This window comes from Alexandromys fortis, unplaced genomic scaffold (assembly GCF_014885135.2).
Source record: "Alexandromys fortis isolate MF-2015 unplaced genomic scaffold, M_Fortis_MF-2015_v1.1 scaffold_2_1_26212458, whole genome shotgun sequence".
NCBI lineage: Eukaryota > Metazoa > Chordata > Mammalia > Rodentia > Cricetidae > Alexandromys > Alexandromys fortis.
Genome location: NW_026067930.1, coordinates 8,577,131 through 8,720,873, shown reverse-complemented (window position 1 = coordinate 8,720,873; position 143,743 = coordinate 8,577,131). Strand labels below are relative to the sequence as shown.

Genomic DNA, 143,743 nt, shown 5'->3' with positions numbered 1-143,743 from the left:
CGCTTTCTGTTCTCCTCCCCCCAGGCTCAGCCACAGGCAGGCCACTCTGAGAGCCCGAGCTTCCAGAATTTCCGGAGCTTGCTCCTCAGCTCAAACCAAGAGCAGAGAGCCCCCTGGGAGCCCAAAGAGGAGAAAGGGCTTTGCCCTTCCTGGTGCAGCCTGGCCTCAGCTTCCAGAGCTTCTAGGTTTGGCGTGGTTGCAGAAGCAGACCCCTATGCAAATGCAGATGGCTCTGAGTGCAGTTAAATCGGGCGGGTCCATCAGTTGCACTGACATTCAGGTACTTTCACCCTACAGCCTGAAGCTAATCCCATCATAAACGGAAGCGTTTGCAAAAGCAAAACCTATCTGCAGAGTAAGGACAATACTCAGGGTGCCAGCTTCAAGGCCAGGCACCACACTGGGCCTCACAGTACCTTGAGCCAATTGTACAGATGGAACAGAATTCATTGATTCTATCACTACCATTTCCAGAGCCTTCAAGGCCCAGCCTTGTAGCCAGAAAGAAAATCCTGGGGCACAGAGTTCAGTGCTTTCGTAGCTCCGTGACTGAATTTGAACCCAGGCCTTTCTAGACTGTCTACACTCCAGCTCCCCGGATCAAGACTCAGCAGGCTTGTTCTCAGCCAACTCCTAATTGGGACTTATTTCCCTGTTTTGGAAATCAAAAGCTTCAGTACTTCCTATCTACTGGGTCTGCTTCCCAGAAGAGAAGATTTACTTAACACACGAATAAGCCACTGGCCTGGCATTTCTTCTCATCAGCTGAAGATCATCTCAGGCAGGTTCTGCTAGCATCTTTATTTCAGAGTTGGGGCCACTGAACCTTGGAGCAGTTAGGAAACTTGCCTAGGGCACCACACTGCTGAGAACAGGAGCTGGCCCGGAATCTGCTCTTCTGGTAAATGTACCACACCAGAATTCACGAAGAAGGCACTGCCTGGGGATAAGGAGATTACTGGAGAGCAAAGCCTGAAGGTAGGGTGTGTGTGTGTGTGCGTGTGTGTGGTGGTAGCCATTACACAGATGTGGACTCTGAAGGGGGGGGGGGGTGGCTGTGTATGTAACAACTGGCAAGACTGGCAAGGACCTCACACATGTCCAGAGGTAGAAGATGAGGAAGGCATTGCGCAGGTGCAGAACTTGAAGGTGGGTCAGGCCACTGTACCCAGGCAGAGCCTCCAGGGTGGAGAAGGCGTTGTCCAGGTGCACAGCTTAAAGGTGGGGCAAGCCATTGTACAGGTGCAGAGCCCAAAGGGGAGACATTCCACCGATGCTGGCACTCTTGGGGGGGGAGGGGAGGGAGGAGAGAGGGAGAGATGAGGTTGCTCAAGGGCAGAATATTAAGACCAAAAAGATTACACAAGTTCGGAGCTGGGAGGGGAGAGTCTGGAGATGGGTGGGGGCCACTGCACAGGTGCACAGTCTGAAGGGGACCCATTCCACAGGTACACAGCCTTCAAGGGGGCCCTGTACAAACGCAGAGCCTGGAGGCAGGAGGCCCAAAGCTGGGGAGTACTTTGCTCAGCTGTAGAGCCTGAAGAGAACATTGCGCATGCTCGTAGCTTAAAGTGGCGGCAGCTGTTGCAGACTGGGGATTGGGAAAGCAGCACTCCCACCCCCATCCTCCACAAAAGAACAAGGAGGTGGGAGTCTGGTGTTGTGCAGGTAAATGCAGAGCCTAGGAGCTAGAGAAGGTCAGTCTTCACGGGCGGAGACCCTGGGCCTTGAGGGCAGTCATGCGCACATAGGTGTTGCTCTCCTGCAGAAGGCCGTGGAAGGCACCAGGGAAGAGCTGATACACTTGGCTGGCTTGCAGACACTGAGGACATTTGAGTAGGCCCCAGTGTCAGTTTCTCAAACAGCCTTCCTTTGGGAGAGCCTCTACCACAGCCACATAGCTGGCATCTCTGCATGACTCAGAAGCCACACATCCTTCTGAAGGCATGTGTGGGCGGTTTGATATAAGCCAGCAACAGTGAACACTGGAAACTCTACCCACATCTCCACTGAGCTGTTTTCTCCTGTTTCCCATAGGGGCCCACTCTACTGCCTCCCATCAGCTTCCTCCCAGTGGCAACTCCGCACCCCTTCTCTGTCTCCCTCATAGAGCAATGGAGTCATGGGCTCTTGTTTCCCTAGGGTGTGTGAAACAAAACAGTACCAGGCAAGGCAGAGATACTGTTAAGTAAAAAATAATAAGAAAGGCGGCTCCGCTGGCACAAAAAAAGTCCAATTAGGTCCAATCAAACCGAATTAAAATGCCTATCGTTTCATTAAGCACAATGTTCTTGGGTGGCCAAGCGCACGGCAGGGAGACAGGACAGCAGGGAGCCCATGCAAGCCTGAAACCACGTTTCTCCCCTGGGAGCCCACTTAAATACTCTGCAGGAATGGGAGCGTCAGGACCTGGCATGCTGGGATTTGGAGTCTAGACCAAAGCAACTCCCAGGCCAGGGGCTGGGGGCTTACGCTCCCAACTTAACAGATACCTACTGCGGTTTCTAGCCATAATTCTGGGGCTCCCCAGACTGAGTAATGGGGATGGATGCTCCTTAGCTGGGAAAAGGTCTTCAGTCAGGGGTAGAATTATTCAAAGGGTATTCTGCAAAAGGGAGGGAGGGATGGGAGGATGGGGAGAGCATGTGTGACCAAGAGACTCCATCTTAGCTTTTGAGTGAAGCCAGGTCTACAAAGGAGTGCCAAGGGCAAGGACAATGTGATGATTTAATTATCAGCTTGACTGAATCTGAATTCACCTGGGGGATAGGCTTATGGAAATGACTATAGGGAAATATCTCACTAACTGATGTGGGAAGACTCATTCCTTGGGCAGAGCATCAGAGACTGTGCAAATTAAGACCACAGATGCAATGTGACCAGCTCCCTCAGGCTCTTGTCACCATGACAACCTGCCTGCTCGTGTCTTACTTTTCCCTTGCTGTGATTAAAACAAAAACAAATACAAAACAAAACAAAACAACAACAACAACAAAAAACAACTCTTAAAAAACAGCTCTGAGAAGAAAGGGTTTACCTTGCTGACAATTCCAGAAATGCATATAGCCCATCCTGGCAGGGTAGGAGAGTGAGACTGGCCTGGAAGTCAGGAAACAGGCAGAATCATACTTCCCCTTCACACAGGAAGTAGACGATCACACTGCACCTGCACTCAGGAAGCAGACAGAATCACAGTGCACGGGCCCACACAGGAAGCACAAACCCAGAGACAGGGAATTTGGGTCTGCCTACAGACTCTCAAAGCCTGCCCCCAGTGATGTGCTTCCTCCAGCAAGGCTCCACCTCCTAACCTTCCTAGACCCCACCGCCATCTGGGGACCAAGTGTTCAAACACGTGGCGGTGGCAGATGGAGTAGGACACATTGCATATTCAGACCACAACAGACTCCACCCTGGAATCCTGAGCTCAAAACACCCTTCCTCCCTTATACGGCCTTTGTCAGGCTGTTTTATCAATAGCAACGGGATGAGAATGCGTGACAGGCTTGCTTGCTTCTCCCTGGTGGATGCTGGGCCTTTGAGGCCTCATAGCTCTATTTTCTCTGTGCTATAACAACACGCCTGGAAGTAGGTTATTTATATAGTGACGATTTGTTTTTCTTATGGTTCTAGAGAATGGGAAGCCCGAGGGCATGGTCCTGCCATACAGATGATGACCTTTTTGTTACAAGATAGCGTAACACAAAGTATCTCATGTGAGATACCAACTGTGGGAGACCTGAGCTGGCACAGTTGGTAGCTAATGATTACCATCACGATCTCATCTAGTTCCGATGGCCTTACAAGAATCTCACCTCCAGATCTACGTCTCACCTGTGAATCTACGTCTTCAACATATGAAAATTGGGGGATACATTCAAACCATAGCAAAGGGTACCGGGACACCAGGGTCACTTCGTCATCTTTCCTTTCAACTGTGAACGTCTGGGTGCTGGAGACCACGAATCTGTCCTCGCTTTGTCCCCAGGTCTGGGCCCCAAGCTGTTGTCTTTTCGGTGCTCTCCTGGAGGTTGTGCAGTCATACTTTCAAAGGAATTTTCTGTGTTGCCCTCCCCAGTACTATTACCTCTATTATGCAGATGAGAAAGGCAAAGCTTTAGAGGAAAGGTCAGCTTGCTTCATCCCTTGGATTAGTAAATGGTTAGGTATCATTGCCCTGCTGCAACAGGACCGCCTGTGGGCTTCCGGAATGCTCAGCTGAGTTTGTTGATGGAGTTAAATAAGGTGACCTAATATAAAGGATACAATGCCTTGCTGGATCTTGATGGCATTTCCCATTGGCTTCAAGGGACTGATTGTACAAGTACTGCTCGGCCATCACAGTTGTGCCTGGTTGGCTTCATTGGTCATGGAATAAATGTGGGTGTTGGAATGCATGTGGAAACAACTCTACAGTTCACCCTGCCCCTCCAGCTCTGGCCTGGGAGGCAGCCATATTTTCTGGGAGGATCCATCATTTGGAGGGAATGAGGCCACCAAAAGGTCACCTTCCCTGTGGAACTTCAGGAATGAGGATAGACACAGTAGTGTTGGTGAGTATGCATTAGTACATTTGCTCTAAGACTTTACACTCATCAACTCACAGATGAAATGACTGTTGTCCTCATTCCCCTTTGTGGGTGAGGAAGCCATGGCTCAGAAAGGTTGAATAGTTGACCAAATGTCACATAGCTCCGTTAGGTGGGAAGCTGGGGCTTGGTTGACCCCACCACCTGGTTCCTCTCTTAAGTTAGTGGGGAGAAATGGACCAATAGCTGGATTCATGGGGCACAAGCTGATTTATAGTATAGGACCAGATCTCCTGCTCTATGAGAAATGCCAGTATCTCAAGGATAAATTCCTCTAAGACAGAGAGACTAAGAATGGATCCCACATTGGATCTAGACAGTGGAATACAATATGTCTGCCCTGCCTGAATTAGAATAGTTAGGGGAAAACACCCCCAGCCTGCAGCTTACCCACACAGCTGGCAGCAGGCTGTCAACTGTGATAGTACTATTCTGTAGTTTCCTGACAGTATTCCCTTGCAGTGTTCCCTCACAGTAATCCCTCACGGTGCTCCCTCACAGGGTCCCTCACAGCGTTTTCTCACATTGCTCCCTCATATTGCTCCCTCACAGTGTTCCCTCATAGGGCTCTCTCACAGTGCCCCCTCACAGTGTTCCCTCACAGTTTCCCTCACAGTACTCCCTCACAGTGCTCCCTCACAGGGGTCACTCACAGGGCTCCCTCACAGTGCTCCCTCACAAATTCACACCGAGGAAACCCTGAGAGGGGCCTGCGGCTTGTGTAAGGCTCAACTTTGTTCTTCTTCCCTTTATGATTTTAGACTGGAGAAACAGAAAAAAATGAAAAAATCATTCCATATTTTTCACTTTCTCTCCATTTGTCTGGAATATGTGGGTTTAAAAAAAATTAAGAAAAAGAAATGAAAGGAGGGAAGGTGGGGGGAAGGAGGGAGGGAGAGAAGTCTGACTCTTCTGGTGAGCTGCCCCATAGGATATATCATGATCGATCAGAAGTTCTAGATCAGATGTGCAGTGGATCAGAGAAAGTTCTAAAAGGGACATCCTTTGTCTCCCCGTTTTCTTCCTGGTGAGCCTCATTTAACCCAGTTAAAGACCTTTCATAGATAACACCCAGAGGTATGTCTCCAAGGTGATTCTAGATCTTGCCAAATTGACAACTAATTTTAGCCTTCAAAAATACTTACTAAGGATGGTGGACTAGAATGACAAATGGGGCCCGAGTTGATAACCAACAGAGATTCATCCACCTTAGTTCTATTTATTCTGAAGCAGAACCTAGTATGCCTACTAAGATAGAGGTTTCTGGGGCTTTTGTTGAATGAACCTGGATCTGATTATAACTGACGAAATTTTTCTTTTACCCTCTACTAGGCCTTCTGGCATTAATGATTGCCTCTTTCCATATGCTGCCAGCAAGGATCGAGATGGGTACATGCAAACAAAGTGATGTCATGCCATGTAGTTGCTTAGTAACACATTATTGATAAAAACCCCCAGGTCTGCTATACAGACATCTTTGTATCACTAGACTATCAAGTGGAATGTGGAATGGCTGCACTATCATAAACAATCTGGGGGAATTTCCAGTTGCTTTTTAACTAATGTAGGAAAGGCATCTGGTACAAATGGCCTGGCCATTTTCATAGACTTCTAGGGGGGATGGCTAATTCCTTACCCTTTCCAGCTTCTATCTTTCATAAGTAAGACAAGAGAGATGATGTGCCAAAGGCGACAGAGAAAGACCCTGTCAGCAATACCCCCTGATTCCTCCTGTTTCCCATGTTTGGTAGCATATGTGTTGAAAGAATATTCAAAGTAATCATTATAGGAAAAGTGCTCCCAAAGTCGCTGCTTGGATATGCTTGGAAGTCAGGGACCAACACCCTACTACCTTTTATTTCATCTTTAGAGAGTAGGGAATTCTAGAATGCACCAGAATCTAATCTTATAAAACTCCCACTTGCTGAATTCAGTTCATATTTCCAGGTCCTCGAGCACTTCCCATCTCCTCCAATGTTGTAGGTTCTGCCAATGAGGAACCTGGTGGAAATGACAGTCCCAGGACTGTCTCTTTGTGTCACATTACCCATGACATGAGACCCCGTAGTAATGCTTCCTTTCCCTCTTCCCTATCTGGAAAAGCAGGCAAAAAGAACACAGGCCCTAGCTGTTTGCCCTTTCAGCATTCCAAGGCAGTCTGCTTGATTTGGCCATGGCCAGGATGGAACTCTTTCATAAAACACTACTGTCATTGTGATTAAAGAAGCATTTTAAAGGGGGGGTGTTGTTTTTTGGGGTCACATCTTGAGGACATACAGTCCATCATGGCCAGGAAGGTACATTGATGAGCCATGGTATCAGGAACATATGGCCGCTTGCTCACACTGAGTGCTACAGGGAGCAGAGATGGAACATGACACACGAAGTGGGACTGGACTATAAACTTAAAGACTTCCCAACCCTTTGCCCCTCACACTGCCATCAGCTGGGTACAAGATGTTCAATTGTACAAGCTTGTGAGGGACATTTCACATTTAAACTGACTGCTTATTTATCCAAGAGCAAAACAACAAGTGAAGTGTTGGCATACAAAAGAGTTTTACCAGAGCCTGAAATAGAATATAACAAGTTTATTTATTTGGGGATAAACTTACAGAATGGGCAGCTATCTGCAGTCCTCTGCATGCACTGGGAACTGGAACCAAACCCAGCAGCTAAGAGGCTGCTCATGCTTTTGTCTACATTTATAGTACATGAGACTACGCCCAAAGTGGGCAGGTATCTTAAAGGTGATTGGCTGAAGGACTTCCTACAGCAGTGAAGTCTATAGAAATAACAGCTCAGCTAGAGAAACAGAAGGGGCAGGCGGTACTCAACTTGGAACCCTTCCTCAGTCCCTAGAAGCCAAGTGACCTCCACACACTGCTGCTCATTGTGGCTTCATAGACTTATAGACAGAGAAAAGGAAGAATATTATGGATATAAATGTTTTTTTTCAAGAGAAAAAATTAAAAATAAATAATAAGATAAATGACTCTCCACAGAATGCTGGGGCCTGGTGAAGGTAATCAGAAGTTTTTAGCTTTTCCCTTCCTGCATTTTCACCTGTTCTGTGGATTCATGAGCAACAACTGGGTTGTGCCCCAGTAAATGAGGCCCAGGTAGGCTCCCTTGTTCCTTCCATCTTGTGAATTGGAATAGAGAAATAGATTTCTACAAGGTCATCAAGAAAACTGGTCTACCAACCTGGCTCCCAGTTTCTATCTGACTGACTCTACTTGGTGTAAGGACAAGAAGGTATTTGAGTAAAAGTCATGAATATGGGAGAAAAGACCCCTGAAGTCCTGTGTGGCTTTCAGCTCTAGCCACCACAATGACCTGGGTAAGTTGGTGAAGTTCATTGAGTTTCAAGGGTCTACTTTGTAAACCAAGGATCCCAACACACACTCACCTTCCTGAATGTTTCAACAAATCCCAAGACTGTCCAGGGGTGAGACAGAGAATGATCTAGAAGGAGCAGTTTTCTGGGTGGAAGGTCACCCATACTAAGGGAACAGAAGCTTAAGTTTTCATCTCTGCTTCACTTGGAGGGGGGGTGGTCTGCCTTCCTTCCACCCTGCACACAGCAGGCTGACCTTTGCTTTCCATAGCCTCGGTCTCTTTACTGAGAGGCATCCTAGGGCCATGGCCTGCCCTAGAACATTCCATGGTCAATGATTGCCAACCTGACCCCATGCAAGGAAGTGCAGCAGATACTGCCCTAGTGAGGTAAGTGGAGGGTGACCTTGGACTGAGGCAAATGATTTTCAGATGCCTGTAGCAGCAAGGCTTCTACAGCCACAGAGCATCCAGCCCTGGAGCAAGATGCTGGTGTTAATGCATTGGAAATCATAAGTATTTGCATATTCATAATGACTAATCTTAGTTGAAGGCTTATTCTGTGCCAGGGTCTTTGTGTGCTTACTCTATTTCACTTACTGTTTCTGCAGACTTTGGGATCCACTGACATGTCTGCATAAATTGGCGCTAATCAGCAGCAGCTAAGTGTGCCCGAGAACTGAGAGCACACTTGGTGCAAAGCAAGACTTATAGAGCACACATCATGCCAGGTATACACATGGTTTGCACACCCCTCTTACTAACTCTTTGCTTATCTGATCACAGTTAGTATTAGTGTATCAGTTTGAGCACTGTAACAGAGTCTCCAAGTAACAATGGCTTCAGTAGTACATGCATTTAAATAATGCAAAAATCCAATGACGATCCCAATATATATTTGAGTAGGTACGACAGAGCTCATGTAGTGGCTCTCCAATAATCAGAGCCTAGGCTTCTGCACCGTATTCTGTCATCCTCATCATCCTCATCACTTACATCATATGTTCCAAGATGCCCACTTGCTTTGTATCAATCACACTCATTCCAGAGGGGAAGGGAAGTTTCACTCAATACCTCTTCTCATATCCTACTAAACAAAATTGAGGGATGATGTGTGATTCCCCTCTGTATGCTGTTAATATGTTTTTTATTACCATTGGTTAATAAAGAATCTGCTTTGGGCCTATAGCAGGGCACAATATAGCCAAGCTAGAAATCATATATAGCGAGTAGGAAGAGTCAGTGAGATGCCATATAGCCTGCCAAGGAAAAAGACGCCTGTGTGCTTATATGGGTAAACCACGAGCCTCATGGTAAAATATAAAATAATAGGGATGGGTTAATTTAAGATATAAGAGCTAGGTAGAAATATGCATAAGATATTGGCCAAACAGTATTGCAATGAATATAGTTTCTGTGTTGTTGTGATCCAGCTGCCCTCACTCCCCCTGACTGCCAGCAGAACTTCCTTGTGGTCTGTAATTGACAAGGATGATTGTGTTCTTTCTGGTCTGTGGGTCTCCACAGAAGGAGTAGAGGTATAAAAGGTTGCTGGGCAAAATAAAGGTTGCTGTTCTTCCACCTGAAAAGAAGTCTCCGTGTCTCAATCCCAGCACCCCCCTCTCCCCCCGCACCAGTCTGGGCAATCCTGGCTGCGCTGGCTGCAGCACTGTGTGATTATTTCAGGTCTGGGTGGCTGGGAAACGAAAGTGCAGTCTCTGCCTAAGAGAGGAAGTTGCGATCTTGATGGTGGCTGGGACCATCATCACCGAGAGGTTCTGATGAGGCTTGCTGAATGCCTTGCCTTCATGACTGTTGGTGGAGCCTCCTTTCCTTGTCATCTGAAACACTGTATGGTGCTGCAGGAGAGGCGTCACTGTGGTAGCTGGCTCTTCCTAGTATGTTCCTTACTCTTTTTCATTGCTGTGATCAGATGCCTCTCCAAAGCACCTGAAGGAAGGGTGTGTTTTCTCTCACAGCTTGAGGGTACAGTCCATTGTGATGGATTAGTCACAGTGGCCAGAGTGTGAAGCAGCCGATCATGTTGTACTTATAGTCAGGAAAACAAGAAAGATGAACGCTGGTGCTCAGTTCACACTCTCCCTTTTATTCAGTCCAGGAGCCCATCCTAGAGAATGATGCCACCCAGTTAAGATGGTCCTTCCCACCAATCTAGAAACTCCCCCAGAGACATGCCCAGAGCTTTGTCTCCAAAGTGATTCTAGATGTTGTCAAGTTCACAATCAGTTAACCATCGTACCTAGAATGTATAATTCAAAGAAAGAGTGGGGGAAGGAAGTCATGTTGTCTCTAACATCATGGCTTGGACCACAATTTTTCTGCCAATGTCACCAAGGGCTTCTCATACTCACATGGGGTGGGGGTCAAGGGGCGGGTGTGTGAGAATCCATCTTCCAGTAGAAGGAGGATCAAAGAATTGGGGGTCATATGTTAAAGTCACCATTGAAGTTTCCTATTCTTGCTATGGAGATGTAGCCTCTTCACCTATAAGAGAGCAGTAGCGTCTGCCTCCAGGGGCCAGGAGGGGTTTAGAAAGGGTCATAGACATGGAAAGAACCAGCACAAAAAGAGCAGGAGAGAAAAGGTAATGGGTGCTGCCCTCTGCCTGCCCCTACGTAGGGGTGACCTTGCTCTCTTGTAGCTCTGGGGTGTTCTGAGTATGCACAGAGTACACATGGAGTACCGCTGTGAGGTCTCCCGAGCCTGGCATGTTTGTGAAGATGCTCATAGCTATAGTGTAGTAATTAATTCAAATCCAAGTGAGTGGGTAGCTCTGTGTTAGGGATGGGGAGTGTTCAGCCTCCCCACTGGCACAGCACTGGTTCCCATATGGAACCACATAAATACAACTCCTCGCTCGCTCCACATGCCAGCTATGATGACTGGCACGTGCTGGAGGATGCTGCAGAATTTAAATGACTTTTCATTACCGCATGTTGGCAGCCTTTTATAGTTTTATAACATATGATGATGTGGTTTGAATATGTGCCCCCCCCCCCAATTCATCTGCTGGATACTTTTTACTCAAGGTAGTGGTGCTGAGGTTGGAGTGAACATGGGACTCTGTCTTGAGAGCCCTGTCCTTGTGAGTGGATCCACGTTGTTGGCCCTGGTGAGTTTGTTTTGAAAGTGATTTGGGCTCCTTGCCTCTTCCTTACCCTTCTGTCTCCCACTGTGGGCTGACTCACTAACATGGTCTTAGCCAAGGTCAATTCCTTGACCTGGGACTTCCCAGTCTCCAGAATGATGAGAAATGACGGATTTACCTTATAAATTGAGCCTCTCCTCCCACCATGGTTTGGCAACACAAGACACTAATCAGATTCAAGTGGAAGGTATGGTGTTGTGTTTGCTACAATGGATTCTTTAAAGACAAACATCACCATAGCCAGCCAGGGAAGCTCTGCTTCTTCTGTTTGTATGCACCCCTGCCCACTCACCCCTGCTGTGATGATCAGGTGTCTGAATGATGTAAGCACTTGGCAGAAATCTTTTCCACATCAGCGTGTCCAGCCTCTTGACATCATAACATGATGTCATCTGCACAGTTCATGCTAAGAACAATGTGACTGAGTTACCAAAGGGGAAAAGGAGATCACAAACAAATCTCACAATGCTTTTTATTAAGCCTTGTATTGAACCTCACTAAAAGCTATTCTGGGACTCACAGGCTGTATAGCATGGGCTTGGCTATGGCAAGTTATCACCAAAGATAATTGTTGTTGCTGTTAGAGTTGATTACAGGAGTGTCTGGTTCTCCATTTCTCAAGGGCTCAAAGAGACAAAGCCCAGGAGACTGAAGGTAAGGATGGAGAAAGGGTAATGGTAAAAGGAAAAGCAGATAGAATGCAGAAATACATCAAACAAAGAATAAAAATAATAGAGAACCAGGCTGGGCAGATGGTTTAGTGAATAAAGTGTTTTCTTTCTCTATAAACTATAAGCATAAGGACCTGCAGTGCATGTGCTAGGCATGTGTGTGTGTGTGTGTGCATGTATGTGTGCATGGATACGTGCATGCATTGGAGGTTGTTTCGTGTGCAAGGCATGTGTGCGTGTGTGTGGTGTGTGTGTGTGTTTGAGTTTGTGCATGGATACGCACATGCATTGGAGGTTGGTCCCCTCTCCAGTGGCTCTAGTGGCTTGGTCACATGTCTTTTTTTTGGTGCATAACTTCCAAGACCAACCAATCTCTCCCTACTCTAGATCTTTCCACCTTGTCCATCCAGACACCCCAACCTCCCTACATATCTAGACTGCTTCAAAAATCAACTGGACCTCTCCTCTCTTCCTCTGGATTCTCTCACTGAAAATCCATCCTCTGGAGGGTTTCGAACTGCATCAAAGAGCAACTACCATCCAGGTCTAAGCCGCCGCCACCGTGTGTGTGTGTGTGTGTGTGTGTGTGTGTGTGTGTGTGTGTGTGTACCTTAGCTGTTGTTTCTCAGCCTCTACTCACCTTGCTTTAAAAGACAGGATCTCCCACTGGCCTAGAGTTCACAACGTAGGCTAGGCTGGCTGCCTGCCCAGTGATCCCTTAGGATCCATCTGTTTCCACCTGTTCAGTGCTGGGACGGCAAGTGCAGGGCAATACTTCTATGTTCTGTTTGTTCATTTGTTTGTTAATATGGGTTTTAAAGATCAAAATCAGGATGTCATGCTATAGAGGAAATGCCTTACATGTAGACTATTTATTCCTCCTTCTGAGCGCCTAGGCCCCGGAACTCAGAGATGGATGAAATAAGGTAATAGCTGCCAGGGAGAAGCTGCTGAGCAAAATGATTCCGAGTCCATCACCTGAGTCACACTGACACAGTTCCAGCTCCTATCATGTGACATCACTGCTCCATGCTTGAGCAGGTAGCATAGCTCTCATGACCCTAGTTCCAAGCTCCAAACCGGAGCAACCACTGTCCCTAGCTCCTCTCCCCCAGGGGGTATGATGAGATCAAAAGAGTTATAAACAAGAGGGAGGTCCAGGATACCTCTGGGCTGGAGGCTAAGGGTCTAGCCCCTCTCCAGCAGTAATAAGCCCTTGTCACTCAGTGGAGGAAAATGAGGAAATTTCAGTCAAACCAGAAGTTTTCAGTGTCATCCAGAGTCCAGCAATGAGAGAATGCTCAGGGTTCTTTTCTTAATCACTCGTCAACATCCAGGAAGCGTTTACACTCATCAGTAACAGATAATCAACAGATGCTGTTGCCAGCAGTGGAGGAGTCAGAATTCTCTAGCAAAGATTTTAGAATAGCAATGATAAAAAGTAAAAAAAAGAAAGAAAAAGAAAGAAAAGCGTCACCAGGGCTTCAGAGATGGGTCAGCGGATAAAGCACTTGTCACACAAGGGTGGAGGCCTGGGTTCAGACCCTCGGCATTCATATAAAACTGAGCACATGTGTCTGTGATCCCATCATTCCCACAAGGACAATAAAATCCTGTCCCAAACACAGTGGAAGACACCTAAGATTTTTTTTTCTGATGTCTGTGTCTCAGCATTTGGCCTGTGGCACATACACATCCTTACTCCAACACATTAACATGCACACACACACACACACACACACACACAATAAACACACATACACACCAAAGACAAGGTTTTAAACAAGTTTTAGCAAGAAGCGACAAACACATTGGAAGTAAACAAAACAACAGAGAGCCTTTCAAAGCAGTAATTTCATGATGAGACAGAATATACAGGAAAGGAACAAGTGGGAATTTAGAACTGAAATATACCACGACTGAAATAAGGCATGTGGGTAGCCGCGAGATCCAAGGAAAGGTGTGTGTGTGTGTGTGGTGTGGTGCGTTTGTATGTATGTGTAGTGTGTGTGTGTATGTATGTATATAGTGTGTGTGTGGGTGTGGGTGTTTGTGTATGTCTTGTGGAGGCCAGAGGTTGCCAACATGTGCCTTCCTCAATAGTTCTCCTCCTTACTTTTTGGGAGAGAACCTCTCACTGAATCCGAATCTGAAGCTCAAATTCAGCTAAACCGGTTTGTCAGCAAGTCCCAGAATCCTCCTGTCTCCACCTCCCCAGGACCAGGGTAACAGGTGTGCACTGCCACGCCTTGATTTTATAAGTGGGTGCTGGGGATCAAACTCAGGTCTTTTTGGGTTGCAGAGCAAGTTCTTTACTGACTTAATCATCTTCCCAGCCCATGGATATAATTTTAACCTCAGAGTTAATCTCCCTTATTTTCTGCAGTGTCCCAAAAGGTCGGAAACCTGAGAACCGATTGACCATTTCTGCATCCCGAGGATCCAAACCCAGACCTTACTCTAGGATTGCTTGAGTGTCAGTGAAGTCTGGTTGGTTGTGAGGTTGTAATTCACAGATAAAGAACATACAATGGAAATCTCCCTCTCCTGTGTAGAATTTCAGGGGCCACAGTGCCAATTCCTGGGGTGGGGACACAGTTTCTAGTTCAAGGTAACTGATTGTGGGGGTCTTTAAAGGGCCTTCTCTAACAAAAACCCCTCCTCTAGGGGATGTTAACCCACAGGGAACAAGTTGGAAGATACCCCCTGCAGGGTTGGTAGAACCATCATAGAACCTTAAATCTGAACCCCATTTTTCATCCACGAAAACCATGGCACCAAGGGGAAGGGACTTAGCACAGGGCCACTTTGTGTGGTGGGAGTCGGAATGAATCTAGGCCTTCGGGTTAAGCCTTCTCACCTTGAAGTAAATGTGTTACCTATTGGACCGAGAGTGCCAGTTTCTGGGACCCATCCTGACCTAGATAGAGCAAGGATGGCAAGAAGCTGTTACTACCTTGTACTACCCACTTGCTCATACTGAGCACTACAGGAAGCAGAAATGGTACACGGGACAAGGAGTGGGGCCGGAGGATAAACTTAAGGGCTTCCCAACCCTGTGGCTGTCACCTCTGAAGGGTTCCACAGCTTCCCAATGCCATCAGCTGGAGGCCAGATGTTCAATTATACAAGCTTGTGATAGACATTTCATATCCAAGCTGACTCGTTATCCAAGAACAAAATAGCCAGGGAAGTCTATAGGGAAAAGAAAAAACAGCTCAAGAAACAGAAACAAAATGGTTTCTGAGATCCATATTTTCAGTAAGGTTCATAGTGTGTGTTGTTTCTGTGGAACCACTCCAAACCCCAGTGGCCTGAACCCATAGACCACTGGACATGGTCCATAAGTCCATGGGTCAGTGGGAGGTGGTGGACATCGAGTCAGGCTTGAGTGATCTTGGTTGACTTTTCTGTTCCATCAGGAGAAGATATGGAAGAGTCCTACTTGTTGGGAGCAGGTTGTGCCCTGCTCTGTTACTCCATAAAACTGGGTTTTCAGGATGCGGCTTGCCCTAGGAGACTCTTAGAAGTAGCTTTTGCCTCCATTGTGGAAGCGGGGGCGTGGCACAAATATCACCACCTGCCCAGCACTACGCATGCAGCCCATAATGATAAATGCCTCTCTCCTGAGAGTAGACAGGGGCCACTCTGTAAATTTATCAGGGCAAATTTGAGAGTGTAAGGACATTTGAGCATATTAAAACCCTAACAGGCAAACCAGGGCTGGGAACTTCTCAGACACCCAGACCAAAGAAAGCGTGGAACTTCCTTGCTTGAGCCCATTAAATGGTAGATACCTAACAACTCCAGGGCAGCACAGGGCTCCTGACCTGATACCTGATGTGCATTAAGGACTGACAAACAAAGAACACCTGTCTGTCCCTGGAGCTTCAGCTTGGGCCCTGCTATTGATTCAGCCTACCTGATTGCCTGCTTTCCATCCACTTACTCATCTGGGTCTCAGTATAGCTCTCTCTCAGTGCTAATCTTACCATTATAGATTCTTATCAGCACTCCTGAGGCTTTTTGGATTCTGCTATAGGTTTTAAAACTTGTATTTATTTTGTAAATCACGAATATGAATGTATCTACATATATATTACAGATATATACAAAAGATTTATGGGCTGTAAGATATGAGTGTTAGTATTAGTAATTAAGATTGGAATCAAAGGATTTGCATTCTTCTTGGCCAGGTCACCAAGGTGATCTAGCAAATTGTTGCCACGGAAACTTCTGCACCTTGTGAATTTACTGTTAATCAATCAACTCTGACACTGTGGAAAGATACAACATTTCCATTGGTGGCTTGAATGGAAAATGTCCCCTCCAGGCTCACGTATTTGAACCCTAATCTGCAGTTGGTGGCGCTGTGTGGGGAGCTAATGAACTTCTAGGGGATGTAACAGCCACTTCAGGAAGCGTGTCACTGTGGACAGACTTTGAGAGCTTATAGCTCCATCCCACTTCTAGTTCTTTCTCTGCTTCTTGTTTGTGTCTTTCTTTCTTGCTTACTTGCTTGCTTTTTTTTTTCTTGAGACAGAGTTTCTCTGTGTAGCCCTGTCTTAGAACTCATTGTGTAGCTCAGGCTGTCCTCGAACTCACAGAGATCACCTTATTTCTGCCTCCTGAATGCTGGGATTAAAGGCGCACGCTGCCACCACCACCCAGCAAAATTCTAAGCGCCTGTTTTTCTTTTTCTTCTGCTTTCTGTTTGTGATTGGAGATGGGATCTCCCAGCTTCCTTATTAGGCTGTCTCCTGCCACGCCCCCCATCTTCAGTTACAGACCCTCTCTCTGGAACCATAAACTAAAATATATCCTTCATTCCATAAGTTTCTTTTAATCGTGGTGTTTTCTCACAGCAATGAAGAGTAACTAATACTGAAAACCACTGGACCTTATGAATTTAACATAGTTCAAATAAACTCTGACCTTGTGGAAAGACAGGACTATGCTGTTTGTTCTGACTAAATGTGCTCAAGACGCTCATCCGGTAGAGGTGTAATGGTGACTGGGCTCACCCTGCTTCACCTTTGAATCTTTCTTAGTAGACTAGTCCAGGTTCATGTTGGACAGGCCCTGAGGGAACGAGTGGATACTGAACCGTTCAAAGTCCCAGAGCCCTCTGCTTCCAGCTTCACAACCTCACTCTGCATATTCTTTTGACCTCACAAGTACCAGGACTCTAGGCACGGGGAGTACATTCCATCTCCTGATTGACAACTAAAAAGCTGCAGGCCAAGGGGCCTGGATGCAGGGTGACAGACAACCGTGGCTATTTTCTGTTTTTGCACTTCATCCTGGCGCTGCTTCTAAAGACTTTGTTTCCCTTTCTTTCTGGTTCTCCTAGGCATGCTTTAGTTAAGAAATGCTTTAGTCAATAAGATGACACCTGCAATAAGAGATCCTGGGTGTGATTCTCCATGTTTCCTTCTGTTAACTATGGAGAACAAGGCCACAAAGGGGGTCTCTACCAACCTGAGACCCCGAGTGACTGGCATTCAAAATCTGTACCTGCCCCGTCCCCCACTTACACATGTCATACATGTAGCATTGCAAACCATCAATGAAAAGCTGTCTTCTTCTGGTCAAAAAAAATGAAATCTGGAGTCGGGTGGTACTTAACGCACACCTTTAGTCCCAGCACTCGGGAGGCAGAGGCAGGTGGATCTCTTTGAGTCCGAGGCCAGCCTGATCTACAAAAGCTAGTTCCAGGACAGGCTCCAAAGCTACAGAGAAACCCTGTTTCAAAAAAAGAAAAATAAATAAATAAAAGAAATCTGTTTTTGATCTTTGGTGAATGTGTACGGCTCCAAGCTACGCAAACACAAAAGTTTATGCAGTGAGGCTGTCAATCATCTGTCTAAGAGACCATGCCTAAGAAGGCAGATTCAACTAACACCATGCTAATGAGAAACGAGGAATAATGACGATTTTAATGACATGATAGACGTTTCCTTCCCATAAGCCCTGCTTTGGTGCAGATGCTATGGAGCTGCCGTGAGGCCCTGCTGGGTCTGCTTACCTATCTGAGTCCTAACTCGGGAAGATGCAGCCTTTCTTTTTTTTCTTCTTTTCTATCTCTTCCTTTCTTTTTTTGACCAGAGCCTAAGTATGCTTTCTCTGGGGTTCTGTTTTTCCCTGTTAATCTGAGGCTACCTCCTTTTTGCCATGGGGCTACTTGCCAAGCTTTAATGCCTAACTTAAAAAAGACACAGCTTGCTAGCTTTCTTGTTCCCGTATTTCTCCTCCGGGTGGCTTCTGCGGTGTGCAGCTGGCCTGTTTTGTTGGATTTTTGTTTGTTTGTTTGTTTAACCTCTAATAAAATGGTGCCCAAGCCTTTTCTGAGTCCACCCTTGGAGACTGAGAACCCTGAGAGGAGACCCCAGTTTCCTTGTAAAATGCAATACCCCAAATTTTCCAGGAAGAACGGGACAAGGGATCCTTTATTGTTTTACGTCTCTGAGATCTGAGGGCACTTGTCACATCCACAGCACTTAGTGTGTCCTGACTGATGCAGACCCTGGCCCTATGCCACACACCACACACTCACTGGCCGTGGAGGTTAAAAAGGAAAATCCTCGTCTCTTTCAGCTCACATCCTCATGAAGGCAAACGCCCTAGAAAGTCTATGAGCAAACAAATGTGTATTCAAATCGTGATCGATATGGTGAAGGAAAAAGACTAGGACTTTGGTGACTGTGCAGCTCTGTCACTGGCTCAAGGCCAGGTTTTTGGAGAAAACATTTAAGCCAAGATGGGAAGGAAGAAGGAAGGTCTCAGCCATGTGGGAACAAGAGAAGCATTCTGGGGAGGGATTGGCATGAGAAGAGGTCTAAAATGGGCAAGGCCTGGCTCACTAGAGGAAGTGAGAGTAGGCCAGTGTGGCAGAAGGAAGTGGGAGAGCCTCCGAGGATGAGGCTGTGGGCGGGAGGATGTCAGACCTTAGAGTTATGAGAGGTATTTTGGGCTTATGAGGCATCCATGGGGCTCCACAGACTAGCATGGTGGGACCCAAGAAGTTTTATACCTTCAGAGGGAACAGGGAAGGTAAGATTTTGCCTTCCTGGCATAAACACAGATTCTAAGGCTTGGTTCTGGCATTATGGGACGTCATAAAGGGAAGTGTGATTTCCCCGCAATGTTTACAACGTGGTGTGTGTAGCTAACTCCTCTCTCTTCCTCTCCAGAGCTGGAGGACAGGTTGGGGGCTGGGTAGAAGGTATCTTAATGAATCCTGGTCAGGCCTGAAATCCTCAGAGACTAAGAGGTATGTATGTACGATGAGATGCTTGCCTTTAGACAGTCATGTCAGGTCAGAGAAGGACAGGAAATGTAGGCTAAGCTGGCTGCAGGGACAGACGAAAGCTAGGCCAGTCAGACTCCAGGGAACAAGAGTGGGATCTGTTAATCCCATTGGATGAGAACGAGACCACTACCACAATTTTTGAGCCAAATTTGAAGCATGCTTCATTAAATACTGACCAGGACGATGGACACTGGCCAGGTCAATACCTGAGATTCCCACCGAATGGCCACTGATTACATTAGTCTGGTGCTTATAAAAGGCACAACCCATAAGGCTATGCACTCCCTTCCTTTGTCCAATCTAGGGCACGCAAAAATCATGACACATTTCCTGCCTACACACCTTCCGTGTATGTGATCAGGCAAATCCTGCACAGTTGGGGCAAACAACCTTGTTTACAGGAGTGAAAATACACGGTTTGTTATCTTGCATGAACAACAGCCCTCAGCATTCCAGGAAGTTAACTGTCCTTAGTTAAGTGGTGTTTACAGGTTAGAGGCATTTTTGCCTTATAGCTCTCTTCAGCATACTAATTTAAACTTAAAACATAATTTAACCCTCACAGGTCTTGGCTCGAGTCTTAGTGCTTCCTTCCTACAAGCCTGTTAGCAGGTGAGGGGAGCCTAGTCCAAGAGGCTCAGACTGCCTGCTTTGGCTTGTCTAGGCTGTTGGCTTAGTGGTTCATAGAGGATGCAAGGCCTGAACTCACTGGAGGAAGTGAGAGGAAGCCAGCGTGGCAGGAAATGGAAGATGATCCTTCCAGGATGGAAGATATAAGCACAGAGGGGGTCAGACAATGGGCCTTGGAGCTGTGAAAGGGGCTTAAGACACACACACACACACACACACACACACACACCATGTTTCCCATACTCCCATGATTTATACTAGATACAGTCCATAGCAAACATGCGTTGCACCCAGATACCATAAACACTGTGCCACTCCACAATATACCCCATACCGCATTTTCTTGTCATAGATTACATACGGCACATATTACACCAAACATGCACACCATATTTTACACGTATCATACACCCCATGTAGTCACAAATGCACAAGCACCATATGGAGCACACACACACAAATTACTTCATAATATATACCATATCACGCCGTGCCACATACATGAATACATAGACATGCATACCACACATATCTCCCACATGCATCACATGTAGCATTGATCATACCTACACTACTATTAAATACTACTACTACAACACACACACACAACTCCTCTGTATCTCAGGTATAGCAGGTGCACTGGAAAAGATCAAGGTCTCTACAAAAGCCTGGGGAGGGTTCTGAGGAGGACTTCAAGAGGGCATGGGGTGGTATTGATTTCTGACAGTTTCCTTTACCAGGAAAGCAGTATATGTTTAAAGCCACAGTTCTGAAAAGAACCTGTGGTAGCATCAGAGGGTTATTACACAATAGCTGCCCCAGCGACAGAAGCACATTCTCTCCCAGCTGCGGAGGTAAGAGCCTAAGCTATCCGGAGACTAGCTCTGAGGCACGTTTGCTCTCCTGTCCCTGACTGCTGATAGCCTTCCGTGGACGGTTAGGCACACCCCTCGGACCGCTGCCTCCATCGTCATAAGGCACTCTACCCATGTCTTCTTGTTATTCTAATAAGAGTTCAGTAAGCCCAGAAGGACTCATCTTGTGGCCATTAATTAAACCAGCAAAGATGCGATTTCCAAATGACATCTCTGGAAAGTCCACCAAACCACATCAGGTCAAAGGCCTTTCTCAACTCTCAGAGATCTTTGAAGAGGAGCCCTGTGACTCTGGTTTCACCGACTAACTCTGTGTACTCACCTGTGTCCCATCCAACTAGTTGGAGAAATAGGATCTATTACCTTTGAGAGCTTCGTGGTTATCTGAGTTCTTTTTTTTTTTTTTCCCTGTTGCTGTGATAAAACCCTATGGCCAAAAGCAACTTGGAGGAGAAAATGTTTATTTGATGTGAGATTTCCCTCTGTATGTCATTTGTTAATAAAAGACTGCTTTGGGCCTGCACAGGACAGAATATAGGTAGGCAGGGGGAAAACTAAGCTGAATGCTGGGAAAAAGGAAGGCAGAGTTAGGGAGAAGCTATGGAACCCTTGGAGACAGATGCCGGGGACTTTACCCAGTAAGACACATGGCAATACATAGATTACTGGAAATGGGTTAAATTAATATGTAAAAGTTAGCCACTGAGAAGCTAGAGCTAATGGGCCAAGCAGTGATTTAATTAATACAGTTTCTGTATAATTTTTTTTTTTTTGGGCTAAGAGGCCTGGAACTAACTAGTGACCTCCCCCAACCTTTATTCTTCTTACAACTCTCAGGTCACAAACAGTCACTGAGAACAACCAGGGCAGGAGTTTGAGGTAGGAACCTGGAGGCAGGAACTAAAGTAGAAGCTATGGAGGAATACTGCTTACTGGCTTGTTCCTCCTGGCTGGCTCAGGCTGCTTTCTTATATAAGCCAGGACCACCTGCCCAGGGCCCTCCCACATCAATCATTAATCAAGACAGCACCCTACAGACTCACCGATAGACTACCCTTACTGAGGCATCTTCTCAGTTAAGAATCTGATGGCTCAGTGGTTAAGAGCATTGCTTGCTCTTCCAAAGGTCCTGATTTCAATTCCTGGCAACCACATGGTGGCTCACAACCATCTGTAATGAGGTCTGGTGCCCTCTTCTGACCTGCAGACATACATACAGACAGAATATTGTATACATAATAAATAAATAAATATTTTTAAAAAAAAGAATCTCTCTTCCTAGACATGAGTGGGTTTGTGTCAAGTTGATCAAAACCAACTAACACAGGGCTCAAAGAGTGGCTGAGTTCTCTTTGGTCAACTCCTTCGGCTAACTGTGCCCTCTCACTGACAATGGGAGATCTTGGTTGCAGCTGCCCACATTCCCGTGGACAGCAGAGGAGACAGGATGTGTGAGAACAATGTTATGTTTTATTTTAATTACTGTGCCTAAGAAATCCATAAAAACAAAAATGCCTCTAACCTCTAAGTCTCTTGCCCAAGAACAGATACTTCCTGAGACGCTGGGGGCTACTGTTTATGGGAGACAACAAAGTACACGTTTTCTGTCCCCTAAACAAGATTGTCGGACTCAACTACACCGGATGTGCTTGATCACACGTAGGTGGAAGGTACATAGGTAGAAAGTATGTCAGGATGAATGCTTGCCCCTGATTGAATAGGAAGGAGATCCACAGGCAGTGAGTACATCAGGATATATGCTTACCCCTGTTTGGACCCCTGATGGAAAATATGGTGGCCTTGTAGTTTTGCCTTTTTTAAGCCTCTGTAAAACATGACTTGTAGCCATTTTCCGGGAACCCTGGAATGGTCCTGGCCATCCTAGTCAGTATTTAATTACAGTTTGCTTCAAATTTGGCAAAAAAAAATTGTGGTAGTAGTCTCATTCTTAACTGATGGGATTAATGGATGTCCCAGGAGGATCAATGGAGCTTTGTATTCCCTGGATGATTTGCCTATTTTAAGGACCTGAAGAAAGAAAGGTCAAGAGGTAGGCCCTAGCAAAGAGACATCATTGTATCACGTGGAATGGGGCAGTCCTCACCCTATCACTGACTCCCATCATGTGACCATGTCTACTTTCCTGGAACAGAACCTACTTTTCAAAGAGACCCAAGGAGCTCTTTAACCTGATGGATTTATCGATGTGCAGGGCTTGTAATATCAGCATCATCAGGCAAGACAGTGACAGAGTTATTACAGCCCTTTCTTTACCTTTTTGCCTTCAAGGCTTGAGTCTACAGTCTGACAAAAAAATTATCAGACGCCCTCATCCAAGAAGCAGGACAGTAATTCCCCTAAGATTATGACCCCTAGGGAGCGTTTTTTCTCCATAGTGTTTCTTCCCTTCCATCACTGCCCAATCTCATCCTTTAGAGTATCACATGCCATTCTGCAATAAACTCTGTCTTCCTAGTTCTGTCTCTGTTCTGAATCCACTGGACTGAGGTTACAAGAACTGAAAACCCAAGGAGGCTAGAGAAAATCCAGATAACTACTGTGTGGCTGGGAATGAGAAGGATGACTGATACAGACCACGGCAGCCACCACCTTGTTACACTGACCACTTGCACCACACCAAGAATCAGGCTGTTTAAGGACAGAAGATCCTATACTATTGTTTTTCATACTTGGGGAAACTGAGGCTTGGAGACAATTCTTACCCAAGCACACCCAGTTGGTAGGTTGGCAGGGACAGAAATGCAGATCCAAGGCACTCAAATCTTTTCACAGACTCTAGCAAGGCTCCTTTGTTTTAGATTGTCTTTTTTTTTTTTTCCCATGAAATTCAAAGCTGGGTGGGTAAAGAAAGGAATTTGATAAACTTCTCCAGTCTGGAGCTCTTCCCAGAGGTCCGGGGGCAGAGAACCATGTTCTACTGACACACCTTCTCTTGGAAAAGTTTTTAAACAGCCATTTCTGCTCTCTGGGTTTCTGTTCCTGCCGTGGGATAGGGGAAGCCTGTGTGGAGTGTTTCAGAAACTGTCTCCCCTGGATCCTCATTCTCTGGACTGCCTGGCTCTTTCCGGATTCCAAATGCAGAGACTTCAGAGTAGAGTGATAAAGAACCTGATGGCCCAGCAGGGAAAAGGGGATCCCAGGATACAAAGTGACTTCTGTCAGACCACAGAGCCCCTACAGCAAGCCTCCAAACAGCTTTCAAAATAAAGGTGGCTTTGGACCAAGGGTGGTGGGCAGAGGCTAGAAGAATGAAGGCTTATTCTACTCCAGACCTGTCTCTAGAGCACCTCTCCTCTCCCATAAGTGTGGGCAACAGTTTGAACTTCCAAACAAGAACTCCCCAGGATCAACAACTCAGCCCTACCCTCAAGAACTCTGCCCCAGGGAACCTCAGCTGCTGAGCAAAACAAGAGTCTACATATTGTTCCCTTTCCAAAACAACAAGGCACGTTTAGCCCCAGCCCCAGCTTGCTCCTCAGTTACCCAGTACTTTTGACCTGGGAAACCTCCACAGAGCAGCTCTTGGAAGCAGTGAACATACCTGTGGGAAGAGCCGGGCCGTGATCCATCACTGCCTTGCCCGGCAAACCTCGTTCAAAGGCATTTATGAGGGAGGGGGTACCGTCCTCAATGACCTTCAAACCTGCTTATTAAATAGCTGCCTAAACTTGGATGTCTTTCAACTGTTACTCTGGTTTCTTGGTCATCCAGAAATTTCTTATCTTTAAATAATGATCCTGTGCAAAACACTACACTCTTATTTTTCCCTTTATTTTTATTTTATGTGTACAGGTGTTTTGCTTGCATGTATATCTGTGCACCATATGTGCACAAGAAGCCAGAAGAGAATGTTAAATCCCTTGGGACTGGAGTTATAGATGGTTGTGAGCTGCGACATGGGTGCTGGGAATTGAAAGGAACCCAGGTCTACTGGAAAAGTAGCTGAATGAAAAAAAATGAAATAAAAGGAAAAGAACATGACTATTCCGAAATTATAGGGCAGATTTTTATCATTGATATAAGGGAGAAAGCAGGCAGAGGGAAGAGCCCAGGCTGGTCATGGCTGGCAGACCAAACGAAACCATGAAAGGAGAGAGGAAGAAGGACAGCAATGGAGGAGCCACTGACCAAGAGAGGTGGCCAGGGCCAAGAGTCCAGTGTAGCCAAAATGGTTGAGTTACAGAGGGATCAGGCCTGGGGAAAGGGAATGGAAGGCCAGCCCCAGGGAGGGAGAGGTTTAGATTCGGGGTATGGAGAGAAGTACTGGGAGGAGCCACAGGTACTGAGTGGGACACTGAGACCTATCAGTAGCCGGTGATCTTAACTGCTGAGCTGTCTGTCTGTCTCCCAAATATTACAGTCTTTAGACCTCAACTTTCTCCATTGAACAAGTAGGAGTTCATCCAGCTGTGACCCTCAATGTCAAAGTCATGAGTGCTGGGATCACAGGACTGTACTATCATGCCCAGCCAATCTTGTGACAGTTTTTGACCCAAATTCACTTTGTGTAGGATTAGCATAGCTATTCCTGCTTTCTCAGGATTACCATCTGCAGAGACTATGTTCGGTCCTTTTGTTTCCAGTCTGGGTGCCCTGTAACTAAAGTGAGTTTCTTGTAGGTAGCCCTTTGGTGGATCCTAGGTTTGTTTTCCCAATAAACTACATTACACCTTTTGACCTTGGATGATAACGTGGAGGAGAGTGGAGTGGAGACACCTGAACTCTTTCCTTCCAGGCTTGGTGGCATCCTCTTGGTGTCTTTGGGACCTTCACAGCTACTGCCTGGCACTGAGGCCACTAGACTGTTGTAAGTTGGCTTATAACTCCTCAACATTCCATGTAAAACTAGAGACTTTGCCCTTCCCCTGATATTTTGCAAACACGGTGTCAAGCATGGAGCAGGAACTCTGTTCCTTCTCCTGAATGAATACTGCTGATGAGCATATTAACCTTTATCAAACTCTTGTACCGGATCAAAAGCTGTGTGATCACACTCTGCTTCTGTCTTAGTTAAGTGAAAGAGACAGCATGCTCAAAGAAACTTACAAAAGAAAACATTTAATTGGAGGCTTGCCTACAGCTTCTTAGGGTTAGTCTATCTGGTGGAGAGCATTCTGACAGACATAGTGCTGGAACAGTGGCAGAGAGCTGCTACGAGGGGATGAGAGAGAGAGAGAGAGAGAGAGAGAGAGAGAGAGAGAGAGAGAGCAAGATTGGGCCTAGCATGGGTTTTTGAAACCTCAGCGCTCACCCCAGTGACATGCCTCCTCAACAAGGCCATATCCCCTGCAATAAGGCCACACCTCCTAATCCCTCTTAAATAGTCCACCATCTGGGAACCAGACATTCAAACGTATGAGCCTGTGGGGATCATTTTCATCCACTCAAACCACCACAGCTTCCGTCATCTCTTTTCATTCTACCCACAGGTTGGTGAAGTAAAGGCAATGATTAACAATCGCTTGAGTACTGGGCAAAGCAGACCAATATCCCAACCCAGGCATCCAGTTCTGGTGACCTCCTCAATATCACCTCCTTTGTTCCACGCGACAGAAAAATGCCAAAGGACTAATGGCCTAGACCAAAAGGAAGCTGTGTATCTCTCATTTGGAAGAAGCCTGAGACAGGTGGCAGAGATTGGTACAATCATGGAGCAGGCTCACCAGGATCCCAGGGTTCGGTCCTCTGGGCTCGCCCTGTGGAGAAGCACTCATCTCTAAAGCCTCGTGGTGAAGATAGCTACTACAGCTCTAGTTAAAGAACATGTCCATCCCAGGTCTCTGAGGCCACTTTTTGAAGCTTGCCCAGTTGAAGTGGCAGCTAGATCTATGGCTGTCCTCGGTCTTACAGAATGTGAGCATTTATCTTGGGAAATGATGGCCTGGTGAAGGAGGAGAATCCCCGAGTCTTGCCCTGTGGCACTTCTCTTGCCACGATCTCCAGTGTCGGGCCCCAAATAAACACCAAACAAGGCTCATTCAGCATGTGTGGCTCCTCCCTGCATTTTTTGCCTTGCCCCCTACCATGCCGGGCTCTTCTGTACTGACTCTGGGAATTGAATGCAGCTCTTCATGGCTTGTAAAGGAAGCACTTTAACACCTGAGTCAAATCACAGCCCTTGTTTTAAGACACAAAATCTGTGTTTGTTCTAGGAACCCTAGGATAGCAAGGCCCATGACAGCAGCTAGACCTTAATGAATCTCCTATGCCCACCTCCTCGCTACACTGGTTTCGCATCAACTTCCAGGTCAGACAGAAGCAAAGCCTCCTTCATGTCTGGAAGCTGTTGATTTCCTGGTGCTTTACTTTCCAGGACTCTGAATGCAAGGCTACTAGCCACCTGCTTCTGTGGTCTAGACCTTCAGAGCTTGGTAGCAAAGAATAAAGAATGCTTTACTTCTTTCTTCAATCCGGATCCCAGAGGCAGGAAATCTCTGTTTCCCTTTTCATTTCTGTGGTCAGCTAAGAATACAGCCTGGTGGGGCACAATGACCTGGCCTGTAATCCCAGAGACGGGGTTGGGAGTTCAGTGTGGAGCCAGGAGGATCAGGAAATCATGGCCAGTGTTAACTCCCTACTGAGTCTGGGGCCAGCCTGGGATACATGAGACCCTGACTCAAACAAAGAAAGCAGCGTTGCAGATGTTCGGGTTTAATAGAAGCTCCGGGAGCCAGCAGGCTGCCCGCCTGCCTCCATCTTTTCTATCTTTTGCTCCGCAGTCCTGACCTCCCACTGAGAAGAAGAAGCTGATGATCACCGGGTCATCACTAGGGTGCCAAGTCAGTCTTCAGCACCAGCCAGGTGGGCTGTGACTTTCCCAGAAGTCTTTGTTCTGTGCCAGAGTCTCCTGGAAACCGCCTACTCACACTGCCAGGCAGATTCCTGTTGTGTGCTCTGATCTCCTCCAGGGGAGCCAATAGGGTGGGGTCGGGTGTGGGGAGAGGCTGTGCTGAAGCTAGGGGCAGGCATCCAGGCATGACTGCCAAGGCAACTCCAGAGTCAGCACTCACTGGAGGTCTGTACCCTTGATTCTAGAGGGCACAAAGGGCCCCAGGAGGACATAACAGGCTCCTGATTGAAGAGGTCTAGCAACACACCTATAGCTGTCTACCGGATCCTTGCAGCTATAAAACTTACTGATGGGCACTGTTCTTAACGGTCCTGAGACACATTTTCTAAATGCCAGTTAGACACTGTCTAAATGCCAGTTTAGACTTATAGTTTTCTCTAAAAATGTCTTCCTTCTCCTCTACTCCCTACACTCCAGGGAAGAAAAGAGACAAACATATAATACCACCCAGAAGAAAACAAAACCAAAGACGCCATCTGGATCATGCTTTATACTGAAAATAAATATCATTATAGGATTGTTTCTATGAATAAATTTAAGAGACAATACAAATTGAATGGCAGGATATCGGATAAATGAATTTTTGGAAATTCTGGATGCTGGTAGGCTAAACTGGCTATCGGCTGAAGGTTCCATGGCATTTAAAACAGGATGAGAGGCAGCAGGGGCAAACCTGTGAGACTGTGTGATTCAGCAAGGATGTGCGTGCAAGTGGACACACACGCTTCCCGAAGAACGCTCCAGAACACTCAACATGGTTGCTTTGTGGCTGAGGCATAGTTTGTAATTTTCTGACTTATAATTATCTGTGTTGTCTAAAATAACATGGTAGTTTATGGTCTGCCCCCCTCCCCAGAGAGACAGGGTTTCTCTGTGTAGCCTTGGCTGTTCTGGAACTTACTCTGTAGACCAGACTAGCTTCCAACTCAGGGATCTACCTGACTCTGTTTCTTGGGATTAAAGGCATGTACCATCACCTGGCTATATGTTGCATTTTTTTAAAGAACTTTTTTCTTGTGAGACAAGGTTTAGCTCTGTAGCCTGGGCTAGCTATGAACTCACAGTATTCCTTCTTCCTCAGCATCCTGAGGGCTGGGATTATAGAAGTGTGAGACTACTCATGACTGAAGTATTTTTTTAAACACATTTATTTACTTGGTGAGTGTGTGTGTGTAGTGTGTGTGTATGCACGTGCGCACGCATGCATGCGTATGTGCGTGGTGTGTGTGTATATTCATATGCCCAGGCTGTCATGGGGGTGGTGCATGTCTGGAAATAAGAGAGCATATTGTGGAAGTTAGCTCTCTCCTTCTGCCATGTAGATTCTGGGGACTAAACTTAGGTTGCCATCCAGTACCTTTACCTGCTGCATCATCTTGCTGGCACAAAGTGCTTCTTTTGCGGTGAAATAAACCCATGGCCAGCTGACCCCAGACGAGGGAGACTATGTATTCTCTGGCAAGTCAGATATACCCCCAGCCCAAAGTCCCCAGGGAGTTGGGACCTCTCAGCTGTGTTTATAAAAGGCAGGTGGAAGCCTCAGGCCCCTGGTTATTCATTACACTTTATGAAATGCTGATATCTCAAACGTTCATAAATAAGCTAAGGAGTGGTGAGTCACCCAAAGGCCAAACCAGACAAACGACAGTCTTACTGATTAACCAGCCTTGCAGCAACCTGCCAGCTGCCTAGCAGCATGTGGGGGACTAGTGCCCATGCCTTGCTGAGGTGGTCAAGGGTCAGAGGCTGCCTTGGGTCTATAGGGCCTGCTTATCAGAAAACTAGACATCGCCCTTGGATTTTAGAAACTCCTGGACTCTCTTGTACTCTTAAAGGCCCAGAAATGTCGTCCCTGGAGCCCTACCTTTGTGGGTTCCATGGAGCCCATTGTGGGGTATAGATGTTACTCATGTCCTACTTTAGACATATGGTGACTTTGTCCTCTCCCCTTTCACTGAGCTTAGGGCCTCACCTTGAACTTTTGCTCTGCTCCTTACACTGAATTGAAGTTGAGAGCACCAGCAAGCATTCTAGGGTACCCCAAGGACAGATCCAAAACCTCTTTCCTGCTCCAAGTGTCGAAGAACAGTTTTTGTGCCAGAAACAGAAAAAGAGGAGGAAAAATGGCCTCTGAGACCTGACCTCTGAGGGTCGTGAACCACCAGGGATACAAAGTTTCAGAGACACTGCCTTGGTTGATGGTTGGATATGGTTATATTTTAAATGTGAAATATCTCTCTGAACACTCGTTTCCCAGATGCCGATGGTATTATGGGGGAATACTGAACCTTTCACATGTAGAACCTGGCTGGCAGATGTGGGCCATTAGAAGGCTGCTCTTGAGGGATGGAGTCCAACTCTGTTACCAGTTTGGCCCTCAGTTTCTTAATACTCCAGGAATGTCATGGGGAAGAGCCTCCATGACAGGCTTCCACTGTCACAAACTCCAGCAAGCCTTCCCACTGAGAGTAGCTGTACCTGTGGCTAAAAGTACAGCCTTCCTATCCTTAAGATGCTACTGTCATGCAATTGGTAGACATTAGGCCTAACTGCCTCAAAATTATGGAATAACCTCTTCATCTCAAGATGCTCAACTCAGTCATCCATGCCAAGTCCCCTTGACTGTGTCGGGTTAGGTCCTCCCTGATTCTGGGGATGAGGAAATGGCCATCTTTGGGACTAAGTTCTTTCTACAATGATCAGCTGATGGATCCTTTGTTCTAATGATGCACTAGTTTCCCCTTAGCTTAAAGACATAGCACTTCAGACTTTTTTCTTAGCTCTTTCTCTAGGGCTCGAGAACACACCCTGGGACTCTTGGCGTGACAAGGTATGAGGACTTTATGTTATAAGGCTTTGGTTCCTTGACAGAGCCCTGTGAATACCTTCCGCGTTCGGATCCCGGCAAACCTTGGCTACTCTCTCGGTTTGAGTCTGAAACTGAAACTTGGACTTGTCCAAGATAAGACCATGAGGGACCTTAGGCAAATTGCTACCACCTTTGGACTCCCTGTTTCTTCATGGACACAATAGGGCCTAACGACATCCCATCTCCAAGGCTTTTATGGGAACAGCATGGAATGTTGGTTGGTTAACTTAAACGCCGGAACAGTCTCCTTGTCCCTTAGAATCAAGCTGAAGCATTTGGAAGAGCTCTGGTTCTGGTCTCTATGCTCCCTGTCACTGGAGGTCTTTCAAGAGGCTCCTGGAACACATCTACTTGAGAGAGACCCAGAGTCTTTCCTGAGGGATGTGGGCTGTATGATGGCAAGCCCTTTCCAATCTCACCCCAGCACATCCTTTCTTGCTTGGGAGGCAGCAGCTATACTGGCCTAGCATCTATACCTCAAGCACACCAGATGTGGTCCCCATTCTGGACTATGTACTTACTTTCTGCCCCACAGCACTCTCCCCCAGCCACTGGGCAGATGGCTTCTAATTGTCCTTTCTTCTTAGCCCAAGATCCTCTCCTCCTCCTTGGCCTCAGTAGGAGCTACTTTTCCCGCTGGTTCTCTGCCTCCATTCTTTCTCAATGTCCTTCATATACTTGTCATGTCCCTTCTTTTTCTGAACCTGACTGACTCCATATCCAAGATACATGTGCAGTGGGCTGTGACCTGGGTCTTCTTGGGGCTCTGGTGTATGATATGGCCTATCTCTAGACCTAGTTCATAACTCTATGACCTTCCCAGCCCGCCCTAGTCAAACAATGTGCCAAGCATCAGAAAAGACTATGGGCTTCCAGCCAAAGGAAAAGTCATGGGATGGTATAGCCTGAACCCCCAAACCAAGGCAAGACCTCTGATAGCTACTCCTGTCATATTCTCCATGACCCAGACACACATTTCTACTGTGATTCCAACACGGAGACTCTGGAGTCATTGGTTGTTGGTGTTTTTACTCTTCTTGGTTTGTTCATTGCCTGTCTTTTCCACTGTATTACAAATTCAGGAGGGGAGGGCTTGTCCATGATGGTCTTATTGGTCGGCACCAAGCATGGTCTCTGGCCTGTTGTGGGTGCATAGCCAAAGCTTGCTGAGTCAACAAAGCAAGTCTGAAGCTCCAAGTCCCCTTTCTAAGCTCTGTGAATGTCCACCCCACCCCAGACCCCATCTCTACAAATCCCCAGGGATTTGTGCCTAGCATCCTCATTTCCTTTCTGTTGAATTCATTAGGTTCAAGGACTTTCATGTCGTCTTTCTTCACATTACAATAAATCACACATGCATCTTCATCCCTTTCTGACATACGCATTCTGTAACACACACACACAGCTTCCTGAGGCCTTTGTGTACAGGATATTCAACTCAAGCTTAGGAAATGGTGTTCACACCGCAGCAATGCCTACTGCTGCCAAGTGAAATCAACAACCAGCATTTGGCTCCCAGGCCTGTTCGACTCCACTCCCCCACTGGCCTAGGCAGTTTTGCAGCCATTTCCTTCCAGTATTGTTCTTCCTGCAGGCTATTTTTTTCTGTTCTTCCTCTTCCTCTTTGGCCTCTCTTCCACCCCCTTATTTCAAATATGCTTTTTTTTTTTTTCCACCATGAATGCAGCCCTGCCTCCCACACTCTCCCATCACTGATCCTCTTCTTTGTCTCCTCCCCATGACTCCGACCAAGCCTGGGACAGAATAAGGGAAGGGACTGCTACCTATGGCCTTTGGGACATGGCAGCTTCTTCCTTGCTTACCAAAATTCTGCTGCAATGGCTCCAATGTGTCCTCCAAGAGGTCTGCGCTGGAAACTTAGGACTGCAGTGTGACAGTCCTTACCCCACTTACACACACACACACACACACACACACACACACACACACACACAGTGAGAGAGGGGGGGGCTGCGGGTGCCATGGCTGAAAGTTTGGGTTACTTATCTCGGCCTGATCCCAGGATGAGTTTGGTTCTTTCCTTTCCTTCCCCCACTCCTTCCTCTTCACCTTCCTTTCCGTAATCTCCTTCCCTCCCTCCCCCCTCTCTCTTTCATGTTCTCTTGCCTGTCTCCCTTCTGCCATGGGATGAAGTATTAGGAAGACTCTCATCAAATCTAACCAGATTTGAGCTCTTCATCTTTGGTTTCCCAGTTTCTCCCCAGGGTGGCAAGAGATAAACCTCCATTTTATCATTTATTTATTTAGTGCATGTATGTGTGTGTGTGTGTGTAAGAGATAGAGAGATTAGATAGATAGATAGATAGATAGATAGATAGATAGATAGATAGATAGATAGAGAATTTGCAGAAGGGCTGGAGAGATGGCTCAGTGGTTAAGAGCATTGCCTGCTCTTCCAAAGGTCCTGAGTTCAATTCCCGGCAACCACATGGTGGCTCACAACCATCTGTAATGAGGTCTGGTGCCCTCTTCTGGCCTGCAGGCATACACGCAGACAGAATATTGTATACATAATAAATAAATAAATATTAAAAAAAAAAGCCGGGCGATGGTGGCGCACGCCTTTAATCCCAGCACTTGGGAGGCAGAGGCAGACGGATCTCTGTGAGTTCGAGACCAGCCTGGTCTACAGAGCTAGTTCCAGGACAGGCTCCAAAGCCACAGAGAAACCCTGTCTCGAAAAACCAAAAAAAAAAAAAAAAAAAAAAGAGAGAGAGAGAGAGGGAGAGTTTGCAGAAGTCAGTCCTCTCCTCCATCTACCATATGAGATCTGGAGATTGAACTCAGGTTTACCTGCTGAGCCATCTTGCTGACTCAAATCTATCTTTAAAAAATGTCCCAGCCTCAGGTATTCTGTTACGGTGACATAAAACAGGTCACAACACTGTGTTTTGGAAACCTGAGCTCTAGCTGTGACACCGGGAGGAAGTTCCCCACCACAGGATGCTCCCCGATAGATGTCCTGCTCTCCAGCGCCAGCCAAATCTCTATCTGTGAAAAGGGGTTTTCTCTAACACAGTTTGATGAATGATTTGGCTCATGCGACAAGCTGAGACCCCGGACATCACGAGGCGTCCCTGCTGGGCCCTGTCCTACTTCCTGAGCCACAGGATTTGTGAGCATAATGAAATTGTCATTTGATGTCACAAGCTCTTTGGAGCATTTTGCTTTACAGTAAAACAGAAACCCAGAGGTCCCTTCCCTGTTGTCCACTGGCAGGGCGACTGTTCCTTTTCTAAAGCAGTGCTGTGTGGTCATTTCTTTTGTTCTCTGGGCCCTTGCCTACCAGTCTCACACACTGCCCTAGGGTGACTTATCAAGATGTTTTCCTAAACAAAACCCTCCCAGGGGTGCCTCTGATGCCAGCAATTAAAATAGCAAAGACTTTTTTCTCTGCCAAAGTTTTGAGTTCTTGGCACAGACAAAGGGACACTCAATTATTATTTTTATTATTGGTCTTTTTTTTTTTTTTTTGTCCTGCTTTTCTTTGAACCTGAGGAGAGTGTGGGGTGAGGGGAGAACCACAGTTAGGACTGCAGAAATACACCACTGGCTCACGTAGGACCGTGTGTCTGTCTGGCAGGGTTCAGCCATAGAAGAGCTCGCAGCAGGCAGCTTAGCAGGAAGTGAAGCCGGTACAAAGCGCTGGAGGCTCTGAGAAGCCTTAGGTGCAAGGTTGTCAGATAAAACACCAGGCAGCTAGTCAAGTTTGTATTTTAGACAAAGATGCTCCCCTCTTCTATTCCTGCTTGCACACACACACACACACACACACACAAACACAGAGAGAGAGAGAGAGAGAGAGAGAGAGAGAGAGAGAGAGAGAGAGAGAGAGAGAGAGAGAGAAAGGTATGTCTTATGAAACTTTGAGAATGATTATACTAAAATATGATTTGGGATTTTGCTATTTTTCTCAGTGCAAATGTAACCATAACAGGGTTTCCTGTATTTTCATTTGCTAATTTGGGTAACTGCCCTGGGGACCTACTGGGAAACCTGAGGTTAGAGCTGCAGGAAACTTCCTTCCCTGGGCTGCAGGATGGGAGGTGCCTGTGTTCAGGGACCAAGGCTGTCCTGTCAGGTGACCCAGGCAGGCACTGCCTGGCAAAATCTAGGAAGAAGAAAGCGCCACTGCTTCTCTGCTATGGAGATGTTGCCTGGGCGAGCAACTGGAGTGTAACTCTGAGCCCATTCCAGCCGCTTGCCCTCCTTGCTGCTGGCTGGTGACTGAACGCAGCTAGAGCCACTGGCAGTGAATCCTTGGAAATGTAATTTGCAGAAGCGACTCCTGTGGGACCCAGCAGGGCACAACAAAAGCATTAATCTCTGCACTCTAAATACTATTATATTAATACAAACGATTGCATTAGATGTCTAAACCACTTATTCAACCCTTGCGGGGCTTGCAACACTGTATTAAGCAATCTTAACACATTCTTTCAAATTCCTCTTCACATTCATCACGACTCTGAGGCTCAGAGAGATTAAGAAATCTGCCCTGAGTGTACACAGAAGTAGTTGCAGTCACTCTTACACTTCTCACCCTCAGCATGGCAGCAGGAAGGAGGAGGAGCAGACCGTGGGGACCCACTGGCAGCACCATTCACTACTACGCGGGGAGGCTCTAGAAAGAATGCTATCATGATCCCGGATCGCATACTTTATCTACCAGTGCACCAGAAATGGCCTCTCCTCTCCCCACTCTTCAAAAAAAGCATTAAACTTAAGGGGTTTTCCTCCTCGATTCTCAATACGCATTGTGTCGGCAGCTGTATGTGTGTTTTAGAAAACAGCAGGGAATCCAGTAAAACCAGAACTGGAGCCATTTGTCTAGGTTGATTTCTGCCTGTCGGTTACTAGCTCTGGACACTGGACAAGCTTCTGAGGTTGTCTGTGTCCCCTGTTCCTCATGGACACAATGAAGTTAGTATGATAAAGATGATGCCCATGGTGAGGGTGATGGGGTCCACATCACAGTCGGGCCCACCAAATGCAGCCATACTCACACACGAGGTTCAGGGCTGTCTGTGTGATGTGCTGGCAGAGTTGCCTTGCCCACTGATGTGAAGGGGTGGTGGTTGGATACATTCAAAGAATCCAGGCACAGTGCTAGACACATAGTCTGCACCTTAAAAATATCGATTCCTATTATATATATATTACAGAGTCATCTACGTGCAGAGCTATGCCCTGGGTCTCCGCGATACAAAGCTCAAGTTCCCATGCCACGTCATGAGGAAAGCATGTTGTACTGAATGCCTATTCAGCTACCATCATGAGCCTCTAGGCAGACAAAGGACAGAAGGGACCAGTTCTTACTGGCAGGAGGATTGGCATTCCCATCAGACCAAGGAGGAGGCAGTCTTGTAGAAGATATGGGAACAGCATTAGGAACAGAGAACGGAGAGGTCAAGGACTCGGCAGAGAGCAGGCAGGGAGCGTGGGAATGCTGAGCTGTGGGGTAGAGTGGGGGCAAGATGAAAAGGCAGAAGGCGTGAGGCACAGACACCAGGAAGGTTAGTGAGAGGTGCATACTGGGAGCCCATTAGGAAAGATGGCTTGGCTTCAGAAAGAGAGGGTGCTTAGCTTAGAGCTGACTTTTTACTGGGTGGATGCAGGAATAGGAGGGAGCAATCTAAAAGGAAAGACTCCTTTTTGCCCTGGGGTGCCAGCCCCTCTCTACTTCCCACTCCACTGCAGCCCCTCTTCAGTCCTCACGCCCTCTAGTAGCATTCAGTCTTGCAGAATGCTGCATTCCAGCGCTCCCAGCCCTGCCTACCTCCTTCCAAATAAACTTGACCTCTGTCTCCCACCCTCACGATCCACCCTGCTCTTGCCCTGTGGTTAGCTAGGCCGTGCACACAGAGGTCTCTGGAACCGCGGCTTGCTGAATTCCTTTTAGGTCTGTTTTGCGTTGAACAGAGACCTTCATGGTCTCACGAAAGCTATCAGGGTCGTTTGTTGTGAACCCTTGGACACAACCACTGTCTACACATTCCCAGTGAGGAACTTGTGGCCTCTGTTCCTTGGCTCTCAGCAGGGTTATAGGAAATAACTTGGATTATGGACCCCAAAGTACACAGGAAAAGTCAGAACTTGGAATACTTTACAAAATTCCTGAGCACACTTTGGCCTAGCACAAAGGACTCTTTTGTTCTAGACAACAACATCAAGAGGACATTCTGTAGGAGGTGGCCGTCTAAAACTCCCCTCTGACCTAAGCCTCTGGCTGTGGCCCTTCCCCTCCATTACACTTAAGATATGGGCTCCAGGAGCACTAGAATCAGAGCCGGAAAGACCTCTGGAGCCCCCGCTCTTTGTTAGAACCAGGTATGCCCACAGTCATTGGAATCACAGGTTCAGTCGCTTGTGGTTCTATTGGGGGTTTGTGGAACCGTTAAGAGCGGGCATGGGACAGGAAGATGACTCAGTTGCCTTCTAGAGACCCAGGTTCAGTTCCCAGAACCCACACAGCAGCTCATAACTATTTGTAATTCTAGTTCCAGAGTATCGAATGCTCTTTCCTGGCCTCTATGGGCACCAGGCACATAGATGGTGCACAGACATACATGCAGGCAAAACACCCATACACATAGTATAATAAAATAACAATAAATAGTGTTTAAAAGGAGGAGCCTCACATAAGGAAGTTAAGTCATTGGAGACACACTGTCGAAGCAAATGTTGAGGCTCCCTCCTGTTCCCCCCTCTTCTTTGTTCTAGGCAACATAAGGTAAATGATAACCCCCACCCCACCCCGCCATCACAAGGTCTTCAGAACAATGCTCAGCCTTGCCACAGTTCCAAAGCAATGAATTGAAAGCTCTGAAAAATTAAGAGCTGAAATAAAACTTTCTTCTGATTTGAAATTGTTTATCTCGGGTGTTCTGTAACAGCAACATAAAGCCGACTAATATACCCCTTAAGCCCCAGATGAGGTCCTGGAGTGATCTTATAGCTTTCTAGGGGCTTGGTTTTTTTTTTTTAAAGATTTATTTATTTATTATGTATACAACATTCTTTCCATGTATGTTTGTATGCTAGAAGAGGGCACCAGATCTCATTATAGATGGTTGTGAGCCACCATATGGTTGCTGGGAATTGAACTCAGGACCTTTGGAAGAGCAGGCAATGCTCTTAACCACTGAGCCATCTCTCCAGCCCCCGCTTGGGTTTTTTTTGTATTTGGCCCCAGCACTTCCTCTCATCTGCGTACATATCTATCTAAAAAATCGATGCCTTTTTCCATTTGACCAGCTCTTGCTGAACACCTACTAGATGCCAGGCACTGTTCTAGGCCCTGAGGATACACAGAGAGCTCTCAGAGCAAGGAATAAAAACATAGCTCTGAGAACTTGGGGGGAGGGGCATCTTTTCCTAGGACTAGTGATTGTACTGTGGGCTCTGGAATCCTGGAAGGGATGGGACAGCGTGGCTGATCCTTCTGTTGGGGATGGAGAGGGCAGAGTGGTATCCTAGAGAACCAGAAGGCTGCTCCTGTCCTCAAGAGATACAGCAAGTAGACCCACTAGGCTGAAAGATGGGTGCTGCGGGATGGCTGGCTTTTTCACCACAGCTTGGAATAATCTTGGGCACAAGGACAGAAGGAGGATTCTGCTCAGTGCTAGCTTTCTGGGATGCCTGCCTTCAGCTCTGCCTACGTGCGTTAGGACATCCAGGTGTCTGCCATCCACACCATAGTGGCTCCACACGGCATATTTTCCACTTTTATTCAGAGAGTTCGGCTGACAAAGGGAAACTGACTTATGTACCAGGAAGCCCATTTCCAGGACGTGCAATGCAATCTCAGCTCTATTTTTGGAAGACTTCTACGGGCTTTGATTTACTCAGAAGCTCACACGAAGCTTCCTCGGGTCAACAGGAGATGAGAGGGTTCAACTTCCCGGTGGAGGCATAGTGTTCCTAGATCAGACTTTCCCTCTTCTTGCATCCCTAAGGCTTGCTGAATGCGTAGCCTGGACTCCAACCCTGGGGCTCACAGAACACGGTCCTTGACTTGAGGTTCAGGTACTCTCTGGCCTCCCATCATACCAAGAAATAATGGTTGGCCCCAGGTTCTCCCCTAGAGAGGGGAAACTAAGGAGCCTGAGTCTAGTCCTTCTACCTCTGCAGAGGTCTGTCTCCCCACCCCTACCCCATGAGGTTTAACAAAACTGTTGGCCTCCCAGGGCCTTCTTTGGTTTCCACACTCTTGGAAAAAGTTTAGCATGCTGCCTCTGAAGAAAAACATTCTACCAAATGAGAAGAAATCTTTGAGATGCCATCATTTGCTATGGTCTTGAAAATTGAGCTGAGATTCTCATAGCACACAATCAACCACTTGGAAATATAATTCTGAACAGCGCTAGTACATTCATGTTATGTCATTATCATCTCTACCTAGTTGTAAACAAATAAACAAACCAAACTATCATCCACACAGAATAAAGCCCTGTACCCATTAAGCAGCTCTTTGCCATACCCCCCAACTTACTTCTCCTGCCTTACCTTCAGGCCCTGGAAACCACTGTTCTGTCTTTTTATTTTGGGTGGCAGGATCTCACATAATCCAGACTGGCCGTGAATTTGCATTATAACCAAGGATGACCTTGAACTTCTGATTCTCCTGTCTCCATCTCCCAAGTGCTTGGTGGTTACAATGGGTTTCAACATACCTGGCTTACATCATGCTGGAGATCCAACCTACAGCTTTGTGTGTGCTAGGCAAACACTCTACCAACAGAGCCATATCCCCAACCCTTTATTCTGCCTTTGGTTTGTGTGAATTTGCAGATTATGGACACTAAGGAGTCATAATACAGCAGGCAACTGGATCTGGCTTCTGTCCCTCAGCCCCATGCTTTTGGTGATTGTCCATACCGAAGTGTGAGACTGAGTGTCTTTCTGTCAAAGACTGAACGACCTGCCCATGAGTGGGTGGAGCAGCCATTCCTCCCTCCATTCTGCTGATGGATGCAGAGGCTGCTCCCTTATTTCGCCTCTCAGGAGTATGGCTGCTGTGGGTGTGCATATTTGTGAACCTGCCTGCAACTATCTGCAATGCCCATCTAGGAGGAGAATTGCTAGGTCACGGGCTAACTTCGGTTAACTTTTTGAGGATCTGCCAAACTATTTCCTGCAGGAGCAGTGCCATTGTCATCCCAACAGCAAGGCCCAAGTGTGCCAGTTTTACCGCCTTCCTCGTCAACACTGGTTATTTTCCATTATCTATGCGGATTCCAGCAGTGCTGGCTGGTGAGTGTGGTGTATTTCCTCAGGGTGCTTGTGAATTTGCCTTTTCCTAGTGGCGAATGTTCTTGAGGATCTTTTTTTGTCTTTGTAGGCCTTCTTTGAAGAATTGTGCACTCAAATAACTCCTCCACGTTTTATTTATGTATTTTTAAGATCACGTGTGTGTGTGTGTGTGTGCCTGAGTGTACGTATGTGCTAGTATTTGTGTGTGTGTGTGTGTGTGTGTGGTGTGTGTGTGTGTGTGTATGTGTGTGTGTGTGTGTGTGTATGTGTGTGTGTGTGTGGTGCATTTTTTGTTTGGAGTGCAGGCACCTGGTTCACAGTGAATGTAGCATGTCAGAGGAATAACTTCCACTGTTGATTCTTACCTTCCCCTCTCCTTGAGACAGGCCTCCTGCTGTTCACTGCCACACTGTGAGCTAGGATTCTTGGCCTGCCAGCTTCCCAGGGTTGTCCTATCTCCACCTCCCACTCCACTGGAGGAGGCCAGGATTAGAGACGCGTGTTACTCTGTCGGGCACGTTCTGTGAATCTGAGCTCAGGCTTCTCTTGGGCAGAGAGCGGTTTAACCCGCTGAGCCATTTCCCCAGGCCAGTTTCTCCACCCTTTAATTAGATTGCTTGATTTTTGCTGTCAAGTTCGCAGGGCTCCTTATATATTCCTGGGACGGGACCTTTGAAGGGGGATATTATTTTCTTCCCCATCCTGTAGGTCTTTTAAAGGATTTATTTTGGCAAGATGACTTAGTGGGAAGAAGTGCTTACAGGTCTGCCAACCTGAGCTAAATTTATGTGCCCCATGGTGGAAGAGAACTGACCCCTCAAAGTTGTTCCTCAACCTCCATGTATGTGCCGTGACACTTGCATGTTCCCTGACCCTCCTCATGGAAGTACACGTTAGTGTGTGAGTATGCTCATGAACACACACACACGCACACACAATTTGTTTTTAATGCTAATAAGTTATTCAGAACAGATGAAGAGAATTGTTGGTAGCTTGTGTTACCTCATCCCAGGTCTTTATTTAGGACACTTGACATATGCTCATAGTTCCTTGAAGAATTCTACACACACTTTTCTATTTACTCGGGAGATTTAACTATGCTTCCCTCAAAGAGGCAGAATCGGAGTGGCAGACCACCTTTGCATGTGGTTTCTGTGAGGGCTCAGACTACTCTAATGGCTGTTATAGCAGGTTCCAGTCCGTGGAGATGTAGGCGGCCAAACTCTTCCCTACTGAACAAAACCCCAAGCTCAGGCCACAGAACCCCACCAATCCCTGAGTTCGAAATCCCCTCCCAATCCTTGAGTTTTCCCTAAAATCAGGTCACAGAATCCCACCAATCCCAGGCCTCCCTGGAAAGTCTCACACGCTCCCCATAAGAATCCCCATATAAAGCCTGCCTCGGGCTCAGTTCTTGGTTGCTTCTCTCCCGAGCAGAGGTAGCCACCTTTTTTTTTTTTTTTTTTTTTTTTTTGTCTTTCCCAATAAATCTCATGTATGGTTTGCGATATGGTGTGACTTTGTGGTATTTATTCCTTGGCTCCTGATTGCCAGGATACCTTTCCCTTTAGTGCTGTAATGTTTACATTTTCTGTCTACCTGGGACTCTCTTCTCTGACCTAACCTGGCTCCCTTCAACACTTAAAGCCAACTTGGCAATTTTCAGAATGCATTACATTGGTGCTTATAATAGATGACAAACCAGGTCTCTTGGACTTACGACTCCCATTCAAATAAAACTTTACACTCTTGGAACCACCTGCCCAGCGCCTCTCCAACTTCTAATAACCACTGTTGTACCCTCTGCTTGTTTTGATTTCTTTAGATTCCATACCAAGGTGAGATCGTGCATGATCTGTCCTCATGACTCATGTCATTGACTACAGTGCCCTTCAGGTTCATCATGCCAATCTGACAGGATTTCCTTCATTTTTGAGGCTGACAGAACTCTTGGGTGCTGTATTCCTGCTTCCTCACCCACTCATATGTGGGTAGGGCTACTAATGTTGATTCCATCTCGTGACTGTGAGCAGTGTTGATATGAACACAGGCTGCAGACAGACCTCATTTCTCCTTGCTCAGAAGAGGAAGAGCTGGATCACACGGAAGCTCTATTTTTAGTTGTTTTTGAAGACTCTACACACTGTTTTCCACAGTAACTAGACTGATTTACATTCTCGCCAACGGTGTACTTGCTGTGACTTGTTCTTCGCTTGGTGTGAAAACCAGGGAAGGTGTGAGCCTGGGGTCAGACCGGTCATCACGATGCATTGAGGGTGTGGTGACAGAGCTCCAATTTCCTGTGTACCCTGCTGCACTTCATGGTTGGAGAAGGGCCCTTTCTCACATTTGACTTTGAGCTTAGCCATCTATTTTGGTTATGCACTGCTATATAAAAAATTATCCCAAAACATAGGGCGCAAACCAACAACTCTGACTTCCCCAATGCACAAACCTATGCCTGAGGCAGGTCTGAGTGGAGAGGACGCTTCTTTGCTCCCCATAATAGAAACTGGGGTCAGCTGTGTGGGGGCACAGAAATACCTTCCCAACTGTGCTTACATGGTTTGCCGAGTTGCTTTTATCCAGGGTTCCTGTTCATGCCACAGTCTCCACAGGCTGTGGGACTTCCTTTAGTGTGGTTTGTCTGAAAGTTATGGAACCAAGAATGTGAAGCTTCCACACTTTGAAGACCTGATTTAAATAGCACAATGATTTCTGTCGTGTTTATAAGGGCCGAGGGAGTCACCAGCTTGTCCTGATTCATGGTAAGGGGAATTTCAAAGAGTCTGAGGTTGTTTATTTTTTATCTTTTTCACAGGTGTTAGAGGACAGGATAGGAATCAGATCTTAAATGTCCATTGGGGTGGAAGTAAGTCTTTCCAGGCACTACTCCTGCCTTTTACATATGTATGTCTGATCAAGAAATATGAGAGCAAATAGAGATGTCCTAGGTCCCATGTGAGTGACAGGGCCCATAGGTATGGGCCCGTTCTACCTTGACTAAAGGTCAAAGAGTTGGAACTTACTTCTGTTTTTTCAAGGTTATTGTCAACAGTTCAAATAACAAGGGTGGCTAATATCCAGACACACTATTTTAGATATTAAGAAGTAGGTCTGTTTCTACCTCAAATGAAAGTCTAAGGATCCAACTAGGTTCATACTCCCTCGGGGAGACAACTGTCAATTCCACCTAGGGAGTGGCTTGCCTGCAAAATATTTTGGTCTAGGGTGTGAATTACTTGTCTTGTTTTGACAACAGAAAGTTTAACTAAGAATGTAGCCCATAATCCTTCAACTGGTCTGTTCATTTTTTTTGTGTTCATCTCTTGTATCATGTTAATGCAGGCTTTTTTTTTTCTTATCTTACTGCTACCTTTGGGGTTGAGATATTTAAACAAATGGAAATCAAATGCAGGTGATTTTCAGTATTCACTGGAACTCCCTCCCGGTGCTATCCTATGCTTCTGTTATTTTCACTTATTTCATTCTCTTATTTTTCTAATTCCCATGTCCCTACCCTGCTAAGTGGCATCCTTGTCAAAGCTGGTCTCTGACAATGTAGACAAAAGTCAAGGGCAAGCAAGCCAAAGCCTGGTCAATGAGATTGTTATGCAGCATAGTTGTGGCAATAGATGACTGATACACTTGGGCTGGGGTTTTAGACAGCACTGTCTGTACTAGCCTGCAGAATGGATGGGTGAGTGATGAGACAGGAAGCAGACAGAGGAACTGATAGTGAGTTGATTCTGATGTTATCTCACCAAATGATAAAATATCCCAAACACATGCTGAAGGACTAGGGCCATGGAGGTGTGGATATGAGCAAGGCCCCCTCTAGAAGCAGAATGGCAGGGCTGATGTTGGCTATGCATGTGGTAAAGGTGGCATAGTAAGACTTTTCAAGTTTCTGCTTTGAGATGTGGGCATACCTCTCTGGTCATGGTGACCCATAAAGGAGCAGGGACAGAGCAGGAAAGAAAGATAAGGTCTGTGGTTAGGTGTGTGCAGTTGAAGGGACATTAAACATGTCAGGAAACACCTTAGAAGGCAAATAAATATGGGGACCTAAGTGAGGAGAGTTTGTCCCCAGAGGTCAGGAGGAGCATTGGGAGTTGGTGAGAAGTAGGACCAGGGGTGGAGTCTTGAGCAGGACAGGCAGATGAGTGTGGTGTTGGAGATGGGGAACCTACAAAGCACCCTTGAGGGGTGTAAACAAGGACACAGCAAGCCATGGGAAAGAAGAGAGGGCCTTGAGGGTGGGGAGCTCTCGCTGTTTGCATAATATCACAGCACACTCAGCCCAGCTTCTCTCTGGGGGTTCAGGCTTGACTTTGCCCACACAATATCAGGTGCCTTGATGGTGCGTGCACCTGATAGCTATTCTGGGATAAGGTGAGCAGATAGGGAAAGACTGTAGGCTCAGATCCCGAGTTCCTGGATCCCACTGAGGCTCACCACTGCTGGGCTGTGTGTCCCTGGGCCAAGTGGTTCGCCTCTTAGAAGACTAGATTTCTGTAAAATGTGTATGTCAGTGAGGCTGCCTGACTTGGGTCATATGAGGAGCAGCTTAGGATGGGCTTAACATCTGGTTGGAATGTTTAAGCTCTCAATACAGGCTGGTGTTCATCCTATCTAAGCAAAATATTATGTGGCAATCAACACGGTTCTGATTCATTTGCTTATTAGGTACCAGGTACTTCACTAGATTCTGGGCATTTATAAGGAAAGATACTTCTAGTGTCTTTGCCTTATAAGAACCTCTGGGAGAAGAATGATAGGGTCAGAGGGAACTTTGAGATACAAAGATCTTGCTCAAGCCCTTCAGTGTGTAGTTTGGGAACTAAAGTGCTAAAGTCAGTACTTTGGAAGAATCAACCTGAAGTTCCTGAGAATGAGAACATCTTGGATTCCTGGACAATTGATCCACTGTCTTTCCATCATATTCTCCCTGATGTTCAAGGTACATATTCTCTATGATGTTGAGCATCTCCACCAAGTGCTCTCTGCCTTTGCTTACATACAACGGCAACTAGGGTGAGCAACCTCGATCTCCATCCTTTGATGCTGGGCCTCCTGTGCCCTGGGATGCCTCTCTAAGGCCTGTCCTGCTGCCTGCATCCTCTAAGACTTTGAATCTGAGCCTGAGCAGTAGCTCAGGTTTAGCCAGGGATATCTTAGGCAGACCTGCTGAGTTGTCACTAAGAGGCTCTAGGTCTAGGACAGTAGCTCTGACATCAAGGAAAGATTTTGGCAGTAGAGGCCAGTTGCCCTCAAGATTTCTCGAAGTTCTACCCCACTACTCATTTTCCTTTTGTGGTTTCGTTTGGGCCATGAAAATCCTGCTGGTCAACGGACCTAGCATGGATGTGATGGGTATCAGATCTAACTGAAGACATTTGAGAACTTATGAGCCATTACCACTTTCTTGTGCAGTGAACTTGAAGACTATGTGCTGAAGGGGAACTTGGCAATGTCTTTCATGAGACAAAATATACAGGGCAGGTTGGATCACCATGTGTGGGGGGGGCACAAAGCACAAAACCCCTTAAACTGCCCCCAAAAGAAACTAGCCTTGTTGTTCTAAGTTAGTGGGATTTGGAGTTTCTTTGTTTTTGCAGCATTAGCCTGTCCCAGCCTGATGGATATATGATCAGCTCTGATCTTTATTCTCAGCTAAGTACTTATGAACAGTATGACCACAGGCAAAAAGCATTACCATCTTGGGTACTCTATGCGGACATCACTGCTACATAATTTTCTGTCTCTTGTGCACCATTTAGTACCTCTTTACAGATTAATACCAAGTCAGAGAGGCCAGGCTCCCTCATTGACGCCTGGTTCAGAAATCATGGAGAGCCAAGAAGAGAGGGGAGTAGGAAGACGAGAACAAATTCCATGTCTGGGGGTGGCGGTGGACCTAGGTTTTGTGTAACCCAAGAGAAGATGACACCAGAGAACACTTATGATCCTGTCCCCATTGGCTCGGGACTTTGGCTTTTTCCTACTGGGCCCTGATCTGTTTTCTTGACTAGTTTACTTAGGTAAGTGATAGCGATAGTGACCTTATCTGAAAGGTGTCGGGCTTGCTCACTTCTAAGGCAAAGTCCTGTGAAGTTCTGACTTTGTTCACAGCTGTGTGTGCCTGTCCTCCTGTGGCTTTCAAAAGCTTCCTTCTGATGCAATCTTGGCAAAGGTGGCTCCATGGCACCCTCTCGTGGCCACCACCACAGAGCACTCTGGGTGGTCCTCTAAGCCAAGGCCAGAAGGACCTGGGCAGCCCTGGCTTGGGACTGCTTTTCTGCCCCAGTCCATTGTGTAGGGCTCCTGTACAGAGTTCTTTGGCTAGGAACACCACCCAGAGTCCTTGTCCCCTATGTAACAGGTGTCACTCTCAGTATTCACTTCCATGGACTTGCTGACTCCACCCTCTGACTCAACTTCCTATAAGTCTTCCTGAGCCTGTTTTGCTTCCTCGAGGTGTTGCGCCCCACCAAACTGAGGCATAGAAGAGGCCTTAAGCAATGACACTTTCTTGTTTTTGTGGGTGTGACTGCCATGTGGCTATCTGCCTGTTACCATGGCTTCTGGCCTTCTGCCGAGTCTTTGTCTTGCTCAGAGCTATCTCTAGTACCCATTGCCCTTGCTCTTGTATTAGGTGGAACAGATTTGCTCACGGTGGCATCCCTCCTACTCTTTAGAGGCCCTATTTCCGGATGCAGGCCTTTGACTCCCAGGACCTTTGGGTGCCCTCAGTCTGACCACGGTTCTTCTAGGTGGGAGAAACTGCCTGTTTGTGGACAGATACAGACTAACTTGAGCTTCTCGCTTGGGACAATGCTTCCACAAAGCCAGTACAAACGTTGGAGAGTGTGGAGGCAAGAGTGTCTCAGAGTCCAGAGGCGGTCAAGGAGACCACCTAAGGAAGCTGGGCCTAGGAGCTTGAGGCTGAGAAGCCTGCAGGCCGTGGAGCTTTTCATTTCAATAGCATTCATGGAACGCTGAGAGCTCAGAGTTGACACTAAGATCTTTTGCTTTAGGTCTGCCATGGGCCAGGGATAGGTCTATGCTGAGCTCATGAGGACCTGAGTGGAAACAGCTTGACTGCCTGATTGTAGAACACACCTGCAGCATCCCGGGGCCCCACAGCTCTTTCCTTTGCCGCTTTTCCATCCCAGATCTAATGGCACCACCCAGAAAAGGACTCCAACACCCCTTTCCCACTTGAGCACTTCTGGCTTTTTCTCTGTGCTGCCTGCAACCCGAGCACTTTGCCTCAGTAGTCTGACCCCACCCACTGGCTGCCTGTGTTCCCAGGTTCCTGATGAACTGCAGGTGGGTTGGTGTGGTTTGACTCAGCCTGATGCTTTCTACTGTTGTCCTCCGTGGCCCGCTGCACTTACACATATCCTCGGGGACTGGTGGCCTCTCTGGCTTTCTTCTGTTTCTTGCATAGCTGTCCCTCCCCAGATCATTCTCTTGCCTGTAGGCACCTGTGATCTAGACTCTGGGCTTCAGGACCCACAGCCTGATTAGACCCCATACCTGTGATCAAATAGCTGGGGCTCAAATCCTCCATCCCACTTCTGGGCCACAGTTGGAGTGATGGAAAAGCCAACTCAGGAGCCAGTGGAGGCTAAGCAGAGTCTCTTCTGTGATAGACAAGAGCATACAGTTCAGCATTGCAAGGAGCTACGGAAGGGCTACAGAAGGTCCTCTTCCTCCTCTTGCCTAGTTGAAGTGTTCATCTAGCTTCATGGCAGTACCTTGCCCACAGTGGCCAGGTCAGCTGGAGAGTGGCCAAACAGGGGGGTATGAAGAATAGGATACTCTAACTTCTAGTGGGAATGACTAGGGTGAACCTTCCTTGAGGACCTTGGGGCCAGTCGCACCCACTGTGTGCCTTGACAGCAGAGATTTAATAGTTCAGGTTTTGAAGGTGAGAACTCAGAGATCAGGGTGGGTTGTAGATAAGTCTGTACTGGTTTATTGGTGGATGTGATTTTACATGACAAAGACAGAGAGAGGAAGAAAGAGACAGACAGAGAGGGGAAAAAAAGGGAAGGAGATAGGAGATAGAGAGACCATTGATATTTAATGTCTCTTTGTTTCTCATTATAAGAACACAACTCCAAGGGATTTGTTCCCAAACTCCTCTCACTTGAATTGTCCCCAAAGACCTTGATCGCTGCCAAATGCCACAGGGAACTGCATTAGAGTTTCATTAAAGGCTGTGTGGAGTGGGGTGGTGGTGGTGGCGGCGGCGGTGGCGGCAGTGGTGTGTGTGTGTGTGTGTGTGTGTGTGTGTGAGCGTGTGTATGTGCCTGCAGTATTGTTCAAAGTTTACAAAATGATAATTGTGAGAACCAGTAATGTCCAACCTCTGTGAGGTGACTGAGAATTAGGAAGACTGGGTTTAGCATGATGCACAGAAGAGGATTCATTTCACTCTCTGGTTCAGGCCTTGGGTAATCCCCGCAGGAGAACTGAGGGATAGGGAAGCCAGGGAAAGATGCACTTTGGCATCTGTATGAAAATCTCGTGTTCCCAACACCAGAACAGCGGGGAGTAGGGACAGGAGGCTGGCTGGGGCTTGCTGGCCACCAAACTAGCTCAGGAGAGAATCTGTGTCAACACAAATAAGGTAGAGTGTGAGATATGAAGACACTGGAGATCCTCCCCGACTTCTGTGAGCAACCTATACACACAGACACCACACTTGTGCTGGATAGTTTTATGTCAACTTGACCCAAACTACAGTCTTTAGAGAGGAGGGAACCTCATTTAAGAATAGGGCTCCATAATATTGCCAAATGCAGGCAAGCCTTTGGGGCATTTTGTTGCTTAGAAGTTGATAGGGAAGGAACTGCCCAGCCCATTGTGGGTAGGGCCACTCCTGGCTTGGTGGTCCTGGGTCTATAAGAAAGCAGGCTGAGTAAGCCATGGAGAGCAAGTCCATAAGCAACACTCCTCCATGGCCTCTGAATCAGCTCCTGCCTCCAAGTTCCTGTCCTGTTTGAGTTCCTGTCCTGAATTCCTTTGACGGCAAACAGTGATACAGAAATGTAAGCCAAAGAAAACCTTTTCTTTGGTCATGGCTTGGTCATTGCAACAATAACAACCCTGACTAAGACAACACAGAAGATATACCGCACACACACACATACATCATAATACACAAACTATACATATCCCACATATACACACCACATAATCATATACATTCTTCTTCCACTACTACCACATCACAGACAGCATGTACATACACACTCACACCACACAGAGAAAAAAGTCTGCATACTCACTGCAGACACATTAAATAGCTATTTTTATATATGAAGACTTATGTAGACAGATTTTTTTTCCTTACTATATGTGGTTAGTTGGACACAGGGATGCAGCCCTCAGGGACAGAGGGCTGGCTGGGTAATTCCTTCTTGTTTCTCCGGAACAAATAAGCAAATACATACTCAGAAATCTTTTAGTCCCTGAGGTCTTAGTCTAGCAAACACAGGAGCAGCCACTGTGTGCAGGAGGTGCCAGGAAAGTCCTGGAGAAATGTCTGCAGACTCTTAGTGCTTTTGGCTAATGTACGTTACAGTGACTTGGGCCTGAGATCTGGCATACATAGGTGGTGTACAGGGGACAAAGTCAGGGGGCCAGGCATAGTTCCTTAGGAACCAATGACAGCATACTGCCACCCTGTGGCTGCTTGTCCATTGTGCACCTGAAACCAAAGCCCATGAAAGGGAACTGGGTCACTGACGAGTGTGTGTGTGTGTGCGCGTGTGTGCGTGCGTGTGTGTGTGTGTGTGTGTACGCTCGCACGCGTGTGCGTGCATGCGTTCTAGTGTCTGTGGGGTAGTGTTAGTATGTGTGATGTGGTATATGTATATATGTGTGGTGTATGTGAAATAGTGTGTATGATGTTTTGTTTGTATTTGTGTCATGACGTGTGTTGGGTGTACTATATATGTGTAGTATTGTGTTGTGTTATGATGTGTTTATTTGTAGTACGTGTGAGGTGTGTAATCTGTTATGGTTTGTGTTGTGTCTGTGTGCACTGTGCATGCATAGTATTTTGTATGCATTATCTCTGTGGTGTGTATGCAGGTATGCTATCATATCAGTATAGTTTGTATGTATATTGTGTATGTTGTCTGTGTGTGTTGATAATAAATAAGCATGACCCCTGGGGAGGAAATAGAAGGGATGGAAGAAAAGGAATGCTAGAGATGGAGAAGAGGGATGGTGAATCCTGGGAAGGCAGAAGGAAGGGATGGGCACACGGGGAGCAGGGGTAAATTCAGACCTGGCTGGAGTCTGGCCACCCTTCCTGGTGTGGCTGAAGTTCCTCTGTCCAGTGCTGGGTTCCTTGCTAAGCCCACTGTCTGTGCTAACTCGGTGCTTAACGCATATATATTCTCTGGTACATCACTACCCCAGCTTTATCCATGGGGCCAGGCACAGTGAGGCCCAGCCATCAGCTCAGGCTCACACAGCCAGGCAGTAGCCCCCAGAATGCCTGGCTCTAGGGACCGCGTGGGGACATCCATACACGTTGTCTTGGAACTGACTTCAGAAAGCATCCAGCGAATTCAGGGGTGGAGCAGCAGGATGCGCTAGGACCCAAGGCTCACTTCTGCCTTCTGTTTAGGTGAGCTGTGTTGGAGGGCAGCCAGGGCAAGCGAGGTGGCATATAGACCAGAAAGTGCCATGCCTATCATGAGGGAGGGAGATCACAGACACACACCAATCCCATGTGGCGAAGTTCCAATTCAAGGCTTCTGGAAATATTTCTTTAAAAAGCCAAGTGAGAGTGATTGTTATCAACTTCAGACCTGACTGGTGCTCCTCCCAGGGTGTGCCTGTCTCCTCTGTGCACACTGGGTCCCAGCCAAGCAAACATCAGAGCCACTGGCCTGTGTCTACCTCGGCCTCCTGGGACATTCTGTTTCCAGTCCCAGCCCCCTTTGAAGATTGGCAAGGTCAAGTCCGTCTGATGCACGACAGTAGCGGTTCAGGGAGGTTAAGTAACTCAGCACAGTCACATAGCAGGGAATGGCTCCACTCTGTCTCCTGAACCCCTACGGCGAGGACAACATCCCAGGGGACCCTAGGAGATGACTCATGCAGCCATTTCAGGACTGAACGCCCCCTCTCCCCCCGACTAGAAACGTCACCAAAGCAGAACTCTGAAAACACCCAAACAATAAAATAGCTCTTTTTATTCACTTTGATTCGGATCATTGGAAATATTCAACAATAAATAAAACGAAGCAGGGGCTGAGGAAGGCCGACTGACCAACGTCATCGGAAATGCATTCAGACCAATCAGGAGGGTTACAAGACGGGGCCACAAAAAAAGCAAAGTTTAAATGAGTGACACTGGAACACGTGCCAGAAGCAAGGGAGGAGAAGACCTTGGGAGGGAAAGTGCTTGGGTGACTTTGGCTCTGAAGGGGATCTGGGAAAAGTGATTGTGCAGGGAGTCCGGGGGTGCAGGAAGGACCCACAGCCACCTACAGGAGTGAGCTGAGCACGGTCCAGATCAGGCTCTGGGGAAAGGGCTAAAGTGATTGTGCAGGGAGTCCGGGGGTGCAGGAAGGACCCACAGCCACCTAGACGGGCAAGCGAGATCCAGACGAAGCTCTGGAGAAAGGATTAAAGCGGGTGCCATGGCACAGACCCTGGGCAGGAGGAGCGGAGGTCAAAGCTCAGTGAGCAGAGTGGTGGGTGGGGTGTGAAGAGGGGGTCCTCCCTTCGTGGAAGGAGAGCAGCAAGCGGAAGCAGGCGCAAGGCTGGGCCTGGCTGAGGCTACAGGCTGTTTGGGTAACGACCAGTCACTACACTCTGAGGCTGAAGGTGTGAGCCGCTGCTCTGCCGGTCTTTGCCTTCCTCCTCACCCTCCCTGTTTCTTCAAGGTTTACCTGGGGACAGGGGAAAGTGCCGAGAGGAAAGCCGGTGGTATCTCAAAAGTGGCTAGCCATGGTGGCTGAGCAGTCAAGGCCAAATCTTTCTCACCTCGGGTGACTATGGTGGAACCCGTGGCTTTAGCTGTCAGCTCCTTGAGGGCATGAACTTGACACCTTATTCCCTGGTGGGCAGTGGGCACCCAGGGCTTCTCCCACCCTGCATGTTGGGGCTACTTCGAAGGGCACGGGTAAAAACCAATCTCTGGGTTATCCACTGTGGTCCTTCCCACATTTGACAGGGAGGGCCTGTTCCCAGAAGGTGTGATGGGCCTATAGCAGCCCCAAGTGGCCACAGTGGAGACTGCAGCACCATCCGCACCCTACAGCAACCCCAGACCTTCAGGCCCTACCTAGCTGCTGGTCTCCTTTATTATTCCTGTACCCACTAGCCCAATCCACATGGTTTAATGGCTGTTGCTTGATGCCCTAAAGCCAACCTAAGGTATCAATGTAAGGATTTTCCTCACTGGCTTGTCTCTTCTGGGAACTAAAGACTACAGATTTGCTTCTCTCTCCCTTAAGAGCAGCACAGGAAACACCAGTCTCCTAGTTCACTGCAGGCTCATAGTCTAGGGTGCTGCTGAGACTCCCCTCGTTTCCCCTGGACTTAGCAGCTTCCTGATCAGCTCTGTGCACTGTAGCCCGAACCAGCACTTCGGTCAGCAGCCAGACCAGTCTCTTTGGGAAAGGCCCTTCCCGTTCTCAGTCACTCACACCCCCAAGGAAAGCTCCAATTACCTTAAATGAATTGGTGGAGTTAATTCCGGCCACAGCGGGCTGTATTTGATTCAGTTAAGAGCCCACTGCTAAGCCAGGGAATCGCAGGGGAGGCTAAGGGTTATGGGAAAAAGAAAGGCTGGCTCCTTGGCTGGAGGAGGGACAGGAAAGCGGGGGGGGGGGGGGGGGGGAGGGAAGGGGAGTGGGAGGGACCGATGAGGACTAGAAGAGCTTCCTGAGTTGTGTTCAGCTAGATATGGCTACACTCTCACTACAGGTACTTGCTCTCTCGTGCAGTAGAACCCAGGACACCCCAGTGGCCACCCCTATGCCAATGTCCACTACTTCTGACTTGTCCTAGGGATTGATCCACTGACGTGCAAACACCTGCTGAGTTCCTCACACTCGGATAATTGAGACTGCCTCTCCAGAGCGAGGATCTCACAAGGGTTCAGCCTTTTCAGCCAAGGGTCTTATGTCAGAAGGATTTTCAAAGTGAAACATCATGTTCCGCCATTAAAAGCCTAGATTCTGAGTCTTGGAGAACTGAAAAAAAAAAAGTTACAGCAAAGCCACTCACAGGACAGACTCCTGGAAAATGACAATGTTGGTGTCTGCTCTTTGGTGATGCCTATGAAGGCTGTGTGTGGTCCCTGATTGAGACCCCTGCGCTCTCACTGGAGAGGGGAGCCTAAGCAAGTGAAGGTCTCCCAACCCTCAAGATAAGGCTCTCATATTCTGCTTTGACGAAGCTGCAGTGGTCCTTAGGAAATACTGTCAACAGAAGCAGAGGCTTCTCTTGTTGAACATCTGTAAGGGAGTGACGGTTACTGCCAGTGCTGTTTTCCCCTTGTCTCAGTTCCCTCACCAAAGAGTTGTCACGTCAGTGAGGCCAGAGGTCTCAGTCTGAGGGAGTTCCCTTCTGCAACGAGGAAGAAGGCAAGTCAGCTGTACTAGAAAGGGAGGTGATATGGGTTGTACAAAGGATTATCAGTACCATCGGATCTGCTCACCAGCTAGCCCCCAGTCCTGATGTCTCAACACAGAGGTCCAGGATGCTCAGAGGCTTTCCTTTCTAGTCCTACTTCCGCTTGCCAGGCAAAGCAACAGAAACACCACGAGCAGCATTGGGGAAGAGAGTGTACAGGGTTGGCTGGATGAACAAATCAATAAATAACAGGAAGTCTGTAGGGAGAAGGGGAGGACAGAGGGAGTGAGGAGAAGAGGTACATGCATTTCAGTTATGTTCCTAGGGGGTCCTCATTGTGACCCCAAGGACTCTAGGAAGGTGGCTGCTAGAGACTTGATCCAGTGTTCAGGACCCAGGGGAGGATGCTGGTTATCAGTGGTCCTGAACCCAACAGTCTGAGGGAAGAGAAGTGAGCACCCATCCCATGCCTGGCACACTCTGAGTGGTACAGAGTATCCTCAGAGAAGAGATTCTGAGCTAGGCAGCGGGGTGCTGATGGAGGTCCCCTTTTTCCAGTTGGGGATTTTGCTTCGTGTCAGCCAACGCATGCGCTTCTTCCTCAAGTTCAAAGGCACGTGGAAGGGGTCAAACCTGCTCTGTCCGTACAAATGTCTCATCGTGGAGGGCGATCACACAGGATGGTGAAGAAGGTTTCCCTCCTGTCAGTAACATGGCCCAGCTGTCGGTGGAAGACCCCTGCAATCAGAAGCTCTTCCCAGCCATCATCAGTGAGCTTTTGAGAAAAAAGGGACAACGGGGGATGCCATATCAAGTGACAGGCCAGGCTTCATGCAAAGGAGAACAGTATCTTGCCCCAGTGCTGGTGTAGCCCATTGTGGCTCTGCTCCAGAGATAACTGTCACAAACATCCCAGTCAGTCAGAGTCTGAGTTGAGCTTGAAGCCCACAGTTCAGTGGCAGCCTCCAAATGACTTCCAGGAAATGCCCACTTTTTTGAACATAGCAATCTTCGGGATTGATCCCCCCCCACCCCAGAAGTCAAAATAATGGTCATTATTCAGAGGTTAGGCCATTCCCAGTATCTTCCCACTTTCTCCCACGTGGGGAACCGCAGTGGAGAAGTGTTCCAACCTTAGAAAGGCCTGAGACTTCCTCTGTACCCTGGGAGAGTTGGACAGCTATGTCAAATGGATGCTACCAAAATGAGGGTGCAATAGGCTGCCAGCAAGCCTGGGAACACCCCAAGTTCAGCCCTGGAAACTTCTGGAACAGAATGGCTCCAGTGAGATGCTGGGGCTGCAAGTTGAGAGGTGAGATGTGGTATGTCCATCCTTAATGGGTCGCGGCGTCATCTCCCCTTGAAGATGCGAATTTTGTTGATGGCTTCCAGAGTGGTTGTGACATTGTACTCGAAGTCCGCATCATGCACCCCTGTCTTTCGGAATGCACCCGCAGACGGGTTGTTTTCCCAGTAATGGTGCCAATTCCCTCTGCTGTCTGCCCCGAAGCCGTACAGGTCCACCTGTGGGACAAAGGCTAGGTGAGACCCAGATGGCATGAGCATGCTAGCAGGGTGGGGGATTCGGGAAAGGCGGCCTGGATATCCCTGGAATTTTAAGGTGAATGTTAATGGTTTGGAGGAACCTTCTTCAAAAAGCCAAGAAAAACTCAAGTACAACTCCTGTCCAAGGGAACCTTAGGGTGACCTCAGGTAGGTGGTCCTGAGGAGCATCGGGCCTTCACTGGAGCTCCCAGAGGTCCTGGAGGGAAGGTGGAGAGAGGGGCTCGGAAGGCAGCCAAACTGTCCCTCATCTGAGCTTACTCTTAACACATTACATCATTGCAGAGTCTTATTTTCTCATCTGGAAAGGAGACCAGGAGGCATGAACACGGAAGGTAGGTGACAGGGTCCAAACCCTTCCTTCTGAGACCAACATCTGAGGCTGCACGCCCCCGCACCCCCAACACATGACAAACACCAGCGACAACTTATTCTGCACAGTGTGACAAATCAAATGCAGGCAGGTTTACTTTCCTCAGATGCCACCTGGCAGACAAACCCATTCAACTGCAATCCTTACAACCTAAAGCAGTCATAGAGAGGATGTCACTTAGAGAGAGAAGGGTCAAAGTCAGGGCTCCCAGGTCCCTGTGGAAAGGCCATAGACCCAAGATGATAAGAGGCTCTTTCAAGGAGGGGACATCCGAGTTGGGTTTAACTAGTGAGTAGATGGAGACCAGTAAGGAGGCACTCAAAGGGGCCTTAAGGGAGAGGATACCATCTAGCTATGGGGTGGAGGACAGACTGGAGCTAGAGAGGGGTGTGCACAACAGAGCAGGGATCTTTGGGAGGGACGGGAGATAAGAGATGGGTGCAGTGCCTCTGAGGTTCCCACTCTGGCTTTGGTTCTCACAGTTGGTGGGTAGCAGAAGCCCCTTATAGCTTCCTAGAAATTCTGGTGACGTGAGTCAGGGTATGGCCCAAGTACTGAATGTAGTTCCCCGGTGACTCTAACAAGCAACCTGAGGGAGGTAACTGTGGCCTTTGCAGCTCCCCCTGTCTAAGCTGGCTAGAACCCGCTTCTTCATTTTGAGCTGAGTCAGAGTCTAGCCTCCCCCACTGGAATGTTCCAAAATTCCTGCTCTTGAGAACGATATCATATTCCTGCCATTCCTCCACAAACCTGGTGACACAGGTGCCAGAGTCCCTTGGAAAGATGTGATTAGGAACTGTCTTCTGCCCTCTCCCCTACCCTGGTTTCCCATGGAAACATGGAGCGGTGGCCTTTGTCCCTCTAGCCTGCAGAAACATAGGTTGCATACCTCATCACAGACATGAATGGAGAAGATGACCGACAGGATGCCAGTGGATGGGTACCGCCCATGCCCCTGAAGCCATCTGTCAAAGACATACTTGATGAAGGCTGGGTGGTAGATCAGGATCTGCAGGGAGAAGGGACTGGGTGAGTACAGCCAGCAAAAGACACAGTAAATGCTATACTGTTGTGACCATGAGAACATGGTCATGCAGATCTCTGACAAACACCCTTGCAATTAGGAACGTGGTGCTGGGGAGACTAAGCCTGCTTTTTTACAGGGTAGGGCCGGAGAGTAATGTAGGCTTACCAGTAAGAATAAGAACAGAGCAGTTTTATAGCACCGGGGAGAAGCCTTGAAGGGGACAGTGGTGCCGAAATAAAAAAAAATCCTCTGGAGGCAGGGAGTGTGACCCAAGGATCCAGAAGTGCTCCACGAAGCAGTGTGAGGGATCATGACAGTGACACACGGCATCAAAAACATACCCATGGGCCACCTGTTCTGCCTGGCATTGGCTGGGATCTCCCACCTAAGGTAAACTACATGCAGGGGTTTCCTCTCCTGTTATGATGACATCAAGGCTCAGAGAGGCCAAGCAACATGTTCAGTGTTACACAGCCATGAAGGTTTCCCTGTGCCAGGCATGGCCTTGGCCTTATCCCCTGTGATCACCTAGGAGACACTGAAGGGGACTCTGGGAACAGCAAAGGGTATAGGCAGCCTTAAACCATCCCTTAGGGAAGGGTTGAAGGAATGGGGTCACAGGTCTCTGGAGGGCTTTTCATTTCTCAGCTTTGCTTCAGGGCTTTGGGTCTGAGGAGAGAGACCCACCCTACAGAGATTTCTATGGCTTCTGTCTGGGATTGTGCTGCCCCAAGGCCAAGGCCAGCTTGTTGCAGGCATATGGGGGACTTCATCTGGTCGTAGCATGATCCAGGCTGTGTCTCTGGGCATAGCGCTGGCCTCTCTGAGCCTCCTGAAGTATGACTGTGCATGTAAAGATCCAGTGTGATGGGTTTTCCACACATGTTCCTGCTTTTGTCCATGTCTGGACCAGCGCAGTATAGGGGCCCACTGGGGAGGATGGAGGTGTGGAGACAAAGAGGTGAGCCTGGCTTTTGGAGGCTCACAGGAATAGGTAAAAAACAAAACAAAACAACCCTGCAGCCTACACTTGCCCCACCCTCCAGGGGCTTGTGAGAGCTGGATAGCGGGAGCTACTCCGGGTTGGCTACAATTAGGTTTGGGTATCCTGAAGAATCCCACCCTGTGCCAAGTTCCCAGGTGGTGCTGCTGTTCTGGAGACCCAATGTGAGGACCTGCCCTTAGCAGAAGCTCCACAGGTGCCAGCAACCGCGCCAGGTCAGGGCCAGGGCACTCTGTGTAGCTCAGTGCCTCCATCACAGCACCAAATCGTGGCAAAGGAGCCAGCAAAGCTAGAGGGTCCTAATCTTCCGCTTACCTTCTCTTTTTTCACTTTGATCTTCGGGGGCACGGGGACGTAGGTACTGCGAATTGGGAAAGAGAAGGGATTTAATATGGAGAGGGACCACCTGTGTGCCAGAAGCTCTGGGGAGTGACATAGCCATGGGGAGGGGAGGGAGGCTTAGGTTCTCAGAAGCCACCTGCCTGAAGGAGCATTGCTTCTGCAGTAGCTCCAGAGTGACACCAGGGGGCAACCCTGGCTAATTTGGGCCAGAATGGGGGACTGGCTCCAAACATAGCCTTTCAGGGACCTAAGGATATTTGTTTTCATCTTCCAGAGTCAGAAGATCTGTGCCCATTAGTGGGGCCCAGGCTGATTACTGGGGAACTGGCAGGGGTGACCTGTGGCTGTCTCCAGCTCACACGAGAAGACATGAGCTACAGTGGCAAGGTGTAAAATCCACCACCACGTGGAACATAACTGACACAATGCAGGCTCTCCATGTGCCTGGGTACCAGGGGAGCATCTTGAGCCAGCCGCCTGGCCCAGCCTCTTGCTGAGCCCTTCCCTCACACTCTGTCCCCCGGAGGCATGGAGTTCCTGGAACCCGCAGTTCTTGGCTTTAGCTCTACTCTTAAGAGACCTGGGCTAGGACCAAGAGTTATGCGGACATCTGGAAAATGAAAGCCACTCCCCTTCGAGAAAAGGCAGGGACTCAGGAATTAGACCCAGATGGTTGCATGGGCTCTGGGTCAAGTTCAGTGTTGGGCGAGTGGTTTGGCCCAGTCACGGTTGCTCCCTGGAGGCCAGAGCTAATGAGAAGCATTGCTGGGAGGACCAAATGATAGGCACCTCGCCTGGGGAGCAGATGGCAGCACTTACTCTCCGAGAGCCAACGTTGACTTAGCCACAATGTGTGTATTCAGCAGCCCTGAGTGTTCTGTGCTGCAGTCTAACAGCAAAAGGATCTCAGAGCTTTTTGAAGGGGACAGTGAGCTATCACAAAAAGGACATGGAGCTATCACAACGAGGGGCTCTCAGCGCTGAGGATGGACATGAAGCTACCACAACAGGCTCTCGGAACGGAGGGTGAACAAGTCAGGTAGGATCAACCAAGGAGATGGCAGCAGCGGTCACATATGTACCAGGAGGCATGGGGGAGAGGAATCCCAAGGGACATCCAGCAGGAATGAGTGACAGATGGTCACAGGACAGTCATTAGAGAAACTCACTGAGTAATGGTGCCCGTGGTGGTGGCGCTGACCACCCACAGCAGGTCGGTGATCTTGAAGGGGATCAGGATCATGCTGACATTCTCTCCCAGCTCCCGAAAGCTCTCCGGATACACAAGATGGTGGGTGGTCCTGCTCCCAACATCTGCCTCAAAGCCCACCGTGGGCGCCTTGTTCATCCTGGGAGGAGAGGAAAATGAGGCAAGAGGTGAGGATGCTGGAGGTGGAGTCGCCTGTGTGGTACCTACAGGTGAGCTTCTTTGTTCCTTAGGCCTCAGTTTCCCCATGTGAGCAATGGGAACATTGCAGACATAGGCCAGACAAGCCTGGTAGAGCAGGTCTGAAATCCCAGTTACTTGGGAGGCACAGCCAGAAGGATGGCAAGTTCAAAGTCAGTCTGAACAACTCAGTTTGGGGGTACAGTTTGCCTAGCATGCATGAGGCCAAGTTCCAGAGCTAGTTCATCATGACAGAGGACAAGGCTTTTTTTTTTTTTTTGTTTCTTTTTTTATAAAAGCAAGTAGGGTGGATCTTGCCCTCTAACAATCAACTACTTGTGTCACAGGTAACTGTGCCTACTAAGGGCACCTTTTCAATGATCCAGAGCCCAGACAAGCTGTCTACCAAGCTACAGCTTTGAACTCAGATTTGCCTGACTCTGAACCCAACTTTGCTTCTCATTGTAGGTATTCCCACTGAAAGCCAGGAAAGGGGCCTAATGGACATGAAGTCAAGGATACAGAAATAATGTTGTCTTAGATTCCAGATCCACCATCCATCCATCCATCCATCCATCCATCCATCCATCCACTCACCCACCCACCCATCCATCTACCATTTACGTATGTATGTATGTATGTATCTATTTATCTGTATATCTGAGGGGATACTGAGTCTCACCTTTAGTTATGCTGTGTCCCAGAACACTTCTGAAAAGGAATTATGAAAAACTCAAGGAAGACATTCCTGAGATGCCACTTCCAATGGGATACAGAGGAAGCAAAGCTGACATTAAAAGCTTCCGGGTCATGGTCCAGATTGAAAGTTAGGGGTGAATTTGGGCCACAGAAGCACAAGCTTCAAATCAGTTTTGCACACTCAATAGGCCTTAGGTACTAAGTCACTACCCCCTTTGACATCTCTAGTCAAGACTTCCTTATTGCATGTCACCTTGCTAGAGAAAGATGGGGGGGGGGACTGAGACCCAGAGGTCATCAGTCCTGGGGCCCAGGCCTGAACTCTTGTCCCTCTGAGCTGAACCTCTGAGGTTCCCTGGGCTTGGGTTAAGGGTCCATCCAGTGCTCACCTCACCACGAAGTCGTGGCTGTCAATCTCAGGCCCATAGGAGGAGCCCTTCAGGTTCCCAGAGTTTCCCACGACTGCACAGCGCCGGCAACCCACCAATCTCTTGCCCAGCACAGGGTCCACATTCCCAGGTACCACGTGGAACAGTTCCTTGACGGTGTCACTCAAGTTGTTAGGTTTCCTCTCCCGCTGGAGCCTCTGGGGTGGAGAACAGAGGGGATCGTTAGTTTGGCTCCCTTTGCCTCTGGCTGGGCAGGCTGGCTCTCTGTCCACCAAACCCAGATACTAACTGTGAAGGCACAGGTGGTTAGTGATAGTCACCCACATCCCAAGACAGGAGACAGGAAGAAAGCTCATGCATCCACAATACAGGTACTCTCCAAATACCCACTGTGTGTGAGACTAGGACTTTCGCTGCCCTTTGGGTGCGAGGGAAGGGGCGAGGACCAATTCCAGACACTGCAGACCACAACTGCATTTCTCATTCCTATCTATCACCTGCTAAGATCCAGTTTTGCTACTGGTGGCAGAAAAGACCAGCCTGGATTCAGGGTGCACCCTAGAGCCAAGGCCACAAGCCCTTCCCAGAAGAGGACACCAGAGACACAGGAAAACCATGGGATATGGGAGCAGAGACCAGGAGCTGCAGATGTGGGCCACGAACAGTCAGTAGCAGCAGGAGAAAGGCAATGGGGGTAAAGGCCTTGGCCCCCAGGACTGTGCCACATGGTCACTCACTTCTGATGCCTTAGCCCACCAGATCCATGGGGATTGGTTATGGGAACCACAGGCGGGGGAAGCAGTAGGGTTTTTTTTTTTTCTCCGACTTACACGTGATAGATGCTCAATAAACAATTGCTGAGTGAAGGGATGACTGAAAATAGGCGACATTCTAAATGCTGCCAGATGCTTGGTGGGTCCCCAGGTCTCCCAGACCTAGCCTTTGTCTCCCCCAACCCTGCCCCCGAGGTCCGACTCCAGACTCACCAACCACCACTGGTATGTGTCCTCTTCCATCAGAGCATTGTGGGCTGTCAGCAGCGGCTGCATGGTCTTGTTGAAGCGCTGGTCGAACCAGGGCGAGACCTTGTCTTCGCTGATGCAGTGTGTGCAGGTGCACGGCTGTGACTTGATGAGCTTGCGTAAGTTGTCGGAGAAACCCAGGACCATCTGCTTAGGGAACCAGGCAGTGGGCATTCCCGTGCTCGAGTAGTTCACGACGAAGGAGGTGAGGAAGAAGAGAAGCAGGAGGAAGGTGAGCCACTTGAGGCTCCTCTTCCTCATGTTCACCATCTTCACACTTTGCTGGGTCCTCTGTGTTAATGGGGGTGGTGGTGGTCACAGAGAGGAGAGAGACCCTGTGTAGAGATGGGCAGATTCCAGAGACACAGGAGCAGGCAGCAGGAAGGGGAGACCTCTGAGGCAGCTAGGGTGAACTTTGGTCTAGGTCTGGGCTTGGGGTGTCTCTGTGTGGCACATGATGGCAGACCATGAGATGCAGTCGGTGACTGTGTTGTCTTCCTTTGGGTAAACAGCGTGGTCTGCCTCTTTTGCAACCCCCAAGCAAAGTCGAAACTGTGACTTGATGAGGTTAATGCAGGCTGGGGAGAGCAATGTTCTCCCCCACGCAAAAGGGATCAAGGTGTAATCCTCAGCCTGAGTGATCCCCTGAAGGACCTGTAAGAAAGTCTTGGTACAGGATGTGGGGCTGGCTGCTTGGCCGTCCTCCTCCAGAAAGTGTGGCTTGAGATAATCCTTAATTAGAGCGTTGTGTTTCCCAGGCTGTCACCAGGGATGGGAACTTAAAGGACATCTCCAAGAAGGTACAGAGGTCGATGAATATCTGTGTGGAAAAGGAGGGAGAAAAGAAGACGAAACTCGGTAACCTTGATTTGGGAACTGTTTCTCTACACTTTTCCCACAAGCCTCAGAAGCTTCCTGTAGGCTTGGGGAGCACCTGTTTTTCCTGTCTCAAGCCCGAACTCTACCAGAGTGTGCCATCACTCTTGCCGCCATTGATGGAATCGCTCTGGCTTTGCCACGGTGAACCAATGGACCATGAAATCACAAGCCACAGAAAATCCAACCCCCCTCAAGTTGTTCCTGGCAGGTATTCTGTCAGCCAAAAAGAAAAAGAAAACAACGACAACAACAACATAAACACCTAATACAATCAGCAGCTCAGTTTTTAAGTCTCTCGATGACACTTTTCTGCTTCTTAAACTCTGAACCCACGCAACTTACATATGAGCAAGTGCCTCCAATGGGGGAAAATGGTTCAGAACCTAAGTCCCTTCCCTGGAGGTTCCCTTTGTGATGGGCATATCCTCTCGGTGCTTGACTTAGACCGAGGAACTTAAATCCATCTCTCCATCCTTTCTGTCATGGCGCTGTTCGGTCCCTTGCTGGCCTTGACTCCACTTTCTGGGAGTCAGCACCCTACTGCATGCAGGAGGTGGGCAGCTTCATTGCTTTATCTCCCATCCATCTGGAATCTCCACCCTTTAAGCTTTGGCTGTTTCGACCTGGAGTTCTCTGCTTGGCAGGCACTCTGCTTCTTGCAGGGAGAAAGGGTCAGACAGAGGGGCCCCACCGAACTCCGGCATATCTCTCTCCTTTTTGTAGACCTGAACAGGAGTCTGGGCAGGAAAAGACAAAGTAACAGCTGGGACCTCAACAGCTCCTGGGCTGCCCAGAAGGGCCCAGGAATATCTCTTTTACTATCTTTGTGTCAGAAATTCTTTTTGCAATCACCTTGACTCATGGCCAGTGACTGTTGGCGAAATCTTGTCTTTCTCATCACTGAAAAGCAGACCTTCTCCAGGCCTCTGCGTTCTGACTTGCTGGATTCATGTGGACAGACCCAGAAAGCAGAGAGTAGGACTGGGGCCAGTGGAAGGCCTCCAACATGCTAGAGAGAAGCAAGAGCCTTCCCTAAACCGCTCTGCAGCTCCATCCTGGTCGGTGGATACTTGGCATCACCTATTCTTATCATGGAAGGTTTGGAGTGAAGCCTGCCAACAGCACCAGAGTGAAAACAGTCGTAGAGACCACACCAGAGTTCCTGTGTGCTGTGGGCCAGGCCCTTCATCTCTCTAATCCTTGCTTCCTGGATCCAGAAAATACAACAGTGCTCCTCCAGGCCTGTGTGGAAAGACTGATAGGCACAAAGGGGACCAGCTCAGGGCATCCGGTGCATACACTACATAAGTCATGGCTGCTTCTCTTCCTTGAATCCCAGATGCTTTCTGTGTAAAATGTAACCCAACAAGATGCCTGGACTGTCTCAAGGGCAAGGGTACTTAAAGGACCAAATGACACCAGGCATCAAAGAATACAAGGCAGCGTAACCCTTGCCTCTGGCACCTCTGTTTTTCCAGGTGGTGGCAGCTGGCTCTTCAGTGCTTTCTGGGGACCAGTGAGAAAGGGGTCCTAATATATGGTGTGTGAGATACAGCAAATACTCATCCTTCAAGAGTGGTTACCATGGGCTTTGAGGCTGATCCAGGGAGCTTACAGCTAGTTTTGACACCCAGGGCAGTGGTTCTCAAGGGTGGGTTATGACCCCTTGACAAACTATTATCTCCGAAAATATTTACATTATGATTCATAACAGAGCAAAATTATAGTTATTAAGTAGTAACAAAAATAATTTTATGGTTGGGGGTCACCACAACACGAGGAACTGTATTAAAGGGTCACAGTTTTAGCAAGGTTGAGAACCACTGCCCTGGGGGTTCCCTCACAGTGGCTCTGCTCCCACCTTCCACCCGCCTTCCCCTTTAGAGTCTTTCCCTTCAAGTTTGGGAGTACAGAGGCACTGCCCTTTGGAGCCTGTGAGGCTGATACCTCCCTGGAGGGGTCATCACCCTGATAGCTCTGAGCAGCAGTGTTGGATGGGGCTAAACCTGTTCCTTGTGCTTTGCCATTCAGGGCTCCAGCTGTCACCTGTTAGAGCTCTGAGCAGCCCCGTGCACTGGACTCTAACTAGAGCATAGTCTTTGTGGTCAGCAAGGCCTGGTGTGAATGTTGAGCCTATCTTTCCTTGCTGAGAGAACCTGGGGAAGTCAGTCTATCTCTCTGAACCCAGGTCTGCTCCTTAAGACACAGTGATCATATATATTTTTTTAAATTAAAGTGTGTGTGTGTGTGTGGTTTGTTTTCTAATGGCCTATAGAAATTAAGAGCAGAGCTTCCTGGTACCCAATGTGCACTAAAAACAAGTTATCTCCACCAAAGCACAGACAATGGCATTGAGACTCAGTGGGAAAGCCTCTGACGGAGCTCACACACTAGGAAATGAACCATGAACTTGAACCTGGGTCCTCATTATCAGTTTCTCCGATTGGGGAATGAAAAGTCTAGAAACCGCTCCCCCTTCCCTTTCCTGTGCCTGACACATCTGCTCTGTGCCAAGCAAGAAGTTCCAGGAAGAAGATGCCGGCCCTGGAAAGAGCGTTTCCCGACCAAGCTCTGGTGTTCCTGTGTTCTCATGCAGGGGTGTGTCTCACTTCTGCTTTAATCCCTCCTTTGGAGAACCCACGGCCCAGTGAGTCACAGCTGGAGGCTGCTGCCTGGAGCCCAGCTGTGGAGAGGGATGCGGCCTGCCCCAACTCCTGAGACACCCATAGCCCGCAGCTGAGGACCACTCAAGGCTGCTTGCTGCTGACGCTAGGTGACTAGCTTCCTCCCGAAGAGGTGCCCCAGCTACCACTTCCTGGGGGAACTTGGCAGATCAGAGATATTCAGAAATCTTCCAGGAAAATTCTAGGATTCTGTAGTGAAAGTCAAAGTATGGGGGCAGACCAGCGGTGCAGGCCCAGGCGGAGCAGCAGACTGGAGCAGGCGGCGGCAGACAGCAGGGACCCGTGCACAACACCACCGAGAGCAGATCGCCCCACTACAATTAAAGCAAAGAGGTAGGCCTTTGGTTGGCGAGGTCCCTGGCAAACAGGGAGCCTGGTCCTGTTCCTGAAGACCCTTCTGAGGGGCAAGAGGGAACTTGGCCCCTGGCAGGAGCCAGGAAACAGAGCGACAGCATTTTGTAAGAGGAGCCCCTGGCCAACAGGGAAACCTGATCCGGTTTTAAAAGACCCATTAGATAGCTTCGATAGGAGGAGATGGGCAGGTGCCAAGGCAAGAATTCACCCAATAATCCGAAAAACAACATGAAAACACCAGAACCCAATGATCTTACAACAGATGGACTTGAACACCCTAATATGGAAGAAGTGGAAAAAAATTGACTTTATGAAAGCAATAGAGTCCATTAAACAACATGTGAAAAAAACGCCCTTATAGAAATGGATGAGAAGTATAACCAAAAGTTTGAAGAAATGAGTAAATACGTACATGATACCCTGGGAAACCAAGAAAAAACGATCAAACAGGTAATGGGAACAGTTCAAGAATTGAAAACTGAAATGGAAGCAAGGAAGAAAACACAAACTGAGCACCAGCTGGATATGGAAAATCCAGGTCAACGAACAGAGCCTACAGAAACAAGCATAATCAATAGAATACAAGATATAGAAGAAAGAATCTCAGATCTGAGGACACCATAGAGAAAAAAACGCACTGATCAAAGAAAATAGCAAAGCCAACAAATTCTCATCACAAAACATGCAGGAAATATGGGACACAATAAAAAGACCAAACCTTAGAATAATAGGAATAGAAGAAGGAGAAGAGTCACAGCTCAAAAAAATAAAAAAAAATATTTTTAACAAAATTATGTAAGAAAACTTTCCCAACATAAAGAAAGATATTCCTTTGAATATTCAAGAAGCATACAGAACACCAAACAGACTGGATCAAAGAAAAACATCCCCTTGCCATATAATAATCAAAACACAGAATATACAGGTGAAAGAGAATATTAAGAGCTGCAAATGAAAGTCAAAGTATGGGACTTCCCACAGGGCAGAGAACCCTGATTGCTTTTTGGGCTGACGAGGGAGGGGGACTTGATTGGGGGAGGGGGAGGGAAAGGGGAGGCGGCGGTGGGGAAGAGACAGAAATCTTTAATAAATAAATAAATTAATTAAAAAAAAAGAAAGTCAAAGTATGGGATGGCCAGGGCCTAGGGAGGTATCTGCTTCTAAATGGCTGTGTCTCCCCCAAACTTGTCACAACTATGCACCAATCCTGCTTAGAGATGTTTCTTGCTGACCTGGACCCCAGTTCAGGTCACTCTCTACCACGGTGGGGACTACCTGGCCTTCTCCATACTCATTCCTGTCTCCAGTGATGGAGGGCCTGGGCCTGAACAACTCTCATTTTGAGCTCTTCTTGCCCAGAGAGCTCTGCAGGCAGTCAGCCAATGATGCCTGGGTAGACAGAAGAGAGAGGCAGGCCTTTTTTTCTGTCCCACCTTAGTGGTGTAGGCTGCAGGTGACTCTGCCCTGGACGGCAGGACCCTCCCTACCTCAAGCCTGAAGGTAGATTTGTGTTCTGTACTGGTCTCCTGAAGCTTCCTGGTCACAGCCAAATACCTGAGGTTTCCGTTTCCCTCAACTTTGCAAAGGACTGGTCTGTGAGGAACACACATTTCCCTTCTATGCTCTCAGAGTGGATCCTCAGTGCTTGCCTTGCTGGCAGACCCTTAGGACATCTCCAACCAAACCTGGCAATCAGGTTTGGTTGCCTATTTATTCCTATCCCAGCAGCCCACCTGACTCCACATTTTACCTCTCCTTGGTCTGCCTATCCAGAAGATCTACCGGCTAACAGCCTTTGTGTATATTATACCTGGGGTGATGGATAATTTCCAACTATCAAGTAGACCGGATTTAGGATTGACGTGGAAGTAAAATAAATCTTACAGAGGAAGAAGGAGGTGGCTGGAGAGAGGGTTCAGAGCTTAACAGCACTTGCTGCTCTTGCAGAGGATCAGGGTTTGGATCCCGGAATCCATATTGGGCAGCACAAACCTGTCTGTATGTAAGCCCAGTTATGAGGGATCTGATGTGGATTTCTGACCTCTATAGGCACATGTGTGCACACGCACACACACTAAATAAATAAATAAAAGATGAAAATAAATATTTTTTTTTAAAAGAGGATTACTAGCCAGGTGGTGGTGATGTATGCTTTTAATCCCAGCACTTGGGAGGCATGTGCAGGTGATGTGAATTCAAGGCCAGCCTGGTCTACAAAGCAAGTTCCAGGACTCTTACACGGAGAAACCTTGCCTCAAACAAACCTCATGTGATTGCAGCAAGAACAGTCTCTTGTGAGTTCCTGGGGATTCATGTTATCCCGAGACTTGAGTGAGAGTCTCCCACTCTGGGGGTCTTTCACTACTATGACATTTACTATATATGGCTGGAGTGTATACAGGGGGTTCAGGACACCTCAAAGGAGGCTGCAGAGCAGTTTAATCTCATCTCAGAGACCAAGGAAGCTTGCCTCCTTTGGGGCCCCAGGTTCCCCGTTCCTTTCTGCATACTCTCTCATTCATCTCTCTGTAACCAAGAGGTGTTGGCAGATGGGAGAACCCTTGGCTACACTTGTGAGTCTTTCCCGACTCTCCCTTGCTGGTTTTCTGGCTGGGAGGGTGGGCAGCCAAAACGCCATTCAAGTACAGATAACAACACTTCAGGACACAGTTTTTAGACTCTGGAGAAGCCTAATTAACCAGGATTAGAGTCACATGGGGAGCGGTCAGGTGATGTTTTTACACTCTCAGCAGCACAAAAGGAACTTAAGTCCACAAATCTTCTTATGCGGGGGTAAGAGCACTCCACCCGGAGTCTGACCTGACCGTGTGCAAACAGCACAAGATGTGAAGAACTGAGTGAGAACTTGAGGGATTCTGCTGCCTGGGTACCCAGGCACACAGGTCCTTCCAGGGCATCCCGGATTTGTAAGGTGCAGCAACCAGAAGGCAGGAAAAGGCTGCTTAGGAACCTCCATCTCCTCCCAGTGGCCCTGGAGCTGTCTGCTGCTTCTAAGAGTTCATGTGAGTGAGAAGCCGCGACCAGGCTGCTGGGAGTTAAGCTTCAGAAAGCTGCCATGTGACTCGAAGAGGGTCCTTTGGGCATACTCCCTTCATTTTCACAGGAATACTGCACCTCTTGGCATTGGAAGGTTCTGGGAGAGGCTGGGACTACCTCTAGTTGGCCTGGGATGGTGCAGAGCCTGGCACCAGCAGCTCCCTGTGAGAGCCACCTACACATGGAGGGTTCAGGCATGTCACCAAGTGCAGGGGGTCTTAGATGAAGCTGCCTAAGCCTCTGAGGTGAACAAAAGTTCATCAGAAAGAGCTACCCTTTCATGTGATAGCTTACCACACTCAAGCTGCCTGTTGGCATCCCTCCCAAACTCAGAGAATGAGGGGCACTGCCCTAGGCAGGAGATTGCTAAGCAATCCTCTTGGAGTACTGGGGTACCAGGCTGGAGTAGACCAGCTAGGGACCAGTGGATAGCCCTCCTGAGGTCTGGGGTGAAGCCAGGAAATAGAGGGTGGCCTGCAAGGCAGAGTGGGCAGACAGTCCTAGCAGGCAGGGATCAGGGATGACTCGTGGATCACGGAATGTGCTTCCTAACCCTAGTGTAACCCTGGAGACAGGGGCTCCACAGCCACAAGGGAAGTGCAACTGTTAAGTGTTTGCCCATGCGTACCTGTGTTTGAGAAGCCTGAACACAGCCATGCAGCCCTGTGCGGGAGAGGACTGCTCAGGGACCTGCTTCCAGTATGTAGCCTGATCTCTTGGTGGCTCTGCAAACTGCAGTCTTGCAGCTCAGAACTAATTTTTCTTGGTATACTGGCGACATGGAGAGGGAAAGGGCAGAGACTATAAGTCACTGTCACATTGTAAGTGACAAGCTCCCCAGTCAAAAACAGACATGACTCCTGGACCATGCTGCCCATGCCTGTGATAGATGCCACATGCTGGGGACCAGAGACACGCAGATAGCACCATGCTACCTGATGGATTTCCTGACGCAGTCTGCGGCCACAGAGGCGCCTCCTCATCAATCATTACATGATCACAGGGCTTTGGGTTTCATGGGGAGAACTCATTAAGAGATCAGCCCCTAGGGCAGCTGCAAGACCACAGCCTGCAGCCTTTCCCCATGCATGAGACAATGTAACACCTCTGAGGAGGAAAATGCTGACCTTGCCCGCTCCTTCTGCAAACCCTTGCACTTCTGTGCCTGGAACAGAACACCAGCAGCTTTATTCTGCATCGTCCAATCAGCCTGTCAATGTGCCCACTTTACATAGGAAAATGAAGCCCAGAAAGGTGAAGTCCCTTGCTCCAGCGTGGAACGTTTTCTAAGAGTTAAGCTAAAAGGCCGCCTAAGCAGCGTGACCACAAAGCCCAAGTTCTTCCTGCTGGGTTTTGCCTCTCAGATCTTGTGCCAGGTTCCTTTTGGGGGCACAGCAGCCTCCTGCCTCAGAGAGACCACATGGGAAGGTGAGGGTCATCCCACCCAGTCCTGCACCTCCCAAAGTAACCACAGATGCTACACCGCCTAACTGAGGAAGCATGCATGAAGGAGAGAGAGGTGCCCTGAGCCAGTACCAGTGACAGCTCCTGGCACAGTGGGAGCTGGCCAAGCCAGCTGTAGGTGGGTGTTCAATACAGACATTGTCACCCACCCCACCCTGTGGCCTGTTCTGAGTATGGGGGAGGGGTGAGAGGACTGGATTGCCCATCTCCTGCTGCCTATCAAAGGACCTCTGTGTCGGGAGCACGGTTTTACAAGCATTGCATTCTGGTCCGTTTGTCTTTAAAATATACAGGTGTCCTTTTATCTCCTCCTAGTACGGCAGGGAAGAGGCCACTCTGGAAAAGTCTGGATGCTCCCTGTGGCTCTCAGAGAAATGCCAGAGTTGGAGGGTAGGAGGGCATGGATGTTCCAGGTGTGGGGAAACACACATAGCTTGGGGCTGGAAATGTCAGTCTGAACCCTGCCCTCAGATTTGGTAAGTCAGTACCCTCTGCAAGGGCTCGTCCACACATGGCCCATCTGGATAATTTGAGGTATAAATCTTTCCCCTGAGAACAGTAACATGGGCACGGGAGCACAGTTACGTGAGGGAGCTGCGCCGTGTGCCTGTGTAAAAATGAGGCACAGATCTAAACTAAGCTAAAAGCCCTAAACATTTCCCTTTGCTTCACTGCATTGACCCTTGTCACCTTCCCTCTCTCGATCCATCCTTCCCTTTGTCAGGGAATAAATGGACCCATGGGAAAATTGGACTTGGAAATTTTCAAGCAGACGAGGAAGGAAGGATGTGTGAGTGTGTCTACGTGTTGTGCACTAGAGTTCAGATTCTCAGTGGAGAGGATGAATAACCAAACCCTGAAAAGGTGAACTGTGTGGGGTGAACTGGCTTCCCTTATGAGTGCAGAGAGTGACCGTTCACAAGGTCCATAATGTGTTCTTGCATAGCTCTCCTACGCAACAGGACCTTCTTCCTAATCCGGAAGTCTCATGTCCTCTTCCAGGATCTGGAATCATCTATAGCCTGGCTTGTGAATTCCCAAATATAAGACAGAATCTAGCCCCGGGCTCCTGTTTGTATCCTGATCTGTTCTTTGCTCCCAAAGCTCATAACCCCTCAACACCTGGAATTCAATCCCAACACACATCAGCTCTACAAGATCGTAAATAAGTGACCCTCTGAGCTACAATAATGACTACCCTGGCAAGATACATCAGCATAATAGTGGCACCACGGCTTTAGGGGTAACGGATCACTTTCTGATTGAATTTAGGGCCCATCCCGCAGATCAGAACTCAGACCTAGTCAGGACTCCATGGCAGGTGAAGCCATAGGCTCTAGGAGAGAATTTATTACTATTATATTGCCAAACAGACATAATATCAAAACTACTTTCTAAATACTTGTTTCCTATTCAAAGGCTGGCATATCACTTAGCCCCTATCAGAGAAGCTTCTTTTTGCACTGGATGGTGGTTAATACAGGGACACTCACACTGGTCAAGTGTAGAGAATAAGCGATGGTGGAGTGATCATCTGCATCACACATTTATAGGCCACATCTGTATCGCACCCCAATGCAACATCTGTGTCAATACTCTTCCCTTTGAAGGCTGAGGGTTGCAAAAGAGAGGATGGAAAAACTACGAGAGATAGTGGTCACGAAACAGTATGTTCTGGACATAACAAGACCACAGAATGCTTGAATTCATACCAGCTGTGGTTGCCTGTGCAGAACCAAGCGGAAGGCATGCATGTGCATGTGGGGGGGGGGAGGAGAGTGCACTCATGAGGCCCCACCTATGGCTGCTGGGACGGGGAGGGAGAGCCAATTTTCTTCAGGGAGGTGACCACACTTTAGTGAATGGCCTTATACCCATTCACATAAGGGCAACACTGAGGAACATAGCTAAAATTTTAAAAAATGCAAAACGCAGACATGAAATTGAGGAGGGACATGGTAGGGAGGTCTGGGAAGAGTTAGAGGGGAGTGGGGTAGATAGGATCAAAAAATAGTATACACATACACTGAATTCTCAGAAAATAAATAAAATATATTTAAAAATTTAAAGGTTACTTTAACATACCATGAATTCCCATGAAGACATTAATGCCATCAATAAAGTATTTGCTACAGCCCCACCATGCCTCTGCAGTGCTGCGTGTTGGGATTACTGGAGCATAAAAGAAAGGCCTTTCCCTGGGAAAAGGCTTTTTTTTTTCTTTTTCTTTTTGTCATCAGGAAGACAAGCAGCGACTAAGAAACATAAAAAAATAAATTTCACCCAAGCTGGCTCTCTTTCTGTCTGGCTCTTCCCCTTTCTGGGCCTTTCTAGCTCTCCAGAGTCACAGCAGACCCATGCAACTCCTCCAAGCTAACAACAAGTCCAGAGACTGGCACCAGTCTCTCTGTCCTGTCGAGGGGCTCTTCCCTAACAGGTTGCTCTTCCATTCAAATCAGGATGCTGATTCTTGGACAAACTGTCTGTCATCTTCGCGTCTTCCCCACCGTTTTGTTCTAGATTATATGGCAACTAGCAAACATCATTGTTGTGCAAAGCAGAAAGGGTGAGCCTGAAGTGAAGCCTCTTCCAACTTCCTCCTTTCTGCAGCTGGCTTCCCCAGCTCTGACTTTTCTTTGTTCCCACTGTGCTCCCTGAAGAGTGATTAGGAATGCCTTTAACAACCACCTGGACGGCTGGCACCACCTGCATTTTACAAGTGAGGAAACTGAGGCTGTGAAACTTTTATTGATGCTTAATTACTCAATCTCTACCTAGCAATTGGGTTTTCCAAGGCTGCCACGGTTGGAGGACTTCCTTCCCATCTCTTGGGTTCTCAGCAATTGTTCAGAAACTCCTACAAGGCCAGGATGGAAGGCGCTGCACCTCTGTTGCAAAATGGTGCTACCCTCCACTTGAGGTTCCTGCTTCACACTGCAACCCACTGCATGTGTAAGCCTTGGTCCGGCCCTTTATTTGCCTCTCAGAACTTAGGAAAGTGAGACTGGAGCCGTATGTTCTCTGAAGTCTCAAGGAAGCAAAGCTCGGGTAGCACATTTGCTCATGAGTGATATAAAAATCAAGTCCTAGATGATGAACCACTATTATTCTTCTACCCACATGTCCAAACATTTTTATTAACAAAATTACTCCAGGTGACTTCTTAGTGACAGAGCAGATCTCTATCCCTGGCCCCTCCCAGCTGGAGCACCCCAGGTTTCAGCATCACCTTCCGTGGAGCTTTGGGGTCTCTGGCTCTACAGGGTCTTTGGGATGCGTGAGTTACTGGATAGAAGGGACCAGAAGCAAAATCGACCTGACTGAAAAGGACAAAATGAGCAGTATCAGCAGGACCACAGTAAACTAATGGATTTCAGGCAGATACTGGGGAAAAAAACACACATGACAGTGAGGGGGAAATTTCTAAACATTTACATTTTGGAGACTGCAAGAATGAATTAGCCAAGAACTCTCTGCACTTTGCCCAGTGGGGAAAGTCTGTTAGGATAAAGGTTCCCCCACAAAGAGCTTCCTGTTAGAGACACCTTTGTCCTGCCCCCATTCAACTGATAAATTTTTCTTGTCCCCTGACACAGTCCAAGAAAACAGGCACTTGGGAATGACAGGCAAAGAAAAGCAGAGTGGAGCAGCAGCTGTGATGGTGGCAGGTGGGGGAGGGAACACACAGAGGTCAAGGTGGAAGAGGTCAATGGGGTACCAAGTACATTCCCTGCTTCTGGGACTTAGCACCTACTGCTGTCTACACAGCGGTTTTTCTTACTCCCAGGTCTGTCAGGAGAGCATATTCAGTGTCTGAGCCTGTGCTGGAGTCCTGTACAGGGTCCTTGACCTTCATGAGGATCGGTTTCATAGCAGGCGTGTGGGTCGGGCTACTCTGATGATGCTCAGTGGAGCAGGCTCCCTGGCAGAGCCACAGCCTGCTCCTTGGAGGCTGCAGTAGTGCTAGTCTGCATCCCACAAGACTGGAGTTATGGTCCCTTCCATTATGAGATACTTACAGGCACCCCAAGCCTGGATCCAGGCAGAATGGCTTTCTGATTGTTCTTTTTCCACCTGAATGAAATTCAGTTCGTGGAAGGTTTAATAAGTCCTCTGGGCCCTCGAGAAAGAACTGCTCAACTGCTCCCACAGATGAGTTTCAGACTCTGCATCCCCAGGCCCTGGAGGGTCTAGGGTCCAAAGCTCCAGCCTGGAAGCAGTGCTAGGGTTTGCAGTTCCCAAGTATTCTTTGCTAAGAGCCAGGAGCCTGGCAACAAAAGGTGATTGCTGCCAGGGGGCTTGTCCCCTTGCTCACTGCTGCCCACCTGAGAGACAAGCTTTGCCATATTTCAGAATTAGAGAAACACCTCCAATGCCACCCTTAGCATCTGAGGTTTGCAGAGAGGACGCAACCAGCGTAGGGATGTCTGTGGTGACACTGAGGCTAAGACTTGGGGTCCTTGACTTTCTGAGCATGTCCCTTATAGTATGAGCCGCTGTAGGAACTGGACAGCAGGAGCCCGGCAGGTGACAATGCCCTGAAATTTGGTGAAGCAGACTGGATAGAGGCCATGCCTCTGTAACCCTCCAGCACCAGTCTCTGCCTGCTGGGCCTCCCTCTCTGAGGCCAGCACCACCCAGCAGCCCACCCTTGCTTTCTGAATGGAGTCTCCTGCGCCAAGTGACATTGTGACCTTGACTCAGAGGGCTCACGGCCCTATCTCTGAAATGTATTCTGAGCACAGATGCAAAGCAACAAAACGAAACAATTTCAGATTTCACTGAGGGCCGTGGACTAAGGACGAGCAAACAGCTTCCTGCTAGAGATGCCTTTGTCCTGCCCCCATTCCATTGTCTGGCTTTTCTTGTTCCCTCCCAGTCCTACAGGCACTTGGAGAAGACACAGAGGAAAAGAGAGAAGTGGCAGTTATGTGGGTGAGAAGGTGGGGGGTACCGAACACACAGGGAATTAAGGTGGAACTGGGCAATGGGCAACGGGGTACCAAGTACACTCAGGGTCTTTGTACACACTGCTGTCTACATAGCAGTCTTTTGGACCTCAGAGTCTTGTTCTTTCATTGCATCTACTTTGCTATTTTGTGCGTGTGAAGATACACACGCGTGTGCAGATGCATGAGTGTGCATAGGTATGCATGTGGAGGCCAGAAGTCAGTGACAGATGTCCCTTTTGTTAGGAGCCATGCACCTTGGGTTTTGAGAGAGGGATCTGGGCACGCCAATTAGGCTATGCTGACTGGCCAGCGAACTCCAGGAATCTGCCCATCTTCGTGTCCCTGGTGCTAAGGTAGCAAGCGTTACTGCACGCAGACCTTCACACCCGCGAGGCAGGACTTCATTAACCTGACTCATCACTGCAGCCGTGACTGCCCAAAGGCCCTCCTGCTCACCTTAAAGTCACCTTGCTGCCACTCCCCCTGGCTCTGTAGCATTTTCCCTGCCTTAACCGGGAGATGACTCTGCACTGGGGCTCAAGTTACTTGTTTTTCTGTGTGTCCCCTGCTGACCGGGGAGATTGGAGCTCACTAGTCTGCTTTGCCCAGGGGCCCCCAGTTAAGAACAGTGACTTGGGGCACTGGAGAACACTCAGGGCCTAGAGCCAGGTTCTTTCTGCCTGGGCCTCATAAGGAGTGGGAGATCTGGATCTTAAATGCTGACACCTCATGGAAGGAACGGGGTGGGCGGAGGGGAAGAGCAGCAGCCACCTGGAGCAAGCAGCCTAGGACCCTGAGGCCTTAAGTCTGAAGTTTTCCTTTTCTGGTTGACCCCGGCTAAGCAAATTATCGGTTCCAGGGAGGGAGAAATTTCCTGTGGTTTCGCAAAGCCAAACCACCAAAAATAACCAGGTGGTGTAACTGTCCAACCACCCAAGGCTGTGTCACTCGAGGGTGAGATGCATCTGTGGGCACCTCTGTGGCTGAGGCAGGATGTGACGCAGTCACGAGGAGGTGCCTGGCCCCTCTGTTGCTCAGCCTTCTGCTTCCTAGAGAGCTGCATCCTCAGCGAGCTTCTTAGGGAGGTGGGTGCACTTCTGCCAGTCACCCGGGACTCGTTCCTCAGAACAACTACAGGCCAGCCCCCTTCTTAGTTTAGGACCCCACAGCTCTTCCCAGTAAGCCACAGTTCTGCGTGAGGTCACCAAATCACGAAAGCCACAGCTCAGTCTTTGGTGGAGACAATCAGTCTGACACCATCCCGGAGACCATGGAGCAGTTTCTAGAGTCAAGGAAAACAAAGTTGTTCTTACCTGCTGTGCCACGTCAGTGGAGTCCCTTGACCTCTCAGAGTCTCAGAGTCTTCATCTGAAAAACAGAAACAATGGCTCAGCTTCACCAGCAGGAGGGCCAAAGCCTGGAGGACCAAAGATGGGGTTCCTGCAGCTTGTCCAGCTCAGCCTTACACAGCAAACACGAACTTCTCAAGTAGAGTAATGGCCTCGTTAACTGTTCGGTGCCGGGGAAGAATACGCAAGTATCTAAAACAGCACAGGGCAGAGCGACAGAGCCATGTGTCTCTACTTCCTGTTCAGAACGGGAAGAGCAAGGCTCTGGAGACCAGGCCTCTCAGCTCACTTTCAGTTCCCAAATGCTAAATGCGGAGCACCTGGCCCAGAGTCTGAACTTCTTCTGGGGGTGCTGGCAGGTCCAGCTCCTCCCACTCCTCGGGGATGGATACAACTGGAAGCAGACATGGAGCCCACAAATAGGGGCTGAGCCCAACACGTACCCCAACCTCAGGGCAGTGGCTGCCTCATAGGGAGAGGGCAGCAGGAAAGATGTCAGCTGCACTTTGGGGACCGTGAGGACAGAGTCTGAGCTCAGATCAAAGGTCAGAGGTCATGACCCCTCTGATTCAGGACCCTGCTGTGAGTTGCTGTAAGGGTCTCAGAAATGGGGTCCAGAGTCAGTCTGTTTTTTGGGGTAAGAGATTTATTGGGCAGGTTCTTAGCTTGACAGAAACACAGCATGGGGGATGGGGGAGGGGCTCTTACAGGTTTCAGAGGTGGGGGAGGGAGTCCCCTGCCTGGTAGTTGATAAGTAACCCCTCATCCGTGCCTGTTTGCAGGTTATCTCTGATTCCCAGGGAACACAGGGAGGCAGAAGTTCTGCCCTAGAGTTAATGTATGTCCATCATGTCGGAGATGCGCACATGCAGGCCCTCTGCTTAGGGTCTCAGCAATCTTCCTGTAAGGAGGAGAGACTCAGACTTGCAGTAATAGGTATCTATTATTCCCCCATAGCAATGGAAATTGCAAAACAGCGGAGTGTGGAAGCTGCTGCTGGTGAACATGGCTTGAAAGGTACCTGACCTAAACTTAACAGTCACAGGTCACACAGGGGCAGGCGGCAGGAAGAAATTCTGACTCTAGAACCTTCTTTTGCAGGAAGGAAGCAGACATCCAGGTATAGAGAAGTTGAATCTGAGAATGAGGGGGGCCGATGGTTGGTTGAGCTTGTGTCCTAAGTTCTGAGATGGGTAGGACAGCACCAAACATCAAGTGCGCTGAACAACTGCTCCTGTCTAGGGCTGGAAGTTCTCCTGCCAGGCCCCGACTCTTCTCTATTGCCAGAATGCTCCCTCCATGGCTCTGACTCTGGGTTAGCTGAGGGCTGCTACCCATAGTGGATGATCCAGGGCTTGTGATACTCATGCTACATGTGTGCTTATGAGTACTGACTATGGGACTAGATGCCCAGGGCTGCCATTCAGTGGCTTCACATCCCCCTGTCATGGAATGTGGCTGTCCCTCAGTTTCCCCATTTATAAAGAATGACAATAGTAATTCTTTCCTATGGTTGCTGGAAAGATTCAGAGGCCAAAATAAAGACAGTGCTTCAGATGTGCATCATAAGTGCTCTCTAATGGCTGGGACACCACCCTCACCCCCATCATTGTCAGGACCACGACCAGCACCACTACCGCTATCATCACAAACATTACTACTGTATTGTGCAAATAGTTATTCCCTGACTCCTCCTCATAACTACCATCACTATTACATCATCAAAATATCATCATCGCCATCAAAAATATCACCACTATCATTATAATCATCACCATTACAAACATGGCCATCACCTCATCCCTATCATCAGAAACACCACCACCGCGGACATGATCACACAGAACCACAGAACACCATAGCATCATGATCAGCATCCATCTCAGTTTCTTTTCTGATGCTACGATAAAATACCCCGACTAAAGCAACTTAAGGAATAAAACGTTTATTGGGATCACGATTCCTGATCAGTCCATAACCGAGAGGAAGCCAAGGCAGCAGAAAATGGAAGGGGCTGGTCACATTGCAACCAGTCAGGAACAGAAAGCAAGAGGTTAATGGGTGAATGCCTGCAGTCAGCATGCCTTCTCCAGTCTTAAAAAGTCCAGGATCCCTCTCAAGTCCAAAAGACACTCCTTCCCATAGCTTCTTTCTCATTCCTACATGCCTTGCCATTTTGGCCAGGTGCGCGCTCTCTCTCTCTCTCTCTCTCTCTCTCTCTCTCTCTCTCTCTCTTTTTTGTCTTCCTCACTCTTTTTTTTAAAGATTTATTTATTTATTGTGTACACAGTGTTCAGTACAGTGTTAGTGTTCAGCCTCCATGCAGGTGCCAGAAGAGGGCACCAGACCTCATTACAGATGGTTGTGAGCCACCATGTGGTTGCTGGGAATTGAACTCAGGACCTCCGGAAGAGCAGTCCATGCTCTTAACCTCTGAGCCATTTCTCCAGCCCCGTCTTCCTCACTCTTGCCCCTCTTTCTTGGTCATCTCTTCTCCTCCTCTTCCCCCACTCTTCATGGTCCATTCTCCTATCCATGTTCAGTCTACTATTTTCTCTCCCTATCTATTCTGGACTCCTCCAGATGCCTCTGGCTCTTTCCCTCCTCATATCTACAACAAAAACCTCCTCCTCAGCCATGTCTTGGAGTGGTCATGACCTCACTTTATACATCTGGTGCCCAAAGGAAAAGGAGGACATAACAGATTCTAGGTATGGTTGAGGAGAAGGTTTTTACTGTAGCTATAAGGGAGGGCAAGACCAGAGGTATCTGGAAGACTCCAGACTGAGTGAGTATGGCCAGCAGAATAGATTGGACCATGAGAGAGGAGAGAGGAGAGAGAGAGAGAGAGAGAGAGAGAGAGAGAGAGAGAGAGAGAGAGGCTCAGAGGGCACAGAGAACAAAGAGAGCACATAGCCAAAATGTCTGAGCTAGAAAGAAAAGAGAAACTGGAGAAAGGAAGGTGAAGCTCAGGGGCTGGAGAAGTTTAGGGTAAGGGGTAGGGTGAGACGTTCTGAGAGCAGCCAGGACTGTATAGTAGGTACTTTGAGGCTGACAGAGACTGCAGTCAGAGTCTGCTTCGATAAGTTAACAAGCAACTCAGCTAGCCATTTGTCCCTAGTTTCTTTGAAACCTGACAGTGCGGGAACTCCCACTTTGTACAATTTCCTTCCTAGGGAATGGTGCCACTCACAGCGAGCAGATCCTTCTACTTTGATTAATATCATCAAGATAATCCCCTACAGACTTGCCCTCAGAGCAACCTAATCTACACTTCCTTATCAGGTGAGTTTAGAGGAGACCAAGTAGATGAAACTAACCCCCATCACCATCATCAGGATAACTATCATCACCCTAACCACTGTCACCACCGTCATGATCACCAGCTCGAGGCCAGATGTGGCAGAGTTCACATTTCCTTGGACCTGCTTCCCAGATAAGGAAGCTGAGACTGAGAAGGTCGATCAGAATCAGTCATCATTACAACAGTTAATAACAGTGAGCTCGGGGAGGGCGGGGAGGTCAAGAACATGGTGCTTTCCCAACACTGCTGAGCTGGGTCATGTGCTAAAGAGCCTCAAGTACAAGACAACGCATATGTAGTATCAAAAACCATGAATGTGTACAGTTAGACTCTCAGCAGAAAGGAAAGGCTGTGAGGAAGTGGAGAAAGGGGGCCATCTGCAAGTCCAGAGGAGCCCTCAGCAGAACCAACGCTAATACTGTGATCTTGGATTTCCAGTCTTTAGAACATGAAGTATTACATTTCTGTCCTATAAGCCCTCCCTCTGCTGATGGTATTTTGCCCTGGCTGCCCCGGCAAAGGAATGCAGGGCTCTAGCCATGATCCCACCTTACAGATGAGGAAGCTGAGGTACAAGGTTAGTAAGTAGATCATGATGCTGATAGTCACACAACAGCCAAGTGAGAGAGACGTAGGCATCCAGCTACACAGTCAATTGGCAGGTAGACAAAGTTACTGTGCGAATATTTATTCCCAGCCTCCTAGCCTATGCCCTTTATGATAAGGAGGACAACATGCTCCCAACTCACCAACGTCAGATGGCCATGCCACTTGCTCTGGCAATGATGCGTGCCATCTCTGGTAAAAGGCTCCACTGTGCCTGTGAGGTCCTTTCAGGTATCACAGAAGCTAGTCACCATTTAGAGACTGCCCTCAGCCTAAGCAAGGCTGAGAAAACAGCAGAGTCACAGTCACAGCTGACAGCTCATTCACCTGTTACATGAGCAAAATTCCCTACTAGAGCTATGCAGATAAGTATTGTTCCTTACTCAGCTAAGCTTACAGATCCAGAGTCCCTTCTGCAATGACTAGTTTCTACCGCCAAGCATTTGATTTATAAGGATGGATTGGGGGGGTCAGGAAATCTGCTTCTAACCATCCACGGTGACATTAAGCACCTCAATGGCCACAAATAAAGCCACTTCACTTCTCTGATTGTTTGTCTTCACATGCAAAAGAAGGGTGGTGTCAGTTATGCAGGTTCACAGGAAAGAGCGGACAGAAAATTACCCTTTAGAACTTTATTAGAAGAGAGAGAACCTTGTGACCATGGGCCGCCATGACTGGGCCTTCAAGTGGGAGAGAAAGAGAGAGCGGCCATGTATAACATGATGGAGGTCTTGAATGTTCAAGAATAGAGCAGGGTGTATACTCTTAAATTAAGAGAGCTGCTGCAGGGTGCAGCCTGATTTCTAGCAGAGAGTGGGAGAGAGGAAGTGGAGGGTCTGTGATGTAATGGGTAGGTATACGCATGCTCTTAGGCTGTTGCAAAAAAATGGCTGAGATAGATGGAGTTCTCAGCACTGCTCCTGACAAAGGAGAGCTGGGGATGGACAGACAAGGATGGCAGCCTGATGGATGAGGGTTGAAGACAGGCACCAAGGGACTGGATCTAAATCGCTGCTTACAGCAGCTACTTGGGGGCCCATGGGGTGAGAGGTTCACATTGCACTCATATGGGGTGAGGGCAGTTGGGAAGGGAAGGTTGACACCTTTAGGCACACAGAGGCACAGAAGGGACAGAGCATAGGAAGGCACATGTGGAATGCAAGTGTCCCCTTGCCTGTTCCCATCTGCTTCTCAAAGGAGAAATTGAGACTGGGGAATGTTTTCCCCAAGGTTATACAGTGGGCTAGCCTAGGAGTGTGGATGAGAACGTTGTTCTCCTGGGATCAGCCAAGTGCCACCCTGCTGCCTTCAGCTCACACAGGAGAGGCAAGGGCTCGAACCTCCACACTGCCTTCAGGCCAATGTCAAGTGCCCCCACCCTCATGAGTGGGCTGCCAGAACTTCACACTGTGCACCCAGTTGTGAGTTACTTCCATACTCCTATGACTGGAAAAGAGTGGTCACACTTGGCATCTCTACAACAATCCACAGGACCCAAGGGACTTTGAGTAGCTGGATCCCAACCAAAGAAATGAACACCTGAAACTTGCCTGTCCAGTAAAGTAACCCCATGGGTCACTGTATTCATTTGCAACCTGAGGAAAGCCCTACACCGGCTCCTGATCAACAAGCCCTGCCTGCTGCTACTTACTGCTCAAATTTCCTGTCAAATAGGAGTTGCTTCACCTGAGAAATCCCCTTTCTTTCCAACCCACCAACCCAGGAAGGTGGCTCCTTTGCCCCAACATGGGTCATCCCTGTGCTGTAGATCAGAGTGAAGCCCGGCTCCCCACTACTCCAGTAGTAGTTGGCCCCCTTGCTTCAATATGGAGCCATCCCTGTGCTGCAGATCAGAGTAAAGGCCAGCCCCAGCTGGGAACACACACCTGCTCTGCAGCTCCTTCTGCCTGGCCCTGTTCCTAGTTAATTCATGTGCACTGACCCCTTGCCTCAGGCTCTATTGGGAGGAACCACGATACACAGTGTGTGCCTGATCTGAGCTTTGAGCATCAGAAAGACCCTTCTGAGTTCAGAGAGATTTTCCTAGACCAAGATCCTCAGCCCAAATCTAGTCCAGTCCTCTGGCTTCATATGCTGCACCAGCAGCCAGTGGTTACTTGGCAAAAAATGACCAGGTCCCCAGTACATGCCAGGCCCCCTTTCTGATCCTGGTAATGGTTCCGTGAACAAGATGAAGTCTCTTCTTCTCTCAATGCCCGTGAGTCTAAACAGTGAACAGGTGTGTTAAAAAGCCCTGAGTCTCTTTGGCAAGAAGAAGAATGGGAAACAGGAAACTTGGGCACCCTGCCGTGACGCATGGCACTAAGTCCTTGTCTCTGGCCCAGATGCTAGGGTCTTTGCAGCATCTGCCAGCGTGCTGATCCACTGATCCATTAGCCGGCGTGACAGGCTCTTTCAGTGCTTCAAAGCTTCATGTAGCTAATTCTAATTAAAATTCAACCTTAGAATTAAAACAGCTCCTTGGTTGCACTAATCAATGAACCAATTAGCACTACTAATTCAATAAAGTAATTTGATCAAAATTAAATATAAAAAAAGAGTCCCTCGGTGGCAGTAAATTTCGGGTGCTTATTAGCCTGGTGGCTAGTGACTACTGCCACAGCCCATACTGCTGCACAACTCACTGTCACAGGCAAACCTGGGAGGTCCTCGTAGATTTCGGGGTGAATGCATTGGGTGAAATCTCGGTCCTATAGTTCCCTGGCTGTGTGGCCTTTTTTGGATAATGAACTCTCTCTGAGTTGTTTCTTCACTTTTAAGAATGGAACAGAACTGACACCTTGAGCTCTGATGAAGACTTTCTGAGTCAGTGTGGGGGTTCTGAGGGAGGGGACTGGGCCAGGGCCCCAGAAGAACATCCTGCTGAGTTCCAGAGCGAGACATTCAGAAAGCACAGAGAGCAGAGACCAGGAAGACAGAGGGTCAGAAAACCTCCAAGGGGAAGAGACTTTCAGTGCATGGTGGGGTTGGCGTCAAGCTGAGAAGAAGCAATATCCCTGTAGATTGGCAAAGGAAGGGGTCCCTTGCCAGGTCCAGGGACATTCGCCCATTAAACTACTCAAGGACGAAAGTCTCTTCACACACCCATTTTCACACCTCTTCTTTGGTTTTCTCTGTCCTTGGGAACCTGTACACTCTGGAGTAGCCAGGCCAAGCCCTTCTTTTTTGCTAGCTATTGCTATGCCAAGATGGAGGAAGTCCTAGGAAGAAAGTATCAGTGGCCTCTTGGAGACCAGCCCTATCCAAGGGCTTCTCTGGGCTCCACGTGAGGATCCATGCTGGACCTGAACCAGGAAGCAGCTCATCATTTCCTTAATCTCATATCAGCAAAAGTTTGGCCACAGAGGCAGGGTGCATCTGCAGGACCCGAGGCAGAGCCTGGGAGACGGAGGCGAGCTGTGAAGAAACCCACTGTTCTCAGCAGAAAAGACTACTTGAACTTGCTGAGTACACGGCACGGGTAAAGTGTTTAGAGCCTCAGTGGTGGGCCTCTTTTAGCAGGCACTTAGAGGCTTCTTTTGCTAAAATGTTCTGACTCTTCACTTGGGCCCACATCAGGGGAAAGTCAAGCGCATCTGCCTGTATTTTCCAATGACCTCTTTTGCTTTGAGTCAGCCTAAGATGGCTAATGCGTAGGATGTTAATTATTCAAGGAGTATCCATCTAGAAACCAATGACCTCTAAACTCTCTTTCTCATTCCCCTTTAAGAACACAGGTACTTGGGGGCAGGGTTGTAGCTCAGTTGGTGGAGTACTTGTCTAGATTGCTTGAAACCTGGGGTTTAATCTTCAGCATCCTCCAAAGGAGCATGGTGGTTCACGTACAACCTCTGAATAAGTGGAGATAGGAGCATCAGAAGTTCAAGGTCACCCTGGGCTACAAAGACAAGGTCAATGACAGCCTGGGTCAACTGAGATCTATTCTCAAACAAAACGCAACAAATGGGGGCAAAAAGAAAAGTCAAGGTCCTAAACTTGCAATCACCTTGAGTGCCAGGAATAGCAAGGCCCTGTAGGCAGACAGCCCACCCTCAAGATGAGAACAATTATCTATGAAGGAGAGGTTGCACCCAAGAGCAGCTCATCTGGAAAAAAATCAGACTGGTCCCCTTGGGCAAGGATGGGAAAGGCAGTGAAGACAGAGATTAATAACCTATTGATCACCTTGCATGACTGAAGCTGAGACAATGATGAGTGGGATTATATCTTAACTAGGAGTAAAGCTCCTACCAGGACCCCTGAAGAAAGCCAACTTGGGGGTCACTGATCTCCCTCTACCTCTTTAAGATACACTGATGAAATCCCCCTGCTTTTCTGCGCTTCTCACCCCTTCAGAGGTGCGTTGGGATGGGGTTGAGCCGAGACTGTTGGAGCTTCTAGGGATGCAGTTTGGGGCCTCTCTGGGATGCAGAAAACAACTTTAGTAAGGCCGCAGGAAGGATGGCCTGCAAATGTGCCTAGCTTTTTATCAGCACGGACAGCATCCCGTGCTGAGTACACAGACGCTCCTGGGCATCTGGGCATCCGGCAGGCATCACAAGCTGAAACACTGAGAGGGCAGAGCGGAAAGTGGCCAGCTCCTGGGTCTTTATCTCAAAGTCCTGTCAGCAAACCTTCCAATTGGGATTTGAGAGTGCCCATCACCACGGCAGAGAAGGGGTGAGGAAGGGTAAGCCTTTCCCTTTCCTTCTTTAATCTCCAGCGTTCTCTCAAGCTTCTGGATTAAACGTGGACATCCTGGCACTGTGCACTCTTCTCAAGAGCTTGCAAAGGGCCACAAACACTTTTTTTTTGCTTTAAAAATTTTAAGGGCAAAATTAATTTTTATTATTTATATTCAGACATGATATAGAATTTTCATTCTTCATAGCATTTTACAAATTTTTTAATGCAGGTTTTAGGAAGTGGTCTCCTGTGCCAATGCATTCAAGTGTACTTCTCACTTTCTCTTCTATAATATTCAGTGTGCCAAGAACAATGGCAATGGGTTTTTGATCCTACTGTACCTATTGGTTTCGTGGGAGCCTAGGCAGTTTCGTGGATGCTCACCTTACTAGACCTGGATGGAGGTGGGTGGTCCTTGGACTTCCCACAGGGCAGGGAACCCTGATTACTCTTTGGGCTGACGAGGGAGGGGAACTTGATTGGGGGAGGGGGAGGGAAAGGGGAGGCGGCGGTGGGGAAGAGACAGAAATCTTTAATAAATAAATAAATAAATAAAATAAAACCAAATAAAAACTCAGGATAGCCAAAACAATCAATCCTGTACAATAAAAGAACTTCTGGAGGCATCACAATCCCTGACTTCAAACTCTACCACAGAGCTACAGTACTGAAAACAGCCTGGTACTGGTATAAGAACACACAAACACTTTTTGAGAATTCTTGTCTAGCCAGCATCTGCTGAGGGCGGGAAAGCAAAGCAGGGAATGGGAGCGGGGGAGGTGGGGGGGTTGAGGGCTCAGGTGAATGAGATTGGTGGGCACGAGGGTGTCTGGCATGTTAAATTCTTGCAAAAACAGAAACCAAGAGTAAGAATGGGACTTTTCTGGTTCGCCTACCAACAAATGGGAGGCTACACACTTATTGATCACCTACTGTATGCCTGGGACTTTCTATGTTAGTAAACGCTAACTACTTAGCTATACAGGGTTCCCAATATGTCCTGTAGATTAATCCTTCGACCCTTGCAGGTGAGTCATGGCTAGGTGACTTCCTGTCATCTCAAGTTTGGACAAGCATAGAGTGAGGAAGCCCCTTGATTTGGATCACACAGCTTGGAGAGGACAGTGTCAGCACCTGAATTCAGGTCTTCAGGCTTTGGACCTGATGCCTACAGACACATACTAGCATAAGCTGCCTCACTTCACCTCTGATGCAGACTCTTGGTGCTACTCACAATCCCTTCCATTGTAGCAAGAGGCCAAGGAGGCCAGGAGAGGGACAGGGCTCCTCAAATGGGGTTCATGAAAGCTCCACCTAGCTCCTCAAGCCCGGTTCTGTGTCACCAGGTCACCAAGCATGGCAAAGTCAACGGGAAAACAGCCACTCAGACAGGCCTCTGCAAAGCCAAATTGGGTTTTCCAGTTGACAAGGAAAATTGATGAGACAGTCCTGGCTGTAGGAGCATCTCTGGAGCTGGGTCAGAAGGCAGAGGAAGTGCTTGGCAAGGTAGAAAATTTTCCTATGTTGTTCAAATCAATCAGATCAGATAGTGTTGTATAGCAGTTTCCTCTGAGATAGGAACATTCCATCCCTCCTCCACAGAAGCTTAGTATGACAGGAAGTGAAGGGTTCAAAATGGCTTCAGGAAGTCCCTGAAACTGAGCAGAATCCCTAAGCACCTCTCACCCCAGAAGTATATAAACACTAAAGACTTCAGATCTTTGACTCAGATCTTTGGTCCACTCACTGTCTCCTCCATTGTAACATGAGGCCATGGAGACCAGAAAAGAGACAGAGATGCCCCAGATGGGGTCTATGCAGGCAGTACCCAACTCCTAAGCCTGCTTGCTTCTCTTGTATGTTACTAGGTCACTAAGTGTGGCAGAGCCAATGAAATAGCCCTCTGCAGAGCTGCCTGGAAAAGGCTCAGAGCAACTGAGCCACCAGAAAAGGACACTCAGTAACCTGTTGAGCTGCCGGCAGGCTGAGCCGTGTGCTCCAGGTTTCCAGGTTTTATGGCTGCCATCTATTCTGCCTTGGTGATGCAGCTGTCTTTGAAACATTTCTGTTCCTATAAATAAGCCCTCACCCAAATTCTTGCAATAACTCTAATAAAACTCATTGGGTCACTAATCTGGACTTTGACGATTTCCATACTTTGCATTATTTATGGTTCCCTATTTGGGGTGTGTTGACATGGAAAAGTTTGTCTCTCAACAGTACCCTCAGCCATTCAGGAAGGAAGGGGATGAGGGAGGGGCTGGCGAATTCCATGGAGGGAAGATGGGATTCTCTTTGGGTCTCACTGGGGCTGCTAAGGACCAAGTGCTTGACTGAGTTTTTAGAGTTTAAAGCCTCAGGAAGTCCAATGTCTTTTGAGGTCACACTTATCGAAAACAAGGTGAGAGTTGGGGTCAGGAGAAGCACAGCATGAGGAACCCCACGAAGAGCCGCACCTTCTAGTGCAACCCAGAGTGGTGCCATATTGCCTCGAAAGTTCTGGACTCCTAGATTCTCTAGTCCAGGTGCTAGGCTTCTGGTACCATCCTGGCAGGGCATCCTCAGCCTCCAAAGACTGACTGACATAGGCCACACATTTCCTTCCTTGGTGAGTGCCACTCAGAAGCTACATCGTTCCTGTAAGAAATCCCTGTTTATGTCACAGCACAGGCAATCCATCCTCTCAGATAGCTTTTGGAGCGAGGTGACTTCCTCTGTTGTGTCTGTTTTCTGGACTACTCTACTGTCCTTGTCCTGTCTTGGTCTTATTGGAAGGGTGTATCTCAGAGAGTAAGTTTCGTGCCACCACCTCCTGAAGACTGTGTCCTGCTCTTTGGCACCCCCTTGCTATTCTTCCGTAATTCTCCTCTCTGTGCTGTGCTCACATGTTGCCTTGGTCCTCCAACTGCAGTCATACTAGGTTCACATCTGCTCTTCTCCTCTCTGAGCACATTCCTGCCCGAGGACCTTTGCACTGACTGAAACTTCCAGCTCGTTCCCACCATCCCTTCCTCAACCCAAATGTCATCCTTCAGGAAGAAGAACACAGGCTAAAACACAACTTACACTTCTCTATGTCTTTCCCAGACAACTTACAGCCATTCTACAAGTCCCCATGATAACTGTGATGCTAACCAGGCAGTCATGACCAAAATGGCCAGCACGGGGACTGGAGAGATGGCTCAGTGATTAAGAATGCTTGCTGCTCTCGCGGAGGATTTGAGTTCACTTCCTAGGATCCATGTTTCTCTGTTGGTCTACACACACGAGAGAGAGAGAGAGAGAGAGAGAGAGAGAGAGAGAGAGAGAGAGAGAGAATATGAATAATGGTCCTGACAGAGTTACACAGCCATGTCATACTCTGTTGTGAATGAGAACTGTCCATAGCTCCCATAATCCCAGGTCTAGCTTTCTGTGCTCAGCCAGCGGGCTGCCCACACAGAAAACCACACAAGCCCTCTCAGTCTTGAGCTTTTCCAGGCAGCCTTTCCAGGAATGGGGGCAAGAGTAGGACCTTCATGGGGACTCAAGCACAGAGTTTCCGGAGCTTTCCACGAAGAGGCCTGGGTTGTTGTTCCCCAGGACTCTGGGAATCTGCTGACCTCCTGGGCGTCAGTCCCCTCACACATCATTACTGAGCTCAGCTGCGGCGGAAAGTCCCTATCTCATCCCCGTTACACAGCAACTGGGGAAATGCCAGAGGTGCAGACATTTTACACAGGACCCTGTTGCCCCTCACCTTCCTGATCTCCCTGCCTCCCCCTCCCCCCTCCCCATCATCCTTAGGACAGACAGAACTCTCAGCTTGAAGCTGTCCCTCCCACCCCGTGCTGGCACAAACACACTCCTTCTGCTGGGACCCACTCAGTGGCTAGCGGAAAGACAGGACCTCAGGGCACACCCAGAGCTCTGCCACCAGCAAGGCCTCCTGTAACTGCCTTCTGCGTGGAATCAGGGTCCAGCTGAGAGGTTTGGGAAAGCTCCTGAAGAGAGCTCCGTCCTAGTAATTTCCTGCATGTAGCATTCCAGGTTTGGAAGGGATTTGAATAAAAGTAACCAAATTAACCTAGCATGTCATGCTACCCTCTCCTCCGGGACGGTTGGCGACTTCTTGGAGGTCTGCTTGGCAGAAACTGCACCTAGAGATACATGTCTGTGGTGAGGCACACCACCCCAGAAGCCCAGCAGGGGCTGCAAAGCCATTCAGGTCGGAACCGTCCTCCCCTGCTCACTGTCTTATGTGTCCAGGATACCTCCTAGTTCCCAAGAGAACGCTCCCTGCAGGTGCTGTGTTAACCCTCCGCTTGCAGGTAGAGACCTGAGGTTCAGAGAGGTGGAGGCCTCTGGCGGAGACTGCAGCCTGTACGGACTGGAACAGGCTTTCATCTCAGGAATGTGAGACTTCAGAGGCGGGCCTGTGACACCACAAGAGCAGTTGCCTTTACTCTACCCAGCTGACTCGTGAGGGGCAAGAAGAAGTGAGAGTGGCGGGAGGCCAGATGGAGCCGGGGAAGGCAAGGACCCTCCTCAGCTACTGGAAAAAGGCAAATGAAGACAGAAGACGACAGCCTGTGGCGTAGATTAGCATGGTGGACATGAGAAGGCACCAGATGCTATGGGCAGGCTGGGACATGTTGCTGTGATTTCATCCTTGCTTAGAATGAGGGGGGGATTATTAGTCATGCTGAAGAACCTTCTGGAAGTACGAAGGCATGTTTCCTATAGGCTTGTGCAATATCCCAGCAATTCCCCTCTTGGGAGAATCCCAGAGCTGCTCAAATTATCAAACAGTCTCCAGGAGGTTATGATCACGCATGTTCAAAGAAGAAAAATGGTTGTCTATAAAGAATTTACAGTTGCAGGGTACTGTATTACTATGATACCATTTGCAATGACACGAGACTCTATGCTATGGCATGATTTACGATAGAATGGGACTGTATTGCTGTAGCATCGTCTGCTATGGTGGCCAAGTGGTAGGAATAAGGAAATATAGAGATGGCCACCATCCTTTGTCATTCCTGGTGTCTAAGATGGCATAGAGAACATTTCTAGAACTGAAAAACTGAAGTAGGTGAAGGACTGTTACTGCTATGAAACTTGGGTCTCCACAACTTCACCTATTCATTCTGTACTCATAATATCCATGATGACTGAGCTCTTACATTGGGCCAGGTGATGTCCTGGGCGTAGGAGGGCCACGGCAGGAACAAACCCGACCACAAGGTGAAGCTGAGGGTCTAGGAAAGGCAGAGAGTAAACAAAGGCAGGGACGCATGTCAGGTTCAATGTCCCTAAGGTCCTTGAAGAAGAATGCAGAATAAGACTGGAAATAGGGCTTCTAGTGGGTAGGTTCCTGCTTGTCTTGTTTTGTGGTTATTCTTCGGGGAAGTCTATCTTGCTGGAGGTTACCCCTTTCCTGGCCTAGAAGCTTTTGTGCCCAGACACTCCAGGCCAGCCTTCTAAGAGCTCTGAGTCATCCCAGCCCAAAAGACAAACTTGATATGATCATGAGGCCTCATCCAGCTGCCAAGTCTTCAAGGTAGGATGCTGAGTCAGAGCCCATCTCTGCCTTCCGCTGAGCCAGGAGCACCTAGTGTTTGGTCTCTGCTCAGCGCAAAAGAGTCAAAAAAAACCCCAGCCAGGAGGCTTGGTCCTTGCCAGGTCTGCTCCGCCACAGCCTTACTGTCTGGCACAACAGAACAGTCACTCAGACACGAAAAGTCTAGAAGCAGGCTTTCCCCTTACATCTTGAGAATCTCCTAGGAGCCTATTCCAGGAAACAGCTTAGCGTGCCATCATTTTTGTGTGAGCAGACGTTTATCATCATGTCATTTCAGCGAGCACCGTGCCAGAGTGCTCCTACACAGGCAAGGAAATCATCAGGATGGGGCAAGGCAGTGCATGGTGCAGGCTGTGATCCCAGTGCTGAGGAATGGAAGGCGGGAAGATCAACATTTCAAGGCTAGCCCTACCTACATAAAAAAATTTGGGACTAGCTTGGGATATGAAAAGATTCTGTCAAAAAAAAAAAACTCATTAGGTCGGTAAGTCATAGATTATCAGACGGGCTACGCAGTATCAGCATCCTCAAAACACCCTCAGAATTTCCAGCAGCACCAGAAGTGTCTGCTGTATTGCGCAGGCTGTGCAGGCAGGTGAGCCTGAAGAAACCATTGCTGAACCAGAACTCAAGAGAATAAAAGAGCTTAAAATACAGAGACAGCCTGGGTAGTCACTGGGAAAAACAGCCCATGGCAATCTGGGTGTCTATCTGTTTTGTTGTTTCGTTTTGGGGCTTTCCTAGTTCCCTTAGTGTTTCAAGATTTCTTTCAGTGGCCGCAGAACAATTTTTCTGACTGGAAAATGTAACTGTCTTGACTAATTTAAAACATTGAAAACTGGTGGTGCCCAATGCTGGGTAGGGAGCCCCCACTCTATGGTCCCTGGCCTGAGCAAGACCTCCAGAGTATCAGCCAAGAGGTAGTGAACACTTCCAGAGGCTCAGCTTGAAGTCGATGAAGCAGGAGAAGACACCCCAGGAAGAGGAGCATAATGCTGCCCCAGCAACGCTTAAAAGTCAAAACCAAAGTTCTTAAGGTGCCTTGTGACAGAGGCTAGTGGTGTGACTCCACCTCCTAAGACTCATAAGGTGCCCAGCTCAACTGTTGTCTTTAAATTCCAACCGAAACCCTCCAGAGATAGGGTGTGCTCCAGAGCACAGAGGTTTCTTCTCTATTGTAGAGCAGGGTCACCGGCAGGGTGCAGTCTGACGCTAGTCTGCTGTCTGTCCTCATAGGGGTGTGCTGTGACTGAATGTCAGAGTTGAAAATCTCAGGTTCTGCGGAGGTTCTGCGGAGGCAGCTACCTCAGCCAGAGCAGCACACAAGATGGCCCAGCTACCTTCTGAAGTAACTCACGTGGTACTTTACACAATGAAGGAAGGAGTGCCTGAAACCTGGGTTCAAAATCCCAGTCATGGCATCTTGGTAGTTACCCTTTGGGAGAACAAGTTTCCCTCATACTACTGAAGAAGGGTATGGCCTTCTCTCCACTTCCTGGTCACCTATGCTCTGCTCTGTTTACCCACAGCGGTGGACTGAGCTCCCTGAAACCAGATAAACCCTTCCCACTTTAAAATCAGTTTCCTTAAGTCTTTGTCATACCGAGGGCAAGCAAAGATGGCCAACAGGAACAACCATAAGCCAGCTAACAGTGGGTGATAATTAGGGTCCCAGAGAGACTAGGGTTCCTGCTCCCTGGAGCCTGGGATCTGATGTATGGGATTTTCAACACAATATGTAAGGCAAATGGCTCCCAGCAAGCGTATGGATGCATTGATAGCCCTGGAAGTCCACCAGGGTTAAAGGACTTGATGGGAAGATGAAGGGCGGGGCTTGCCTGAAGTTGACACAGCCTCGAATGACAGGCTAGAAAGGTATGAAGTCCTCACCATGTGCCTGAGCTTGGGAAAGAAGCCTGGAATTGGAAGGCTGGGCCCAGATGAAGGCACTGATTTCTCTGTAGCCCCCATCTGCAAACACAACACACCTGCCCAGCCCTGTCTCTAGACAGCCTGGATCCTCACCCCCCAGTTACTTTCCATTACCACTCAGGGCCTGCAGGCTGTTCTAGAATAAGAGGTGGGAAGATGGAAAGAGCTGATGAAGAATGTCAGGGTTCCCAAGCCATCTGGAGCCATCAAATTCCCACGGGAGGCCTCCACATTAAGTTAGTCCAATTGTATGATTTCCTTCAAGGCGCCCATGGCTTCCTCTCTACCCAGACTTCTGTCTTTTCACAAACAATCTCCGAGGACCTGGGGCCTAATGGCTGTGAGTTCTTTGAAATACAAATAAAGATCAGAGTGGAATAGAGAGAATTCTGGGCTTCAGACAACAGAGACTACCATGAAGGCCTGTCATCACTGGCAAACACAAGGTCCCAGTTAGAACTCTGGACAAAAATAGACCACCGTGGTTTCCTGGAATAAGAATTCAGAGGGTTAAGAGTTCAGTGGGCCCTTACATGTACACTCCAGCTTGGCATGGAAGGTGGAGTCCCCCTGGTTCACAGAGGGCTGAGGGAACCACACAGAGAAAGGATGGAGAGAGGTGCAGGAAGCTGTGTGTGTGGAATGCCAGGGCTCAGCCATGGCGGCCCTGTGGACAGATTGTGAGCTTAGTTCTCAAGAACAACCCAGGCAATAGGGTCAAGGGATCATTTGCTGGGTGAAGGGACATGGGTAGGGCTCCTGGGCAGCGAGGCTAGCCTGTGCAAAGAGAGAGCGCTGCAGAGTAAGCTAGCGACGCCTTTCGGCTGGAGACCATGCTGGAGACAATGTGTGGTCATAGGAGACTAAGCGCACATCAGGCAAGACTTGGGGACCAACCCTGTCTCTGTAGCCCTTAAGCTGCTAGAAACAGGCCACCTACAAAGGGCTTTTATACCTCTCTGGCCACAGCAAAGCCGAGGATATTGGTCATGTGGACATGGGCTGCAGTTTCTGAGGCTGAACTTGTGGAATCTGGCATCTACAGGGGGAATCTGACAGGCAATAACAGCTGGTTATTAACAGGTTCCCACGAAGGAAAGAGATGTGACATTTGAGGGTAGGGAAACAAAAGTTCTTGAGGAGACTGTGCATAGGAAGGGTCCTAGGGGCTGAGATTGGAGAGATGTTCCTGGATGAAGTTGGAGTTTATAAAAATCAGGACCAGCCTTCTGCCCGCCCCCACATACTCCCAAGAAAGATGTAGATATTGTGGGACATTATAGGCCCAGGTTGGTGGGGTGTTAGGGGAGGCTTCTGACCCAGTGTGAACTTAGAAGGCCCCAGAAAGCCGCTGAAGTTCAGACAGGAATGGGATGGCATCCTTGTAGTGGTAGAGCATCGCCCAAGGCTACCCAGGCCTTCCCGCCCCAGCCGTCATCATGTTCTCTGTCTCATCCACTGCTCTTGCCTACTGGCAGCTCTGTGAGCTCTGCCCTTGTGTTCTCCAGGGACCTTCCTGGGTCCTTAGTGCTCACAATGGTCCCCTCTGCAAAACAGCTCTGCTCCCTCGATGGCCACACTCTTAACCCACTCCTCGTCTGCTACTCGGTCAACGCTCCCAAATTCTCTCCTCCTCTGTTCCTCACAAGTTTGCATACCAAGGACTCTCTGGGCTCTCAGTAACACATGACTCTCACCAGGCGCACTGGGCTTCCTGAGGGGTTTGGGTTGTAACAGTGAGGGAGCACCTTTCAGAAAGCCCTGTCTTCCCTCCGGACTCTGCAGTAGGTTCTGTTAGCTGAACCTAGGAAAGAATACTACTGGAGTCAGACACTCCAGCACAGGCCTTCCTAGAATGTCTTTAGGCAAGTGTCACTTCAGGACCTCACCAATGGCCTCTGGGGACATTCCTCCCGCCTCCCAAGGTGCAACTGCATCAGAACAGGAAGGCAGCCTTGTTTCCGGTCTTAAAGAGTCTCACAGGTAGAGGCACATGCACTTTTGCACAATTCGCACTGTGAGCATCCAGGCAGAGAGCCCCAAGGAAGTGTTCCCAGCACAGGCTCTGTGGGTCCTGGGCTAGTTCTGGGGTTTTCTGAGCGGACTCCTATCATATCCAGGCACTGAAGAAACGACAGCAAAAGGCAGGAGACAGCCAACCAGGAGCTGTTGCCAGCCTAAAGAGGAGTTCCAGGACAGCAAAAATGGAGCAGGCTCTTAACAACTGATCACTCATTTGTATCCCACCTCTGTAAGTACGTTCTGTACAGCACCTCTGAACACACCAGTGACTGTCCTATGTCCCTCATTCTGGGTGCAGAGACAGGATAAAGTGGTTATTATATACTCTAAATATCAGGAAAAACATGAAGGGGGTGACTTTTGCTAGAATGACCAGTGGGATTTGTTTAAATTGGCTTTAGTATATGCATAGTCATGTAATATACTTATAAGTGCATATGGTATGCACAGAATGGCATAAGTAGTGCATACTATATAGTACTTATGTATATGTACTTATGTATATGTATATACACGGATACAGTAAGTACACACATACACATATATACATGCATATATATATATGTATATATATATATACATGTGAGTATGTATGTAGGAATACATGCACAGATATGTGCATACAAGTTCTGCAGCACATCCGCTCTACTTGCCTCTCGGAGTTTTAAACTATTAACTTACTGACTCACATAATTATCCTCTGAGTAGGTGTTGTTATCTCAGTTTATAGAGAAAGGGAGTGAGCAAGGCACGGGAAACTTCAACAGCTGGGTGTGTTCTCTGGACTCGCTGCTGCAGCTTGCTGAGGAACACGGCCCCTCCCCACCAAACCTAAGACAGCCCAAGGACCCATTGTTCCTATATCCATCTTCAGGACTGAAAAGGGGAGGAGGTGTGTGGAGGGGAGGAAGCTCAGATTATGCTCCAAGTAGAGGTCTTCAAGGATCACCGTCCCTCTGTGGAGTTCATAGTCAGGACCATTCCACATTAACACTGGGCTTCCTGGTCTTTCACGCCTGCCCATGAGGGCAGACGACATTCGATTTCACGGCAGACTCAAGCAAAGGCAGCCGCTGGCATTCCAGGTGTCCTCTAAGCCAAACACTGATGAGATCTGCCCAAGAGCACCACTCTCTTCACCAACTCCATTTCTAGGCAGTTTTCATTAAAATGCTGCCGTTGCCAACTTATAATCAATTATTACTATTTTTGGACAATGAAGTAAACATTTCAAGAATTCTTCAATATTTTCATCCAGTACAGTGTATATTAACACATCTGTATTATGTGAGTGATATGGTTTGGACTGTCCAGATGCAGTGTGGAGGGGCATCCTGTGGCGAGCAGAGTAGAGTTACCTTATGTAGCCAGGCCACACGCCAGGCACGCCATTTCTCAAGAGGACCTCTTGGCTAGAGTCCCAAGCTGCCCTTCACATGCAAGCCTGTCCCTATGGCATTATGGTTTGCCTACAAAGTGCAAGACTTTTCCTGCAGCCAGAACAAGGGACAGTTTCCAGGCCTTGCTGGGTATGTGAAGGACCCTTGCTGTCCCTCCCTTTTTTAACCATTCTGACATCCGAGCCACAGACGGTGATGAAAGTGTGGCGTACACTATGAAGTCTTGTACACTATGGACTTCAGGGCATTTAGCAGAGCCAAGGTTACCTGGGTTCCACCGGATGCTGCAATCTTGCAATTCTGAATTTACACAGAATGTGTGCACTCCCCCCTTATGGTCCAAAGGCACTCGTAATATCATGAAGCCCTGAAGTACTGTCACTAGGTATAAATGGCCTGTAGGCCTGGCAGACACTTAGAGAACCAAGAGCCATGCTTGAGCTATTTTTGCCCGTAGAGTATCAACAACCCAAGCTGACCCGAGATGGGTCACGGTCCAGTGTAGCTCACTAACTGCTAGCATCTATGCAGTAGCCCCTAAAGAGTGCAAGGTTGGAGAAAGGCTTCTCTTTATATCAGAAACAAGTTCCCATCACCCCATTTCCTGCCTCCTTTTTTGCCTGACCCCTCCTTGTTCCTGTTCCTCCAAGATCTGGACACTGAGCCCCGCAGAAAAAGGATCCATTTGCCTGTCACACGATCCCATGAGCTGTGGAATCTCCTTGGCTTTTGCTCCGTCCCTCTCGCAGCCTCTTGGGATCATCTTCCAGCTCCCGTTTCCCCCATCTTCCTGGCTTTTTTTCCACAAGGTCACCATTGCAAACAGGTGGCAGAAATTCTCAAAGCACTTCCAACTCCTCCCGGGAACTCGTCCCAGTGACACAGTTCAAAGGAAGGGAAATGCTCACAACACCACAGGGCTATTGACAATGACATATGAATACACAGCAATGGAGAAGGGTGGAAACTTCCAGCTTCTACAGTTGCTTGCTGGAATATTACACAACAACCAGGCAGCACAATGACTGCCCAGGGTGATTCCTGGAATACTCTCGGAGTGACTCTCCTTGAACCAAGTACAGGATTCAAGGCAGGGAGAGATGGTCCCTGATCCCTAGATTTGAGCAGACCGCCCATTTGCAGAGGCTGCTACATGCAGGGGGCAGGTTCTGTTCTAACTGACAAAGAGAAAAGCAAGTCTGTGTCTCTAGCCTTAAAGGTCCCTTTCCTGTTTTTGTTCTGATGGCCTTTACTCTCGGCACAGGGGTAACTTTAGTGCTCAGAAAAAGTGTTTACACAAAAACCGTTGAGCAACACAGTGACGCGTCTTCCCCGAAGAGCCTCTTGGACATGCAGTGGGATGTAACACAAAGGCCTGCCAAATGGATCTCAGGCAGGCTGGCTCTGTTACCCTCCCTTTTCCTTCCTCCTCCTCCTTATCCAGTCATTGATATCAGAAAGAGCTGAAGGCTACTGGGGTGTGTTTGCGTAAGAAAGTGGGAAGTATGCAGACATGTAAGTGGCAGCTACTTGGACCAGTATCCAGAAAGAGCAATGGTTCCCTTAGTGTCAAGACCCCAAGCCCACAGATACAGGGTCTTCAGTTTCTACTGCTCTAAAACTAGGTCTTGGGTGTTGTCACAGGGTAGCTGGAACTTGGGGTGACTGAAGAGGAAAGACAGATTCCCCAGGAGGCCTGCCTAGCACTCACCCACTCAGCTTGATACACCCTGAATGTTGTGTTTATGATCTAGCAGGTGGGCCATTCTATGGTGCTGAGAGCAGAATGAAATATCCTGGCTTTGGGTTGCATTTTCTAGTGCATTGGGAATACCTGGATGTGCCTGGTCCATCACCTTCCTCAGTGCTGGCAAGGAAAATCTGCACTTGATACAGGTAAAAGCTCACAAGGGAAGGAAGAAAACCCAGCCCTGCTCCTCCAGGAACTTACACAGGGCTCTTCAGGACTGGGGGATGGGCAGATGCCAAGGGAGGAGGCCTGGTTGAAGGGAAAATGGAAATGGGAGGGACGATTCCCAGAAGACAGGACATGTGCACACACTGAGTGTTGAAGAAGAGAGGACAAGTGACTCATTAGGAGGCAGAGGAAGATGCCCTCCAGCAAGGAAGAGACTATGCAACCCACAGGTGCTTGAAGTTCCTGAGGCACAGCAGGTTACCTCCTGGAAGGGTCACAAGACCTAGGACACCACACCGATATCTCTACCCCGTGACCACTCATTCGGTGAGGACTCAAGTTCACAGAAAAAAAAAGTCACACCTATGTTGAAGGTTTTACAGTCTAAGTAGTGCTCCGTGATCGTGGGTAGCTGAACTGTTGTAGTTGGGCTGGAGGTTGTAACTCAGGTGGTAGAGTGTTTACTCAGTGTGTCCTGGGTTTATTCCCTAACACTGCAGAAGCGGGGCATGGTGTTGCCTACCTGGAATCTCAGCACTGGGGAAGCAGAGGCGTGAAGAGCAGGAGTTCAAGGTCGTCCTCAATGACCTAGCAAGTTTAAGGCCATCTTGACTACATAAGACCTCCATCTTATAAACCAATATTATGGGCCATGTTTGTCTTCTTAAGACCCAATTATCAACTACCTCTCATCTGATATTCTTTCAACTTCAAGTGGAAACTTCAGGATGTCTCAACATGCCACAAGCGTCCAGCACATCAAAAGTTAAGCTCGTCATCAGGTAACCTTTGAGAGCTGTAGCAGAGATATCCATCCTCTCTGCTGCAACCTGCCCAGTTGATATTTCCACTGAAGTCCCCGGTAAATGAACTGTTTTATGATTTTCATTTGTTCTGTGGCTATAGAGTCCATGTTATCACTTAGTGGGGATTTACATAATTTGGGGGCAACCTGAATCTGTGTTCCTGATCCACAGTCACTTACATTTGGCTCAGAATAAACTTTCCTTTCCTCCAGAGCAAGAGTTGTACTTCCAGCAACACCTACTGATGACTCTTCTGTCTCACAGTGGCCATCAGAGCATGCCCTACCTGGTAAGACTCAGCACTTTTCTGTATATTAACTAATTCAGGCTATCCTTAGCCATCCTGCCCATTTCACAGGTAAGGACACTGAGGTCAGCATGACTTGGTGAGTAGCAGAAATAGGATTTGCACTCAGACCACACTATCCACACTATCACTGCTCTGAAGGTTGCTGCTCTGTGCCTAGCAGGAGGTTGGGAGAGCTAGGATGAGACTGGCGACTTGTGGGAGACTTTGAGTCTTGTCCTTTCTCCCACAGAACTCGAACTCTATCCCTGGGATATTGTGGACAGGAGCGATGGAAGGAAAAAGGCCACAGATGGAAACATGTCTACAGCTAAGATCACCTACAGAACCTATAAATGCCTGGATACTGACCATCTGGACGTGAGCAGCCCCAAAGCTGGTCATTCGTGAAGAGTGAAGTACTCAGTGTGCGGGGTTGGCTTCTAAAAGCACCTGTGAAATTTCCATGCCCTGGTGGCCCTCTTTTCCTGAGACACTGGGCCTGGCCACAGTGAGTGACTGGAAGCATCTGTTCCCCGTGAGGCAAAGCGGTGGATCTAAGGGAGGCTGATATGACTTACACCTGGTACCGGAGGGAAGGAGCAGTCAATGGCAGAGGCCACAGCAAGCGCAGGAACACTCCTGGTCTTGACCTTTAAATGCTGCAGTGTTCTCAGGATCGGGACAATGGAACAGGTGCTCGGACGTGTGGGTAAATAGCCTGCTGTAACAAGCTCAACTGAGCGTATACAAGTCAGAGGGAGAACTCAACATCGCCAGCCCCCACTCTTCATTGTTTTCTGTACATACGTGGGGCTTTCCCCTTAGCATCCAACACCCGGAACATCCGGGCGTTCTAGGGAAAACTCTACGTGGTCTCACTATGAATGACTCCATTCTAAGTTGTATTTTATTGAACCCTGTTCCTGAACTTGCCCATTCAGGCTATTTTCCTGATGTATTAGAAGCTATAAAAGAATTAGAAACAAGGATCCTGGAGAGGCAACAGAGCTGGTGGGCATGGCTCTGGAAATACACCCCAACTTCAAAGCCCAGCTAGGAGCTATGTGCCTGGGAATACGTTACTAAACCACCCCATCCCTCTGTTCCATAAAAGGCTTATATAGTTTCTAAGGAAACACTATACAAAGTCACCTATACAAAATAAAATAATAAGTTCTTGATGAGTGGTGTACACCTGGCTTATCAATAGCTAGTTTCTACGGTGGCTGACCAGGTGCTCTTAGAATTGACCTCCAACCAAGTCTCTGGAGGTACGCCCACATGCTCCGCCCACACGCCCCCCCCCCCCCACTACAGCTCAGTACTTCAACAGTTCGGCTGATCCCTAGTATGCAGCCTGGAAGTGGGATCACTAGGTTAGCATCTTAGTTACTTTTCTGTTGCTATGCACAGACACCACGATGAAGGCAACTCCTATGAAAGAACACATCTAATTTGAGTTAAGAGTTTTCAAGGCTTAGTCTATGATCATCATGACTAGAAGCAGATAGGCATGGTGCTGGTGGAGTAGCTGAGGGCCTTACATCCTGATCTGAAGGCGACAGACACACAGAGAGATACTGGGCTTGGTGTGGGCTTGAGAAACCTCAATGCCTACCCCCAGCAGCATACTTTCTCCAACAAGGCCACACCTCCTAATTCTTCTAATCCTCCTCAAACAGTTCCACTCCCTGGTGACTAAGCATTCAAATACATGAGCCTGGGGGTGGGGGGCAGGCCATTCTCAAACTACCACAGTTAGCCTGAAGATAGACTATGCCTTAGAACAGTTTACCAGCACAAAGGGAACAAAAGACTATCCCATCTCACCAGTCAGAAAATAAAGACAGGAACACCCATGTCACCAAACACTACTGTGGATGTTCCTGTCCTCCTAATGGCGTTCCTTCTCGGGCTATGTCCAGGCTTTAGCAGATGACCTGCTCCCCACACATACAACCTCCAGAGACCCAGGAAAGAAAGCCTGATAGTCTCTCAGCTGCAAATCCACTGGAGACTGAGACTGTCCCACACCAGGAGAATGGTACCCCATCCCCCAGAGAACCCCAATTACCAAGGCTTATGTTTTATTTCAAATCTATGACTTAGTATGTTATTTCTTTACAGAGCACTCCAAATTGCATATGCCTCAGGCTCCACAAAGCCAGAACTATGTCTCATGCCTGCCACTCACTGGTAGATCTATTTCTCCCTGCCTGGGCTACCAGCGTCCCAGAGGTATGGTGCCCGCTAACTCCTTTCACTTCCAGTGCCCAGCAAAGCCCCAGAGCTGGAGGTGCCCATGAATGACTGCCAAGCAACTGAGGAAGGGAAACACAGACAGAAACAAAAGTTATCTACTTTTTCTACACTCTCCTCATTGGGCTCACTCACTAAGTTCTCTGTACCAGCTTACTTCTTTGCCATCTGACAGCTCTTTGGACATGCAAAGACTCTCCCTTGTTTGTGTCTCCCCTTTTCCAGGGAAGAGGCACAGGCTCTGAACACTGCCACCTTCTTCTCAAAGGCTATCAGCAAAGGAAATTCCCCAAGGTCCTCCCTACCCAGGTCAGTATCTGGGGACAACACCAATGCCCTCTTATCTCAGCTACTGAGCCTAGCATGCAGGCTGTCCCTGCCCTGGCTGATAACACAGCCTGTTGTTTTTAGAGGAAATAAGCCCTGAGAGCTTTCATGTATGTGACTCAGGCAGGAACAGGCCTGGCTCTCTACAGGGCCGTAGCCCCTACTAAGGAGGAAACATGCCCGTCGCGATTAGTGACGAACAGCCTTTGTTTTCCCTCCAATGTTTCTCACCCATCGGCAGTGGGGTCAAGCTCACCACAGACACCTGCACAGACCTCTGATGCCCACATAAAGGCAATGCTCCATACCCCGGGGCCCGTGCCCACTATCCTGCCACTTCTATGCATGCTTCCTCCTTCCCCTTTGCCACTCCTGGCTAGGATGTGCACTTTCTGGGCCTTAGTCTAGAAGAGCACCTGACACATCCAAGAGCTCAGAAACACTTGTGGACACGTGAGGGGAACGAGTGTTTGCCAAGTGATGCCGGAAACACAGCTGTGCTGATGCTAAGGCTTCCTCGCTAATGCAGCTCAGCCGGGCAAACCCAGGACAAGAGAAGAGAGTTCAAGTCTTCCTCCCACTCTGAGCTCAGGACAAGAGGTCATGTGCTGCATTCGCACTGGGACCACACACGGCTAGATGTTGTCTGTGTACCTTCCTTTAAAAGGCTGGGTTTGGGTGCTCTGGGCCATATACATGGGTCGGATATGGGAGAGGTGTCCATCAAGAAAGGCCAGCTGGCCCCTCACTGTGAGTGGCTGCTTTCTGTGGCAATGCCATGTGGCATGACTGACAGTTCAATAAAGTGGTATTTGGAGAAGTACTGAGCCGTTTAATAGCAACGTAGACTGGAATTTCATGGATGTTCTAGCGTCATCGGCAGAAACTCCCAAGACGGTGACTGCAGATAAGTCAACACAATGGTCAGCTTGATGAGGTTTAGAACTGCCATGGAAATAAATCTCTGGGTATGTCTTACGGGAGGGGGCTTCTAGGCTGAATTAGCTGAAGTGGGAATGTCTACCCTAATCATAGTGGTACCCAACGCATGGGCTGGGGTCTTGAACTAAATCACAAGGAGAGAGCAAGCTGAACACCAGCATTCATCTCTCTCCGCTTCCCAAGCGTGGATGCTACATGACCAGCTGCCTCATGCTCCTGATACCATAACTTCTCTGCCACAGTGGACTGATTATACCTCAAACCGTAAACTAGAATACACACTTTCTTAAGTTGCTTCTGTCCGTGAGGAGAAAAGTTATCAATGAATGTGGTTTGTTTAGTAATAATCTGGATGATATGTATAGATGTGGATGTTCACTTATACACATATAAACACATGGGTTTGTCTTACACAGATACACACATCCTCGCTAGCACTATGCTCAGAATGTACGGTAGGAACGCATATGCACAGGTCCTCACTGTGGCTGCCACACCGCTCTTCCCTGAGAGGCATCAAGGCACTGACAGAACACTGATTCCACACAACTGCCAGGCCATCTTCAGATCTAGATGTCCAGGATACAAAGCAACCAAGTCTCACCAGGTCTGTCCTTAGAGCCATCGCTTAAGACTTGATGTAGAATGCAATAGCATCGGGCCAGGCCTTATTTGTAATGATGGCCACTTGTCATGGAAGAATGTTCACCGTCCAGGGGTCTCTTAGGAGTTTCCACGAGAACTGCAAAGCTCTCCATTAGAAGCCTGCTCTGTACGTCACAGGGAAAAAAGGTCCCCTCTGTGGGCACTGCTCCGCACGGCTGGCAGGCTACTCTACAAAGAGTCTAAGGAAACAGGGCAACACCCTGTGCTCTGCTTCATAACCCGCAGGAGAGTCTGGAAAACACAGCGCATGTCTCATCCCCTCTCCAATCCCTCAACATAATTCCAAAGGTGGAAAAGAGAGCGTATTGTCCTTATCCCCAGTGCAATCCACAGCACAGCCCTGGGGGAGAGTCTGGAAAAGACAGCATGTCTCCCTCATGTGACTCACCTCAGGAGGCTGAGCCACTGTCTACCTCTGGCTCATAGATACAACTGTCCGGATCCACAGCGCTGACCCTTGCTCAGCACTGCCCTGGCAGGTGCCAGCCGCTTCTGGTTGGCATTTTCAGTTCATCAAAGTCACGGCTGAAAATGGAAAGCAGAGAGGAAGTATGGATTAGTTTGGCCCTTCTGAGATGACTCAAGACAATGACAAGGACTTCACTCACTGACTTTCCCACCCAAATATTCACACTACACAGAGGGCTCCAACAGTGCTGTTGTCCCATGACTGAAGGAGGGAGAACAAAACAACCAACTCAGACTTCCTGCTTGCAAGGGGTGGCGGTGGGGCAGAGAACTGCACAGAAAAATGCCTGGCAACGGGACACAGGTTGCAAGGGACACTCGGGAGAATGGAGGAGGAAGTGACCAAGTTGGCCTGAAAGAAGGATGTGAAAGAAAAGTGGCATGAGATGTTAGCCACTACCACACCTGAGATGTCACTTTTATAAAAACAAAAGTCTTCAGGGAAGGGTCCGCAAGGACCGGGAAAACCAGAAGGCAGGCATGAAAGCTGAACAGGATCATTGGACAGGGGGTAACAGCAGAGACTCACTGGACTCACTGGGCTTTGGCGGGTTGCCGCTCTGCGATGCATTGCTGACATCACCAAGGCCATCATCCCAAAGATTCCCACATTATGAATTTGGGGAACATGCAAATTAGCCTAGCACAATGAGTGCAGTTGGGAACAGGAAACAGCTACCCTGTCCCACTATGACCATCATTGCAGAGAGAATCCCAATTTTCTCAGACTATCTGTATTCACAGCGGTTCCGCCTTCCCTCACAAGGAGAGCCCATTTCTCCACCTTTTGATCCTGAGATTGACTTCGCAGTAGTAAAATAGCAGATGGAGGGAGCACCAAGGCACAAACATAGAATAAGGCAGAGACGGGGCATCACTTAGCAGTAGAGCGCATACTTAGTATTCGGGAGGCCCCAGGTTCCACTCCCTGGATACATTCAGCTAAAACAATATTCATGCAACAAATCCTCTTCTTCACTGCAGGGACTCATTCTGCCACCACATTCATTGGCCTGGGACAGCCCTATGGAGGATACCAGACTTCATGGAGAGGCTTTGGTCTCTCCTGTTAGCCTAGGTAAGCACCAGATTTGCTTACGAGGATGTCAGATAAAGTGAGTTCCGGCCAAACTAAGTCGGAAGTATGCATCTACTCAGAGTCAGGAAGATGAGAGTAGTGGGCTGTATCAGGCCCTCGGGTTTGGACTATGCATCTTGCAGAGAAACACTGCTAACCACATACCCAGCCTGGTACCTCCCCTTAGCAGTTCAAGACAAATTAGGAAGGAAGCTAGCCTACAGGAGATGGTGCAGGAGACAGGGCTGGGACAAGAGAAGGGAGATTCAAGAGCTGTTTCAGGTAAAGAATTGGCAGATAAGTGATCAACAGAAGCCAGCTTTGTCTAAAGGCTTAGGTCTGGCTCTGGAAACCACACACGGTGTTGACTATAAACAGTCTGTCAGGAGCTGCTGATGGGACAGGATGTTTACAGGGAAGATAGGCAGAAGAGACATAAGCAGAAGTGCTATCAGTATGGAAAAAAAAACCCAGCTTCTCCTAAGTGAGCTGCAGGGGAGGGGCCCCCAGCCCCAGTCCCAACCCCCTTACCATCTGGCCACTACTACTCCACCAAGCAGTCTGGCCTCTCATCAACAGCTGGAGGGGGCCTTGATTACCATTAAAAGCTAGAAGGGCCTCGCTTTTCAGCAACAACCGGAGAGAGTCTTGCTTCATAGCAACTGTTGGAGGAAGCCTTGACTCTCTCAGCAGACATTGCCTCAAAGCAGCGGAAATAGGAGGCATCTCTGGGCATAGAAGCTCAGTTCACCTCCCGCAGCCTCAGTGGCTCCCCTTCGCTGTCATAACACTGAGGTCACAAACACAGCGAAAGCCAGCGGCCGACACCAGGAACAGCCAGTTCATTACTGTGACTTCCCTTGTAGTTCTTAACACAAGTTCCCAAAACTCTTCGTGGGAAGGCCACCTTGCAGCTCTGTCTTTCCCGGGCCCTGACGGCATGCCTCTATTTGTCCAGGCTGAAGCTTCCACGGGGGCTTCCAACTAAGATGACAACTAAACCCTCACCAATGAAACACCAACAGGAGCTACACACACAAGAAAGCCAGACACGATACTTAATACTCTATGAGGCCAGAAACAAGTTCCCAAGACTAAAGAAAGGAAATCCAAGTTCTGAGGGAGTGGCTTCCTCAAGGGTTAAGAGTGGCCCGTCTGTTACTCAGCTGGTTCACTTAGTCTGTGGAGTCAAGAGTGTTGATTCCAGCTTGTTCCAAGCAACTCACCTCTTCATCCTACCCACCTCCCAGGCAGCATGAGTACCAACCCAAGCTGCTGGATTTCAGCCAGGACACTCAGAGCCAAGGAAAACATTTACCAACTAACTGGAGCACAGACGAGGATGACTTGCAGCTAAGCAAATCATGGTTCTGTTCCTCTGTGTTCTTATTCCCCGCTCTGAGCCCATAAGTCATTGTTTCTTTGACCCTATTAGCGCATCCACCGTTCACAGTCCCCGCATGTCACCAGGCATGCCTTTCGACGGCACAGCATTGCACAGTAAATCTCACAGGAGACTGTTCTCCAATTTTGTTCCTTCTCAGAGTAGGACAGGGAACTGGAAATAAAACTCAAAACATCATTCCTGGAGAGACAGTTTGCTTAATAAATCATAGCTCTTTCCCCTCCAAGCAGAAAATGATTGTCTGGGTAACTTTTAATGTTGTCTGGCCCGACACTCTCCCTGCATTTATGAATTACAGGACTCTTTACTCAGGGGCCCGCAGACATGTCCTGTTCTGACACAATACAGATGCCTTAAGGTGCACCACAGGGAAGGGCCGTCCAGTCAACTGTGTGATTTTTAGAAAAATAGCTTTTTCTCAGAATTACCTGTGCTTAAGATGCAAAGTACGCCTGCTTCAACAGTCTTGCAGGGCCGTGCTGGGAAGTAGATGAATTAGCAAGAGCTTGGGAGCTGGAGAGATGGCTCAGAGACTAACGTGCTTTCTACATGGGCATGAAGACCCGAGTTTGGATCCTCAGAACCCACATAAAATCCAGACACTGTAGCATGTAGCTGTAATCCCAGTGTGAACCAGAGACAACCAGGCCTGCAGGACTTGCTAGTCAGCCAGCCTAACTGAGACAGAGATTTACAGGTTCAGTATGCGACTTCTTCTTAAAGACTAATTCCAGGAAGACAACCACCATCAACTTCGGGCCTCCGCACATAGGCGCGTGCACATGAATGCACAAACCAAAAAAAATTAAAGGATTAAAATTATACAAAGAACAAGAAATCACTCTGATAAAGCTAAGTAAAACAGGAGTGGGACTAACAAGTGGTATCATTAAGTGTTGACTGGCACTTTGTTAAACTGTCCTTCATTGTGTGTATGTGTGGGTGTGCGCGCGCGTGCGTGCGTGTGTGCCTGTGCACTGTGTGTGTATGTGCACGCGCATGCTGGAACTCTGTCAATTTTTGTCATTTCGAGCATGACTATATATGGAGGCCTGGGACTAAGCAACTTTGTCATCTGACGAGCACAGTCAGGAGTCTGAAATAGAAACCAAGGCATAGCTAAACTCATTTGTAAAGGCCAGAACCGGCACAATTTACTTCATGTGAACGCTTAAAAGGCTTAACTGGGCTGTGGCACATGCTGCTTTGCCCTAGTGAGGCCAACAGTAGGAATTTGAGCACTTCCTTCTAGGAGTGCACTGTGGAGGGAGGGGACATAGGGTCAAACACATAGAGCCATGCCGCTCTCTACACTGTGGGAGAACGTGCAAGTCTGTCGTTTCCTAACTAGAGTCCTGTCCCAAACATGATGTTCTGAATGATGGGATCAACGTGATGAAAGCCTGGCTGCATCTGAGTCAGAAGGGATAACTGTCTGGGGAATAAGAACAGACAGAGAAACTAGCAGGAGCTGGAGGGGAGACCTAGAAAAGCCAGTGTAGGTGCCACAGGCTGATGTGAAGGGTATAGGCAAGGTGCTCGGCGAGCAGGGGGACGGTTCTCCTCTGCGTGTGAAGAGTGATATTCACATGAATGTGTACAAATCTCAGGTATGGAGCCACGGACTTGTTAACGCGGGAGTTTTCTTTCCTAACTTGAAGCCTCCGTATCTGAAAAAGGCTCCGCACAACTGGACTCCTCACAGTGAGGTGCATTTTTGAATCTGAAAGTCAAATGCTGGGGTCTGGCTACTTTGAGAGAGAAATAGTATCACCAACCACAGCGGCTATGGTTGAGCCTGGTGCCATGCGGAAGTACTTCATGTGAAAAATTTCTCTCCACCTTTATTATGCAACTCTGAAACTTTTAGTCCACCCCTATATCACAGATGTGGGAAAACGAGGATGTGACGGAGTTCCATCATTTACTCGGGGCCACACAGAAATGGGTGAAGGTGAAATTCAAAGCCAGGGCTCCCCTGGACAGGATCGTCCAACATGCATATTCTGAGCCGAGCATCACCCTGATGCCAACTGCGAAGACAGATCTACAGAAACAGCTATGAAGTGAACCTGCCTCATCCCCCAGCTCACGACCTCCACCTTGAATTAGGTGCCTTCCCTTACCCATCACTCTGCCGATATTGGCTTTGGCTTCCTGGGAAAATGAGTAGAGACGACTTGGCCAGGTAGCCCATCTAAGAGAACACTGAGTTTATTCCTCCAGCAGCAGGGCAGGATCCCAGCACCAGCACCCGAGTCTCTAAATTCTGTTTTGAGCATCCTCTGACTGTTCTTGCCTCGTAAGCCTGCGTTTTCCTCATCTGCACGGTAGAACTGATGAGGACAGTGGTCACAGAGAAAGAAGGATGCGTGCTTTTCCCTGCTGTTCACGGGGCTGCAGGCAGATGGACTAGTCACTCGGTGCCTCAGCCTGTGTCTCCTTTGGGGATTTGGAGGGGGATGAAGGACGTCCCAGACTCCAGGTAGGACGTTCCTTGCCATTCCTAGGAGGTGAACTGAGTTGGCTTTCAGAGGAAGCAGCAGCTTTCTCTGAAGTGGTTCCTCTCTGGGCATCGGGTGCAGTTCAGTGCATGTTCTCATCATCCCCTGAGGACGCTGGGGAGCTGTGAGACGCGGGCAATGTTTTCTAGCCAACCCTTTCTTTAAAGGAGAAGGCTTGTGAATGCAGCCTTGTGAATGGTGGAAGATGGACTAAGGAAAGTGGGAAAACGGGAGGGAGGGGCAGATGGAAGGAGCGGGGACAGAGGGACCAAGGGAAGACACCCTTGCCTATGGCCATGAAAACCATGGACTCAGCCTCTGGTGTAGGTCAACTGGAGTGCCACCACCAACCATGCTATTTTTGGTTCTCAAAAGTACAGCTCAGTGTATGGAGGGGGGGGGGACTCTTTCTGGCTCTTATCTCATCGAAAGAATGAGGGGCAAAGAGGTAGAGGGGTACAGGGAGATGAGCAGGGGACTCAGTACAGCAGAGATGAAGTCATCCCCCTGCCTCCCCCATTCAGACTAGTGTGTTAGAAGGAAACAAATTGGTAGACAAAGTACGTAATATGTTGCCCCAGCTACCTGTCCTGCCCTGGAGACTTAAATCTTGACTGACTTCCAAGCCTCTGTCTCTCACTGTGAAAACACCAATAACGATTGTGTTCCCCAGTCCTACGCACAGGGAGGAAACGAATGAACCAGAACAGCTAACTGGTGCATTTCCTGGGAGGTACTTACATAGATAAGGGGCAGAACAGGCTGCGGGAGTATCCGCTGAGAAGGGTCAGTGGGGCGGCAGCCTGGCAGCCACATGGAGGCCTGCTTCTTGGCCCACTCTGACAGGTGAGGAGAGGAAGATGGGAATATGGACACTACCACAAAAGGGCTGGAGCAAGTGCACCTGAGGGCCTGGCCTGAGCTGAATAAAGTGCAGGCCCTGAGGCTGTTTCGCACTTTCGCTTGCTTCCCACGACCAACAAACACTCTCTGATGTCTTAAACCCAGGAGAGCTCCAGCCTGCTGCCTCCTCTGGAAAGTTCCCCTGTTTCAAAGGATGTGTGAAGAACAGTTTCCCACCCTATGGAGCCTCTGTGGATAGAGAGGCCCCTACGTGCAGAGTGTGAAGGCCCAGTCAGGAGCTTAGCCAAGGAAATGGCCCTAGAGCTGCTAAGCAAGAGTGCTCTACCAGGCAGTACAATGCTGAATGAGAGTTGTCGCTCGGAGCACGGCTCCAGCAACCCTTTCCAAACACTTCCAGAGTAGCAACTCCTCTGGCATTCACTCGGTACCTCCTGGAAGATGGGCACCGTGAGGACCTCTGTTTCCCAGATGAGGGAACGGAAGCACAGAACGGCTGAACACCTCGCTCCAGGTCACACAGCTATGAAGAGGCAGAGCTAGTATTTTAACACATGAGCCGATGAATCAGTGAGTGACTCAGCAGATGAATAATTGAACTATTGGGGAGGAGAAGGTTGAACAAGGGCACCCGCTAGGATTTCATAACTCTCGTTTCACGCTATCTCCGGCGTGCACCCTCTGTGACTTGCTAACTCTAGATCAACTCATGGCCTCCTCAATCCAAGCAACAGTTACGATCCTGTAGCTCAGGGCCAGAGACAAAACCTCCCTGACTGCACCCCAAGGATGGTTTCCAGCCACGCTGTTTGTCCATATTCCAAACTCGCTCCACAGCCTCAAGGGCTTCCTCTGCTTTGTGGGTTTGGCATGGCATAGGGATCAGTTTCATTTGTATAATCCTGTACGTACTTCTGGGCTTGCACCTGCTTCTATCAGTCAGCTCCAGGTCACAGGTACAGACAAGAAAACTGCGCGAGGTTTTAGGTCGGAGCCAGTGCTTCCACTCCAGAAGGCAGTTCTTTCTTCTTTCTTTTTTATTTAGTGTGTCTGCATGTGGGGGCTGGGGGTGGACGCACGCTTTCACACAACATGGCATACATGTGGAAGTCTGAGGGCAACTTTTCTTTTCTTTTTTTTTTACATCTTTTTATTTAATTAATTTATTTATTTATTTATTAATTAAAGATTTCTGTCTCTTCCCCACTGCCGCCTCCCCTTTCCCTCCCCCTCCCCCAATTAAGTCCCCCTCCCTCGTCAGCCCAAAGAGCAATCAGGGTTCCCTGCCCTGTGGGAAGTCCAAGGTCCACCCACCTCCATCCAGGTCTAGTAAGGTGAGCATCCAAACTGCCTAGGCTCCCACAAAACCAATAGGTGCAGTAGGATCAAAAACCCATTGCCATTGTTCTTGGGGTCTCAGTAGTCCTCATTGTCCGCTATGTTCAGCGAGACCGGTTTTAACCCAGGCTTTTTCAGACCCAGGCCAGCTGGCCTTGGTGAGTTCCCGATGGACATTGAGGGCAACTTTTCTGTGGGAGTCATTTCTCCTGGGTTCTGGAGACAGAACAGGTCTTCGGGCTTGCCTGGCAAACACTTTCACCCGCTGGTCCGTCATGCCAGCTCGGGGAAGGTATTTTCTATCCGAAGTTCCTATTAAGTGGGTGGCAAGGACAACTAGCAGCCAATCTTATCTTCTCACTTCATTTTAATTTCCTTTTTGACCGAAAGGACACGTTTTTACATTGAAGATGAGCCTTTGAAACCTCCAGCTCTGCACCCCCACGGGGTAGCTCTTGGCTGTGGCAGCTAATATATTTCCCAAGCAACCGGCTTTCTTTCCCCCCTCTGACCCTCCACCAGGTGGTAGGATTAGAAGATCTTCCACTAAAGGCACGACGCATCTTCCTGTCTTTTGTGAAGATGTTATTAAAAGGAGGGTTTGCAAAGTCCCAGGCTTCCACTCTTCAGTTCACTTGAAATGAAAGAGGTCGGCCTCCCAAGGAGCCCGTCTAGGAAGCTGGGGGGCATTCTCTGTCTGGCTCTCAAACTAGATGCTTAGCTTTGCTCCACTTCTTGGAGATTCACCAGGGCTTTGGGCATCGCTTGGTCCCCAGGAGCCATCTGGATTCAGTGCATGCTGACACATAATAATAATAATAATAATAATAATAATAATAATAATAATAATTTTTGAAAAGCCCTTGCCATCATGACTTGAGATGGAAGTGAAGATAGCAAAGACAAATGAGTCCAGAACCAACCAAGTCAACCCACGAAGCCTGATTAGAATGTCACTCTTGGGGTATGTTGATGGCAAGTACCAGTCTACCAGAGGGTAAAGCTATGGTCTTAGACTCAGGAGAAAATAAGTAGGGAGACTCAGGACCTCCATCTGACTAGGTAGTCAAAGCACTGAGTCCATGATCACTAACACGCATGGCTCCAGATGGGGCAAATCTAGGGACTGGGCTGGGAGCTGATGTAATGTCAGATGCGGTTCTGTTCACCCACAGCCCCCAAACCTCCACAGTCAAGAGCAGCAGGGTACAGGATCACGCTCTAAGTACATGGCATGTGGTCTGGGTCTGGGCTCTGAAAGTGCCAGGAAATTCCAACGCTACCACTTTTGGCTACGGAACTCTATCTACATCAGTGTCTTAACCTCTCTGACTCTCGGTTTCCAGTTTCTGAATCGGTGAAAAGGAAATCAGAATAAAAGTATAGAGACCACCCAGGCTGCTGTGAAGATCAGGGGTGCAGTGTCAGAAGGGTCAGAAACTCCCACCAGGGAACTTGCTTGCAGGCTAGACCAAGTTGAGTGATGATCATGGCTTTCTGGGGTCAGGTGGGAGCCCAGACACCTTACTTCCCTACTTTGTAGAAAAAGACACAGATCTAAGACAAACCAGATGGCTCAGCAGGTAAGGGCCTTGCTACCAAGTCTGGCTACCTGAGTTGGAATCCCCAGGACTCTCCCAGTGGAGGGAGAGAAGAGAAATTCAAGCGTTGTCCCTTGGCCATCACAAACGTGCCTTTATATGCTGACATCTCAGAGTCCCGTGGTCTACATGTGTAATTGCAGAGTGAGAAGAACCTTTGTCAAGTGTGACACTCAGAAAGTTACCCAGCTACAGATATTTAAGTCTGTGGGAGCTGAAGTTGGCTGTTTCCAAGATGAAGGCTCCTTCAGGCCCTGCTACAGCCACAGTCCACCAGAGCCGGGCAGAGGAACGAGGCCTTCACTACACGGCCAGTGAAATTAGAAGACTTACTTGAAGCTCCCAGCTATTCTTTTTGGGGATCTAAAGAAAGAGTTGTGGTTTTATTTTCTTCCCACTGACTCTTTTATTTCTGAAAGTAAATGGCCAATTAGACGAGTTGCCATCTTTCATGAGGGCCTTTTGAGCATGAAACAGTATTTTGGAGTCATTCTGTTTCAGTTAGAAAAGTCACAGGTTTGCTTTGTTTTTATTTTTGTTTGTTTATTTTTAATTTACTTATTAACTTTAATGATGTTTTTTATTTTCTGAAGAGCTTTCTACGAAGTACATATGAACAGAGATAAATTGTAGTCAATTGGCTACATTAGTGCCTTGTGCATTCCAATTGCGTTCTGTTGTTTTGTTTTAATGAAGCCAAATCTATTACAATATAATCTACTTGGGTTAGATTTTTCTTAACTATGTCTAGTGAAAGCCAAGGAAGTATTTTCTCTGCATATGTCAGCGGTCCCTTCCTTGTGTCACTTTTTAAACTACCACATCATTTGAAACTGATGTTATATTCAATTGTTCTGATGGTCTATCTGATTTATTTATTTATTTATTTATTTATTTATTTGGAGAAAATGTCTTACAATATAGTCTTGGTTGGCCTTGAACCCAGAGATTTACCTGCCTTTGCCTACCAGCTTACTGGGATTAAAAGCATGCAAAATCGGATCAAATTGATTTTTTTTTAATGAGCATTGATTGACCGGTGTTTTTCCTGCATGTATATCTGTGTGAGGTTGTTGGATCTCCTGGAACTAAAGTCCGGGCAGTTATAAGCTGCCATATGGGTGCTAGGAATTGAACCTGGGTCGTCCAGAAGAACAGCTAATGTTCTTAATCCCTAAACTATCTGTCCAATCCTGATTTTGATTTTTGATTTTTTTTAACCCTAATTTTATGTTCTCTTTAAAACTTTCAAGTTATAGACGGGAGCAATCAAGAGCACATATTGCTCTTTCGAGGACCCGAGTTCAATTCCCAGCACCCACATCAGAAGGCTCACAATCAGCTGGAACTCCAGCTCCAGGGGAATCTGATGTCTCTGGCCTTTGTGGGCAGCTGTGCTCATGTGCACATATCCCCACACAGAGACACATACATATACACAGTTAAAAATAACAAACATAAATTTCAAAAAATCCTTTCAGACTTATATATTTGAGTAACTTCAGATTTTAGAGAAAAACAAAACAAGACAAAAACACACATTAAAAAGAACTGTTAAAAAAATGTTCCAAATAATCCCAGACAAACTGGAAGACACTTTTAACATGCAAATATTCTTGTCTTATTATGTGATCTTTGGACGGGTTTTTTTAAATGCCATTGTGGGACACAGCTTATCCCCACACCAACTTGTCCAGAAATTAAACCTCAGGAGTGAAAAACTGACATTAGGGAGCTAGGAAGATGGCTCCATGAGTAAATGTGTTTGCTTCAGGGATGGACTTGAGTTTGAATTCCCAGAACCCATGCTCACCACCATTATCACCACCATCACCACTACCATGAGCAACACTATCACTACCACAACCACTACCACCACCACTAACACCTCTACCATACTGTCGTGGCCCAAGATTTTAGCATCTCTTTAACAAAAGAGTCGTGCATCCCAAAAGTCATGACAGCCTAGGGTCCTTGATGACCCTAGCGTTTCTGGAACCAATCACCTTCTCTGTTGTTATTAGTGGAAAGGCAGGTAGAGATGTAGGTAGAGCTTTGTGGAAATTGTCCCGGAGAGATTTACCCACAGATGTAGTTAAAATTTGCCTTTCTACCCTTTGCTCTTCTTCATCAGAATTTAGAAATTCCTCAGTCTTTTCAATTCTAGTCACCATTGCCTTCTGCAATGTCTGTATCTCCTGTCCAGAATTATGTTCCAAAGCCTTCATTGAGGATTCTAAAGTATGAAGTTTGTCCATTAGAGATAACATCTCATCTTTGGACATAATTTTTATAGCATAAACCGTGCCTTCTTGTATTGACAATCTTTCCGCCAATCTGTCATAAGTTTTAGACAAAATCCGATTGTCACATTCAGCAGTTTGATTCTCTCAGTTAATGTTTCAGTTCCTACAGAAAGGGACTGAAGCTTGAGATCCAAATCAGCTGTTCCCTCTTCCATAGTAATGAATGTCTCCTTAATATCAGCCACTAATGTTTCAGTTCCTACAGAAAGGGACTGAAGCTTATGATCCAAATCAGCTGTTCCCTCTTCCATAGTAATGAATTTCTCCAACTACTACAGAATGGCGCCCAGACGTGTTGACAACTGAATCCACTGAAAGCCTGAGAAAGCTTGGGAAAGAGTAAAGCATGTTTTCTTGGTAGCAACAATTTCTCAGGTCTACTCTGCTTGCTAGAGGCAAGCAAGCACTCTCATTTAAGAGAGGTTTCGTGTTGATGAAAAGCCGACTAAATGCTTGTTTGTTTTCAGCAGTAGCAGGAAAAAACCTGTTTTAAAATGCCGACTTTCTGGGCTGTCCTGCCAGGGCAAACTCTGACTGTTTGAGGCAGGAGGGCCGACTACACAGAGAGGACTTGAGTATTGTCTGTTGCAGCTTACTTGCTGGCAGGGACCTTGAAAAGCCATAGAGTTGTGGTGATAAACATGGCTACAGCCAGTACCTCTGCAGTGAGGCTGGAAAGCTAAGGAATGGGTTGGATCAACCTGCCAAAGCCACAGCTTTAATCCTACCCACATTGCTCAGTAATTTAAAGGCTCGTGTGGTCAGAAAAAGAGAGATATACAGTAAAGAGAGATTCAAAGACAAAGAAAATTTCTAAATGGTTCACTGTGAGTTAAAAATATATGCAGACTAAAAGTTAAAGTTCTTAAAGTAAAAAACAAAAAAAAAAGGAAGAAAGAGAGTGGTTGGGTGTGGTAAGACACACCTTTAATTCCAACACTTCTGAGGCAGAAAGAGATTGACCTCTGTGACTTCAAGGTGTGGTAGCACACGCCTTTAATCCCAGAGCCTAGAAGGCAGAGACAAACAGATCTCTGTGAGTTCAAGGTGTAGTAGAGTACACCTTTAATTCCAATGCCAGTCAGGCAGAGACAGGCAGATCTCGGAGAGTTCAAGGACAGCCTGGTCTACAGAGTTATTCCAGGACAAAGATACAGAGAATATAAAATAAAAGTAAATGAAATAGAGGTTAAAATAAAGCCACACAAAGATGGAAAATACACAGAAAATCTTGATACTGTATGCTATTATGCTCTCTTTGAATTGTTTGAATGGTGAGGAAGGAGCAACATCTGCTAAAAGATATTTGTTTATAAATGCTGCTGAACTAATCCAACGTAGAGATTTTGATGCCTTGACTTTGAAATTTGGATCTAAGGACATGATACTTTGGAAAGGAGTTTCTTTTTTTGTTTTCACAGAGGATGAGACCCTGTTCATTTCTTCTATTCCGATATGGTATGATGGACCATGCCCTCCTGAACAGTTGCTGTGAATACCTTCAGAAAATTGCTTCGCTCAACTGCCAACTGAAATGAAACTAGCACACAGGTTATACCATGAAAGACCTAATTAACGACGCCCCCATTCAGCAGGAAGCAGTTTGGAGAGAAAAAACTGCGCCCATGTTCCCAAATATTGTTTATAAATGTTCTTTTACATTTAAAGGGGGATATGATAAAGATATGAATAATTTGCACTGATATGGATTTTGTTTTAGTGATTTAAATTTAAGGTCAATTTTGTTATATGTATATGTGTTTCTGATCTTGATTAAGGTACTATGATTGTGTAGTTCATTTAAAAATGTAATGTATAATTAGAAATATAGATTGTTAATAGATAATCATAATAGCCAATTTTGTAGTCATGTTAGTTACGATTTTCTAGATGTACATAGATATATTTTAGAAAGGCATTTGTCATATCTTTCAAAGATTATAGAATATGGCATTTTAAATGTTTTAATAACTTAGGACTTTTCATGACAATGAGACACTCTGCTCCTGGCAGCACCAATCTACTTCAAGAAAAAGATGGGCATCGAAGAGGATCCTTATGGAGTTTGATAGCCATTTGGACAAGAAACTACTTTAGCCTGGACTGTTGCATAAACTGGACCCAGAGAACCCTCAGAGAGAGGACTGCTGAACTTGCCTAAAGGTGAGATGATGTTTTGGGGTTCCTGATTCATGAAAGAGTCTGCAAGACATTCTTCAGGTCAAGCAGATAGTGACTGCCTTTGAAATTTCCTGCTTTGTGGAAATGTCTGCTGGAAACTATGGGCCTGTAGGCCGAAGATGGATGCCCCAACGGTACAGAGGAACTTTGGGTGACTGTACAGGCAGCGAGATGTCTCTGTCATTTCTAGAGTTTTGAAAGTTGCTTACTTTTTGTTTGCTTAGGTAATATTGTATTCTTCTGGAGTCTTTGATGGAGTTCAAGAATAGATAGATAGTTATAGTTATAGTTTTCCATTGTTATGATAAAAGATAAAATAGATATAACTATTGTAACTGTAATTCTTGATTGATAACTGTTTTGTTATATGTAATTTTGCTATGTTAAAGTTAAAGCCTTCCTTTTTTTTGTTTAAACAGAAAAAGGGGAAGTGATGTGGGAGTGTCATATATCAATCTGTTGATTTCATTGGATAAGCAATAAAGAAACTGCTTGGCCCTGATAGGTTAAAACATAGGTGGGAGGAGGAAACAGAAAAGAATGCTGGGAGGAAGAGGAAGTGAGCTCAGAGACGCCATGCTCCCCTCTCCCGGGCAGATGCGATAGCTCTGCTCTCTGAAGCAGATGCATGAAGCTCAGACCCAGGATGGATGTAGGCTAGAATCTTTCCCGATAAGACTGATGCTACACAGATTATTGGAGATGGGTTGATCGGGATATGAGAATTAGCCTGTAAGGGCTAGAGTTAATGGGCCAAGCAGTGTTTAAAAGAATACAGTTTCTGTGTAATTATTTCGGGGCATAAGCTAGAGCTAGCTGGCGGCTGGGGTGCTGGGGATGCAGCCCCGCCATTCCTACTACTACACCATACCACTAGTAAAAAGCCAAAGAAGACTGTACATACCTGTAACCTCAGCACTGGGGGGTCAGAGATAGATGGACCACAAGAGTTTGCTGCCCAGACAGCCTTAACAAAACAATTAGTTTCTGGATCAGTGAGGAACCCCATCTCAGGGCGCTAGAGTAGAGAAGGATTGGGCAGAAACACCCCATGTCTGACTCTCACTTCTGAATGTACCACTGCATGCGTTCTCACGGGCACTCAGATGCACGCACCATCCACAAATATAAACACACATACACAAAACCTCCAGCACTTGTTGGGAAATCCTTATAACCCAAGATGTACAGTGAAACTATTAATAAACAAGCTTGCTTTTTGACATCAGTTGTACAACGTAGATCTGTGTGACAAAAGAGGAAACTGAGGCAGGGAGCAGGTGAGTGACCTGGTCGCTGAATGGCGGTCTCTAGTTGAGGTGTCCTGAAACCCAGGCAAGCCTTAACACTTCCCATTGAGAGGTGAGTGGAGGCAGGACAAGCTGAGGGCCTGCATGCGGGGTTTGGGTGTGGTTTCAGTGGGTCCTCTAAGGATCCATGCTGGAAACTCGGCCCTTAGTAAACAGTGTTAAGCGAAGGTAGGACCTTTAAGGGGTGGGGACACCAGATTAGCCCAGCCCCACACTACCCCGCTTTTTGACTCCTGTGAGCTCTCCCTAGTGTCCACCATCCTTAATACCATTCAGCAAGACCTTAGCCAGAAAACCTCACCAGAGCCTATGCCAAGCTGCTTGAATTCTCAACTCCCAATCCTATAAACTAAGCAAACCTCTTTCCTCAACAATTTCTCAACCCCAGGCATTTTGCTTTATCAACAGAAAGGGAATAAAGGGCCTTGCTACCATCTTATCTTTGACACACATGGGGGCAATCTGATACAATGGGTTAAACCAGGACTTCTAAGAACATTAGGGTCTCCATCTAAGGGATTTACCCTCTAGCTTCTCACTGACTGTTGCGGAATCCTTGGACTGACCTACGTCTGACTCAGGATGTGGCATAATCAGCTGGGACAACAGGTAAGGGTTGAATCTCCTCAGTCAACCCAGATGGCCCTCTATACTTGGCTCCACCATTTTCTTTTCTCAGGAAGATATTATAAAGACAATCCCCCACCCCATGCCTTGTTTGCATCCCTGGCTTCTGGGAGGCTGTATTTCCAGAAGCTTGAAGGTGACCATAGCAGGCTAGATTAGGGCAAAGGGTTTGATTTCTTCTCCAGTCCCCTTTGTCTCTCTCCAGGGCCTCTGGGAATTTGCACTGCCATGCTATCCAGGATCCCAGCCCCTTTCTCTGCATCCTTTCCAGAGGCAGAGAAGGTACTGTGTCATTTCCTGATGAATTTCCCCCATGTGCTGCCCAGCCTCTGGGGGAAAAAAAGTCCTTTATGCAACTCTGCACTTGAATTTCCTGTCTAACCCTAAATGTCAAGGTGTTTATAACACTTCATACTTCGGAGCATACACTAAACACTTAGGAAAAAGTAGATGCTACTGAAATCCTTCTTCTGGGGGGGCAAATAAGACATGCTTTCATAAACTTCTGTTCCCAGGTTCTTCCTAACTCCTGGGATGGAGGCCAGGAGGGCCTTTTACTTTGCTGTCCCCTACTTAGGACATGGAAGGTCGAGCATATGAATCAGGACAAGAGTTCTAAGTCCCAGGCACCAGTTTTCACTTCTTGGGTTGGCCCCCTGACCTGGGAAGCATCCCGACACCAGAGCCTTCCTGTTGTATTTTCATTCCTGTTCCTATAAGAGATACCATGAGCAAAAGCAACATAGAAGACTAAAGGGTGGGTTTTCATCTATAGTTCCAGGCTTCAGGCAGCCACTGAGGCAAGAACAAAACTAGGGATGTTGCAATACGCAGATGCTGCTTGTTAGCTAATTTCCATCCCACTTTCTCTTGTCTCATATAGCTCAGGACCCCCGCGGCTAGGGGATGATTCCACGCACAATGGGTTGGGTCTTCTTATACCAATTAGCAACGAAGACAGGCAAGCCTCCGAAGGAATGGCCACAGGTCAGTCCTATCTAGGCAGCCCCTCAGTTGAGGCTCTCCTTTCAGTTAGTTCTAGACTGTGGCACGGAGACATATGAAATTAACCTTCATACCATACCTCGCCACTTAGTCCATTCTGGTCACCTTAAACTCGATCTAAGTTATCCTTCTCCTCCCAGTCAGGCTAGAGTGTTCTGAAACAGGCTACTGTCCCTGGTAACAGTGCTTTGGGAACACTTCTTAGCCCTTGGTCTGACCCACTTAGTAATTTAGCATTTTCGTTCTTCCGCAGGGAAGAAGGGCTTTTTAAAAGGTTTTCTACAACTCAAAGGAACGAGAAATACAGGCTCCTCCAGGGCAGCGTGGGGAACGTTCAAAGAGGTTAATAAGCTGTTTTACCTTAAAATCAGCTGCCTATTTTCAGGGTTTCCCTATGAGTTTTCGAGGAACTTTCGAACTCCTTTGCACCATTTAGAATAGACTCGTACTCCGACACCATCACTTCCTCTGATAAACAGACTTCATTCGACTGGAACTTGAAGGCTCTGGAGTCTCCATGAGTGAACCTGCACATTCATCTCCTCTCTGTCCCCACAACCGAGTGGAGAGTCCCATGCACCCACTCAGCACGTAGCACAGAGGTCCAAGGCCTGCCCTGTTCATCCAGCTAGCCTGCGGCTGTGTCCCCTTGAGAGTTAGCACTTTCTCCTACCGCTGGCTGCAGTGTCCTTTTAAACTCCAGCCTCCCAAATCTGCTGTTCAAATCTACATGGGAGGTATGTGTACAGGTGTATGTCAAATATTCAAAATAGAGCATTAAGATACATTTTCAAAGCAAATCCAGCGCAGCCTCTCAGCTTCTCACACACAACCATGGTGAGGCCTGTAGCCATACCCTTTGAGGCTTTCAGCGAGGGCCCTGCAGGCTCCAACCATGCTAGCATATAAACCAGCCAGAGAAAGGGACAGAGTGAAGGACTCGGAGGCCAAAGCATCTAGTTCCTATCACCTCCAGTTGCCTCACCTCTTTCTGCAGAAGCCAGAGGCAGCCTGTCATCTTAGTGGCTCTATTTTTTTTTTTTTTGTGTACACAGGATGCGACACTTTTGATATCTGTAGGACACCATTCAAGAAACGGCATCGGCTCTGCTGCAGACCAATAGCAGAAACCCTGCATTCCTGAGGCTTAGTAACCCCTAGGATTCCTTCTATGGACCCCTCAAGAAGAGGGGAATCACTATCTGGTGGCCCTTTCAGCACAAGTGGCTTTGGTTGTGTTAAATACCACACCTCCATGGTTCTTTATCATCCCATGCATCCTCCCCCCCCCCCAGAGTACTGAGACCTCTGGGACGGCAAGAGTTCAAGGACCACGTGTTTTTCCACTCCTGGTATCTCCAGCACCCACTGAGGTATCTGGAACATAACAAAGTCCCCGTAAACACTGGCTATCATAGCAATCTGGCCCTCCCCACCAACGTAAGCTAAGAAGCAGTAAATTCCAGACTTTCCAATGATAGGTGATGATGGGTCTCCAAAAAGAACTTCAAGAAGTGAGCGGGTGACAATGAATGGATCTGGAGATCAGGGAGCATAAAGGGTTAACATACCATTCTACTGCTGTTCCCTGGAGGCCACAGGTTTGCATTAAAGCAAATGGATCGAACAGAATAATGTCCGAGGTCACTTTCAATTCATGGACAAGGAGGGCACCCTGGTCTCCTTGCAATCTGCACACAGGCACCCCAAAGACATCGCAATAAATGCACAGCCGGGTGTCAGAAACCATCTCTCCGAGCCCAGCACTGAAAACTGGTAGGAGATGCCTGACCAAGTGAGAGAGGGTTCAGAAAGACAAGAAGCCTCCCTGTCAGCGAGAAGGGAGGAGCTTGTGACCTGGGGGTAACATGCTCTAGTCTCCCTGAGCAGCCTAGTTCTGAGGAAGAATCTGAACAAACATAAGGAAGTTGGGGACTGTCTTCACAAAGAGGCCCCCGGTGACAGTCAACAGAGCATCGCAGCCGCTTCTTGTTCCACAGGGTGAAACTGAGACCCAGGACCCAGGACAGCTTGGGTGCCACGTTGCAAAGCAACTGAGCCTTGGCACTGAGACTCAAAGGCAGGCTCTCACCGGGGTCACGTCTGGGTTCTTCTGACCAAATTAGAACACACAAGCTCTCAGGTTCTCAGGCTAATGACGGGGAATGCAGTTTCCATGTGGGTCAAAAGGACCTGAAAGTCTGTTTCTGGATTTCTTCCGACCAGGCCAGCTCTAGGTGCACAAAGCAGTTAGTGCCAAGTCCTCTAGAAGTCTCCTTTGTCACTGGTCTCACTTTCCAATTTTCAGTAACTTACAATCAGCGGAAGTTCAAGAAATATGACATAGAGAATTCTAAAAGTTTTAAAACGATAGGTTTGAAGCAACTAGTATTGCTGAATATCGCTGTAATTGTTCTATCTCATTGTTAGTTACCGTTAATCTTGCTGTGCTTAGTTTAAAATTTGGACTTTGTCATCGCGCCCCATGGGAGCCAAGGTCTTGGATAACTATGGGGATCTTGGGCAATACCTGGATAAGAGACCATTGTACAAGGACAAGTTGACTGATGAACTTTACTCTTTTCTTTTCTGTTTGCTTTTTGGAGACTGGGAAGGGCTTGGGATGAGAGCTAAAGGTTCAGCTCCCACAAAGCAAAAGCCCTGTCCAAACACAAACCCTTGAGCCATCAGCTCCAGACAGGTAAATTGATGGGGGTTGGGTGGGTATCAAAGGCACACATCCTGGAGGGGGGGGCGTCCTTCCTGGTGAAGCCTGCCTGACACTTGTTTCTAGGTCAGAGCCCTGACAGTTTAGGCTGCTTGGTGGAAGGAGAGATGGAGATTCACTTGTTACAAGGTCATACTGAGGATCTAGGACCCCCCCATGGCATCCATTTCTTCCAGGCCCACACATGGATAACTTGATTCCCTAGGGGGAATCAAGGACTCCTGACATTGCAAACAGCCAACTGCTCAGAGGTCCCAACCTGAGGAATATGGAGTGGTGACAGCCAGCGCCTGCAGATCTTCCCGGCACCAGCACCATCCACAAATAGCTCAGAAAAAGTCAGCTTCTGCTTGGTGCTGCAGAACCCAGCTGAGGGGAGCTCACACCCTTAAAGAAACCTCCCTGGTCACATCCTGCAACACTTCCTGTTTTCTAGCTCCGGATCTGGTCGAATGTTGCTGCCTGAAGCAAAGTCAGTGTGGGGAGGGAAGCTCCTGCTAAGCCCAGGCCCTGGCTTTGATGGTCAGTATGATCTCAACAAATAAGGCAGGGGACGGAAATGAAAGGACAGGGAAGAAGTCCACTGTTGATTCTTTCATTCCTTTAGTCAGCCCCTGTCCACATCCACGCACACCCAGAAGGATCCTGTAAGCATATGTTAGCACGGTACACATCCACACACAGTCATGCATAATATCTGCTCTGCAGGACTCATTCTGGAGCCTGTAGTAACGGCTCCACTTTACAGAAAAGGAAACTGAGACTCTGAGAGGCGAAATCACATGTTTACAGCGAAAGGCTCCATCCTACTACATCCAATTTTAGGCACACACATGAGACACAGAACGGTGAATTTTAGTTATTTTTTTTTTCAGCCAATCACGGAAGTTCAGAAAATGACAAGACTTTGGTGTTTGGGACAGGAAGGGGAAGTACACGGAGGCTCAGGGGCCCAACCCTGAGGCTTTGGTCTCCCTTTCTCACATCTTACTTAGCCTAGCCGTTGTTTCCAAAGCAGCCGGCAGGGGGCAGTGCATCTCTCTTTTTCAAACGTGGGGGCGCTCTGGGCCATCATCCAAGAAAGAAAATCAGGGGACACCGCCCGCAGTTTCCAGAAACACGCACACTGGTTTAGCGAGGGAGGTAGTAGGTGCTCTGCGCGCTCCTAGAAGCCGCTGGATGAATTTAAATTTAGTAGTAATGGTAAGGGACGAGGGGCGTTCTGACTCCGGTCTGAGCCTTCTGTCCTAGAGGCCTTTTCACTGAGTACAGTATTAGCATCTATTATGTGCCAGGAGCGACGGCAGAGATTGCATAGCCTCGTCTCCTGCTCCTAGCAGCTTTTCTGTTCGGGAGCGCCCCTCACCTGCCGCAAAGAGGGTGGGCGCTTCGTCTCACCACAAGTCCATGTGGGCGTGGGGACGCGCGGCAGTGGGAAACTGGGAGAGGAGAGGGTGGCCCATAAACACAGTAAAAGTCTGGAGAATGCCTGATGTGGCAACTGAGCGAGCTTGTTCCTGTCCTCGGGGGTCACTGATGTCTCCTGGGAATCAACCTCCGAGATGCCGTGGCCAGCCCAGCCCCCACCCATTCGAGCACTCCAGAGCGCGCACGTCCTCTCAGAGTGCCACTAATTCCTACTGGCGGTAGGAGCTGGCTAAGACCCTTGTGCAAGAGGCTGGAGAAACTCCAGGTTTCAGCAGACGGGGGGGGGGGGGGGGGATGAGTCCGGGCACCCTTTCCTGAAACCTTGCCGTGAGGCAGGGCGAAAACGCCTGACCTATACCACGAAGGGGACACCGGTCTACTCAATGCCCAGCCCGAGTTCGGACGCGCTGCCTCCCGCAAGGTCATGCTCAAACCCTCACAAACAAACAAACAAACAAAAACTCCGAGGACTGAAAGTTGCTCGCGCAACGGTCCGATTCGGAGCTAACAGTACTCGCGTTGTACAGTGTCACCGTTTCCCCACCCTGGTGCACTTATCAGAGGGGCGGACCGTGCCCTGCGCTGGTCACGTTATGGAGATGCAGACAAGTTGCTAACTTTTGTCACATTATTTCTTGGCAGTTGCGGCGTTTAACGGGGTTGGAGCAGACTCCCAAGTTTCGAGTTGCCTTCTCCGTGCTCCCTTTGCCAACGCTAAGCCACCCACTTTCCAAAACACCTTATCCAGTTGTCCTGTCCTAAGCGCCAACTTCTCCCAGAGATCCGGGGCAACGCGGGATTAGAGGTGTCCTGGGGGCCAAAAGCCTCCTCCTGGGTCTGCGCCTGCTCACAGCGGATTGGGATACTCCATCCGGATACTGTCCCACTACCTCTGGTCTAAATAACCAACGGCCTCCAAGCGTTCCCCACAATGTCCCAGCCCAAGACCTATGTTTCTCTAGAGAGTGTGGGCAATCAGCGCCTGACGGAGTCTCCTACCCGCGGCCCGGGTGGGGATCTACTGCGGTACTGGGTGCAATGTCACCGCGGCCGCTCCGGGAATCGCTGCCTCAATCACCGTAGGCTCCCTCTCTGAGCTCCGGGAGGCTTCTCCAGTAAGCGCCAAAGATCCTGGAACGCCAGAGCTGGAGTCTCTTCCCTGACACTCTTCCTGAGACCACTGTGGTGGCCATGACTGAGACAGAGATCTCTCTCCTCGTGTCTCCCTCTTGGCGCCTAGGGTCTTAGGTCTCACTCCTTCTGTCATACCTTCCTAGCCCCTTCCCCACCCCTTCTATTCCGAGGTCCGGACAAGCACCTCTGCACTTAGAGAACACATGCGGAATTTCCCGAGCCCCAACTCGCGAGGGGGAGTCGTCCCTGGGGCACCCGGACAGCGACCAGCTGGGTGCGCACTCACCCAACGCCGGAGACACGCCGGAGTTGCCCGGCTTGGGGCACTTAGGAGGTTCGGAGGGGTATCTAAGGAGATGTGTCCGGGATACTCACCCCGGGCAGCTCACACCTCCGGGTCCTCCTCTACCTCCTCTTCTGCCTCCTTCTCTCTCCTCCCTCCGGTCTAGGGCTCTTTGTCTTTGCAAAGTGTCGAAAGTGTCTGGCATAGTGGGCTCCGCCAGCGGAGGCTAGCGCCGGGGAAGCGGGAGGCGGGGTGAGGATGGGAGAGGCCTCTGGAACACCTTCCCCCGGGTGTAACGGGAGTCGGAGGCGGGGCGTCCGGGGAGGGGCCGCCTTCTCCCGCCGTTGGGACCAAGCGGCGACTTGGACGCGCCCAGCTCCGCGGCCGCCTCCGCGGCGCGCAGCCCTCCCCTTCCTCCGCCCAGCGCCCGCCCCTTGGAGCCCCGGCGCCCCTTTGCCCCTCCCGCCGGCCTCGGCTCGGCTTTCCCCTTGCTTGGGGCTTCCTGCGAGCCCAATATAGCACTGTCGAGCCACGTGGACCGCAGCGGGCTGGGTGGAGGCCGGACCGGCCTGAGATACTCCGGAGGAGGCGACGCGGGCACTGGATCACCGCCCTAAGAGAGGGTCTCTGCGGGAACAGCGGGCGAAGCTAGGGACGAACTCCCGGGAGGCCTAAAGCCCGTGGGGTCAACCCCGGGGACTAGGCGATGGGCGTGCACCGAGAGGACGTGGGTGGCGGTGCCCAGAAGAGCCCCAGTCCGGTGTGCGGTGGAGAGAGGTGGTGATCCCCCTGCGGGTGATCGGGCAGAGCCACCGGTTCCTCTAAAGGCGTGGGACTCGAGGTGGGATTTAGGGAGGCTGGGGGAGGGGCACGGCGGATTAGGGATAGCAAATACTGTAGCCTTGGTCGGGGCGGCCAGGTCTCAGATCCTCAGAGCTGGCTCTGTAGCATCCACATCCCCGCCCTTCCTGCCTGCTCGCCACGGGTTTCCCCTCGTGGATGGACAGGCAACCGCGCGGTCCTGAGCTGGGCTCAGTGGGAACCTGAGTTAGAGCGGTCCCCCAAGCAGTTTGGGGCTGGGGATTTGGTTTGGTTAGATTAGCCTTGCGGTTTTTCTGGCCCTCCTTGTTTTAATAGAGAGGTGAGGCTAGTGGAGACGGAATTTACGGAGTGCGGGTCATAGATCCTAAACAGTAGGTTTAAAAAGCATTTCTAAAAACTAGGTTATTAGTTCGTGACCTCTCACTGGGACTATCTCTTCTGGAAACTTTACTGTGAAATGTTAAGAGGAGAGACAGGGCGCGCAGGGGTCTTTTCGTTTTTCAGCTGAGCCTCCTTCTGGGGATAAACCTTTGCAGTGGAGGAGGCTAGGGCTGCCTAGCTGTTCATTCATCGGAAGGAGATTGTAATGGGGTGAGAATTTGCGGCGCTTCTCCGCAACTGTGTGATCTTGGGTTCATTGTGGGGGGGTGTCCTTTTTCCTAGGTTTGGTGCCTTGACGTCCTCACTTGCAAGTAAATAGCGGCGTCCCTGTTTGCTAGGGATTGCTGTACTGAGCAAGTGGATACAGGCATGCAGAGCTCACGAAACTGTCCTTGGCATCTTCTAAGAGCTCAGTCCAAGCCCGCAGCTTGAAGGAGGAAGGTGTGGGTTTTCAACTGTGCTCCTGACCTGCCTACATAGGGTGGAGGCATTGTGTAAGTCCCGGGGCAGTAGAATTGATTAGAAGGGAGAAAGACAAAATAAACTATCAGAAAAGGGAAGATAGGAAGGAATAGAGACCCACAAGTCCCACTTCGCAGGGGGGTGGGGGCGTTATGAACAAGGACTCCTTCCTTCATTTAAGCCTTCCTGGGGCCTTATTTGCCGCTTGATTGTCCCTTCCCCCTGGGAAGTTGAGAGGAGGGGTCTCCGAGGTGTTCTAAGACCTGTGCTTAGTAAGTCCTCTTCTCTGCTGTCCTAGGTTGATTTGGGTTGCCATGCTTGACAGGGGTTGATATTCTTGTCCCTTGGAAGTATCTCTGCGAGCTTTGTTGTTTCCAAGACTCTGGTCACACTGCAGCACCTGGCACTCTTTTGTGTGTATGCGAGAGGAGGGCAGAGTTCCAGCCTGTCCAGCCACCGCCCCTCCTCGCACAGCATCTTCCAGCCGCATCTCATGTGGGCCACTTAGATTTCTGGTACCCAGAGACACAGTTTGGAGCAGGCACACATATCCTGGCGACCTTCAATAGAATGCAGTTTAAGTGGTCACCTAGCTGGGCTTCACTGCCAAGTGCAGAGTCCCGTGGTTCACAAGGCTGTATCTGCTGGCCCTGTGCCTCTGTGACTTGAGGCTTTCTGTGGCTGAGGAACACTGTTTCCTGCTGACTGCAGTCTTCTTCCTGTGGTTCAGAAGGCAGCGAGGAAGTGCTGGGTGAATTAATTGTAGTGTTCCTGCAAGGAAGCATGAGTGCACAGGGAATCACTTAGGAGAATGGAACCATACTACGCGGATAGAAGGCCGCTATTAAATTCTAATGGATTCTGTGGAGGGAGGTTTAGATTAGGCAAATTAATAGCCCCGGGCCATCCAGCTGTTGCGCTCTGCTGTTGCGAGCCCACAGCAGCCCTGTTTCCACTCCAGATTCTTAGTGGGGTCCCTAGATGATTTCAAAAATGACTCTGGTGAACTCTGGTGAATGTGCATAAACTATTGCCTTATCTACATAAAATGCATCTTCTTCTGGGAAGGAAATGCAGGTGGGCCTTTTTAATCCACCTGCTCCCTGTCAGTTACAACATACTTTTTTTCTAGCCAACAGGATAGGCCTCCCATCTCCTTCCTTTCCTTCTCTTCTCCTCTTTTGGCTGCAGCGGCAGCGGGGGGGGGGGGGGATTGTGATATTCCATGCAAGCGGCACGTTAGACACCCTGGACCATTTCCAAAAGCAAAGGAAATAGGCTGCATACCAGGGGTGGATGTTTTCATTTCTTGTCACCCTGATCATATCTCCCAACAGGCCCTGCTGGGGAACCACTGGAAGTAGTCATTACCGGGAGTGCCTGCACAGCGGGTCTCCTGGGGAGCCCCGACGTGGACGAAGTGCACGCTGCCACCTGCCCCTGAGTTCAGAGCACAGCAAAGCTATGTGCTGATGACGGAGGAAATTGATTTTTCTCTTTTCCCTTCCCCCTTGGTTGGCATACCAGAGTGGAAAAGTACTAATGGGTTCCAATCCCACTGGGCGATTGTGCAGGAAAGAGCAGGGTGATGGGGATTGCTGGAGGCTTGCAGGGGCTCCGGCGCATGGTATTTTGTGTTTGGGGTGGTCCTTTCGTGGGTCTCGGGACTGTAAGGAATTCCTGAAGTCTCCTTAGTGGTTTATGTAGAAATGTCCAAAGTGCTGCTGGAAGGAGAGACTGCTTGTTCCGTTCTCTCTCTCTCTCTCTCTCTCTCTCTCTCTCTCTCTCTCTCTCTCTCGTGTGTGTGTATGTGTGTGTGTGTGTGTGTGTGTGAAATTTTCTCTCTTCTGAAATATTCCTTAATACCATGCTTTCGGTGAGGTTTTTGTTGTGGTTGTTTTGTTTTGCTTTGTTTTGTTTGCCCCAGCAGCCTCCGATACACTGTAACAGTAGAGATGGTTATTTTAGTCCCACCATCGATATTGACCCCTTCAACATTTGACTTTGTTCAGGAGAGGAATCCAGTTGAAAAGCCCATTTAGGAGTTAATGAGGTCACCAGCCCAGCCTGCACAGACAGCCAAGCATCCTGTGTCCATCACCAATTGGACCATGGGGGAGAAAAACCCTTCAGCTTTGGCATGTGAGGGAAGGTAGTGAACATGGCATGTTAACCCCTTCCGATCCTGGGAATTCCGAAAGGCTTTTGAGACAGCCGGACCTGTGTGATCAGCCTCATTCCCAGACCCAGTGTCCGGTTGGTTTCAGAGTCCCAGACCCACCAAGCAGGCTGATTGGTGTCAGTCATTCGTGACGATCCAATGAGGAATTTCTGAAGTCACCTTAGGAAAAGAGACATGTGTAGAAATGTCCAAAGTACTACATCGTGGGACGCTGGAAGGAGAGGCTGCTGCTGGGTCTTTGTGTTTGTGATGAGTACTAAAGGTGAGCTTTAATATGAGTTAGAGCCACCAGAAAGGGGAGAGAAATGTGCCTGACGTCCAAAGAGTAAACTCTGGGGGGGGGGGATATTTAACTCCATGGTAGAGTACTTGTCTAGCATGTCTGGGTTCAATTTATATACTACATAAAAGAAATGGGAGGAAGGAAGGAAGAAGGGAGGACAAACTTTGGTGTAGACCCAGAGAGTTCTTGTCCACTTGCATAAAAACAACCAATTTATTTGGGGGTCACTCATGTCGAGGTAAGAGAACAACCTACAGAAGTCGATTATCTTTACCACAACAGCCCCAATGATAAAATTATAAGACTTGGTGGCAAGTGCCTTTGCCAGCTGAGCCATCTCACCAGCCCAAACAGGAACATTTTAATTCATTTTCTCCGTTAGCTCTCTTGTGCTCATGGAAGAAGAAGCCAGTGGAAGACCAGTTGTTGTCTGGGTGCCGTTCATCATTCAATTATTCCCCCTAGAAGCCTAAGTTAAGATTTAATCACAGTATGAAAATAAAAGTGCTCTGTACCTTTAAGAACCTTGTGAGGGCCTTGTGGGAGGTCTTTAGGTCGTTGGAGGATGTTCTTGAAAGGACTGTGGGACCCTCTTCATTTGCTCTGCTCTATTTAGACCTACCTAAGCCTGCTCCCTCCTGGGATTCAAATACAAAGCGTTGCTGTCAGCTGTTCTCACCAGACAGCCTAATCAGTAGTACCACCTGATCTTGGAGCCAAACAAATCTATCGGGGCTTTTTAAGTCAACAACGTCAGGCAGGTATTGTGTGGCAGTTACATCCTACATCAGTAGATTTGGGTCTTGTCACACTACCAAAACCTATCTCCAGACTTTCTCTTGCATGAATGAATAAAGGTATTTTGCTTAAGTTACTACAGGTCACATTCTGTGACTTGTAGTCAGTGAAGCATTGAGTTACTGTAGCCAGGTTTGTTCTTCAAAACCACTTCACCACCTTCTCCCAGGTCACTCCCAAACCCCAGACCCTTAAAACGTAATGGATCTCCATTACCTGGAGAAATCAAGTCTAAATTTCCAAAGCCTGTCAAGTCACGGACCCTCCAAGTGTGGCCCCACGTGCTCCCAGCTGTCTCCTAACTCTCGGATCCTAGGTTAGCAGGTTAAATGTGTAGTTGGTTAAACTACACGTTATGTTCTTGACAGCAACAGTTTGCTGGGCTGCTGAACCCTTCAGTGTCTGCTGGCATGAGTTCCCCAAATGTCTTAGAGGGCTGGTGCAGGGGCTGGCTTCTTGGTAGGCCTCGCTGCCTTCGCATTGTCTTTAACTGCTGTAAGATGCCCAGTGACGACGGTTTAGAAGCATCCTTATCCTTGGGCCTTCTCAGCTGAGGGAGCTTATTTGTACTGACGTGGATGGCTGAGAAGAGCAATTCAAGAAGCTCAGGGTTTTATCTAACACATAGGCAGAGCAGGGCCTTTTTAGGGTATTGAGACAGAAACTACCCCATAACTCTGGCTAATGGTCATCCTTGATGTTTCTTGGCTAGTGGATCAATCCCTACTTCTAGCATCCTAAGGCGCTCGCTCTCTCTCTCTCTCTCTCTCTCTCTCTCTCTCTCTCTCTCTCTCTCTGTTAAACCTACCAGTCTTTTAATTTGGACCAACCCTAATCCAGGATGGCGTCATCTTAAACTTAGATAATTGAATTTGCAAAAACCTATTTTTCAAATAAAGTGAGATTTTGAGGTTCCTGTGGGTCATGAATCTGGGGAGAGACAACATTCAGCCCACTCTGTCCAGTATATTTCATCTCCCATCAGCCCTCTCACCAAAGCAGCAACTGATGCCCAAACTTGGACATAGTCCTTTTTTTTTCTTTTTCTATTTTCTTTCGGTTCCTTTTTGCTTCCAAAGAAGCCAGACCCTCAGCCACTTCCTCATGCCTATTGGGCAACAGTCCTGAGGTCAAGAACATGGAGGGCTTGACATCAGATTTAAGACGTCAGTATTTGGGAGATATCCCTGATTAACATGTAAACCAAATGTCCTCCACACCCATATACACGTGTCCTTAGAGCACTCTTGCGTCCTTCTAGAAAACCTACCACTGAGTTGTATATGTGAACCAATGGGTCCCTGGAAGGCTCCCACCTCTGAAGTCCTTCCCATCTGGTGTGCACCCGAAGCAAGGTGGGAAGGCTGCCTGTGATCCCTGCCTTTTACTATTGCCCCCTGTGCGCTTATCCCTTCAACTTTCAAAACCCTGCATATCTTTTGGGACTCTGATTTTGCCTTGGACCTTTGTAGCTATTTGGCCCATATTTTTAATTCTTACTAAGTGGACAGACCTGAAGAGGTACAGTGCTTCATTTTTTTTTTAAAAAAAAATGTAGTAAATATTTACTGTGTGCCATATTCTTGTTTAAACAAGAGGTTAAATGATGGCAAGAATTTCAGACTGTGTTGTGGGAAACCAAAGGGTCCTGTGCAGGACAGTGATTGGTGTCGACCTATGAGAGCACACAGTCACGGAGAGTTTGTGGTACTCAGGGCTTCAGCTGCATTGAAGAAACAGAGATCAGACACTGACTGCACTTGCCCTCGGAGGCTGTGAGGCACTCCAGCCCAACAGCAGTGGACATCGTAAAGGGCTTTGGAGGAAAAGCACAAATGCATGAAGTGGATTGAGACAATGATGGTGGTGGTGGGTTAGCATGTCAGTCGTGTGTGCATGTCCACTTGGGCTACCGTTGGGGCGAACTGTTCTCATGGTAGAAACACTGGCTGAGATGAGGTATAAGTCCTTGCAATAGAAACCTCTTGTTCTATGGTATTTTCCCCGACTGAAATCAAAACAGGCTAGAGGAAATGGCTGGATTTGAAAGCTGCCCCAAAGAGTAAGATTGATGCCTCTGTTCTTGAGAAGAAGCAGTGAGGCTCCTTAGGGTTGGAGAATGCTCTGTCACGGTACTGATGACAATTGCAGCCAGCACCTAAACCCGGGAAACTGAGTCTGAGGCTCCATCCCTGCTGTTATTAGTGTGCATGGACAGTAGCTGGAGGCCTGAAGGCAAGCATCTTCAGAACTTCCTACACTGGAGTCTTCGGGGTCCTTCCTCAGAACTGGCATCTCAGCTGCTTTAAGGGGAAAGATGGCATGTAGAATTGCCTAGCCCAGTGCCACATACTCAGAGAGCCTCCATAATCAATGGCCATTACTAATGTATCTTTCTGATCTGTATTATGCTTGTCAACAGATCTGTGAATGTTTTTCGGATGAGAGTGGAAAAGCACACAGTTTGTGAGTTGCCAAAATATGCCAGGTCTCTGCCAGGCTGGCTGCATCTCTTTGGGTAAGAGAATTTTCCAATCATATATATATATATATATGTGTGTGTGTGTGTGTGTATGGATATATATCTTCTGTCTATGTAGTGGCTTCCAAACTGCTGTTTTCCTTTTTCCTCCTTTTCTTTTGTGTTCTTTATTTGTTTTATCTGACAAGAAAAGTGGCATTTTTTTCCCTCCAATCAAAACCAAGTGTAAATATTTAAATCTGTAATAAAAGATTCCCATGCTATAAAAAGTTGTTTATGGTATCCATATCTGTTCCTGGAAAAATAAATAAAAACTTCTTAAGCAAATTCTTCAGTGTTTTATTTATTTATTTATTTATTTATTTATTTATTTATTGAACCTTAGTAGGATAGGTTGACTATCCTTGAGACAGGTCCACCAAACTTGGTAGTTGAAACAGTACCCAGAAGGCAGCAGTGGGGACGTCTCTGTCACTTTGTGCCCTGTCACATGGAACTGTTTTATACATAGGTTACATGTCTGGAACCCAGCTTACTGGCCTCGAACATGACGAATGATGGGGTTAACCCAGGACTGCCAGGAAGGGTCAGTATCATGACACATTAATGCACATCTTTGTTTTCTCACTGTTGGGACCACATACCTAGCAGGAAGCAACCTAAGGGAGAAAGGGTTCCTCTTGGCTCACTGTTGAAGGGCCCACTCTGTCATAGTAGAAAAGCATGGAAGCAGGGCTGTGGCAGCAGAACTCGGAGACTGCTCACTCACATCCTAGTGGCTCAGGAAGCAGACAGATTGGAGCTGAAAGCAGGGCTGGACTATAAACCACAAGAACTGTCACTCAGAACTCCACTTTGGACTGCATCTTATAAAGCTAGGACATCTCAACGAACCTTCTAAAACAGTGCCACCATTTGGAGACTAAATATTCAAATATATTTTACAGTTTGGGGCCTCCGGCTTCATCTACTTTGATCCACAGCAGTTAATAAAATGCCAGTCGTCCACAAGTTTATCTTGGGCCCGTTTCAATTCTGTAGTTTTGAGGGGTTGCTGAATAAACGTTTTTGTGCCAGGTATTCAGGTGCTGAAGGCAGTGGGCATCTGGCAGCCATGAGAGTCCGTGCTGCAAGGCACAAGAGGCTTAAATCACTAAACTTAGATCAAGGCCAAGGGTGCAAAAACCAGACCCATCTATAAAATGCAGGCTTGTAGTTTCTCGTTGCCATAGTAACTAGAAAATAGTCTGAACCAAACTGCAGAGAGGAAGGAAACTGCCCTTGCACTCCAGCCAGAACCCTCTGGCTGTTAAATCCTAAGTTCAGGATGGAACTTGCCTGTGATATGAAACTCAATTTGTTTATTCCAGCTCCAAGCCCTGTCCACACTGGAAAAGTTCAGAATTGTACAGAGATTTGGAAATGACAGGGATGGCTGCGGGCGAGAACCAGCCCCTTTGGGGTTGGGAGAGGTGCACTTGAAGGAGTTTTCAATGGGCTCAGGGTAAATTCGTATAATAACTATTTCAAATGTGACAAAGTTGTCCCTTAATTTGGACCTGACATTTCACCGAGGGAATTTAAATAAGATGTTACCAACCTTGGCACGTTTCATTAATTCAGAGAAACGGGAAGCCCTTCCATTGTACGTTTTCTTATTTTCTTGCTTTAGGCTGGAATCGTCTGGCTTGGCCTGTCAGTTTAAACACGGGGGGGGGGGGACATTTAATGAGTTTCTTATCTGAACTCTCTGAAAGTGAGCATTTAAGAGGAGGCCTTAAGAGGAATGCTTAAGATTTAATATATGTTGACATGGAATTGTGAGTTGAACTCAAAGACGGAAAGAAAGTTGAATTTGAAAAATTCAGGGACGGGAAGGATGGAAAACTTGAGAATTAAGATCACTTTCTGCTCTTGTGGAGGACTAGGGTTCAGCTTCCAGCACACACACAGTGGCTCGCAACCACTTCTGACACTATTTTCTGGCCTCTTTGTGCATAGCATGAACATGGCACACCTATATAAATGCAAGCAAAATACTCATAAAATAAAAACAATTTCACATTAATACACCTGTAACAATCAAGTTAAATATTTTCATATATGGATGCTGCATAGATAATATATTTGTGTATATATATATATATTTTATGTGAATGCATGTATACATTTGGTGTATGTGTGTGTGTGTGTGTGTGCTTGAGTGTGCATGCAGTGGTCAGAGTTGTGAAGTCAACCATGGGTGGCATTCTTCAAGTACTGTCCTCATTGTTTTAGACAGAGTCTTTCACTGGCTTGGAGCTTACCATGTAGGCAAGACTGGCTGACCAGCAAGAGACCTGTCTCTACCTCTTGAGATTAGAATTGCACACATGCACCATAACACTTAACCTTTTATGTGAATTCTGGGAATCAAACTCAGGTCTTCAAGCTTGTAACCACATTACCCAGCCAAGAGTGTATGTTTTAAATGTGCACTGATATAATCACCTTTATCTTAATGTATTGATGTACAAAACAAGAAGGCTCTGGGATTTTTTTTCTTTCATAAGTAGGGCTGTTCTATGTGAAGTGTTGTATTGATTCTGTTTTGGGAAATGACACTCCCTCTTGCAAGTTGGCTGGGGAGCTTGTAGCCAGGAGACTTCCCCTTCATTTTTGCACTGGTCCTAGTGAGGCCCATCATACCTGGTATTCACTGAGAGCAGCCACTTTCCCACTTTCTCTGTAGATCCCAGGTCTTCCTGTCTCCTGTCTTTAGCATAGTTGTCTAACTGTCTGATCCAGAAGCCAAACTTTGTGTGTTTAGACCCATCACCCATGCTTCCTAGTTATGTGACGCTGGGCTTGTTACCTCTCTGAGTCTCTCTTTCCCCATCTGTGAAACCAAGAAAGTGAATGCATGTAAGAAGTCAACAAGTGAATACATGGGATGTTTGTAGGTCAATTATGGGCCCAGCCCAGTCTGCTGTACTTAAGTGAATTGCCAGAATTTATTTTTCAACATCACCTTTCTTTGTAGAAGACGGCCTCGCTGAGTGGAGGTTTTCTCTCAGCTGAATCTCTTGCTCTAAAAGTGCAGGCAGTGTACAAGTTGGTATCCACAGCAAGAGCAGGGCCCAGGCCCAGTCGCTAGACTCTCTCTGCTTTCTGCAACAACTGAAGATCCCTCCACTGTCATGGGCAAGGATCTGGGTCCCAGTGGGAATCCACTGGGATTCCCAGCGCCATGCATCCTTGGACAATATTTAGACAAGGAAGTGTGAATAGTGGTAGAAGGAGAGGCTGCTCGTTAAGAAAGAGGGCTCTTCTGTGGACTGGGGAGACAGATCAGGAGGTCAATTGCTTGCCTTGTAGGTGCAAAGACCTGCGTGCACTGTCTAGAACCCATGTAAAAATGCTGGAATGCTGGTGAGACCTTATGTGTGTAGTTTTGACATTACTAGGAGAAAGAGTCTTAGAGAAAATTTCGCAATCCTCTGGATCTTAACAATCTTTCTGCCCTCTCTTCCACAATGTTCCCCGAGCCTGAGGGGAGGGAGTTACTTTGTAGATGTACCAGTTGGAACTGGATCCCATGACTGTGCATTTTGATTGTGGTTTTCTGTAATGGTCTCCATCTGTTGCAAAGAGACGTTTCCTGGATGAGAGGCGTGGACTATACTTAACCGTGGGCATAAGTAAAAAATATTTAGAGTGTATTTAGGCATCATGCTGGATTAGGAAAGTGGTAGTTGTAGGCTCTCGTCCAAGATCCACGACTTCCCTAGCTCTAGTTGGCTGCCTAACCATGAACAGAACAAGGACAAGAATAATAGACATGCCAGAGTGGACAGGGGAAACTCATGAGACCTCAGCCCTATACAAAGATTGACAGGCAACTTCAGCATGATGGGAGTGGAAGATATAGTCTTCTTCAGGGAAGAGCCCACTAACCAGTTATCCAGTATCAAATGGCCATCCCTGAGAACATACACACACCTGTAACATACAGACAGTGTGTATATTTAGGATTTTACACACACACACACACACACACACACACACACACACACGTTAGATTTCAAACCTGGGACAAATGGCCAAGGTTCTTACTTAACATACTAAAGCAGATGACAGCTGACAGGTTCTCTCTGTATCCCTTAGTCACTACTTGTTACAGGGCCCTCCTGGCTGGCATACCCTACCCCCTACCCTCAACTTCTCCAGCGCTGGGACTGGGGTGGCCTTTCCCCAGCTGCTCTTCCCTATATAATCCAACCATTCTGGTTGTTCACCCTCTTTGTACCTTTGGGTTGCCTGGATGCTACACCTGGTTCCCCTCTCTCCCCTCTCCCTTTCCCTTTCCCTCTCCCCCTCCTCACATGGCACAACTCAGTCTGGTCATGTCCAGTCTGGACTCTCCCAGATGTCCTTGCTCTCACATATATTTCTTATAAACTTTCTCCTTCACCATACCCAGGAGTCGTCGTATTTCCTTTCCTTTTATTTTTCATTCAATGTGTGTGTGTGTGTGTGTATACATGTAATAAATATTAATGAAAAAAAAGAGGCCGCAAATTTGATATCTAGGAGGTCTTGGAGGGAGGAAAGGGAAGAAGGAAATGATGTGGTTATCTTTTCTATATCAAAAATAAAAGAAACATCTGGGCTTGGTGGCCATATTCATTTGTAATCCCAGCACCAGGGAGACTGAGAAAGATCCCTGGGATCACTGGCTACCTAGGCTAGACTAGTCAGCAAGAGTTAGTTCATATTCTAAAACTAAGGTAGATAGTACCTAAGACATGACACCCAAGATTGACCTCTGGCCTCCATACATGTACACAACCAGGGATGTAGGTGGGGGCTGATAAAAAGAGATTGCCTCCCGAGAAAGAAGTGTACCAGAGCTGGGGGAAATGTCAGTGGTTCAAAGGCAACAGTTGTAAGAAGGGACTGGGTCTTCAACATTCCAATGATCCAGGGCACTGGAATCATTCCCACAGCCCACACTCAAGCATGCTGAACTGTAACATAGTTCAGTCTGTGTGAGAAGCATTCCTATCTTTCTCTCTGCCATTGGTTTTTCTCACATGCTAATTCTGACCCCACTCTCTGCCTTATTGCTCTATTCTGAGCCAGGACAGGGTTCGGGGCTTCTAGGCAGCACACTCAAGCTGACTGAGATGACATTAGAGATCCTTGTTTAATGCTCCCTTATGACTCTGAATGCTTTGCCCAAGAATGTCTGTCTTTCTGGGTCACAGGACCATATGAACAACAAGGACTTCAGAGGTGGATGCCCATGAGATTCTTGTTAAGATAGGAGTCCAATTCTTGAATTTAAAGGATGGTTAGCAAGTCTCAATATAAAATAAAAAAAAATGTAGAGGATAAAGTGGAAGACGTGAAGAAGGGGAGGAGGAGAGGGAGAAGGAAGAAGAGAAGGAAGATGAGGAGAAGGAGAACAAAGACACCCATGTCCTTGTAGCCATTCACGGAAGTTCTCTCATCTGTGGAGTCTGGGGATTGCTCCTCAGCAGGATGTCTGCAGACTCTCATGTTCTGCACTTGTCCCCTCCCTCAGACAGTCACTCATCCTTCCTCCTTGAGGTGGTTCGAATAAGAAATGCCCCCCATAATCTTGGGAATTTGAACACTTGGTCCCTGCTTGGTGGGTTTTAGGCAGTTCGGCCTTACAGGAAGCAGACTCTGAGTATTAAAAGCCTGACCTACTTCCAGTTTATTCTCCCAGTTTTGTGCTTACATTTGAAGATGTGAGTCCTCAGCTTCCTGCTCTAGCCGCCATGCCTGCTGCTCGTTGCCACGCCTCTAGCCTACCATCATGGACTCTTTATCCCTTTGGAACTAGAGGCCAAAACAAACTCTTCCTTAAGTTACCTTTAGCCAGGATGCTTTAGCATAGCATCAGAAAGAATAACTAATACACGCTGTCTCACCCCGTGTCCAGCAGAGACAGTCTCAGCGCACGCTACTGCTCCATGCTCCATACACTGCTAAAACTTTGTGTCCTTTCTTCCCTCTCCATCCCATCCCAATGTCCAACTTCTGCAGCCTCAGCTCAATTGCATTCTTTCCTGGATAAAGGAAAGAATTTCCAGCACATAAATGGAATCGTATTGTTTGCTGTTAATTGGGCCTCAGGTGGATCCCAGCTTCCTCTTTTTGACTACAAGGCCCATTCCATCATATCGTTTTGTGCTCACTGTCAGTCTGGTCCCTGACGCAGAATCCGTGCCTCTCAATAGTTCTCTAACTTCCTTTGCCAGGCATGCTGTCTCTCAGGAAGATTTTCTTCAAGTGTGTCTGGTGGTCGAACCTTCCCCGATAGGCTGGCTTCTGGGTAGGTCACTGGTTTAGTGTGTGCGTCTCTGATCAGTGAGGGGACACTGCTTTCTTTTCTAGTGATGAGTCCCCAGTGCCAACATGAGTAAATTAAGAAGAGCCTAAGTTAAACGCTATTTAGATACAATAGCAACTCTTGCATACACGCACCTACAGATCCCTGAGTATAGTCCTGCTGGAAGCTTCAGTGCAAATGTGATTAATCCCAAGTGGTCAGCTAGACTCTCACATTTGTCTTTCAGGCGGTGCCTGTGCCACTGAACTGCAGAAGCACAGCCTTTGGAATATGCCAGCACTCAGGGTCAAGACAAAATGATTTGGGGTAAGCATCCTCCAGGAGTGTCCGGCCCTATAATAGGGAATTGAGATAGCATCAGCACCATTCGTGTCAAAACAAAGCATAGCAAATTCCGTTAGCTTGGACCGAGGGAACTAGGACATTAGCCGAAACGTGACTTGTGGCCGGAAAAAGTGTGGCAGGTGCGGGGTTCTTCAACTCCTGTGACCCATGACCTCTTGTCCTGGTCCCCTCTTAATTGACAGAGGACTGTGTAGGCGCCATGCTCTCCATTATCGCTCGTCTCTGAAGGTGACAAAAAACATGTTTGTCTTGTGTGTTCATTTCTTTAATAAAATATGAAGTGTTCCGCAATCATGACAGCTTCTTGCAAAAAAGAACAGAAACCTTACGAGGCACTCATCCATCTAGAATCATTGGGAAATCTGCAGTGGCCACATGTGCTGGCCACCTGCCATATGTGAGACTTGGCACCGTCTGTGGCAGGCAGAGGAGCAGACACCACAGTGCCTTTCACTCTGCCTGGAGTTTCTGACAGAGTTTTGGTTGGGTTCTCACTCCTACCCTGTACTGAAGCATGAACTCCTCTGTCTTGTCTCCATTTTCTCCAGACCCTTGGACAATTGTTACCTCTTGAGTAGGATCCATCAAGTACTCCTTTGGTTTCCTAAAACTTGAAAAAGGTTGACCAGCCTGTCTAGTGGGTTGAACCAGTATGATGACCTCCATAGGCTCCTATGCTTAAAGGCTTGGTCCCCAGTTTGTGGAACTGCATGGGAAGGGGTACGAGGTGTGGCCTTGTTAGAGGAGGTGTGTCACTGGGGTGGCCTTTGCAGCTTCAAAAGACTGAAAGGATTACCAGTATCTTCCTTTGTGCCTTGTGGTTGTCCTCAAGAGATTAGTTCTCAGCAACTGCTCTGGCACTATGCCTGCCTGCCTGCTGTCATGCCCCTAGCCATGATAGTCATGGACTCTAAACTCTCTGAAACTATAAAGCACAAACAACCCCTTTCTTCTATAAGTTGTCTTGGTATTTTATCACAGTAATAGAATACCAATATAGACAGCCTGCTAGCTGTCTTCAGCACCAAAACTGGGCTCTGTGCTGGTTCACTTAGCCTGGGCACTAAACTCAGGCAGGGTGCGGGGAACACTGGGTCAGGCATTTGTCCTTCAGTTCACTCTGTGGCCACAGAAAGGTCATCCGAACTTCTCCATTCCTCTTTTCCATCATCAGTACCGTCCAAGGAACTCTCTTCTATGGAGGAGCGTCACCCTACATAGTTTGTGTAACTCTCTGTATACTCCTGAGCCTGTGTGGGTTTGTGTCTGTACCTGGTTCTCCTACATGCCTCCATATCTAACTTGTGACCTGTGGGCTGCATGGGGCCAGGCACAGCTACAGATGTGGCCCAACACAAAATCATAAATGTATACTCAAGACATGAAATGTTTTTTTTCCAGTTTTCTGTAACTTGATTGGGAGTGTGAACTTTGTAAATGACAATATCATGGCACAGTATCAAAAGGCTGACATTGGACCTATGGCCCTGGGAGTCACATTTAATCCTTTCATTTCATTGCAGAAGAGACCAAGGCCCAGGAAAACTTCCCACCGCTTCGAGTCCTGAATGGAAAACCATTCTCATGGAGTCCTCTGTTGGCTTATTTTCTTAATAAATACTTAGATAATGCTTGTCAGTACTGGTTCAGGTTATTTACAAATATTAGCATTTTCTCGTGTTTGTGTTACTGGAAATTGTACCCAGTGACTTCAGAAGTGTTAGACAAGCATCCTCCCACTGAGCTACCTTCTCACCTTGACCCCTTTATTTTACTTTGAGTTAGAGGTTCACTAAATTGCTTAGGCTGCCTTTCAACTAAGTCATGTGATATTTCTGTCTCAGCTGCCCCAGTAATTTGGATGCAAGCCTGTGCCACCAGGTTCAGCAACATTAGCATATGCAGAAACTCTGGGATATGAATATGTCACTAGCCACACTTTACAGAAGCAGAACCCTAACTAACCTGAACAATTCTGTCTGTGGAGCTATAGAAATGAAGAGGCAGACATGATTGAATGACTCTGGACTCTGCCTAAGCTACCACCCCAGTCTCTGTTCTGTGACACCCCTCACTTTCCCTTGACAGCAACTGGAAGTCCAGTGTGAACCCTGTTTCTCTTTTCTAATGCGGGAAAAGAGGTCTGGGGTACCGCCAGGTTTGTTCAATCCAGTGCACTCAAGATACAGAAACGAATCAGCGACCGTGCTGCTGATCCAGCTGTCACTGCGCCTTCGTCTTCGTTCCCAACGGAGACAAGGAAGGTCCCAGAAGGTCGGAGAAGGTCACCAACTCCAAGCCCTGGCTTCAGCAAGCCCTCTACAGTTCGAGAGAGAGAGAGAGAGAGAGAGAGAGAGAGAGAGAGAGAGAGAGAGAGAGAGAGAGAGAGAGAGAGAGAGAGAGAGAGAACGTGCGCCAACCCCTCCCCCTCCTAGTTCTTATCAGCTAAAGTATTTCCAGAGCTCCAGAGAAGACCACGCCCACTGGGTCAAGCAGCCCCAGACCATTGACTGCGGTGACTGAATTCGCACACTTCTCCTCCACCGCTCCTTCTCTTTCCTCCTTTCCCCTCTCCCCTTGAGCCATCACAATGAAAACGGAGTGGGGGTGACTTTTTATAGGGATCCGCTATATCTTTCCCAGTTTCCTTTACAAAGTTCTACTTTCCCGCGGAGGATGAAAACGGAGGATTTGCTTGCGCACGGGGGCGGGGAGAAGGGCGGAGGGGTGCGGGAAAGGAGGAGTGAGAGCAAGTTAGGGTTCTTGTTCCTGAACTGACCATTGGTCATTCCATCTCTTGGTGTTCTCTCCCAGCATTCCGCAGGGTGGGGGTGGCAGGGAGTTCCTCCTGGAAATCAGTCCCCAAGGACTCAAAGTCATCCTTGGGATGTCAGACCCAGGCCACTCTACATGGTCACAGACAGGCTTTCAGTGTGTCTTATTAAGCAGGAGTAGAAGGACCAGTTTTTGAGATTGTCAGGATGTAAGGGGCGGAGCTAAGCGAAGAAAAAGAGGCTAAGGTGTAGAGAACAGGTAGACTGAACGGAGGAATCCAGGAGCAGGTACCTCCATACACCTGTCTCTTCAGGACACAGGGGCTTCTTCGCCTCCAGGTGTGAGCCCGAGTTCCCAAGGTTCAGGAGTTCCTTTGCCTGCCACTTGGAGTTATATCTATTAATTTCTGTCTCTCTTCCATTTATTAAATGAGATAAAAGAAACTGCCGGGAAAGGCGATGCAGTGAGGGGGTGGTGAGCTGAAGACAAGCCTAGCTCTTCTAGGGGCAGATGGATGCTGTCCAAACAGCACTGCTGAGGAAGGAAAGTCAGAGGACCCCCCAAAGCAGGCACAGGAAACAAGACCAGTTCATGAGCCTTGTGCTTCGGCCCGTCCCCCCTCTGCACATCTGACATATAAGCCATCAGAAAAGGCTTTAGACTCAGCTTACCAGTGAATGCCTCCTTCTTCAAAGTGGCACATTAAATGACAGTGATGTCCCTCTTTTGCCTTTCTGTAAAATAGGTTAACTGAGTACTCAAGAGATTTGGAAATGATTGATAAACCATGCAATTTCTATGCACCTCGAGGCCAGTAGGGGCTGTTGGAGGTACCAAGTGTCTCTCCTAGCCTTATGCACTTCTTAGGTTCCAGGCAGAGTTGAATGTGGGACAATGGACATGACGCCCTCAATCGTCCTGTGGTCGTGGGACAGAAAGATTCTTCCTCATGAATATCTCTACTTTGTAGACAAAGAAAACAAGGCTCAGAGAGGTCTGGGGTCTTTCCTTGTGTCACACAGATGCCATGGAGTGGTATGGTGACTGCAGACCAGACTCCTGATAGTGGGGGTCATGCTCTAGTCTTGTCTTGCACTTTATGAAGTTTCTGACCTGTATGGGCTGCTGGTTTGTAATTTAACCCAATATAAAGTGCAAACCTTTTGCAGGAGGCTACTGGGCCTGGCTCTGGATTGCATTACCCTAGGAATCTCTCTGCCTGTGCCAGGAAGTCCACAGTTTAAAACTAGATTCAGCTGCGGGCTGGATCAATGACCTTGAGCCAGTCACTCTTGAGTGACCAGTTTATGTCAGGGGCCTTTGTGTTTTATCAGCAAAAGGACTGCTCAGTCTTCCTGAGTACAAGGCCAGGAGGGCAACCACACAGCTTGGAGATAACCCCCAACTCAAACCCTAAAACTGTAGCCAATATTTGCACCCTCCCCCACCCCCCGAGCTTCTGAATTTCCTCTGAGATTGCCCTGAAACCGCTCTGCCCCCTTCCAGATGCCTCAGCTATGACTCTAGCCAGCACCGTGCACATTCCCTGGTGGGGATCTCTGCATTCTCTTCGATGGCTTTTGTGTGTTCTGTTCTGAAGTTTCTGGAGAGCTGGGCTATGAATGCACCTCTCAGAAGAGCCCCAGAACAGAGCCCACCTCTTGACATGTGCTAATCTCACGGATAAATGCCAGCGGGATGTAGACAGGAGCACCTCTATGCAGGCACTCGGTAATTACTCATGATTTGGATTTGACTCGGGAAGCCCAGTGTACACCAGAACTGCTCTCCAGGAGGATAAGGGGTGAGGGCTGGTTTTTGTCAGTTTAGCAGGAATTTCATTAGCCTCTGTGTGGAGTCTAAAGTGGTCAGGGCAGGGGCTGATCTGATGAATAGAGAATGGCCCTGCCCTAATTTCTGGCCTCATCACAACAGCTCTTGCACAGCACCAAGCGAACAAATTAACCACTTGAGGAAAATTTTCAATGAATACACCCTTGTCCTTGTCCTTTTGCAGACTGAAAACTCAGCAGAAAAGGCAAATAGGTGGGCTCTAATTCAAAAGGGATATGGGGTGTTTGTCTTTTCCACCCCCTCCCCCAGG

At 48.1% G+C, this 143,743-nt stretch overlaps 1 protein-coding gene and 1 long non-coding RNA gene across 4 annotated transcripts; one reads left to right on the top strand and one right to left on the bottom strand.

Moving 5' to 3' along the window:
- Positions 1–50,809: 50,809 nt before the first annotated feature.
- On the bottom strand, positions 50,810–124,998 carry St3gal1 (ST3 beta-galactoside alpha-2,3-sialyltransferase 1). 3 transcript variants are annotated; one of them, XM_050144889.1, is made up of 9 exons: positions 124,838–124,998; positions 102,877–103,013; positions 75,730–75,784; positions 60,991–61,846; positions 60,005–60,201; positions 58,699–58,878; positions 57,503–57,548; positions 56,047–56,166; positions 50,810–54,745 (listed from the first exon to the last, which is right to left on the bottom strand). In XM_050144889.1, the coding sequence occupies exons 4-9, from the start codon at positions 61,294–61,296 to the stop codon at positions 54,572–54,574; spliced, it is 1,023 nt and encodes a 340-aa protein (XP_050000846.1). In that variant the 5' UTR covers positions 61,297–61,846; positions 75,730–75,784; positions 102,877–103,013; positions 124,838–124,998; the 3' UTR covers positions 50,810–54,571. The 3 variants fall into 3 exon arrangements, with proteins under 3 accessions (XP_050000846.1, XP_050000847.1, XP_050000848.1); XM_050144890.1 differs by having other exon boundaries at positions 124,749–124,873; XM_050144891.1 differs by lacking the exons at positions 75,730–75,784; positions 102,877–103,013; positions 124,838–124,998 and adding an exon at positions 70,958–70,978.
- LOC126503313 (uncharacterized) lies at positions 96,566–99,535 on the top strand. The gene is made up of 4 exons (XR_007592252.1): positions 96,566–97,526; positions 97,700–97,981; positions 98,218–98,294; positions 98,545–99,535. It is a non-coding gene; the product is annotated as an uncharacterized lncRNA (long non-coding RNA).
- Positions 124,999–143,743: the final 18,745 nt, after the last annotated feature.

Coding starts and splice junctions, on each gene's coding strand:
- St3gal1 (XM_050144889.1), bottom strand. CDS start 61,296: ATGGTGAACATGAGGAAGAGGAGCCTCAAGTGGCTCACCTTCCTCCTG. Junction 60,202..60,990: donor ACACATACCAGTGGTGGTTG/GTGAGTCTGGAG, acceptor TCTCCACCCCAG/AGGCTCCAGCGGGAGAGGAA. Junction 54,746..56,046: donor CCATTCATGTCTGTGATGAG/GTATGCAACCTA, acceptor TTTGTCCCACAG/GTGGACCTGTACGGCTTCGG.